Genomic DNA, 144,179 nt, shown 5'->3' with positions numbered 1-144,179 from the left:
GTCTTGCATTGCGACAACGCAACGCTGAGCGACTCGACAAAGCGATAGCCAACTTTATTTTTAATTAAATTGAAAAAGACTGGTTAGCGATGAACAATTTCTAGGTAAACGTTTTTGAGCACTTGTTTTTTGACGGTGGGTAGATTGGACCAGAAGATGGCAGCGGCGAGAGAAGCAGAGGTATGGGAGGCAAGGGCGTGGATGACATGGGTATGGGATGCATGGGTATGGGAAATCGCTATCTTTGCATTCGCGCTTGCTGATGTCTCGGTGATTAACGCCTCCTGTGTGCGTGCGCTGGTGCAGTTTTCACATTCGAAGTTGTCATGGAGTTTGCGCGCATATCAAAGTCCGCCACATTAGACATTCATATAGGTACCACATGAGCAACACTATATACCCTTCTTCTTGAGGGTTTTGAGACGCTTTGAGCAGTTTGTCTGCTTAGACATAGGGACGAGTTGTCGAAGAAGGGAGGATAGATGGGTGAATAAATTAAGGAAAACTTTTAAAGAATGACGTTTATATGAGAACACTCGATTACCAATATAAAAAAATGAGCACCAGCGCGACAAAACATGAAAGACGATAGATTAAAGGCGGGGGAAATAACATGAGGGAAACAAAAATACAACAATTTATAAGTCACGCATTTTTCAAATGAAGCCTATGATTTATCAAACGATTGTTTTGTTGATGGGATGATTTTAGGAGCTATGAGGACTGATGGGTTGAATTTGTATACAACAAGATCAATTAGGGGTCTTATAGAATCAATGATGTGGTAATTGTCTGTAGAATAGTCATTGAGCCAAAAAATAGAGTCACATAACGAATATATAGAGGGCAGTAATGCTGCACACCATCAATGAGGTCCCTTATAATTGCGCCTCGAAAAGAGAGTATTCTTGCGCCGATGTCACAGCCCTTAATGTATTTTGTCCTTGAGGTTCCAAGCACAAAGTTCTTGACGCCCCCAAGGGAGAAGGGGAGCTGTGGAGTGGGGTCGCATGTAGAGCTGAGTTTTTCTTGTGATGGGGACATACAATGCTTGTCCCTAAAATTCTCTCCATGTAGACACCACTCTTGCAAAACTTATCATGTCATACTATTTTAAAAAAATTATCACAACAATTAGGAAACAAACGTTCTGGTGAGCAAAAACGATACCAATATTCAATTGTTAAAACAGACATCAGTCTATTGCTTAAACGATCTTTAACGCAAAACTAACAGCTAAGTTATAAAAGAGGGATCTGTTCAAAACTATAATCTGTTAAGAAAATAGCAGCACCGCCATTAGTTTGAAATAAAAAATGAACTCAGAAATGCCCATCCTCAACACCGGGAGAATATTGGCTGCTCCGCCCCCCCAGTACTGCGTCTGCATAAAGCATTTGATATTATTCAAATCTATAAAAAGAATTACTATACACAAAAATCACCGGAAAAAATTGTAAAACAAAAGACAGACAGCACTAGAACACCAACCCTTAATGGCAAAAGTAGATGAGTCAAACGAAAAACCTATCAGAACCTATTACACTGTCAAGTGAACGAAAAGGCTAAATTAGGAATTGCTCCTCCCCGAAACTGGGTTGAAATTGGCTGATCCCGGTCCCTCCCAGCACTACGTCTTCATAGCGAAAGCATTAGAATAGAACAAAAACAACTAATGACAAAAAAAAATGGGTCAAACTAACAGCCTCCCTTCTTCAACCACAGCTCCGTTGAAGCATCAAAAATTTCTCACCGCCTAACTGTCCTAGAGATTTGAAAGCACAGGATGGAACTCCTTAGGAGAGCAAAGCTGACTTTTGTCCTCAGATATGATATGTTAGCATAGCAGTCCTGTTCTCGCACACTGCCAAGTACTCTACTACTGTCAACGCTATCCACTTCATCGTGAACAAAAATTTGCTTTGCTTTTTCAAAAACGAAACTTCTTCGGCAGTAACATGCCACTTGGTCAGATGATAGCCGAACGCATGACCAAGTTTTTTTAACGAATCAAAAGTTTTTAAGGTTATCAAGAGCGCTTTACCATTGTTCGCACACAAGTTTTGAACTGTGAAACAAACGTCAAGAATTTAAATCATGGGGATAGTTGCAATTCCATACATCGACATTCGAAGGACCTCACCTTCGGCTGTGCCTCCCTGAGCGATCTTTTTTTCGTAAATATACAAATTTGAGTGTTCAATAAATGAGTTACAGATGGAATGACAGAGAAAACGGCCTTATCTCTTGATACTTTTTATGGCAACGTCTCGGTTGACACTATAGAAAGCGTTTTTGCGCAATAAGCAAGATCATTTTTGTATTTATACTATTAGAAGCAGCTCTCAAAAAATAACAAATTTAAATGCTCCGACCTATACAGAGTTGTTGATCACCACGTGGGAATTTTAGAAGATCTGGTTTAACTATTGTTCTTTCATCAACTCTCCCTAGAACCTCCAAAATTTTTATCGATCGTACAAGGGAGCATTCATCGAGAACTATCAACCTTGAGTTATACAGAAAAAAAAACAAATGAGGGGTTGCTGTGAGTATTACAAGTTTAGCAATCTTTTTGTATAGATCAACTGAGAACGCCTTGAAGCATCTCAGGAGCCTTCCTCATTCGCTGGCATTCTGGCCACAATCACCATGGTTTCCGTGAACAGTCATTGCAGATTTTCTAACTATTGAGCCATTGAGCTTCTCTCAAATATAGACTGATGTTATCGCAAATGTTTGGCCGGCAAATGCCTACTAGATAACTCAAATTTGTTTTGCGCTTTTGTATGCTTCTAGCTTAAAGCATCAAGGTTTTCTCGTACTATTTGTCAGGTAAACTTAGAGGACTCAATTAATTAAAGAGGACTCCAATTTTTGCTTCGACCATAAGACTTCGAATGGTTTTGGAAAGGTTTCCTGTTCACATGTATTCACCATCTTTTCGTTTAATCTGATCGTCATCGGATCGTTTAAATTTAGTTCTGCTCATACGCTGTGGGATAGTTTTTGCTTCAAGAAATAGCGAATTTTTGCCCCCATTTTATCCATTGTTCTATCAGTCTTGTAAATGGTTTGGTAATTTGAGTCTCACAAGAACGGGATGAAGCACCGCCACTGCGCAGTACAATATCTTTTCCGGTCTAAAACCATTTATGTTGGCAGACAAGATTTCATTCAGGGTGTTGGTGAAATCAGAGCCTGTCCTATGTTTAGCAACCTAAAATTAATTTCTTTCAGTGAAGAGTTGAAGTACAGGTGCATTTCATGAGCTCTTTTTTACCTTCCTGGAAGTGAAGCCAGTAACTGTGAGTTCAGAACAAAACAAGCCTACTTAGAATGCTCGTGACGTCTGGCTCCCATATCAACTGCATGGAGTAGAGTTGTTGCCTCTTAGCTGTTTGCGCAGCAAAAGTTATCATGGTGTTCTCACATATTGTGGAATCTGAATAACATAACGTGCTTATAGGTGGAGCATGAGCAACACCAAACCCCTCCTCCTCTAGGATGCTTTTGAACATTTTGATCCGTGTGACAGCTCGGACTTTAGTGAGTGAGATAAAAAAAAAGGGAGGTTATTAGGGAGGTAAATATGGAAAGAGTATGAAATCTTGCGACTAATTAAAGAGCTAAGATTAAGAAGCGGGTTAAAAAAAGCAGGTCATGGTCAGCAAAAATTGGTTTACATAGCAAAAATTGTTTACCGTCTCAACAGAAGCGACCAAATGCCAGATTGGAGTATGAAGATGCAAATTAAATGGTTGGATGAATAACATTACTTATTAATTTATAAAGAGCAAAGTTTAAATTTCTCTTTGATTGATTATTTATAAAACAATTTTTTTTGGAGCTAATAATTTTTGCAGCGTAGTAGAAACGAGGATGAAATTGAGTTCATTGGGCTCCTTCAGTAAATTGAAATGTCATTTGCATTTGCATCATGATCATTAAAACCAACAATTACAGTTTCATTGGGCACTTTTTTCATCAACACTGTGGATCTGATGGAATGTTTTGGACAGGTCTTTAAGGGTTGTCTCTGGGGGAGTGTATTGTTCCCTTTGACTGCTTAGCTTCCAGGTACTTCGTCCGCCATGTTCCGATGATCAATCTTCTAGAGAAACTCGGAGTTCTATTGAGCCTGAAAAGTGGGGCGAACAATCATCTAAAAGATACTATTGCAGATACTATAACGGGAAATTGTATTTCAAATGGGGTATGTATTTATGTATAATGATAAAAACAATTGAGAAAACTGACATGAAAAAAAAACATTCTGGTGATGATGATCACTCTTAGCCGTTTCTGGATGCGTTTTGTCACTGATAACCTCACTTGTTGGTCTAAACAACACCCAAGAAACTAACCTATTAAAGAGAATTTCTATTTGATAGAAAATTTATCACAACAGTTAAGCTAAACCGTTCAACCGTTAATTCAAGGTCTATAGAAGAAAAAACTGATCAAAGAAACGGACCTCGTCAGTAATGGGCGCATATTGGCTGGTCGCATTTTGTCTTTCCTATTTTAATCAACAAGATGAAAATTATACACAAATAGCCGTTGAGAAAATTGTGAATTAAAAGATATGCATATATTGAAAACAACTAACTAATATTAGAGAATCAAACTAACATCCACCCTTCTGCAACAATCATTCCCATTGAAACATGAACAATTTCGTGTCTTCTTTACACAAAGAGCCTTGATGCCTGTTGTTTTAGCACTTTGGAAGCTGAAGAGCCAGCTCCACGAGTGCAAAAACGACAAGCGGTCAAAAAGTTGCTTTCTCAACATCAAATATTTTTTGTGCATATTTATTCTTTTGTTATAGATTCCTGATACTTGAGGGCTTTGCTATTACTGGATTATAGGGTTACATGAAATTCCAAAGTCCATTGGCCTTGGTAGCAAAGTTGACCTCATCATCATTTGATTTAAGTGCAATGGTTTCCCCTTTCAACGTCTAGAGATGAAGTTTGGTCTCAATATCAAGACATACATCATTTAGCGAAATCTTGAACTTCGTTTTACTTCATGTGGTTGTATCTTCCTTTAGCACAATGGACGGCAAGTGCCACAGTGAAATTTTCAGTAATTGCGCTTCATGAGGCGCTCCATAAGGCATTTTTACTGGGTCTCAAAAATAGCGAAGGGTAATGCCATCACGAAGCTGGGGTTTGGCTAGGTCTATATCATATCGTTTGAAAAACAAAGCCTTCAACCAGCTTTATGCCCCTTTTTGATTAGGTAAGTCAAGAGCGCAATTCATTTCACTTTTTTATTGTAATTTTTCCATTTGAAATCAAGTTTTCTTCTTTTCTATATCATTCACTAGCTGCTGACGCTTTAGTTCAACTTCTGGCAGCGATAAGGATAAGGACATAAAAAAGGAAGTTAGTCTTTGAATTGTTTTTCACTAGCTAAGTCAGGAGAGCAATTTATTTTACTTTTTTGTGGTCCTTTTCCACTTGAAATCAAGTTTTCTTCTTTTTTATGTCATTCAACAGTTGCTGTTGCTTTCGGTCAACTTCTGGCAGCGATAGGGATAAAAGACTTAAAAAAGGAAATTCATCTATGATTTCTTTAAACGGTCGTCAATTTCAATGATGTTTAGGCCACCCTCTTTTATTGGAAACAAAAATGTTTTAGTGTTTGTGATTGCATGCGCAACTTTTTAATAGATTCTGTAGTAGCTCATCTGTGACGGTTTTCTCATATTCTTTTAACAAGTTTCTTTATTTGCAGTCGTAGGACCTAAGAAAATTATTATATGCAACACCAAAAAAATGAACAATTTTTAAACATTTTCAGTTGAAACATTGTCATTAAAAGCCGGTTTTTGGTTTCAAAAATGACTACTGTTTTCTTTGTGATGTCTTTGGAGTTATTTTTTGCTTTAGCACAATTGATAACTCCACCTAATAATTTAGAGTCTTCATCTATTTACAATTTGTCATTAATGAGACTTTGCTGTGTTTTTGCAAAATGAATTTTTTTGGTAGAAACAGGAGTAATTTCGTACGATGGTTACCAAAATTACATTTTTTAATGAGCAAAAGCAAGTTTTTAGGTTATCAGGTTTATCATGAGAACCAACTGCATTATTATTGTCTGCAAACCAATTTTGAGCTGAGATACAGTCGTCAAGAAGATCAACTCTGCCAAAAATGGCAATCCCAAATATCGACATTGAATGGGGTCACTTTGGGTTTTACTTTCCCGAGAGTGTTGTTTGTTTGTTAGGAAAAAATAATAATGGTTCAGGATATGAATTACATGAGGAAAGATCAAAAGAAAAACATGTTTTTGATGCTTCCGGAAACAAGGGATCGGTAAAGCCAATGGAAAAACTGTAATCGGAAACTGTAATTTTAAACAAGCCCTCTAAGAATGAATGGCTAGTTCATTTCTTATTTTTTGTCTCATACATAGTTGTCGATTGAAACTTGATATCTCAATGTCTGGTTTAACACACACTAAAAAAACCTCTTTCAATAACCCCCTTAAGAAAACCCTTGTTCTTTTTGGTCATAAGCAGTGCGATTTATCAAAAACTATCAGCCGATATCAAATATTTGGAATGAGGAATGTCTTATGAGAACAAAAAATCGCTAATTAGGTTGCTAGTACAATTCTGGTTTTCCAAAACAAGTCAACAACGTCTCAAAAGATGGCAGAAGACTTCGCCATTACAAGCTATCGAAACCAAAGGAAAGTTGAAAATAATTGATCCATAAATTCTTTTATCGCAATAGTTCATCTTTACTTTACCATTTTTAAAAAGGTTTCGTCATTTTTTCATCGAGCTAATTAATCACAAATATTTTATCTAAAACTTCGGCGACTGAGACCAAAGCTAAAAGAACAACTTATTTTGCGTCACTGCAGAAATACTCAACATGGCCAAAAAAAATTGAAAGAAAAACAGGTTTTTAGTTTTCTTTTTTTAAGTTTTCCACAAACGATATGCCAGTTCTTCTAAATGTAGTTGGGACTTATTAAAGGTCAGATTTCTGTTTAAAAATTGACATCTGTTGTTTTACTGATGACAGTTTCTTGCGATATCAAACTTTATAACACCATCCAATACTCTAGAGCCTTCAACTATTTTGATATTGTCTTAATAAAAAGTTGCTGTGTTTTTGCAAAAAGGAAGTTCTTAGGTAAAAACAGGAACCGTGCACTTGTTACAATGGTAAACAGAGTTTGTTTTTTTTCATGGAGCCAAAACAACTTCTCATGTTATCAGGATTATCAGGAGAATCAACAGCAAAACCAACGCCCGCAAGACAGTTCTTAACTGAGAAGTAGTTGTCAAGAAGTTCAACTATGCTGACGATGGCAATTCCAATCATTGACATTGTAGGGAGGGTCATTTTGGGTTGTACCGTCCTGGGAGAGCGTCGTTTGTTTGTTACAAAACAACGTTTACCTTTCAGGATTTGAAATACATGTTGAATGATTAAGTGAACAAGCTGCTGTTTCGATGCTTCTGAAGGCAACGGAACGGTGCAGTATTCTTTGAAAAACTGCAACCAAAATCTTTTTTTAAACAAGCTCTCAACTCATGCATTGTTGTCAATCGCTAACTGATATCTCAAAATCTGATTTAACACACCTATCAAAATTTCTTCCAATAACTCGCCTTAGGATATCCCCTGTTCTTATCGGTGGTATACCGTGGCATTATCAAGAGCTATTAGCCGATATTTAGTTTTTGGAATCAGGAATGTCAAATGAGAAATTGCTATGCGAATTGGTAGTTCAGCAATGGCTTTGCGTAGACCAGTCAACCACGTATTGAAGGATGACAGAAGCCTTCGTCATTGCTTGGTTTCAAATTTAAAATAATTTCAAGTTTAACTGATCCATAATTGCATTTATCGCAGTAGTTGATCTTTGCTTTACCACTTTTTTGAATTGATTCTTCATCATTTTATCAAGCTAATTAATTGCAAATAGTTTTTCCAAATCTTTGCCTCAGGCCCAAGTTAAAAACAAAACTTATTCTGCGTTCCTACCAAAATACTCAAGATAAAGAAACCTCAAGTAGATCAACTTTAGTTTTCTTTTTGTTTAAGAAATTTCGCAAATGATATTCTTTTTGTGAAATTTTGTTTCACTGATAGTTTTGAAAAAACGCCAATCGTTTTCTGAAGTCGTAGAGCTGGGAGGACCCCAGAGCAGCCACAATTTACCAGTGTCGAGGAGGGGATTTCTTAATTTGTTTTCTTTTCAATACTTAATTACCCCAAGTTATTCATGTAAAGATGAGAACCCTTCTCTTATTCATCATTATTTTTTATATAAATAGTTCCATCTTATTGAAAGCTATGACAACAAGAAGTAACTGAATTGTCCCGCCTTCAAGAAACAAGTGAAAACATTTGGTTACATTCTAATTTGTTCCCGAAAACGTAGAATTTGTGACCACGGAGTTAGTTTCTCTGCAACTCAATGAAGTAAAATTGTGTTTGACTTTACAGTCTAAGAAACAATTTATTCAACTCTGAAGCTAAACTGATCTCTGTTCCAGAAAGGAGAAAACCCAAGGCCCTTGAAGAAGCTCACAGAACGCAGGCTGAATCTGTATTACTTCCCAGGTGTGCGCTATACCTCAATCAAATAAGTAAAATTTCCATGGAGTTAAAGACAAGAGTACGATTTGTATTTTTCATCTTTTTCCCGAATATTTTGATTGAATTTATGATCGGATTGGCATTTTCTACACAAAAACTGATGAAACTAAGAATTACATTTGCCGGTAATAATGTCCGATAGAGGGCTGAGCAAATTAATGTCACAGAGCAGTGGACGTTTTCAAAACCACTCCAAACTTATCTGCATGCAGATAACCTGAAGCTACTGTACTGTTCGAATACATCCCGCAGGAGTCGAGGTGTGGGTCATTGATAGCAAAACGAAATTGGAGACCGGGAACTGCTCCCAACTTGTCTTCAGGGGCGTCCTGCTCTCTAATCAGCTCCTTGGTAAAAGTATGTTGTCATCACAAGTAGTCAAAGACCTCAGAGCTTTGTTTCCAACGATCTTCATTCAACGAATATATTTTTCTTAGAGTGTCAGTTCAAAGTTCTATAACCTGCAAAAAGAAACGTCGCGTTCAAAGTACTTGGGGCCTTTTCCTGTGCCCACAAGTCAAGAGTCCGCCTGCATGATTTTAGAAGACGTTAATTAGTTCACACGGGATTTCAGAAGACAGTAATTTGGTGGATATGAAGAGCGAGTAGTGAAGACCTAAAATACTTGTAGGCTGCCAATTTTACCATTGAGCAACCAGTTGAACGTCCTGCCTCAGTATGATTTGGCGCGACAAAATAATGTGATTTCATCTTTCGAACTGTATCTGGACAAAACCAGAAGAAATGACCATTTCAGTTCCCGAGAGTCAGAACCGAAAAAACGAGAGGAGAAGTTAGCTTAAAAATGGACAGCACTGTAAACCGTTTTCATCCAATCGTGATCTTTGCAAACCAATGAGACTCAGCAAGCGCTTAATTACTCTAATTAAATTTTATGAAAAAATCTTGGAATTGTATACCTGCACTTCTCAGTTGCATGTGACTACAACAACAGCAGAAACAACTGGACGACCTTCTAATTGATTGAATGGGAGAAATCCCTTTCGGAATTATGCTCTGATTTCTCAGCAACAACAACATCAACAACAACAAAAACTTGTAATTACGTGTACGTGAGACAGTCTCCACTTCCAAAGGTCTTGAGGGTTGTTTAAAAACGCAGATCTAAAAGTATCCAGTTTATCGAAATAATTTTTTCTGCTAGTTTTACATAATTAAGAAAAGTAATTTTCTCAACACATTACGAGAAGATCAACAGAGAAATTAAGAGGGAAACATTTTCACAATCAAAGAGTTCAAATTGTAATATATAGACACCAATATTTTTGTAACAGAGGTAGCTTTTTGATAAATTCAAACTTCTTAATGTGGAATAACAAAAAACCTTGAGGTACGTCACCACAATGAACTTTGCCCTAACTTCAGATGCAATTAAATTGGATCTAAATTTGAGGAAAATTTCAATTATGTCATTTTTGATTAGTGTTTTAGTTGTCCTAATTTTACAGATTGAATCAATTTTGTTCGGCAGTTATTTTTAGTTAAGTGAACTAACCTATTTTGTAAAGCTCTGCATTCCTTCCACTTCTCCTCTGTGATAGATTTAAGTGTCAGACTTTGCAAAACTTTTGAACCAATACATGATTCCAGTTTCGTTTTTGGATACTATAGAGCTCTAACAAATTATTGGAGCTTTCCCATTACAGCTCTCCCCCAGGTTAGCGATCAGAAAACATATAGCAGCTACATACTGGGGACTGTGGCACCCCACAAACAGTAACGCCCAAAAATGGCCATAAAAATATTAAAACACCCCCAAAGGTACATAATTGTGGGCTTTAATTCCATAAGGGCTATAATTGGAAAGACAAAAAGTAAATTTTGCTTCATCGATGTCTTCAATTTTCCTGAAGTTGACATTGTTGTCTGCTTAAATCAGTTCATTCAACAGTCGTAACGAAAAATTGGTGACGTTTCATATCTTGTTTTGACTCCCGTTGATATTTTGTATGATTTTAAGAGGTTACGTTAACCGAACACAAAAATATTTTGCTTTCTAGTGGTGTTGAACAAATAGAGCGCCTAAACATCAGTTCAATCTAAATGATCTTGCAATGCTTTAACACTCAAAACATTGTTGGCCCAATTTTATTTGTTTTTGTCTAATGGTCCATGTTTTCACTATCCAAATTGGTATAACTAAATTTACTCGGCTCGGCCGAAGTTTTTTGAAAACTAAATTAAAAAGTTGCTTCAAAAAAACCATTTTTGATTTCTGCTTTAATTATCTATCCATTTAACAATTGGGTTAAACAGCAAACTCAAAAACATCTTCTTCAAATTTAGACATTCAGAGTTTAAACTGGAACAGAGACATTCATGCGTCAATTGAACTGTAGAAATTCTCATCACTGATTTTCCAGAAAATTTTCCATATGATGCAATGCTCTTAATTGTCGCAGTCACAAAAATATATATCAATTTTTCTTCCTCATAATCTTTCTGCCCAAATTAGCACGCTGGTAGCAGTATTTAGGAACCTCCGCATTGTATTCTGGTTTCAGATCGGTTTTCCCCAAACAGACCACAAAGGCCTCACAGCATTCACCGGTACAACCTCTGCTTCACAACTAAGCATGATTTTCTAAATTGCTCAGCAATATTCCTAAGGATTTTTTTTGTTGTTCATTATCATTCTAATTTTTTGTGCTCGAAGTCTGTGCTCATCAATTCCCAACATATTGATGTCTGCAGATTTGTTGTGAGTTATTAGATCTCTGCAATAGATTTACCAAAGCAAAACGTCAATTTTGTTCGGCTTACAAAACCGGCTCAAGCGTTGCTGTGGGCAACTACAAAAATCGCCAATTGTTTTTGAGTGTTCAGTGATTCATCTTACTCACTCCCAGGTTTTTTAAAAATTGAAAATGAACATTACAGCTAGTTTTCCTGATCACCGTTGGACAATTGCGTAACTCATATCGTACCTAGACACCGATTATTCAGCTAGACAAACATAACAAAAAAGCTAGCCTGTTTATTTAAATGTGAAAAAGAAAAGACCTTCAGGTCAGTTTCGCACAGAAAAAATAAGCAAAAATTATTATAAACAGGTTTGAAGTGGGGGCTGCTAATGCTGTTTCATTCGTTTAATATTGTATAAGGGAATCTTGTGAAAACTTTTAGAACATCATTAATAACAAAAACCTGCAATTACTTATACTTGTGACAGTCTCCACTTCTTTTCCACAAGTTAATTTACGCATATGCTAGTTTCACTTTCTGCTAGTTTCACATATTTAAAAAAAGAAATTCTCTAAACAGAGTACGATATGGCAAGCACAAATTGGGAAGGAAATGGTTTCAGAATCAAGGAGTTCAAATTGTTCTATATAGGCACCAATATGCTTGCTATAAAGGTAGCTTCTTGATGAATGCAGGCTTCCTAAAACAAAAAACAAGAATCATTGATAAATTTCACATTTAAATTTCCTCTGACCTCAGATGTAATGAAATTGGCTTTCAGTTTGTGGGAAATTTTCATAATGTCATTTTTTATTAGTAGTTTACTTGTCCTTATAATAACAATTGAATCAATTTTTTTCTGTTCGCATTTTGTTATTTGTTTTGTAAAGCTCTTTGTTCCTCCGACTTCTCCTCGATGATGACAAAATGTCAGATTCTGCAAAACATTTGATTCCTGTTTCCTTTTGGATACTCTGGAGCTCTAACAAATTATTGGATCTTTACCATTACAGCCCTCCCCCAGGTTAGCGGTCGGTGAACCTATAAAAGCCCCCATGCTGGGTGTTAAGGGACCTCACATACAGTAACGCCTAAAATCACTATAACACCACCAATGATGCTATAAATTCATGAAGGCTATAATGGAAAAGTTAAGATTGAAGAACAGTAGCACGCTCCCGTTAACAATAATAATAAAAATCAGTTCATTAAACAGTGGTAACGTGAAATTGGCGGCAATTCAGATCTTGTTTCGACTCCTGTTGACGTTTTGCTAATTATGGTTTTAAGAGATTGCGTTAACGCTACACAAAACTAATTCGTTTTCTAGTGGTGTTGAAGAAATCTAGCGCCTAAGCATCACTTCAGGCTAGATGGTCTTTCAATGATTTCACATTCAAAACAATGTTGATACAATGTTAATTGTTTTTGTATAATAGTCCATCTCTTCGCTATCCAACTGGGCATAAATAATTGTACTAGGCTCTGTCAAAACTGTTGAAAGTTAAATAAATTTTTATTGTGCTCTAATTATCTATCCATTGAATAAACGGGGTAAACTCAAAAACATTCAAAAACATCTTCAATTTTACACATTCAGAGCATAAACTGGAACAGAGACATTGATGCATCAATTGAACTGTATAAGTTTTTATCAGTTAATTTCCTGAAATTTTCACATATGTTGCAATGCTTTCAATTGCTGCAGTCATGAAAACATATATCAAATTTACCTTCCTCATAATCTCTCTGCCTATGTCAACGCTGCCTATGTCAACGCTGGTTTAAAAAACTTCACAATGTATTCTGGTTCCCGCTCGTTTTTCTCCCAATGGACAAATAGAGCTCTTGAGCATCAATTCAGTTTTTTGATTTTTTAATGCATTCACTTTCAAAACATTGTTGGCACAATTTTATTAGGTTATGTACAATGGTCCATGTCTGGACTTTCTAACTTGGTATAAATAATTTTACTCGGCTCTATCAAAATTTTTGAAAATTAAAACAAAATTGCTTTGAATTTTTTTTCTGCCCTATTTATCTATCCATGGAAGAAATGGGGTAAATAGCAAAATTAAAAACAAACAAACCATTTTACACAAATTTAGACATTTAAAATATAAACTAGAACAGACACATTGACGCATCAATGGAAATGTAGAAGTTCTCATCAGTGAACTTCCTGAACTTTTTCCACGTGATGCAATACATTCAATTGCTGCAGTCATGAAAACACGTATCAAGTTTTCCCTCCTCATGATTGCTCTGCCAATTCCAAAGAAAGTTGCAGAATTTTGGAGACTCCACATTGTATTTCGGTTTCAGCTCGGCTTCTTCCCAACGGAACTCAAGGGCCTGATAGCATTCACTGGGACAACTTCTTTTTCACAACTAATGGTCAATTTTAAATTGCTAAACAAATTTTCTAAGGATGTTTTTGGTTTTTATTAATTTTTTTGTACTCAAAGTCTGGGCTCTGCAATTATCAACTATATTGACGTCTGCAGTTCTCTGGTAAATTTTTAGAACTCTGCAATAGTTTTACCAAAGCAAAATGTGAATTGTTTCTCTGTTTACAAAACTGGCAAAAATGATGCTTTGACCAACTGCAGAGCAACTGCTTTGACCAATTGTTTTTCAGCGTTTAGTAATTGATTTCATTTACTCCCAAATCTTTTATAAAACGGATCGTGAACATTACCGCGAACTTTTTTGATCACCATTGGACAGTTGCGTAACTCATATCAAACCTAGACACAGATTATTCAGCCAGAGATACAAAAAACGAAAACTGAACTGTTTATTTAAATATTTAAAAAAGAAAAGGCTTTCAAACCAATTTCGCATGTATTAATAAAGCAAAAATTCGTAAATTCTGTTTCATTCGTTTAATAATGCTCAAAGACAACTTATGAAAGCTGACAGAACATCATCAACAACGAAAACTTGTAACTACGTACACACTTGACAGTCTTCGCTTCTTATCCACGTGCTTTGACTACAACTACAAGTATACAAATTAAGCAAATAAATTTTTCTGCTAGTTTCACATAATTAAAAAAAATTCTCCTAACACAGTACACAATGATGAACAGAGAATTTAGGAAGGAAATAACTGCACAATCAAAGAGTTCAAATTATACTGTATAGGCACCAATTCGCTTGTTTCGGAGTTAGCTTCTTGATAAATGCAAGCTTCTTAATGTAAAAAAACAAGAAGCCTTGACAAACGTTACAGCATCGAATTTTGCTCTGACCTCAGATACACTTAAAATGGCTCTCAGTTTGTGGGAAAATTCAATTGTGTAAATTTTTATTAGTGGTTTAAATGTCCTAATCTTAACTATTGAATCGATTTTTTTTATTGGTTTTGCTCGACTTTTTTTAAGTGAACCGTAACTTATTCTGCATATAGTTCTGCATTCCTCTGACTTCTCCTCAGTGATTGATCAATTGAAATGTCAGATTTTGCGAAACTCTTGAATCAATAAATGATTCCAGTTTCGTTTTTTGATACGCTACTGTTCTAACAAATTATTGGGTCATTTCAATTGCAGCCCCCCAAGTTAGCGTTCGGAGAACTTATAGCAGCCCCCATAATGGGGGCTATATCACCCTCACAGTATTTAATAGCGCCCAAAAAGAGCCATAAATCACTACAGCACCCACAAAGATATCACAGTTGGGCTATAAATTCATGAGGGCTCTAATGGAAAAGACTCAAACAACGTTATGTTTCCATGATGGTTTTAATTTTGCAGAAATTGATTGACATTGTTATCTGATAAAGTTACAATTAAAGAACAGCTTACTGCTCCAGTTAACGATATTGACCTAAACCAGTTCATTAAACATTGTCACATATAATTGGCGACGTTTCAGATGTGGTTTCGACTCCCCTAGACGTTTTATTTTTATGATTTTGGGAGGTTACGCTTTATGGTTTTCTGGTTTTATGGTTTTAAGAACATTTCGCATTTTTCTTTCTAGAGTTGTCGAATAAATGTTCCGCTTTAGCATCAATTTAGGCTGAATGGTCGTTCAATGCAATCACTTTCAAAACAATGTTGGCGCGTTTTTTTGGTTAATGTCTAATGATCCAGTTCTTCACTATCGAACTTGGTGCCCAACCACTTTTACTCGGCACTGTCGAAATTTTTGAAAAATAAATGAACAATTGCTTTAGAAGTGCATAAGTTTTTCTGCTCTAAGTATCTCTCCATATCACAATTGGGGTAAATAGCAAAAACAAAAACAAACAAAAATGTTTTTCGAAAACTTTGACCTGCAGAGTATAAAGTGGAAGGAGACATTGTGGAGTCAAATATGACTTCCAGAAAAGACTATTTGAAAGACTTTATTATTTAAATGAATGGAAACTGAAAATACTCTTCCCTGATTGGATAAAAAGGGAATAATATCTTTCCCTTTCTTTCCTTTAGATGTTTACCTGTTTTCCCTCTTCTCAGAAGAGAAGGCTATTTAGTCAGTACCAGTTACCAACCTGATATAATAATAAAGTATATTTCTCTCTTTCTACTCCGCTCCTGTTTTGTATTGAGATATATGTTAGACATTAGCATTGGGGCCCGTGCACTGTCTACTGAAGCTCAGATAGAAGAGTAACAGACCAGAGATATAGAACTTTAGTTAGTCAGGTAAGCCTTAAGAGTAGATCTTATTCTTGAGACAACCATAAGACAGTTCCTGAAGTACCCTAAAAAAGGTAAGCACAGAACACGTCTTATCTGGTGCGACCAGTGCTGAACTAAATTGGGAAAATAATTCTTAATAAACTAATAACAAAATTATTGTTGGTAAACATAACGCATATAAAGAAAAGAACATTAAGATGGCTTACAACTACGATGAACAAACAAGTACTAACAATTTCCTAATACCATTTACAATTGCTAGCGATTGCCCACAAGAAAACCGTGAAATTATATACAGAATAATAACAAACTTGAAGAATAACCTCTTCAAAGAAACAAAACATATACAACAGATTAATATACATAGAAACCATCTAGTACATTATCAACCAGTAATACTACTGGATAGAGATCAAGATAACAAACATTACACATTTACACTAACAGATGAAAAAAGAAATAAAAAGATATTTTTTTAATTTCCAAAATGAAACAACACTATCGGATATGCTTAGAATATTCTTAAAAAGACATGAGGAATTACAAGATAAAACAAAACTGACAACAATAACACCTACAACTTACGAAACACTAAAGAATACAGCCGGATACCTAAACGAACATCGTCAACAAATACAGTCAGTGAACGATAGATTACGACTAGACATGAAAAATTATAACAATTGGCTAACAAAAATAATTGAATTAAAACCAGATTTGAAAACAACAACATTAGATATAATAAAAATAGTATCTGAATTTACATTCCTATTTTGGTTAGACAACTTCGAACACATTAAAGAAAAACGAATTCAATTCGGAGAAACATTTCCCGAGGAAATCAGTCATTTATGTGACGAACTCCAAAATATTTGGAATAACGAACACTATTCAGCACATTTTGAAAGCACACTAAAAGTATGCTCAGATAGCATAAATTTCATTGAAGGATTAAGAAGTCATGTAAAAATCACGGATCAAGGACAGGCAGGATCTTCTTCATTTAACTTATCAAGAAGTCTAACATCGACATCGACACCGAAAGATATTCAAACAAATAATAGCTAACAAACAAAACAAAAATCAACAATAAAACCTGATAAACTATTAACATCGAATTTATTTGGAAATCAACAAAATATAGTAGATGACATAGATATCTCAGACTCAGAAGGAAGAGAGATAAGATTTGAAAACCAAATACGACCATCAGTGAACCAAAATGTTCGACGGAAATATCCAACGAGAGATAATCATAATAGAAACAATACATATATTAGTTCTCTAAATGATAACCAGGAACAACACGAACAATATTGGGGACAACAAGCAAATAATTACATGGAACTAAAAGATGAAATAACAGCTACAGTAACAAACCACACAAATAAACTAATAGATAATCTGGAAATGAAATATCAACAAATGAACAGAAATATGGAAAAACGACAAGACGAAGCCCTCGAAATGGTATTCAATAGACTAGACAACACTCTAGAAAACATTCGAAGACAAAATAATTTCAGAACAGAAACCGAAAATATACAGAACAATAGAAACATAGATAATAATAATATGCATCATAACAATAACCAAAATAACAGACAACAAGAAAATCGTACTAGAAGAACAAATTCTATTACAACAGAAGAAAGAGAAACAACTGTAACAGAACCTCCTTTACCATTCTATAAACAATTAACATCAATGAGTATTAATGAAGAACCACAAATAGAACAAAACATTAGTAGTGGTTCAGTACCTACAACAATAAGACCATTCGACGGTACAGACCCAGCATGCACTGTTGAAGAATAATTAAATAGTATAGTTGCAGCAATGATATTCAGCAGCGGCATAGAACCAGTAAACAAACCTGGACATCACCAATGGAAAGTTAAAAGAGCAGCTTTAATATTACATACATTACAAGGACCAGCACAAAAATGGTATTCAACACTCCCGAGTGAAACAAAACTCGATTGGGAAACATTTTGTAAATAATTCTCAGATATGTTCGACTCGGAAAAGTCAAAACAACAAGCGAAAATATTATTACAACAATTACAAAAACACACAAACGAATAATGAAGATCACTTGCATTAAGAATAGAAACACTAGTAAAAACAGCATATTCACTGTATACAGAAGACTATAGAAATAGTGTAATGAATCAAACATTCATTAGATGTTTAGACAACGAACTAAAAACAGCAGCGTTGAAAAAACATGCGAATCAAAAACAAACGCCAAGGGAACCAGAGATGCCATTCAAAACATTAGTAGACAAAATAGACCAAATGGATTTAACAAGAACAATAACTAATAATGACAAAAGATTGTACGAAGTCAATCAAAGTACAAGAATATCAATGAAGATATAAAACAAATGAGTATAGCTTGTAGCAATATAAACGAACTTAATCAAAATGACCTAGAACAATTTGAAGGAACAATATGTAACGTTCTTAACCGAATTAATAATACATATGACAAAAAGAATTTTAAAGGAAGACCGAAATTTGCATTGTTCTGTAGTTATTGCAGTTCACATGGACATACTAAAGGTAGATGCTTTAAAAGACCACGTCGAGAAAGCATAGCACGACCAAAAGAAAATTCATTCTATAGTCATATGAGAAATACCCAAAACTTACCAAACAGAAGAATTGATTCAAACAACATTAACGGAAGACAATTACCATCAACGTCACCAATATATAACAATTCACGAAGTAGAACACCATATAGATCACAATCAAGAAATAGCTATAATAATAATAATAACACAAATCCTAGAGATAATAGAAATTATCAAGGATATCGGAAATCAAACAACTACAATAACAGAAGTACCAGTTATAACAGAAACAATTACAGTAGAAACAGAAGTAACAGTTACAATAGAAATAATAACTATAACAGATACAACAATAGTAGATCAAGTTCAAGATATACAGACAGAAACAATTCAAGACAACAGTCACCATATAACAAAAATAATTGTTATAATAGCAATAATAGACAAAGATACAACAGCAGAGATTCTAGTAGAAACGACAAATATAGAAAACGTTCTAATAGTAACAACCGACATTACTCAAACAAAAATAACAAGGATGACAGCAGAAATCAATCACAAAAAGACAATTACAGACATTATAATAAAGAACGACGCAATGATGGAAACAGATATAACAATAACAATAATAATAATAGCAAAAACAGAACAAATAACGTAGAATCAGACAAACAAAAACGATGACCCACCTGGCATTGATGAATATGAATACACATCAGAATCATCAGATGAAGATCAAGAAATATTAGATAAATTTTACAACGCGAACGAAGACACATGCAATACAATAATAAACACACTGGAGAGTAACCCAACTTGGATACTACCAATGTATCAATGCAATAAATTTGAACAAGATTTTACAAAACAAAAACCAATACTAGAAATCGATTTCCTGTTAGATTCAGGAGCAACATTGAATTTTACTAAATGAAGATACTTGGAACGAAATTAAATGCAATAGCCCAGAAATACACTTAGAAAAAGCAAACAAAACATTAACAGCAGCGAATAACACAACCATAGAAACATTCGTAACAGAAACACTAACATTTACACCAGACAGAATCTCAAATAACAGAAATAAGCCTAAAAACAATTTTCACATCCACTTCTATATAACACAATGTAACCATAATATCCTAAGAACCCCATTCTTCAAAGAATATATAGAAACGATAAATGTAAACACTAATAGACTAACATTAAATACAAACACGATTTTAGATAACAATATCATATTCTATATGAACAGCACAAAAGGTTACCCGTACTACTCTCGATTATATCCGATATTTAACAGAGAAACAATTTATATCGAACAAAATCACAGTAAAAATTTAACATTTCCAATTCCGATATTCAAACAAATGAAAAAATCAAATGAAAAAACAATTCATAAATCACATTTCTACTTTGAACCGATAAACAAATATCAAAACATATCTCCTACAGATATAAAGGACTTCACAGCAGATGAAGAGTACTTCATAGACATTTTATTAATTAACAAAGATCGACACCGAATAACCTTAAATACAGGATTAATTGGTTTCATGAACACAAACATTACATTTAAACGGCAAAATGAAGAGTTATACCAGACAAATTCAATGGATTTATTCACAGCATTGTATCATCTAACATACGAAAATGAAAACGATATTAATGAAATACTTAACATACAAGAAAACGAAACAATTGAACAAGTAGCAACATTTGAAAGAAAACCAAACTTTAAATGCAAATTCAATATTAACAAATATCCAGAACAAGACAAAGAGTTTATACAAATGTTTGATTTTCAACATTCACACTTAACACAAGAAGAGTTTGAAAAGGTAGTAACAATCATACTACACTATAAACAAGTATATGCAACAACAAAATTTGACGTCGGAAAAACAAAAGTAAAATTGAACCTACCAATGAAAACAGATGCAATTTTCAAAAAACAAAGAATAAGCAAAGTGCCGATACACCTTCGAGAACGAATACAAAAACTATTAGATGTATTAAAAAAATATGACATAATTGCACCCGTTAACAAAGAACAACTATCAACAGGAAACACATTCACAAATCCAGTAATAATATTACGAAAAGGAGAATCCTTAAAAATTGTACTCGATGCAAGATACTTGAACAGCATGATAGACGAATCAAAATGCAATTGGCCTATAGAACCAGTTGACGTCGCACTCACAAGAATAATCGGAACAATATTTAGAACAGCTGATCTAAATAGTGCATACAACCAAATACCTTTAGACGAAGAATCAATGAGATGCACCCATTTTACAATCGGAAACGAACAATACTGTTTCAAACGATTTTTCTACGGAATATCAATTGGACCAGCAGCATTTGCATCAATATTAACACATTTCTTATATCCTCTAATAAGGAAAGGAACAGTCATAACATATGTTGATGATATCTTCATACAAACAAATAATTACGAACAAATGTTTGAAACATTAATAGAATATCACAAAATACTTCTCAAAGAAAATCTTAAAGCAGCACCTGATAAAACATTTTTCATGTTGAAAAAAGTCATATTCCTTGGACACATAATCGAGGATAAAAAAGTGAAACCACTTACATCAAGAATTGATGGATTCCAGAAACTGGAACCACCAACCAGTATGAAAGCATTACAGAGATACCTCGGAACAATAAATTTCCTTGCGAAATACGTCTAGGGTATGCAACCAATACTTCAACCATTGGACAATCTCCTACACGAGGAAAGTGATTTCAAATGGACAAAAGAACATCAAACTATTTTTGAACAAATGAAAAGAACTATAACACATAAACTCGAAATAACAATGCCAAACACCAAAAAAAACATTCTATATCATAACAGATGCCTCAAACACAGGCATTGGAGCAGCATTGTTACAACAGCATCCAACTGAAAAGAAAATGAGATTAATATCAGCAAACTCTAGACTCTTCACACCAATTGAGATGCAATTATCTACATTAATTAGAGAATGCTCAGCAATCACATTCGCCCTAACAGAATATGAGTTTCTACTAACAGGCTCAAATCACCCAATTATCTTATTTACAGATCACAAGCCAATAATTTATCTGTTCACACAAAATAACAAACCTAATCACAGAGTTTACAGATTTCAACTTATACTGATGAAATTTCCAAATTTACACATTATTTGGACGGAAGGGAAAAACCTAGCCCTACCAGACCTTCTCAGCAGAACAATAGATGAAGAACACTTTACTAAAACACGCGATATAACAGTAGAAATACCGGAAAACATAAAATTTTTCTTCGCAAAAACACCATTTGCAAACAACTTAGAATGCAAGTACAGCATATGTAACAACACAGATGAAGACAATAAAGAAAAAACACACTACCCAGTTTTAGCTAACATACATAACAATTATTTTGAAATAAACATTGATAAAACGAATATCATCCAATCTCGAGAAGTATAACAAAGAAACAAAAACAAATTTAATACCGAAATACAAACCAGAAACAAAAAAATGGCAGTCACCAATCGTAGAGAAAGACGACCTAATTATTGAAAGAAACCAAAAAGGACCGTACACAGTTCATCATGACGATGACAACCTTAGACTCATAAACAATATTAAACAAGAACATAATTACGATAACGCAAAAATAACAGACATTTTCTATGATGAAAAAACGAAAATAACAGAAGATCTGATCAGAGAAACACAAATAATAGATCCAGTACTTCACAAAGTTAAAATGTGGAAAAAACACAACAATAAACCACATTCAGTAACATTGGATATACGCGGAAACAAAGGACTATTCTTTTATTATGGAAAATTTAAATCAATAATAATTGATGAACAAACTGGAGTCATTAAAATTATAAATCGAATTCACAAAAATACAATACAACGAATATGTCTACCACTAACATTATTATTATGTGTTTTCTACGAAAACCATTGTACAGACACAGTAGGTCATAAAGGACTTGAAAAAACAAAAAGAAACATAATGGAGAAATATTATTTTCCAAACTTAACAACCTTGATAAAAATGTTAATAGCAGATTGCATCAAATGCCAAACGAACAAAGTCTTCGCGAACACTAAAACAAAAAGCAAACAAGAACAATTAGCACCGACAAAATCATATTTTAACGAAATGATTATGATAGATACAAAAGGACCAATCCACCCAACATCAGAAGGAAATAATTTTATCTTTGTTATAGTGGACGCATTTTCACACTATGTAACAATAATGTGTGCACCCAAAAATAATGCACATTATGCATTTACAGCATGATTTGAACATTGGTTTATGAAATTCGGATTACCAGAAGAAATTCGTTCCGATAACGGATCGGAATACATTAATACAGAATTAACACATTTATGTAACTATTTTGAAATCAAGTTTAAACCAAGTACAACAGATGCACCTTGGACAAACGGACTAGTAGAAGGAACAAACAGAATAATCGGACAAATTATCAGAACTTTATTAGATGAGAAATACCAAAATTGGTCAAGAAAAGCAGAGTTTTTTCCATATGCGTACAATACACAATATCAAACACGATTAGTTATGTCACCATATGAAGTTGTTTTCAATCAAAAGCCAAGAAAACCAACAAAAATTAAACATGGAACAACAACAGACGAAATAGGAAATTGCAACCAAACGGAAACAAGTGCATGCAACACAAAACCGGCACAAACCCATTTAGAAAAACAATTCAATCACCCAAAAATAGCAAAATTACAAAAAGGAACATTTGCAAAATGGTTCCTCGACAAAGAAAAACATAATAACGACACATATCGAACAATAACAAGAATTTTACAGAACAGGAAATAATTAACAGATGAAATGAACTTACGATTCAGAACAGCAAAACCTCTTGAGAAAAATACTTTTGTATAAATAACAAACCAACAACAGATTGACGGCGTATATAAAAAATTAATACCACTAAAGACAGGACCTTATCTTATTATCGGCAAACCTACAGAAATAACATACATAATAAAAGACAACAATAAAGAGTATATTACAATACACAGAAATCACATAGTACCGTATTATCCGAAAGAAAGACATATTAAACTAGAATTACAAAATTATTTATTAACAAATGAAATCCCAATATTGAAACAATCAAATATACAAACAACAACCAAAACAGCCAAAGAACATATAACACCGGAGGAGATTAAACAAAATCATAACTATAATCTTCGTAAGAAGAAAAAAACAATAACACAATAAAACAATAAAAATAATCACAAATAGTTCTAATAATAATAATAATAATAATAATAATAATAACAATAATAATAATAATAATAATAATAATAATAAAAATAATAAGAATACTAATACTAATAAATCGTATAAATACAACGATACTCATTGTATTTGCAACATTCGACATTGACAATTTACACATATAATTACAACAACAATCCACTATAGATTATGATTTAAACATTAACACTTGCGCTAACCTACGTATAGCAATCCGCACATACTCCAAACTTATAACTGTATAAAATATTCATTTCATTTGATCAAATATACCAAAAGACATTTAGTATTAATCTGTACATACAACTATCAGTAGTACAGTTACAAATCAGATTTTGTAAACACTTAATGTTTCGATATTACTTATCCTAACTATTTTTAACACCCAAATTCTTAACATCTCCGAAGTAATACATCTGACTAATTCTAAAATCTATCAGATTATATCTCTTACAATATTTCTATATACGTTCATATGTACGTTCCTATTATGTACAGTGTAATACTTGTAAAATATACGTTCAGCGTTTCTACGGGCACACATACCTAAACCGAACCATGTGTGCGAAACCAAATATAGCAAAAAGGTATGATAAATAACATCTAAATTAAAACAGGAAAATAATATAAACAACAAACATGATAAAAACATAAAAAGAACGAAAATACTACAAGGTGTTATCATTCACCTAACCTCTAACCTACTACACATATTTTATAACATTTAATCATACCCCCGAATTTGATCATAACATTTGATAATAACCCCGAATAAATAACAACCAAGCTTCCCGAAACCCAGAAACTTTAAAACGTATCAGAGAATTTCTCATCCTGATGTTAACATTTATAGTACTAACAAACCCTTAACACCTTCTAGTAGGAAATTTATAAAAACATCAAACACAAATAAAGGATTTAACTGTCTCAAACAGTGGACCAGTGACAACAATTCAACTCCGATGAATATCCGTAACAGTCCATCAATTGGCAAACGCCCATCTCCACCATCTGTAGTAATTGATAAAACAAATAACAAAAAACAAGGATTCAAATAATAAATAAAAACATCCATACAGGATATATTAACAAATATGGGTATTGATAGTAGCCCGCGAAACCTCCCACTATAGAATAACACACGGTACGTTCTCATGTAAACAAAAATCAAAACACAAAATCCAAAGAGACAAAAGTAAAATTTCTTCTGTTCCAAAGCTTGAAACTGGAATAGACGTTTAGCGAAAGTTGATATTGAAACAAAAACAATCAACAAACAACAAATATATAAATAACAAGTAATTAAGAGAACAAATAACTAAATCCTTTATAACAGGATTGAGGATCTATCCACCTCGCGGACTGGAACAGACATTTTGAAGATGCCGACATTCAAGAAGATTAATAAAAATTAACTATGATAACTAAATAACTAAACCACAACGATGACTCAGAAATAAGCGAAAAGGGTGAAAGTAACAAAACACTAATTAATAACAGAATGAGAATGGTAGTAACAGTAATAAAAAGGAAGCTAAAAATAATGAATATTTCACTAGTCATAAATAGACTAACGTATCGGTTGAACGAATATGTTCATCAGAATAAAAGAATAATATCGTCTGAGATAGCCTCCTGTAACGTGTAATAAATGGAATAACTCCCTATCCATACGTAACACGTAATAAAAAGAAGAACTTCTTTATGAACAATTCACGAGACATCGTGTCTCACACCACACTCCACAATGAAAACTAAAACACAGATAAACGTTTATTTTCATAAATATATAGTTAGATTACTGTATGAATATTATATCCTTTCACACTTCCTGATTCATTCAACATTCGATAACATCCGGACATTCGGCCAATAGACATTAAGATATACATATTCGACTAATAGAACCTTCGACACTATGAACAGTTAATGTATTGTGCACCTCTGTTGCACAAACCCAAATAACATACGTCATACTTTTACACGTCATTACCAAAAATGCGGACGTCATACATCTCATTAGTGAAAATACGGACATTAGTGAAGTTACGGACGCTATCTAACAAATGTCATAGACATAATTAGTAAAGAAACGGACGTTATACGACATTATTAGTACATCTCATTAGTAACACAAACAATAACTAAAAGCCAACAAGGACCCCATTAACGGGAAAAAACTAACAAATTGACAACATCCATAAGGGGATGACACGATGTTAAACAATTTACAGAAACACACTGTCTCTTTGCAGACACAATTAATAACAAAACGTAAATGTCAAGCCAATTAACATTTTCAGCACCATGGACAACATGGTGATTAACAAGACAAATCTTACCAAGATCATTAGTAGTTGAAATAAACATTTCAATTTCGTCAACGCTTTTCCAACAAAGCATTTTGTACCAAACTACCAATCAACATTTTAAAGTTGCAAAGTTGCAGGATTGCAACAACGTACCCAATTACCAGTAACACCATTTTAGTAATTAGACTTTTTGCACCAAATTACTTGGTATAAGTTGGCGTCACTAGCCATACCAATGATCAAGAAACCTACTCCAAAACAAAAGACAATAGCAAAATTGGCACCAACATCGGACTAATTAGCATAACATACCATGATGGAAGTACGTCAACTAACCATCAAATACACTAATTACATACTAAAACACAAATTACGAAGAAAAACAGAATCTTGGGAACAAAAGTTACGGAAAATATCAGAAGAAGCTTTAATTCAAGAACTAGGAACCTAACAATCTATTTAGACCTGGTAATTATTAAAATTGACAGCTGAAAAACCAAAAAATGAAAAACGGAAGATATGTAAATGTCAAAAACATTGTACAGAGCAACAAACAGGAAAGTAAAAATCACAACTCCGATTTTGTCTCGTACAAGTCACAACCACTGAATAACTCGAAAAATTTGAAAATTTCAGCTAAGTTAAAAATCAAAATAAAAGTTAGAAAATTCAGTCAACTTCATTCAGAGTTCTCATTTCAACACCATCAAAAACAAACTCTAAAACATATCTCAGATATAGTAAACCTATTTGAAAATTCGAAAAGCAAAATTGATGAAATATTGCATTGCCTCTTTCAAATGAACAATTTTACCAACATTCCATCAAAAAACAACCCAGCAGTACCGGGTAACGTGAATTACTTTAAATTCTTTTCTGAAAGGTTAGTTCATCACTATAGTCATCACGGTGATGAAAAACCACCAATGCTAACTATATCAGAATTTATGCAATCGTTAAACAGAAATCAACTTCTCATAAAAACACAAGTACAAAGAGATAATTTTGTTCAGCTCGATTTTCCTTTTGGTAATCATATACACTTCGATAACGATAGTATCAGAGTATCAGACTGCAAAATATCAAACAAAAATTGTTTAATTTTTATTGAAGGCAAAACTGAAACCGGACAAGAAGTAAAACTTTTTTGGGGAGAAAAACACTTTGAATTTTTAAAAGACATAATGCTCTGCAACGAAACCATTGCAGAATTCGAAACATTGAAAAACCAAATACACACAGATAGGTGTGTTGATATCAATAAACTAAACACAGTTTTCTTAGCAGTCTGCAAAAAAGAAGCTATCGAACTATTAGACGATAAACTAAAAGAATAACATGATACGAATTATTGTTATTGTAGTATATCAATAAATTGAAATAAAACATTAAACAGTGCGACACAGTTTAGTGTCAGTTACTCAAGCAAATAACTGTCACTTTTCAGTGAAGCATTAACAAATTCCAAATTAAAACAAACATCACACAACAACAACGTACAGACATTAACACGATAAATCAGCTCCAACAATTGATTTCCCAGACACATTTGTAGCAATCTATTTAATACTATCTAAAACAATATTCTTCCTCACTATCTTTTTGGTACCTTGCATAGTAGTTATATCTACATACTTAGCTATAGTAACAATAAACGAAGTAATTAGAAATCGCAGAGTCGTGTATGCAAGCCCAACAATACAATAGTTAAATGCAAGACGCTCATTCTGATATTTATCATATATGTAAAACGAATATCGATATAGTAGAACTGGAAATATTTAAATTCATTAAAATTGCAATAATTGTATATTTTTTCGTACGAATGTGTTTAGGACTAATAGATTACTTTGTAAACCAATAAAAATTGATCCAAACCCCGACATAGAAGAATCTATATATTACACACTATACTCGCAAAAATTCTATCTACAAATCAGATTCCCTGAAGAATCACCATTTTGCGGAAACGTTGTACTCTACCAGTTAAACTTAAGACCCCAAAATAATGAAATTTGGATATCAAACTTAGGAGCACAAACACATCAACCAGAACAAGAATTGACACCACTGATAATCATAGCACCCCCATATATTCAAATCCCACCACACGGACCAGGTTCCGGAGCGTAAAAAACAAAATCAGCAAAAATTGAGTCATCAAATAATAAAAGTAATAGTAACAATACTCAAGAACAACCACATCATAACGAGGTAACAGATCTAACAAATATACCAATATCACCAGAAACAGACGATACAAACCCTGGAAACAAAAACCCGTATACAGTACGGCGTGATAGAACAGAAACTAGACATCTACTACGCGGACGACGTAGAGCTTCACTATCATTTCCAACACAAAACTCAACACTAGTCTCGTACGGCTCCACTGACATAGAATCTAACATAATAAGACCTCTAGAAGCCGGACAGTCAGAACCACCTAGTCGAACCGGAACACCAACCGGGACACCAACACTCCATAATTTTAATATAGGTTCACCAAGCGATCACTCAAGTGTTAATACTATCCCAACACCTACATCATCTGAATTAAGAGCAAATCCTTTCTTACCGCCCACATTTCAACAAAGACAAGATTTCAATTTTGTGCAAGAACATTTTTGTGTACAACCAATACATTCACCACATAGCTCACTTTGGTCAGCAACTTCTCCAAAACAAACAGCAAGTACAAATACAACACCACAAAGATCACATCAATCGTCATCATCTAACACATCAATAAGTGTACCACGAATAGAACTAACAAATTCCTTACAACCACCACGAAATACAGCACTTTCACCAGCATCATTTATACCAGAATTAAGATTAGCATCGAGCCATCCAGATAGAACTCGAGCAACACCAGTACTAAATCCGAATCCACCTACTTTAAGTAGAACTAATGAACATACATATCTTTTTGCATTAGATCATAAAACCTGATATCCACCTCCACCATTGTACGGACCGACTAATCTTGGAGATACCCTTACCAATTGGTCACGGAACAGATTAACAAAAACATTAAATTTAACAACAAGACAACGAAACACAGCACTTAACGTTTTAGCAACACCATCTCTAGAGCTAAAGTTCAATACAACGATCAAATACGATACTATATTCAATCAACCATTTCATGCAACAACACCCTCTATAGTAACAACAACAACACCAGCACCGTTCATCTGCATTGACTTTATCTATAAATTCGATAGATATACTAAACAAACTTTAGGTTTTGCGACATTTTATAACCCTCACACAGGCTAATCATATACATGCCGTTTCAACTAAAATCCATAATAATAATATTATTATTAATAACAGTATTTATTTATATGAAGATAGAAACAAAAATACAATCACAACATAAACTACGAAACAGAATCAAAGAACAAATTAGGAACCGTATCAATGAACGAATGGAAAAACACATTCAGAATTTTCAAAACAAAAACAAAACAAAGACAAATATGTCACACACAACAGCACAAGAAGTTTTCAACAAATTTGGGGATCATATATCTAGTAACACAACCAAATTCAAAACAATCCCAAACCTATTCATATACAATGACAACAGTAAAGAACTAGAAGAATTTAGAAATAGTTCAGACTATGAACAAATGTGGGAAATAGCTATTGACAAATGGACACGAAACTGGAAATTCTATAGAGAAGGTCTAACAGATAGTATTCTGGAAAATCTCCAACTAAATAACAAAAGGCAAAAACGACAAACAAAGGAAGACTATGTAGAATTAACATGACAAAATATAAATGGTTCAACAATCGGACCTCAAGACATCTTTATCGAACCTTATGATTGTGATGCGGAAGAAATAACAAATGTAAAGTACTATGAATTAAACAAAATCAGTACATGTAAATTCAAACCACTAGATTTAAACATGACCAAAACAGAAGTCCAACTATTATCAAAAGCACAAGCAGTAGAAATCAAAGCATACGCAGTTGCAGGAACAGTTAAAGAACGAGTAGAATGGTGTTCACAACACACTCACTATATTAGAGCAAACAGACCTAGCTATTATGTATCAGACGCAAAAAGAACAAAAACATTAGACCCAGACGAAGTTCGTAACGAACTCGCCAGACTTGAACTACTAAAAAATATAAAATATGAACCAACACGATGCAACATATCATTCAATTACATAGCTAATCCACCATTACAAAAGAGAATTGAAGATCTACAAGGTAGAATACAATTTCACTTAGAAACTCCAATGGTACCACCATATGGAAGGATAGTATATGATTACACGAATCCAACGTGGATACCTTTTGAAATAAAAAACGCACAATCAAACTGTTTGACCGGAGTAAGAAAACAAAATAGAATAGACATACTAGGTTGGACATTAGAAATAAGAGAAGTATCACTAATACTAAATCTTGACACAGAAGAAATAGCATACATGGGAACGAAACTACCATGTGACCTCCACAAAGGAGAGTGTCTGCCGACACCTTTCACAAAAGCAACAATAGTTTGGGAACCACAAACACATTGTCAATTATTTGAACTAATTCGATTTGATGCATACATGGTAAAATACCAAGACAGATACTGGATAGAAACAAATGCAGAATGGACAATAGTACAGAAACCAGATATACGAGAAAAAATAAAATGAAATAAAACAGCCTCAATGGCAACACGATTTGAAGTATATCCAATAGTTGAACACGAATGCGGATCACCACAACCAATACATAAAACAGAATACGATGATATTTACATAATATATGAATTTGGCTTTGATATGCATACAGGACAAAAAGTAACCAGAAAGAAAGATAAATTCGACGATAAAAAATTCAAAAAAATAAAACCGAAACAAATCACGTCATCATACACACGCTACGAAGATGAAGATAATCAACAATTTTACTACGGCTTTGTAAATGATAACACACATCTACATATGAAAATGGACTTATATATGAGTAACATATATTCACGAATCAGTCTACAAGCAAGCGAATTTTATTCACAAATTTGTGAACAAACTCAGAATCTCCGACAATTAACATTAACACAAGTACAAAAGAACACAACACTTCTAGGATACATCCCTACAGGAGATAGATCGATATTTGTCAAACAAGAAGGAGTTAACGTCATGAAAATGTACAAATATGCAAAGAAATCATCACCATTTTATGTACCACAAACACGTGAATGTTACGATAAAACACCAATTCTCTACAAAAACAGAGTACAATATGTACATCAATTAACACGCCAAACATACCTTTGGGCAAAAAAGGTACCATGTTCACATAGTAATTTTGATCATCTCATATCTATAGATACTGAAGGAGCAGATAGATACAGATTAACACCGTATCCAGTTAAAGTCGAAACAATACTAAACACTATATCACCTGAGGAAATAGTATTAGACAACATGTTTAGTAAAGCAAGTTTAATAGAAAACGCAATCTATAGTAAGGAACAACTAGTACAAGAAAGAAAAAGAGATCTACTACATGAATACATGAGAGATCGTGAAAAACCATTACAGGAAGCACAATCAGCTAATGCACTAAAACTCTTAGAACTCGAACAATTAGGATTATTACAAACATACAAAAACTATGAACAATCACTAAGATGGCTACGAGATTTGAACATCAATGGATATAACTTCCAAATAGATCAACCAAGTGTTAACTGGAAAGAAATTTTTGACGGCGAATGGCTAAAAGAACAAATTTTATCAATCTTTGGTTGGCCATGGTATATCTTAGAGAAAATGGCTATCATTTATGCTATGATTAGCATGATACTATTCATAACAAATCTTGTTATCAAATTCTATAACGCTTTTGCTATTCATAAAGCAATTGGAAAACAAGCGAGCATAACAAAAATACTACTAACCGGAATCTTTGGAATATTCTCACAAACACTTACACAGTTAGTAGCTCAAATACAAGAAGAAAATATAGATAACGACAGTGATAATAACAATTCACATTATGGGAACTTAAATAACAGACCAAGAAAAAATAAACCTAACTTTCGTAGACATTCAACAGAAGTAACAACATCAACTCATAATAACAATGAAATACCAACAGAAATCTATGTTGATACAAATTATAAACATTATAACACTACAATTCGTAGAACGGAAAACGGATTACAATTACGAACTTTGGAATCATCGACAAAGAAACAGAAACCACCATTACCAGAAAGAAAATATAAACCAGAACCATTTAAAATAGAACCGTTAGAAACAATAAAAGAGAATAAACCACAAACAATGCCACCACAACTTATCACACCACCTCCGGCATACCAATGCCTCGAAAACAGTTTATCAGCACCTATCCCTAGTGCACCAAAGATCGAACAACACAATATTTTATTTAACAACCACCCATATGAAACACCAATACCAGTTAATAAACCAACACCGTTTGAAATCCCGAAACCTTCATCAACATCTAACGAACAACAACATTTAATACCTACATCAAAACTTCTCGATATACAAAACCCTCCACCAATTGATTTTGACCAACTAAAATTAACGGCTAACAAAATGCATAACGGCAGTCACAGCTTAGACATACTCAAAAATGATCAGCCACACACAAATGAAGTCACATACTTTGACACTCATTCGGCTGATACATACGAAATTTAAGATCAGATTTGAATTAGGGAACATCTAACAATAATACAGCCCCCCCACTACTATTAACTAATCGAACATTGTGTATTGATAACAAAACACAAGAGACCTACAGTCAAAATGACAAAACATTTTAACATATAACAACGTAACCACTAACGAGTGAGTGTACAACAAATAAAACTGCAAACAGTTTTTATAACAGTCTTTATAACAATCGTAACCATTATGTTATTCCAAGAGTAATCATCCATGAGTTTTAGCAAATCGCTACCAGTATGGATTACGATTCACCATACAAAGCAGATTCACCCTTCAACTATGACGTTGAAGAGGGGGAACTAAGCCCAGGATCCGGACGATCAAGTCCCGGTAAAATCAGAGACAACGCCTCAGACTGTGGAACTCAAACAGATGACCAAATGGGGAACACTGATGAAACAGTAACAACTATGCGAGTACAATTAAATAACACTCCAGAGAACCCCCAAACTCCACAGGAAATAGCGCGTAAAATTAGAAATAAATTTCAACAATCAAAACAAAATGAGGATAGACGGAATTTACAATCATTTAATAATAACAGAACTACTACTACTAGTGAACAAGGAACAAGCACAAATTTACATAGTTATGAACATAACAGACCGGTTAACAATCAAAACCGTTCAACTACGGAATCGTACATATCACCCCCACTTCCAAATTACCCACCACCAGTACGACCGCCACCACCATCTGATTATGTTATAGAAAACCCGAGAACACAAACTCATGTTCAACAACGATTATTTACGAAAACAGCCAATAACAGGCCGAACAATCTAAGATTCCCATATGCAGTAACACCGAGATCAAATAATAAAAAATCATATTTCCATCAATCAACAAATGAGCAAACACCAACGGCAACAGTTATGGAAACAATTTGGTTTCAGGACAAAGACCCTAGAACACTTAATAGCCCACACAGCAGCAATTACAATCCATTATTGTCGTATAGAAATTGGGCTAACATGCCATTTGATTCGCGAGAGTATAATTTCTTCATGTCACCTCTCCACAATCTTAAAGAAGACCGTGTGTCAGAGTACTTCCCGACTCTGCCACCAGAAAATACGAACACAGTTAAACGAAGTACAAAAAATATGGGGAGAGACAAGCTCCACCAGACACTGTATCCTAAACTCAAACAATTCTACAGCCTAACTGAAAAATTTTTGTACGACTATGATTACGAATTCCAGCGACCAGTAACATGTAATTATGATCTGCTAGTAGCAAAAGCCTCTCAAGATCTATCTGCATATAGTATATATGAACATCAAATATTTCAACTTAGTTTCAATTTTCTTCACCCAACACCAAAAGAGGTACAAAATAATAATTACAGAGTACACGAAACTAAACTTATCCATAATCTCATATACTACACATTTTTACGGGATAAAAACCACAATACTTCGAAAAGCTACATCCATATAAACGACCAGCTCACATCGCCCTATTTTTTAAACTACGGATACCGTCTGAAATGGGAATATACTTTGGGCACACTTAGAAACTTTGACCCAATAAAAAACTATTACATTTTTTCAACCGAAAGATGCACCTGAACGGCCTCTCATGGTACCTCTCGAAGCTTTACAACCTTGCGAGGAATACCATGTCTATCACCTCGAAGGCAGCGTAACAAACCGCGCTTTTACGAACAGAATTAATTTCAATAACGAACGGAAAATAACAGAACTAGAACAAGAGTTATGCAATACAGTCAAAGCATCCATTACGGACATCCCAATACATGATATTACGAACTTACTGGCATATTTTCTTTCGAAAGATGACAACTTTGTAAAAGAATACAACCACTATAAAGAACGGACAAACCATCCGAAACAGACGGAGAGATTGTAACAATTCCAATACAGTAACAAGTAACAGCTTCTGATATTTTCAATTTATTTCAACAGTAACAATAACAACTAACCATGAAATTGATCTCTGCATATATGGTTATCTATGTCCCTTTTAGATAATTAGTTATCTTTTCACAACTCAATAATCCACCCCTTCTTTCTAAATGTATTTGTATAGTCCCGTACTTTGTACTCAAATACTTTGTAAAACCATTTCATATCCTTATATTGATTACTCATACCTCAGATTAAAAATTTGTATCATTTACATTCATGTACCATTGTACTGATTCTTAGATATTTAATACTTAATAAAATCTAAAAAACAAAAACAATTTTTATTTTTTCCAAAATCCTAACCTCATTTCTAGATTGCACATATATATATGCAGAGAATTTTCCATAGTTAGTTTTATGCAATTTTGTAAATAAGTAAATTCCAAAAAATAACTAACAATTGTGATTCAACACAAAACTGACGGAAATTAGAACAAATAATAATACACACTATACAGTGTGAACAATATGTAATTGGACAAACAATGAGTAATGCAATAGACATACTAGCTTAAGTTTTAGTAACAACTAACAGGTTCACCTTTATCTAGTAACAACTAACATAGTAGAACTCCAAATACCGAAAGAGTCTTTGGATTATTTGGAATGTTGAATATAAGCGCGCAGACAGAGACTTTAACTTAATTTAAGAAGTTGAAGAAAAAGAAGTTGATTGGAATAAGGCAATTGGACATTTTTGAACAAACCCATTACAAACTCATAAGCGAGATCTGTACACCTTTTACAAAATACATAGCACAGAGACAAAATGTAGAAGTATGGCAATACAATTCGTAAGAATTGATTGCATCAGAATAACTTCTGATTTCGCGGAGGAATTGGATTACTAATACATGTTCATCTTCACTAATAAAATTTGTATTAATCCAACATGGCAAAAAAGTCACATGCCACTGAACACTTCTCGATCGTGTCAATAACTTGTGTTGACAACCTACCCAACCAACTACCCTCAATTGCTCCATCGATTTCCATAAAACATATAACATAATATACTTAACACTTAACATATAGATTTCAATGTTCTTTCCAACCGGAAGGGATACTAATATAACAGAACATTAAAACCTAACACAGGTTACAATAGAGAAAAACTTTTCTGAACATCTAACAGCTAACAACAACAAACTAAACCAGTTCAGGTAAGTCAGGTAAGTCACCGGACATCAGGATCGCCTCCAGACATCAACACTGGGCCTACCCAAAGGATCTTTACCCACTGGACGTGGTAATGGAACAGATACTTTTGTGGTTGTTGATGTTCACTCCTTCCTCTTTGGGCAACCTATGTCTAGGAATCGACTTGCTGACGAACCAATACAAAGCAACACATTCAAAAGAGAAAGAAAATCCTTCAGAGAGAATACAGACAAATTGACTTATTAGATTATACAAGAGACTTTCAAAAAACTCAAAACCCCGGAAAGATGGAGTCAAGTATGACTTCCAGAAAAGACTATTTGAAAGACTTTATTATTTAAATAAATGGAGACTGAAAATACTCTTCCCTGATTGGATAAAAAGGGAATAATATCTTTCCCTTTCTTTCCTTTAGATGTTTACCTGTTTTCCCTCTTCTCAGAAGAGAAGGCTATTTAGTCAGTACCAGTTACCAACCTGATATAATAATAAAGTATATTTCTCTCTCTCTACTCCGCTCTTGTTTTGTATTGAGATATATGTTAGACATTAGCATGTTAGACAGTGCACGGTCTACTGAAGCTCAGATAGAAGAGTAACAGACTAGAGATATAGAACTTTAGTTAGTCAGGTAAGCCTTAAGAGTACAATTTATTCTTGAGACAACCATAACACAGTTCCTGAAATACCCTAATAAAGGTAAGCACAGAACACGTCTTAATTGATGCATCAATGGAATTGTAGATGGAATTTCTGGAATCAATGGATTTTTTGAAATTTTTTCATTTGATGCAATGCATTGTACTGCTGCAGTCATCAAAATATATATCAAGTTTTCCCTCCTCAAAATTTTTCCGACCAAATCAACGCTGGTGGCAGTATTTAGAATACTCTACATTGTATTACGGTTTCAACTTGGTTTTCCCCAACGGAACGCTGAGGCCTGATAGTATTCTGCTTCACAACGGGACAGCAGCATCTTCACAACTATGATCATTTTCAAAATGCTAAGCAAGATTACTAAGATTTTTTGATTTTTTTATTAACTTCTTTCTTTTGTGCTCAAAGTCTTTGCTCAGCGATTCCCATCATATTTACGTCTGCAGTTTTGTTGTGAGTTACTAGAACTATGCAATTCTTCTACCAAAGCAAAACGTCAATTGTTTCTGCGTTTACAAAAACAGCTCAAGTGTTGCTGTGGCCAACTATAGAAATCGTCAATTGTTTTTGAGTGTTCAAAAATTGACTTCAATTACTCCCAAGTGTTTTATAAAATCGATCCTGAAGAACACAACTACTTTTATATCACCATAGGACAATTGCGTAACTCAAATCATACCTAGACATCGATTACTCAGCTAAAGACAAAATAAAGGAAAGTTAGACCGTTTATTTGAATGTGAAAAGAGAAAAACCTCTAATGTCAGTTTCGCATACATTAATAATGCAGTATTGTTGTAATTTGGTTTTGATTGCTTGCTCTTAATGCTGTTTCTTTCGCTTAGTAATCTTCAACGACAACTTGTGAAAGCTGATAGATGTTCTTCAGGTGAAGAAGCTGTGACATCAAGTTTTCCTCAAGGAAGCATGCATAGTCAATTGGTTTCTATGCCTTGTAACGAATAATCGGACAAAAGCGGTTATAATTTTTGCAATGAACCTATTTTTTTATAAATCTATAAAATTCAGATCATCATAGGAAGCTTAAAAAATATTCAATAGGCCGATTTGTAGATTCAATTGGCAATTTGAGCATTACTCTCAGCTTATCTCTATGTTAGTATAAAGATGTTGACATCTGCCTTGCAAAGGCTACAAATTGTATTAGTTTTTTGAAGTGGAAAGTTTCATTAGGAGTTGATTTTTCTAACAGAAAGCTTCAGATGAATTTTATGGTGTCATCAGTTTTGGAGTACAGCCAAAAATTGTGATATCCCGTAATTAGGGCATTTACAAAGTAGCAGTTCCACTGTGCCAAGTGAACTTCTTATTATAATCAAAAGAATAAAGTTGAGATTTAAAAAACTTTGAACATCTTGCTTGTTTCGTTTCGCCTAAGGAAAAAAAACAAATGCCCTTATATAAAAATTTGAAAAAGATTTTATTTTATTCTATTCCTATTGCAAAATTTATTCGCTCAAGATTATGAAGCTTAGAATTTTTGAAAACTTTGAAGACTGATGACTATTTTTTGAATTTTTGAATAGTTTCCAACAAGCCGCGAAACATTTGATGCGATCGAGAATTATCAAGTTTGGCATGTTAACTTTTTTAACGGCAAATTTTTGAGCGTTTCAATTAAACAGTTTTGCTGATCAAATCAAGTTCTTTCTATGTGAAAAGTTCTTCCTCTTCTTGCACGATTGATTTTATTTTAATATCTGCAAAAAATGCTCTAGCTTCCTACGTATGCTCAATAAAATCTTCCCAAAATGAATAGCGAATCTTTTACTTCTACTAATACTACCACTACCCTAATCTCGGTTAAGACAGTCCTCGTTTCAGAACCGATTAAAGGCATGGAAAAACTGTCCTCGAAGTTCGTTTTGTATGAAAAAAGTTAGTCTGAAATTCACATGATATTCTCAAATATGGCTTGAACTAAAACAATCGTTATCGGATTTGGCTAGACAATAAAACGTTTTCTGGAGTTTGGCTGTACAATAAATCGTGTCCTAGATTTTGGCTTGATGGGCTTCAGTTTATCTGTAAATTGACTGGACAATGAACCTTGTCCTTGACTGTGGATTCTGTCCGCGTCAAAATTACCCCCTAAATTCCCCTCAAATATGTGAATTAGGGGTAATGTGTCCAAGTAAAAAACGATGCTAGTGTATGGGTTGATGGTGGTAAAGAGGTGAATTCTGAGACTTTTTTGCCCAAATAGTCACCATATAGATATAAGGTTAGGGGGTAATGGTGTAGGGAAGGGGGTATGCAAGAGTAGGGGGTATTGGGGATATTGAGAGGGAATTCTTTGATATTGACCGATAAAATTGTCCCGCAACATGTAAGATAGGATTATGGGTGTCATATGAAAAGATTTTGGCTGGATGCATGAATAGACAGTGCTCGACCAAAAATGAATATGGAAAAAATGTAACCGGATTTTTGAAAAGAATTAGCCTCGACTTTAGCTAGGGTCCTTCGCGTGCAATTTACTTCAACATTTAACCCTCCCCCAATGTGTCATTACTAGGTTTTTCAAAATTTCGAGGTCTAGAGTACAAAAGCCGCGCGTTGATGCTAATCTGATGGATGGACCGGGTACAGGACAGATATACAAAGTTAGACACTGATGTTGGCAACGAAATCTGCTGATTACAAAGCAGTTTATTTATTTCTTTTAAAAAAATTTTACTTCTTACAATAAATCTACATATAAGTTTTTAAAGATCTTTAGAAACTTATATGTAGATTTGTTCTAAAAAATAAAAGTTTTTTAACAATGATAACAATAAAACAAAAAGAATTTTTGTTGAAAAAGTTATTAATTTTGAATTACATGTTAATAGTCAGGTCAAGTTTAAATTGAATTACAACGGTGCTTGAAACAACTCAAATTTTATTCAATTCGTCTTTGAGAAAGTGTTTCCATTTCTTTAAATTTCATTAAAACTGTATTTAACTTGTATAATTGTACCGTTTACGTGTCGTTTCAAACTTATTTATTTTCATATATCGAATATTCAAGTCCTGAAAGCGCCATTTGTTGAATTTATGGACATTGGTTTCTTATACCTTATCTGAAGCTTAATTTTGCCCTTCATAACTTTAGGGGCACACGGGACAACCGGTTCTTAGATACCATACTTAAGATCATTTATGATTCCATCGACGTTGGGCCAAATTTTCGTGTATGATCTTAACATGGTATCCTAGATACCATTAATGGTCGGGTGTATGCATCTAAGATAGCCATTAATGATAACTCTATGGTACCTAAGATTGCCATTAATGGTAACTCATTAATGGCATCTAAAAAACCATTGGTGGTAGGTTCATGGGATCCAAAAAAAAACAAATAATGGTCGGTTTATGGTTTATGAGAAAACCAATCATGGTAGGTATATGGTGAATAAGAAACAAATGCAGAAATAAGGTACAAAAAAACCTGAAATTTTCGAAAATTTTGTATCAGTACAGGATAATGTTAACGGTAAAAAAAGGAGCTACTTGAGAAACAGTAGGCCAAAAACAAGGAATTGAAACACATGGAAAAACCTTGAATCAGTTTATATCCTAATCAAGACCATTCATTCAAGACACGTCGCAAATTTTTGTAGAAAAGTCCTTCAGTCTGCCCTAATAAATTTATCATTCGTAGGATATGCGTAAATCTGCGTACACATGCATATGTTAGAAAAGGAAACAAAATCGCGTAATCATATTACAATATATTTTGGGTTTCTGAAGTTGCATAACAAAGTAATATGATCTTGTATGGGCCATAAAAGTCTATGGTCTTTGATATGATATCCAAGACATCATAAAACTTTTTTTCACGGGATTTATTATCTTGTATGGGCCATTCAACTGTTGTCTTGGATATGGTACAAAAGATTCCATAGACATTTTTTTCTTGTTGAAGGCCAACGGCAACCAAGATTTAAGCGTTGTACTGGATGAGCCAAAAGGCGTCATTTAATGTCACCTTTAAGTTTTTTATGATCTTGTATATAGTATCAAAAAAAACCAAACAATCAAACATTTCTTAGGTATGTTTTCCAAGAAACGCTTATGGTTGTCAACCCGGGAAAATTTCATTTCGCCATTTGCCACGATAGATTTCAAAAATGAACAATAGTCAAAACTGTCGACTGGATCTGAAACTTGTGTCTCAACTCCCTCTCACGAAAGTAATTCGTTATTTCTGTTTGTGCACAAAAATTTATCTCTTCTTTAAAATACAAAATTTAGAGCGTTTTCTTTTCAAATCTGGGGTTTTAAGAGTCACGTCATTTTTGTGCTTAAGCCCTCATTCATGCGACTTTTTTTTAAAAGAGACGTTGTACAAAATAAAATCATCATAAAAATGCTGCCTTCAAGCTACAGGGGTTAAGGCCAGTCCAATGAAAATTTGACTAATACTTACTGTCTCTCAAAGATTTTAACGGAATTGTCAAAAAAAAACTAAGTTTCAAATGTTACCGTTCAATGGTCAAAACCGTTGCATACTACTGATAATTTGAAGAGTGTAAGCAATGTATATCAGGCTCGGAGTAGAAAAAATCTCCAAAGGGTGGTACACATAATTCAAAAAGTTCAGATTGAGTTATGGCAGCCAAGAAAATGATCCATAACATTTGTAACTTCGAATTAATTTCACAAAATGTGAGATTTATTTTTACTTGAAACCCTTAAAATTATGTTGTCTTCAAGTGAATGTTCAAGTGAATGTTCAAGTGTGACCGAAGTAAAAATTAACTTCAATTAAGCTTTTCAATCTGAGCGGTCAAAGAAGCTACAATGTGTATCGCAGCGGCTCTCAAAGTCACAAAGTGTGTCTTTTACGAGGCCAAATATAACATTGCATGACTTTATGTTAAAATTTTATTCAACGAATAGTCAGTCTCAAACTTTTTTTATTGTGACTGTTCTGATAAATTGTCTTGCTTGGAGGACAACTAAAAAGAAGCATCATATTTACTTATTTTCTCATTTACTAATCGCAGCAGTAAAATACCTAGGGAGTAACTACTTAAATGAAAATCTTTTTAGGTACCTGACCATGATGATATTTCGATAGATTTAATTTTGCTTGAAAAATTTGGATTGTCGGAAATTTTTTTTACTGGCCATCTCGAAAAATATATATACAAAGGAAATATTTTTCTTAAATACAATTAAATCACACAAAGTGATTGTAGTAACTCGATGTTCAAAACTGTTACACTGCATTACACCAGTACTTAACAAAAAATGGCCTGGCACCCCATGTGCGTAAGCCAAAATGATCTGATCAAAGTCATTTTCAGAATGATGACAGTTTGGTGATAAACACAATGTTGTCAGTATACCAAACGAATATAAATTTATCGTAAGCTACAAAACTAGCAATAAAAAATTTTCAATGTGTGAATATCAAATTCTGCCGTAAATCAGTTGATCAGATAAAATTTTGCAATGATGCAATTTTTGCTCAGTAATCAAGATGAGTACACAAAGTACATTATTTGAATGTCCATTTAATTGCGTTCAAATGACTGACGAGCTGTTGGATTGGTCAGTGGCTGAAGTTTAGTAAGAATAGCCGCAGTTAAATTGAAAGGGGCGTTGGGTGAGCTCGCTTGGGAGGTGGGGGGGGGGGGGGGAGTGCCAAGCGTGCTGGGTAAAGGTAAGAATGAGTTGGAGAGGGATGGGGAGTGATGTTGGGGTGAAGTGATAGAGGAGTAAAGTGAGGCTTTCCAACTCTAATGACAGCCTGCCCTTCAAAATTGAATTTATGTCCCCTTAAAGGTTTCGTTGAATTGCATATTTACAGACTAGCAAGCCTTAAGGCTCTACAAAAGTTTAATGCCCTCCTCGGGCTACCTGTTTATCCTATTTTTGAGGACAAAATTCAAAGGCGTCAAAAATCGCTCCAGCATTTGTTAAGAATACCGCCGCAAAAATATAAATGCTTCAAACTTTGTTCAAAACAAATAATTAACATATACGTCAAAAACAGTGGTTTAATACACACTTATTGTGCTTTTGATTGCTTGACTTCCTGATCTTGGTAATGAATCATTAATAAATCTCTACTTATGAAAACTGTAGTATAATTAGTAGATCGAAAAAATATTTCTAGTTATTAAAATAGATTTGTGTTATTGCTTGTATAGGTGTCTAATTTGCAATGTGATCAATTAGTGGACAAAAATCTTTAACGTTTCGATACCAAATTTTGTGCACATTGAACATGGAGCGTAACTTAGCATCCATAGTATTGCAAAGTGATAACAAGTGTTTGAAAAAAACTTAATGCAATATTTTTCTACTCGCCGAAAGTTAGTACGTGGAAATTTTACATAAATTAGACGCCAACTTTTAATAATTTTATTTTCTAAAGGACGAAGTGCATCAAATTTAAAAAGTATTGAAGAAAATAGAATTCAATCAAAAGTTATTCACATTCACATTTCACATTGCGTTTCTATCTAATGATGCAAGCAAACACAAATTCTGCAAAACTGAAGAAACGTGAGAAAAAAAGCACAGTTAACAATAATTTAATTTTTAATGCAAAGATTTGATGGAGTTTGTCTTTTATTCATTTTAGTACCTGGTAAACTGGTGTTCCATTTTATGTCAATACCTCTTTCAGGCAAGATCACAAGCGCAAGATCAAAATTATGTTAAATTGCCGAACAGTTGCTAAAATTGGCAATAAATCATGCTGAAAATTGACTTTTTGGTTTTTGAAATTGTGGGCACCAACTTACTCTCTGTTTTCACTGCCTGTTCGTGATATCACGTTTACTCAATTTTTTCACCAAAAAACTCTTGGCGCCTTAAAAACAAAACAATCTAATCAAGTTCTTTTCTAGTTGATGTATTTGAATGAATTATTTGCCCGTGGTTTTCATTATCTTTTCGAAACAAAATCTATTCACTATTGAATTACATTTCACTACGTCAAAATTGTATGCGCATGTCTTTGGGTATGTGAATTGTTTTCTGATGGTCAATCTTGTGGGAGCAGTCTAGCGGATTTCATGTTTGTGTTTGAACTTCGAGTTTCCGGTATCTTAAAATGAACGTTAAAATTTATGTTTGCTTTGGAAATCGTAAGTCCTCAGTCAGTTATATTGCCCAACTGCACTGATGACAAAAATTCCGTAAGAAAAAAAATAATAGCAAATAATAATATAAAACAACGAATAGCAAATCTGTGCATTTCAAGCTGACACGTCAGTTCTGGAACTGTTATCCAGCCGATGGCGAAATTTATTTCAATTATTGTGACCATGATCCAGAACATAGCTGGCTTACTGCCCGAAATTAACACTGAAATGACTGTTCACAACTGTTTTATGAGCAAAAAACAGACCGAAGGAAAATAATCGAGTATGCGAGAGTATAAGTGTGACAATTTTTTATAATTCTTGCCAAAAGATACCAAAAAACCGTCATGTTCCATAAAATAATATCGACTTCTCAAGCGAAACAGATTTATATTATTTGCATTCTATTGACTTTCAATTACCTTAAGTTTGAACGTTTATAAAGTCATTTTTCAGTAAGGATGATTAGGAAAAATCACTCTATCGCCCAAAGATCTAACCAAAAAACCGATTGAGAATTGCTGTCAAGCATATAGATGTAGTTGAAAAGCAGTAGAGGGCTTTAAAAAAAGGGATAATAAATGGTCGCAAAAATTATTGAGTTGGACGACGTTTTTTAAAAAAACTACGATAAGATTATTATTGGCCTCGGTATCGCCTCGCGACTATTGATTAAACCATTCTAAAGTGTTTGGGCTCCTTAACAGTTGCAAATTTGTTCTGCTTCCTTAAATGAATAAAAAAAATTGTACGTAAGTCTACGAAGAAGACATCAACTGTTCACGACGAATTGTATGATCCCCGAATCTCCGTGTGTCTGAACAATTATTAGACCATCTATAAACCATGTTTATATGTTCACTGACAAAACAGTACATAACTGTACTAAAATTCTAATGACTTTGCTGCCGTTTACGAGGAGTACCCAAAAAGGAGTACCAAAGAACGTTTTGCACCGGTGTTTGGTAAAAATTAATAAGGAGGGAAATTCTTTTGATCATGTGAAATTTGACTTTTCGTGGAATTATATTGTTAACCTCCGTTGTTCGATTTGATTCTTGGTGGGGTTTGTGCTTCCAAATGCTTCTTCTTGCGGAAACCAACGGGGGTTTAGATCTGTGTGAATCAGTGGTGACTGAGCATTTCCATTAATTTTGTTAACATTTCAAAATTAATTAAAGTTGATTTGTTATTTTTTGCCCCAATTGATTTAACCATCAGGAAACTTTCTTTTTCAGGTCGTATATTGTGACGTAGTACACTGCTAAAAAACAAAGCCAACATACCAATAGCTTTCTACCCTAATAAGTAGCCTTTAGTTTCTTGTAGTCTAAATCTGATCGTTGTCAAATTAAGCATCCATATTCTGTTTGTCAAAACTGCAGTTATTCGGGAAGAAAATTAGATTCTTATGATATTCTAAAAAGGCAGAATCTGAACGATTTGGTACAAATTAAGTAAGTTATTATGTTGGTCACCTATTTAATTAATTGCGCGATTTTGAGAATAATTTCTCAGATTTTGAAAAAGATTTTGAAATTAATTTTTTGTTTGGAGTGCTGCGTTGGAATTTGAGTCCTGGGCTATTCTCAACTGATTTCCTCTGAGCTTCCGCAAAAAAATGGCTTTTTTACACGTCAGTCCGCATCGCCTATTTGGTTAAGTGGTTGTTAAATTATTAGAGAACTACTTTCGATGACTCCGTGATTAGTGCCGGGCTTCGTGTCAATTTCCCGAGCCTCGTCTCAACACTGTCCGGTACACTAATTAGCGTATAAGCAGGACCAGTTGTCTAACTAATGCAAAGACTCACCTGCGTCTATTTATGGCCCCGATTAATGAAATTGGAATAATAGTAAGCATTGTGCACTGTATTGTAATTTATGGGTGTGGCCTCTGTGATGACGTGAGAAGAAAGGCATCTTGAAGAATACACGTGAATACAGGTTTGTTTGGATCTGCCTCTCTTCCAACTGAGAAATTAAAATTTAACTTGGTACTTAAGGTAGCACTTTCTGGAGTAAAAATTTAATTTTGTCTTGATATTACAATTCGTTTCATTTAAATTTCGAACAGTTTTAACACAAACGATCGCTTGCGCAATCTTCTCTCTTATATTATGGTCTGCACAAAACTTTTTGGGTTTTTCCCATTTTATCCTCCCCCATCAAGGGGTAGAAATAAAATAATTGGGAATATAATGGGAACAACTAACTTTGGGTGAGCCATGGGTCTGTTTGAATTAAAAACAGCCGTTTGTTAGTTCTACTAAAAGCAGTGATGTTAAAGCAGTTATAATAAACTTTTATTGTTATAACAATTGTGAATATGATATAATATATATCTTTCAAACTATATCTCGTTATGTTATAACCCTAGTCAAAAACCCTAGCCTCAACTTATGACAAAACCGCCCTCAACTGTATCACTATTCAATATTCACAATGTAGTTAACGACCAAAATCTCACATATTTGGTAAGATTTTAAATATCTTTGCATCTGAGATTCAACTAAAAAAGAACTTTTAGGAGTTCATAGTAGTGGGGAGAAAGGTGCTATTCCGCCACTTCCTAATCGGAAGATGACTAAATACCACCTTTTTCCCACTACTCTATATATCTACTACTTGCTTATACCCCCAATTTATTCACTACTATATATTAGCTTGTTTTATCCACTACTACAAATTACCTTTATATTCACTCAAAATCTATCATTTCTTGAATCACTTAGTGCAAACCACTAGTGTCGAGTTAAGCTGGTAATTAACTGTTATCAGACGAATAGTTCGGGTCCTATCCCCCCGACTCCGGTGGACGTATCTCAGATACTAGTATAAAACTACTGAGACCGTGTAACAAGCACGTAAAACCAACTTGCGAAAAAACTTGAACAAAAAAGAAAACTTGAACAAAAATTGAAAGAAATATTAAAATAATAAAAATTTTCATATATCCCCTAATCAATATTTAATCAATCTAAAACTAAAACTTTCTGTCTCACTTGGCGTAGTGGTTAAATCATCGAGTCTAGTTAAGTTGCTTTAGCAACGGAAGGTTTGGGGTTCCTTCCTCACTATCTCCAGTGAACAGATATATCGCAGATATATCAATAAAACCCAAAAACTACAAGACAGATAAATTAAAAGAAGAAGATTTAGCTTCTTGAATATTATACTTATATACATGCTCTCTGAATTGATTTCTAGTATGACCATTTCTATATCTATGAAGATAAATACATAGTCTACATTTCCTATTTCTAAATCTATATAGTGATATATGTTTATAAACATTACACATACTACATACTAGATATTGATCAGGATCAGAATAATGATATCCAAAATGTTCTATATAATCTTTCACTTCAACCATATTTTTACATACATAACAAGAATATTCTATTTCTTAACAATTATTACAACATTTATTCCAAAACTTAATTTTATACTTATCACACTTCAATTTTCACTTTCGAAAAATTATTTTTTTTCCAAAATTTTCCCTAAATAAATACATCATGTCTCAATCAACTAATACTAGCTTCATAATTTTCTGCGATGTCTGTAATTTATCCTTTGAAACAAAGAAAGGTTTATACAGACATCAAGCCAGAGGCAATCTTTTTTAATTCTTTTTTGAATTTTTTCTGCTTTTCCTCACAAGCACAAGAATAGAATTCAAAACTCAAAAATGTTTGATGTGATTACAGTGATAAAAAACAATAACAGGCAAAAACTACCAAAAATGGTCACCAAGGCTGCGATATTAGACAAGACGCCCAATATGCAGCCATAGTTAAGAAATCATTACTTTTTCGTCAAAAGGGTGAACAGTAGTGGGAAAAAGGTGCTATTCCGCCACTTCCTAATCGGAAGATGACTAAATAACACCTTTTTCCCACTACTCTATATATCTACTACTTGCTTATACCCCCAATTTATTGACTACTATATATTAGCTTGTTTTATCCACTACTACAAATTACCTTTATATTCACTCAAAATCTATCATTTCTTGAATCACTTAGTGCAAACCACTAGTGTCGAGTTAAGCTGGTAATTAACTGTTATCAGACGAATAGTTCGGGTCATATCCCCACCGGCTCCAGTGGACGTATCCCAGATTCTAGTATAAAACTTGTGAGACCGTGTAACAAGCACGTAAAACCAACTTGCGAAAATTGATGTAACCACTTCGTGGATAACCTGAATACAAAAACCAGCTTAACTCTATAATTTTTAAATTTTTTCTAATATTTTGCAAATGACTCTTTAAGAGCGATTCACTCTTATTCGGGGTGATCCCCCAGTAGAAAGATCGCTCTTTTTCGCTCTTAAAAGAGTGATTCCCTCTTTTTTTGATATTTTTTAATTTTTTTATACTTTTATTTCAATTTATCTATACTCTTCAATAAATTTATATTTTCTTTTACTTTTTCTATATTTTTAATCAGAAATGATACAAATTTATAATATTTACACGAACAACTTTCCACAGTTTGGCTAATAACTAAAGGACTTACAGTCTTGCTTTGCCAACTAGGATTAATTGTTTTCTGACTCAAATCAGTGTAAGGACCTTCGGTCTTGGTTCCCCAACTGCTCGGTTTGCCACGGACTTCGTCCGTTCGCAGATTTCTACTAAATTCTCTAGTTAAATCTACATCTGGATGTTGTTTCTTTACCTGAGCCCGTATTCCATCATATCTCACAACAGAAGTGCAATATGGACAATTAACTTTAGCTGAAGTACAACTTCTACATGTATACTTACTCTCATTCAAAATCAGTTAGTGGATTTACATAATTACATTTATTACAACTTCTAATTAAGACTTCTGGGTTAAGGTTAGGGTTAGGGTTAGGGTTAAGGTTAGTGTTAGGGTCAGGGTTAGGGTCTGAGTTAGAGTTGGAGTCATAAATAGAACTAGAACCAGAACTAGAACTAGAGCTAGAACTAGTACTAGAACTGGAACTAGAACTGGAACTAGTTTCATTTTTTAAAGAACAACCACATGGAGAAAAGTTATTAGCACAATTACCACTTAGTATAATATTACCACACATACATTTATCAGTTTTATCTTTATGACATGATTCATAATGATATATTAAAACAGCAATGTTTCCATATTTATAGTTACACTCTAAATATTTTAAAAGCGTTTATAATAGGGTAAACTTTATTATTTACATAATCTTTTCGCAGATAGGACTTTGTCCATGTTTCACCGTCGGTGTAACCGCTTTGCGGATAATATTTAGCCAGGATTTCAATTAAATCTTTAGTATTATCTTTAGATGTCATACACTCTGCAAAATATTTATTTCCTAACGTATTGAGTGTATTAGTTTTACAGCTCTTATCTGAAATCAATTTAAGGTCTAAATCTTTTCTATCTCTAACAAAATTTATAATCTCTTCTCTAAATTCTTCATTATTTCCATATAGTCTGGTTAAAAACTTTCCTCCCTTTCTATTCAAAATTCCCATCTCTTCATTTATATATTCTTCTTGTAGTTTTTCTAAGTGTGTAACATGTTTACCTGCCCCATTAACTAAACTATTTTTAGATCTGTTTAATCATTTCCCAGATTTGTATAATCACTTTGTGTATTAGCAAAGCTACTTCGTAGATCAGTATAATCATTTCCCATAAAGGACTTTTTCCCCGTGTCACCATCAGGGAACCTGCTTGGCAGATCTTCTCCATATCCAACGTTAACCAAAGTGTTTGCTCTACTCAACATATTGCTTGCACTCATTGCCATGGCTCCAACAGTTTTTATTATTGAATCAGGATAAATATAACTAGTTATAACTAAACCCCAACCTATAATTCCAACAATATTTGATAATTGTTTTAAACCTTTTGCTTTAACCATCTCTTTTGTTAAAACATCATTCTGAATTTTAATATTATTTAAAGTAAGAAGTTTATTAAAATAAAACTGATAATTATCATGATTAATGGTATTTCTATCTGTTGCATTTATCATGAGTGGTTTCATATATGCTATAAGTTTCTTTATATCTTCTCTTTCTAATTCATCTTTTAAACTAAGAGCTTTTAAATCAAGGAAACCAATTCTTGAATCATATATTATTGTTCTATTACTATTAACAATAATAAAAGTATTTTCCTTCTTATTATATTTAATTATACCATAACGAAGTTCATCTGACATTCCATCTTTGCGATTATAATGGCTACTATTTAACTCACTAATTGTTTTACTATAGTCATGTTCACATTTATATATCTCATTAAAGTTTTTAAATAGATCAGGTCCATTATAAGTTGTAAAATAAATAGTATCACAACTCATTCTTGCTGTATTAATCATTTGAGCTGGTTTATGACACATTACAATCATTTGAATATTATAATGTCTACCTTCAGTAAAATAATAAGCTATATCTTTATTTAACCTATCACCCATATCATCAAGTACTATTACACAATTTTGAACTTTATGCATATTAGTTTGCGATCATATTTATAACACATTTATTAAACCCAGTATTAAACTTATTAGACTCAGGATCTATCCAGTCTCTGTCATCTTTACACACTATCACTATATTTTTAGCTTGGTCTTGGTTTTGGTCTTGGTTTTGGTTTTGGTCTTGTTTTTGGTTTTGATCAGTGAAACTGCTTCGCAGATCTTGGTTTTGGACTGAGTATAATTTTAAGCATTGTTTAATAAAATATGTTTTGCCCGTTTCAGTTCCACCAAAAACAATAGTATGTAATGGTGACTTTACATATTCAAATCTAACTAGACTCCTATTCATAAATCCACCAAAGCTTTCTTCTAGTTGTGTATATTTACTTGGTTTTGAATCATAAATTATATAACAAATTCCAATTATAATAATAAGAAAAAAAAGTATACCGCCTTTATCCCTTTTTAAATGTAAAATTTTTATATAAAATTGCTTATCCTAACTTTTGAGGAATTCAAAAAGAAATTTAATATTGATAATATTGCTATGAGCCATATCAGAATAAAAGATATAGGTAAAGATATAAGTCTAACACCAATTGAAATAGTAATGAGAGATGAGACTCCAGATAATTTATTGAACCTAACTTCAACATTATTGTCTATCTACACCCAACTGAAGGTACACATTGGGATATAGTTATAAGAAGAGAAGGTGGTCCAACATATTACTTTGATAGATTTGGTGTTGAGACCCCTCCATTATATTTAGAAGAATAAATTGATCTAAGCTCTAATAAAAAGAAGACAACAATATGATGAATCTTATTGCCGGGCTTATTGTTTATACATGATCTATCTTATTGATAGAGGATTTAGAATTAAAAGTACTTTGAATATTCTAGTTAATCAAGTTAAATGTCCTGAAATATATAATGAGTGTTCTTGTTTAGGTTGTAGTGTTAATCAGGGAACCTGCTTCGCAGATGATAATGATAATGTTAATGATCTACGTAGTAGCTTTGCTAATAATGTTAATGATAATGATAATGAATAAGATAATGATAATGATAATGATTAAGAATAATAATAATAATAATAATAATAATAATAATAATAATAATAATAATAATAATAATAATAATAATAATAATAATAATAATAATAATAATAATAATAATGATAATGATATTGATTTTAATAGTGATAAAGATAATTTTATATATCAGGGAACCTGTTTGGCAGATCTATTTGATGAAAAACTTGGTGAAACATGGCAAGCCAAGCCCCATCAAAAGGGTAAACCTAATAACAATAGTCCTACTGACAATATCTCTGTAATTATAAATGAAGGTCTACAATCATGGCTAAATGATGATGATATAATCACTGAAGCCACTTTCCCAGATAGCTTTAGATGTATAATATCTGGTCCTGGTGAAATTGGTAAGAAATTCTGATTAAAAAAACTAATTCTAGCTAGTATATATTTTGATAAGCTATAAATCATTGGTCCTACTGGTGATCAATACAAGGGATTAGAAAGAATAAACCCAAAAGCAATTATAGAATTTATTAAAGATATAAAAGATTTACCATCTCCTGATAAACTACCCAAAGACTTAAAGAAACTAATGATATTCGATGATGTTAGAGCCAAAGAACCAGTTATTAATGAAAACTTTTGTAGAGGTAGACATAATAATTGCAATATGATATATCTTAATCAAAACCTGCTCTCTCTGGATAGGCAGAGTGTTAGAGAGAACTGTAATGTATTTATTTTATTTTAACAGAGACGTAAAGTCCTAGCATCAGTATATCAAGATTTCTTTAATAAAATTGAACTTAGTTATAATCATTTTTCTAATATATGTAATAAGGTATGGAAAGAGCCTTATAATTGTATTGTCATTGATATAACTAAAAATAAAAATATTAATGGTAAACTAAGAATTAATTGGGATCGGAGAGTATTGTAGTTTAGTTTAAGTTTAAATCAATATCTAGAGTTAGATCAACGAATTTGCTGGTTACACCAGATGGGGCTTCACCCAGCTGACAACGTCAGATGTAAAGTAAAACTTAATACATCACCATTAAATTCTATAGGTCTTCCATGCTCATCTTTAATATGAAACTCTATATATTCTATTCTATCATTAGTTACATTTTGATATAAGGTATTAGTTGGTATAATATTTATCAAGTAACCTGGTGGTTCTGTTAGAGTAAAAGTATATAGTATGTCTGTGTTATTCCCATTATCTTTAACACCAGATATCACATTACAATGAATGTTAATAGTACTAAGACCCATAAAATCAACAATTTTCTGAGATGTAGATTTACCTTTTTTATAAACTATTTTTCTAAATCCTAGTAATGGGGCTAATGAATTTTCTATGTCAAAGTTAATTGCACCTTGTTTTATTTCCATTAAATTTTTCATTGTATTCTTATCAGGTTCTATTATAACATCACCATTAGTTTCTTCTTTTATTAATTCTGCTATTTCGATTAATTCATATGCACCTGGTATAACAGCTAAAATACGGGTATCTGTCCATGTTTCACCTCGGGTATCATATAAGAATTGATTGTTCTTTCTATTCACATTAAACACCGAATTGTAAACAGATAATCTAATTAAACCTAATTTTGACGAGTTTATTATAGGTTCACTAAAGTTAAACTTTTCTGTTGGCTTTATCATTCTAAAGTTAAGTGTATGCTCTTCTTTAGTTTTAGTTAGCGTTTCATGTATCTTTTGTAGTTCACATAGAATTAAGTTGTCAGTCATTTTTTATATTCAAATCTTAGATTATATTTAAGGTGAATGATGGGCGAAGCCCAATAGTTATAATTATAGCATTGGTTATAGTCATAGTTATAGTTATGATTATAGTTATAGTTACAGTTAAAGTTAAATTTTTGGATTATAAAAATGAAGTTTAATTGGGACACAACTTGTGGTTATAATAATGATAAAAACAAAAGTAAGATTACAAAATAAAAACCTAATAGTCTAGAAACAATGAATACAATCAATACTAACATTGATATCATACTCAATAGAGAAGAGAATCATTTAAATTTGCGTGATTCATATCTAGAGATAGAGTTTGTTGTATCAGATGATGCTGGTGGTGTATTTGCTAATAATGCTAATATCAGATTACTTAATTATGGTATTACTTATTTATGGTATGTCATTATTCAGTTAAGTTAAGCTGGAAACTAGTGAGGGTAGGACTATTGAATATATAGATCATTGCCATCCTAACAATTTGATATATAAGTTATTAACTAGTACTGATGATGAATATGAGAGTGGTTTTGTTAGAAATCAAGGTAATAGAGATAGTCAACTTAAAGGTGACCATTTTGCTGCAGAACAAGGTCATATGTATATGATGACTAAGATGAGTGATCTATTTGGTTTCGTAAATGAATTAGAAAAGATTATATATGGTTAAGGATTTAAACTGATATTAAAAAGAAATAATAATGGTAGAGCTTTATTTAGAGTTAATGCTGGTGCTGATGCAGTTGGTAATGATGGTAATATTGATATTAGAAATATATCATGGTGTGTACCGAGTATTGATCCTAGTAATGACAATAGAATTATTGTGCAAAAGGGTTTAGGTGAAAAGAATAATGTACACTTTTGCTATTATGAAAGAAAGACATTTTATAAGAATGTACCCAATGCTACTAACTTCTTGTTTGATCTTGGCATGGAAAGTGGTATGGAAAGACCACAATATATAATAGTTGATTTTGAAAATAATAATGTTAATGAACAAACTCAAGATGCAAGTACATTTCAAATAATGAATGTTACTGAAAGTTGTTGTAAGATTGGTAGTGAATTTTATCCCGAGGATAGAATGAATATTAATTATGGTACTAATAATTATAATGAGGCTTTTAAAGAGATTGTTAGCTTTAATAAGGATTATAGTGGGTTGCCACATAATATAAAACCGTATATAAATCATAGAACATTCAAAAGTAGTTATAGAATGTATGTATTCGATACTAGATATCAAAGTGATCATATAGGACCACAACCAATACAACTTAATTTTAAATTTAGTGCTGCAGTTGCAGATGTTATATGTCATGCCTTAGTATTAACTAGAAAAGTTATTAGTGTTAATAGTGATGGTAATAAATTGGTTGATATTGTATCATAATTAAAATTACAACTATAGCCCTAGTCGTTATAACTATTTCTTACTTGTCTTAACAAAACCTTTAGCATAAATAATATCTAGTTTCTTTTTAATCTCTAGAGCTAAGCCTCCAGCTTCAAGCTTAATCTTAGCCTTGGGCCTAACTTTAGGCTTAGGCTTAGGCTTAATGACAACAAAGGGATTATACTTTTTAACTTCCATTTTTTTTTATATATAGAAATGAGTCTTTTAAACAAGTTCAAAACTAGTTCTTATTGTGTTGGAGGTAGACATTATAGTGGTACTAATAATATAATTGGAGCTATTACTTCAAAAAGTACTAAAATGCTAAGAGGATCCTGCTCTAAATGTAGAAGGAATAAATCAATGACAGTATCTGATGCAACAATAGAAGCAGAGGGATTGAAAGATTTCTTTAAAAGTGTTGGCAGAGCTACAGTTATCTTTGGAAAGAAAGTTGCTAATAATCCATTAAGAGCATTAGAAATAGCAAGTAAAATGGGAAGTGCAGCTGCATCTAGAAACCCTAGAGCTGCTTTATCAGCCGCACCTGATTTAATTAAATTTGCAACTACTAGTGAAGGTATAAAGTTAGCACAAAAAGGAAGAGGGTTATACTTAGGTTCTAAGAAGAGATAATTATTTGATTATGATTATGATTATATTATGTTTATGATTATGATTATATTATATTTATAATTATGATTATGATTATATTTATATTATGTTTATGATTATCAATAAATATTAATATTAATATTATTATTACTAAAGATACTATTATTACTAAACACTATTAACTTTAGTTTAAAAAATACTCAGCTTGTTTTTCTTGTTCCTCTTATAATCCTCATATACTTTAACTTATTCATTATATTCATCATTATCTATTTTATTATATTTCATTGATTTATCATATAGTCTATTAAACTTGTCACTAAACTGTTTACTTAAAACATACATTAGTGAATAATTTATAATTTTATTTCTTATTTTAGTATTAACTGTTTTTGATAATGAATCACAAACAGTTGCCATAGTAAAAGCTGTTGGTATAGAATAAGGTAATCCTATACCTGTTAATGCAACTAATGTTGTTGTTGCCGTTGTTGCTTATGATGATAATAGTAATTCTGTTATCTCAGCTACGTTAATATAATTTTTATATCTACTTAACTTCTTATTATAGAAATGAGTCTTTTAAGTAAGTTCAAAACTAATTCATATTGTGTTGGTCGTAGACAATATAGTGGTACTATTAATATAAGTGGAGCAATTACTTCAAAAACTACTAAAATGTTAAACGGTAATTGTGTTAAATGTTGAAGGAATAAGTCAATGACAGTATCTGATGCAACAATAGAAGCTGGGGATTCAAAGATTTCTTTAAAAGTGTTGATAGAGCTACGGTTAACTTTGGAAAGAAGGTTGCTAATAATCCAGTAAGAGCAATAGAATTAGCAAGTAAAATAGGAAGTGCAGCTGCATCTAGAAACCCTAGAGCTGCTTTATCAGCCACACCTGATTTAATTAAATTTGCAACTATTTGTGAAGGTATAAAGGTAGTACATAAAGGAAGAGGGTTATACTTAGGTACAAAGAAAATGTAGTTTAAATCTACTCCTAATGGTGAATATTAATACTAAAATTATTATTACTGAAAACATTATTAAAACTAAACACCAATAACTTTAGTTTAAAAAAATACTCAGCTTGTTTTTCTTGTTCCTCTTATATTCTTCATATACCTTGACTAATTCATTTTATTCATCATTATCTATTTCATTATCATTCATTGATTTAGTATATAGTTTATTAAACTTGTTGCTAAACTGTTTACTTAAAAGCTACATTTGTGAATACTTTATAATTTGATTTCTTATGGCATTAATTGTTTTTGATAATGAACCACAAACAGTTGCTGTCGCAAAAGCTGTTGGTATAGAATAAGGTAATCCTATACCTGTTAATGCAACTGCTGTTGTTTTTGCCGTTGTTGCTATTGATGATAATAGTAATAATCTCAGCTACGTTAATATAATTTTTATATCTATTTAACTTTTTATCATAGTTATTAGTTTCAGTTTCATAATAATTTCTAATATCTTTTATAATGTTAATATTGTTGTTAAATTTTTTATTAGCTTGAATCTTTTCATTTATGTATTGTTCATTAACGGCTGACAGGTTGGGATATAGTAATTTCTCACTCGGTGCTGCTGGTTGACTCATGGACTCGGTCATAGCTTTAGTTATTTTCATTGGTAAAAAACTTTCTATATCTATCATTATATCTTCTTGTTTAAAACCATAATTTTCTCAAATCTTGCTTGCTCTTTATTATCAACTAACGTACTTCATAAAAGTATAGCAATTATATATTGTACTATTGTCCTTTTATTCTATATAAGTGCATCATCAACGGCAGAATTAGTCTTTTTATTAATTTCTTTAAATTCTTTTAGACCCGTAGTAATAATATCATCTAGTTGTATGTTAGTGATATTCTGATTCAACTTATTATTATCAAATTCTTCTTTTAAATGATTATATTTAGAGATAGTTTCAGCAGCAATTTTATTACAAAACTTAACAGTATTTGTGACTTCATTTGCTGATTTAATAAATTTTTAAATTAGTTCTCCATTAACTTGTGTTTCATTTAGTTGTAATGTTTTAGTTGTAACTTTATCAAAGTCACCCTTTCTTAGTTCAGTTATGTTTCTACTTAAAATGTCTATTTTATTAGAAGAGGAGAATAAGTTATTGTCACAATACTCTTTATTAACAACATCTTTTTTATATATCGGAGGATGTACATTCGTAATTTTATAGGTATCTTTCATATCAATATTATCATTATCTTCTAGGAATTACCCACGAGCCTTACTTAGTGTTAAGTTGTTTCCATTTCCCATATGATGTTTCGCTTGGTTAAATCTATTTCTTGTCATTATTTATATTAAGAAATATATTTAATGATTATAAAACTTTATTATTAGATTCAAAGTCAAACTCGGATTTTAATAGTTCTTGTCCATAGTATTTACCTTCTATTATCTCTCCATTAATATTTTTATATGATCCATATATTTTATATGTTGGTGGTTGTCTTTTTAGAACTTCATTAACTTTAAACAACTCTCTATTCCAATTAGAATTGTATCCCTTAGAGAAGATATTACGTTTAGGTTTAATATTCCTATAAATGAATGAGTATTTAACCTTATGGGGTTCATTAGAAGCATCAACAGGTGTCATATTAATTGTTGAATGAATGTTATTGTTATATGTTATGACTGCTTCATTTAATATATTTACCCAATTACCATCAACAATTGAAGAACATTGGTTTATTAATTATGTGTAATAATGTTCTATTAAATCTCTCTATAAACACAGCCTTTAAATCGCTTTAAGTAGTATCTAGTTTTGCTTAATATTTTTTAGGTAAAGATTTAAATGTTTTATTGTAAAACTCACCATCTCTATCTACCCATAACTTTCCTGGTTTTCTATTTTCACCTAATACTATTTGAAAATCATTAGTTATAGATAAACCAGATTTATTCTTTAATGGAAAAGCCCATGCATATTTTGTCAATATATCTATAACAGTTAATATAAACTTATAATTTTTATTGTATTTACTTAGAGATGACTAATCAATTAAATCAGCTGACCATGTTTCATCTTTATATAATGGTATTATTCTTTCTCTTCTAAACTTTGTTATTTTGAGGACTGAATACTTCTTTAGCTAATAGTTGTTGTTGTTGTTGTTGTTGTTTATCCATCATTATTTATTTACCATAGTTAAAAAAAATATCTAGTTCCTCTGGATTAATAACGTTCTTAGATAATATTTGCTTAGATATATCTAGCATTTCATCATATAATTCATCATGACCAGCTTTTGTTTCTAGTATTAATAATTTTAATCTTTCTATTAAACTATTTGGATCTGCGAACAGACTTGGTTTCTGATTATCCAACGAACTTTGTTCGTGGCAAGCCAAGCAATTTCCCTGATCGGGAGCGCTATTTAATCCCCTACCGTATACATCATCTTTTACCCCTATTATACGTTTAATTGCTCTATATCTAGCACTTTTCTTATCCCTTTTTCCTAAATCATATCCATTATCAAATAAAAACCTTTTAATTTTGTTTTCATCTTCCTTGATTTCACCATATTTTATATTTGGGTTAGTATGAAAGTTTATAAACACATCTGAAAATTCTTATATATTATCAATAACTATAAATGCATTTTCTTGATAAATTAGATTAACACCATTCATTTCAAATTCAGCGATATCTAAATCTCCGAACTTTAACTTTAATTGAGGGTTAGATTGAACTGACATTAAATTAATAATTTGAGCTGTGTCTTTATATACTAAAAGTCCTGGTTTATCTCCAGCTTCCTCTACAACTTTGCCATTGGACTTCATTAAAGTTTCATTAAACTGGGAGCCAGCTTGCTGGATCATCTTAGTTTGTTTATCTAACTCTTGATTTTGCCGATATATTGCCCTTAATGTTTGTTCACTTAATGCTAGATTGTGTTCAATGTTCGCATTTAAAGTTTTAGTTGAAGGATCAAATAACTCTTCTATTTCACCATAATATTCTTGTTGTTTTAATTTATCTTCTAATCTATATCTTCTGTTTTGTTTTTCTAGATTATTTAATTCTATAATTCTATAAGTGTTTCTAGTTTAGTCATTTTTTATATATATAAATATATTATTATATTAAGTAGGTAGGTTATTATATAAACTAATAGTGGTTTCAATAAACTTTCTATCTTCCTGAATTGTTAATTCTTTAATATTATTTATTAGTGCTTCTAATGATTCTTTACTTACATCTAACCCTAATTTTTTTAATAGCTCTAAAGTAGTATTATTAATCAGGGAAACTGCTTGGCTTGCCACAGATGAAGTCCGTTGGCAGATTTTATTTACTAGATCTCTTTTGAATAGATATATGTTCTCATCTAGGGGATAACTTTTTATATTATTTACATAAAATCTTTTATCATCAAAGTTACTTAAACTTCCTTTACTTATCTTAATTGTGACCATAAAACTTCCTACTTTCTGAATCCTGCTTTCCTCTACTATCCTTTCCTTATTATCTGTTAGAGCACTATAATATTCTTCGTGCTTTCCATTACTTTCTTTCTTTATTTCTTTCTCTTTTGCCCCACAGTTCTTTATACTATATGTTTTGGGTTTTAATACCACGAATTCTTCTATAACCTTACTACCTAATTCGTGTTTAAATTTTCCCGTATCTTATTAGTTTTCATTGGTTTATCTAGATTACTCAGATCCATGTGCTCATTGTCGACATTGCCCTCGCTAAAACTTAACACGAAGCTATCCGTGTCCATGTAGTGTAACATTAGATCTTTAAGCGAGGGATTTAATACATTATAAAAAATTTATACATATGAAGCTTACTGAGCTCTAGTACTATAGATCCTAAATAAATCGGCTTATCATATTGTATTTCCTTTTTATAGAATTCTATTAGAGTATAGTTTTCATATCTAATTACATCTTTACATGTTGGTTTACTAACAGATTTAAGTACTTCAAAACCATCGGTTAGAATCTTAGCTTTTAGATACCTTAATGGATTCTCACAACTTTTACCAAACAATGAGTTATTCATTAACTTAAATATATCTTTCTCAGGCTCAGTTTTAGCTTCTGCTCTCATTTTAGTACTAAGTTCAATGTAGTCTCTAATTATATAATCTTGTTTAAATTTAATTATTCTATTGTCTTTAGTAACCTTTATACCCATCTTAACAACAAACGTTAACATCCGATAGTGTATTGGGTATTCATATTTATTATTCTGATCTAATATTAGTTTCTTCCTTTTTGATGAAGTTGGGTGTCTTTGTTTGTATCCCAGTTCATTATTCTCTACTTCTCTTCCATGGGGTAGAAGTTGAAAGTTGCTAGTTCCCTCTTTGGATTCATTAGTATATTCTAAATCACAGATAAGCCAATAGCCATAATCACTATCATCTGAAGTATTTAAATACTTCATCTAGAGTTGTATTGGAGAACTCAAAATCTTTATATGGCAGCTTTTGCATTTGTGCATAACCCTATAAGTTATTGGCATCGATGTACCAGATAGACCTTCGGTCATGGGACATCGTCCATGCTTCGCCATGCTCTGCCATTGATCTTTGACCCTGACTCTGACTCTGACTTCTAATATAACTATCACCCATAACACCACATGTGCCACCTCTCAATGCACTAATGAAGTCTTTTAGTATTTGCTCAACTTGTTTTGTGTCTAATTCAACTTTGCATAGTTTTCGGAAACAATCGAAGCTGTAGCTTGGTAGGCTAATATAATCTAGAGGATTGTGTTTATATGTATTCATGTTTAACTTAACAAATAGATTGAAGCAATGTCCTAATGTGAATATAACATTTTCCATATATTCTAATGTTAATTCTTTACCTGTTTTATAACTATTAGAATTATTAAAATCATCTACTTCATCTTGAGTTGGTAACTTAGTTGTTAGTGATGATCTAAAGTCTTGAATTGATAGATTACCTAGTTTATTATTATAGCTATTCTCATCCTTAAAGTATTCATAAGGATATAATGTTTTATTTTTTATGTTGTAAACCTTTGCTATTTTATCAAGAGACATTGTCAAGAAACTGTAAATTTCTATAAACTTTAATATGCCTAATCTAAACATTCTAGTTTTGCCATTAGTACTAGGCAAGATATCAATTCTTCTCCTGCTATTATTCTGTTTAAATATCTCATTAAATAATAGATTGAAGTCATAGTTTTTTCCATTATGAAGTATTACTGGAATGAAGTTTTGATGTTTATAGTTTAAATTACAAATATTACATGCTGGGCCTCTATATCTACCTGTTTGGTGACAGTGATCTCTAACTTTATCAACACATTTTTTATTACAAATGTGACATATATCTTTAGCATCATGATACAATTTGTCTTCTTCTGTGAATAGCATTGCTTTGTTTATCTTAATACTGTGTTTTGTTTCTACTTCTAAAAAATCTCTAACATAATCATTGATGCAGTCTGGACCAAAGTATGATCTGTTATATACTTCATCTTTGCTAAGCACTTCATCTTTGCTATGCCAACTATAGCCACTAGCAATAGGTACATGTTCAGATATCTTATAAATATTGCTACCAATGTTTTGATTTGTTCCTTTCATGTAACATTCAATATCACAAAACATAACATTATTCACTTCTTGTTGTGTATGTTGATTCTTGAATTTAATTTGTTTTAACTTAGGACAAACAATCTTTGGTTTGATTTGGACACAGCATTCATGAGTTTCATAGTTATGTTGAGAACTAAACCAATAGGTACAATTATCACAAAACCAGAACTTGGCATGTTTGGTGTTAGGTCGTTCTAGTAATACTTCTACCTTTTTAATTAGGGCACAAAGTACTTCCCAGACTAGGATCCTAACATTTTGTCTATCTTTTACAGAGTTAGAACACTTCTCTAAGCGTTCTACTTTGGCTATGTTACTATCTTGAGCAGGCCTGTAAAACCAAATATTGATATTATATTAATTTTGGATTTTTGTTATATATTCATTATATTCCCAGTCATCGGCTAGATTATTAATATACTTATTTTCTCTATTTGCACGTTCAGTTACAGGATGCAATGCGGCTGTAATACATAATCGTAGACAGTTAAATTTATTACTTCTAATATTTAAAATCGCTTTTGTTTTATCTCTTAGACCTGGTGGCAGTTCAGTATAAGATCCTAATGATGGTTTAGTCTTTTCTATATTTATTTGCATGTCTGTTATTCCAATGAACTCATAATCGTAGCCGTAACCCTCATGCGTTTCTCTAACATGATCAAGCCATTGGTTTAGATTCAGTCAATGATCTTTATTCATATTTTTATCGGTTCTAAAGTTTATATTAGTAGTCTTTTCCTCTTCTGAGTTTCTCTTCCTATATAAGCAATTGGCATTAACTTTATATTTATATGATTTAAATGGTTTAAACTCGTCTAATATGTAATCTAGTGGTTCAATGATATCCTTGATAAAATTACCATTAGATTTAGTAATATATAACTGCCTTTGATTAAAGCTTGATTTAATTTTATATTTATCGTTTAAGACAACGTTTTCTCTCCAGTGTTTATTCATGTGAGTTTGTAGACCTATCTGATTTTTAAACTTATCGCCACAAACCCAGCATGGTTCAGTTTTAATTTCAATTTCAATTTATGTTTTAATAATATCCTTAGTTTTAATAATATCCTTAGTTTTGGTCTTATTTTTAATAATATAATCATCTTCATCTGAATTATACACCTTCTCCAAGATTTCTTCTCCTTCAGACTCAAACATTTTTCTCCAATAGTTCCTTATGTTTGAGATCGTGTGATTGATGTCTGTATAAACCCTTCTTTGTTTCAAAGGATAAATTACAGACATCGCAGAAAATTATGAAGCTAGTATTAGTTGATTGAGACATGATGTATTTATTTAGGGAAAATTTTGGAAAAAAATAATTTTTCGAAAGTGAAAATTGAAGTGTGATAAGTATAAAATTAAGTCTTGGAATAAATGTTGTAATAATTGTAAAGAATTAGAATATTCTTGTTATGTATGTAAAAATATGGTTGAAGTGAAAGATTATATAGAACATTTGGGATATCATTATTCTGATCCTGATCAATATCTAGTATGTAGTATGTTTAATGTTTATAAACATATATCACTATATAGATTTAGAAATAGGAAATGTAGACTATGTATTTATCTTCATAGATATAAAAATGGTCATACTAGAAATCAATTCAGAGAGCATGTATATAAGTATAATATTCAAGAAGCTAAATCTTCTTCTTTTAATTTATCTGTCATGTAGTTTTTGGGTTTTTTTGATATATCTGCGATATATCTGTTCACTGGAGATAGTGAGGAAGGAACCCCAAACCTTCCGTTGCTAAAACAACTTAACTAGACTCGATGATTTAACCACTACGCCAAGTGAGACAGAAAGTTTTAGTTTTAGATTGATTAAATATTGATTAGTGGATATATGAAAATTTTTATTATTTTACTATTTCTTTCAATTTTTGTTCAAGTTTTCTTTTTTGTTCAAGTTTTTTCGCAAGTTGGTTTTACGTGCTTGTTACACGGTCTCACAAGTTTTATACTAGAATCTGGGATACGTCCACCGGAGTCTGGGGGCTAGGACCCGAACTATTCGTCTGATAACAGTTAATTACCAGCTTAACTCGACACTAGTGGTTTGCACTAAGTGATTCAAGAAATGATAGATTTTGAGTGAATATAAAGCTAATATATAGTAGTGAATAAATTGGGGGTATAAGCAAGTAGTAGATATATAGAGTAGTGGGAAAAAGGTGTTATTTAGTCATCTTCCGATTAGGAAGTGGCGGAATAGCACCTTTTTCCCACTACTGTTCACCCTTTTGACGAAAAGGTAATGATTTCTTAACTATGGCTGCATATTGGGCGTCTTATCTAATATCGCAGCCTTGGTGACCATTTTTGGTAGTTTTTGCCTGTTATTGTTTCTTATCACTGTAATCACATCAAACATTTTTGAGTTTTGAATTCTATTCTTGTGCTTGTGAGGAAAAGCAGAAAAAATTCAAAAGAGAATTAAAAAAGATTGTTGCCTCTGGCTTAAATTTTCATAATTAGTTTTTATGAATTTTCTCGTCCACGGGAAAAATTGTTTGAGCACTCATACAAAATTAATTGATTGGAATCAAGACTCAATCCATAAAACTGCCTTAAAATTTTCTGAAACCTTCCCTGGAAAAAACACCGGACCCTAGATTCCAGAAATACAACAGAGAATGGAATCACTTAGAGGAATCCTTTCTTGCTATTACAATACTGCAAAAGAAGAACAATTCTTAAATAGAGACGAATACCATGCATTTGGTAGGTTTAAATGGATACATGTTTTTAATTCAATTTATTTTCATTGAATTTTAACAAGCCCTCAGAAGTATTTCAGCCTTCTGTCACTTTTACAGTTTTTTCCAGATGATGCAAAATTTTAGTTAGGATGCTTTTCACTCCAACTTTTCTATTATTTTTTGGTAGGATCTATGTTTTTGAGGTTTTTGTATCTCATTTTGTCTTGTTATAATATATCAGTTTCTTTCCGTCTTCCCTCTATTTAAGTTGTTTGAAGCAACAGCATCAGTCAAATTCTTTGTCGAGATTCTCTATTTCTTAAATTTTTGGAAGTGTTTGATTTAGACTGCGCGCAGATCACATAGATAAGATCAAGAGAAGTTAGATTTAGTGGTTATAAATTTAATGCTCTGATAAAAAACTGAGTTTTTTATTCTTTTCCTTTTTTTTGTAAAACTTATTGCTATAGTATTTTTATTGATAGACCAGAAGTTTTTTTGGGCATCCATTACAATCCTGATTATCTGTTGTAGTTTTGCTTATTGATGCTTATGTATCTCTTGTTTTGCGAATAACAAGTTGTTAATGTTTTCTGTTTATGTTTCTTGGTGACTGACACAGGTAACAAATAATGAAATTCTTTTTAAGTGACAAATGTTCTGCAAACAACGTCAAAATTCAAATACTAAACCAAGTTAGTCAATTATATAAGAAATTTCGGATCTTTTCCTTTTTTCACCCAGCTAGTGGGTATATATTATTTTCATCCATCAAAAACACGTGCACTATTTTGACAGAGTGATTTGTAGTGGCACGTGCTCTGTAGCTGGGGGGGGGGGGGGGGGGTATAACGATGGGGGGGAGGGAAGAGATCCGAAATTTCACGACTGTTAAAATCAATTAAAAATCAAGGATTTTTTCTGTTTGTGTCCCCCCAAGTACGTTATGCAACCCCCCCCCCCCCCCCAATTAGAGAGCACGTGACATTACATTGTAAATCATTATGTTAAAATATTGCACGAGCGTCTGGGCTTGCAAACAATATTTACCCACTAAGCTGAGGGGCACAAACAGAAAAGATCCAAAATCTATATTATTTAAATGTATACGAAATTTCACGACTGGTAAGTGCTCCTTAGTTATTTTTTACACACATTAGTTGAAGGCAGTCGAGCAAAAGGAAAGCGTGCAATTTTGGGCTCAACTGTAACTAAATATTGAAAATCATAATTAAACAAATGATTTTATGTAACACTGTGAATGGCACTTATTTTCAATGGATCACAGACTTTGACTGATCAACGAGCAGCAATCTGTCACAATAAACCATGCCTGTGCTTGCATGAAAATCTATTGCGAGAACAGTCTAGTGTGTGAATTATGTACGAATAATTGCATGTTCGCAATTTAGTAGGTGTTATTCTGAACCACCATGTACAACTTTGATCAAAAACATGCGAAACAAGACCATCAAAGAAATACTTTTTTGGAGCTCTTTTTGCTAAAATTTTAGTGGCTTGCCTCAATCATTACAATTGATGTCAAGTCCTACGTCATAATTTGATTTATTTAAATTAATATTCGGGAAGTATAGCGTTATGACAGTGACATAATCAGAGTTGATGAAAGTATTTTCATCAAAACGGCAACAGTGTCTTGGACTTCAGCAAACTGAGTAAAAAATTGAGTAAATTCATTATGATAATTTTTCAGGATTGCTTGTAGTCATTTTGAAGCCCAAATTTTTAAGTGCACTATGGCGATCGAGTATTAGTTGACTTGAATGACTTCAGGTAGATTTACCTGACTTTTTATAACAGCCTGTGTTAGTTAATTTTAGAAGTTGAAGAAAAAGTAACAAAACATGGAAGAAAGTCTTTTACGAACCTTGATTTGTCGCCAAATATACAACAGTTTAGAGAGATCAGATTAGAATCAAAATAATAGCACATTTTTATGCACTTTTTAAAATTTTACTAAAACTAAATGTCACATTTTACTTATTTGTCAATGTTCGGTTTTAAACCGCATTATCGGATGTAAAATTAACCTTATGCAAGCAGTTGACTAAAAGATAACGGAAGTGAAAATGAAACTTCAACTTTGAAAAAATGAAATCTTCAAGAACTACAAACACTTACTGAAGACTTACTTTGCCAAATAAGGGACAATTAAAGTGCATGTCTTCAGTGACATTCGAAAACGTATCGTAGAAAAGAAACATTTCCATATGACAGCGCTATTTGTGGTAAAATTTGGACTCTACTATTGAAATTAAATTAAAATTACAACGATTTAAATTATACCCGACTTTTTGCGGGTTTTTTTCTAAATCAGTGACGTTATTATAAGTTAACTTGCTTATCTGAACACTTCGCTATTCTGAGCGGTACTAGCTGTTCCTAAGTTTGAACTCTCTTTGAGTTCTTTGTGTTTTCTCATACAGTCGGTGTAGAATCAGACACCAAACACAGAATTAGAAAACAGGCAATTTTTCATTGGGATACTTAGATTGATTCTAGCTCTAAATTACTTGGGATATAGGTCTTTGGCAATTTCGCAACGATCAATATTTCACTCTAATAAATTGCAGAGAAGCATAAAACTTGGAACTACTGAAATATATATATATATATATATATATATATATATATATACATATATATATATATATATATATATATATATATATATATATAGTCGTCTTTATGGATTACAGGTTGTAACTGAAAAAGATAGAGCTTTAGGCTAGGTTAAGATCTTCTTTTAATCGTGACGGAATTAACTATTATTGTTGGGGGGGGGGGGGGGGTTGAAGTATCGTCTTCATAGTTTTGTTGAATTACATGAACAGAAAAATTAAAAACTACTTTGTTGGGATTTGAATAGGGAACACACCCCTCCTGGATTTCGAGTTCTACAGCCTGGAAAGTCTTCTTGTTACAATGTATGGATTAAAGCACATCAATTTTTGGACATTTCAGTGAGTACTTTTTTTTTCAGGAAGAACAATAATGCCAAAACAATTAAAAAGAAGCAAAAAGTCTCCAAAAAGACAACGACGACCAAGATTGACGAAAGAAGAGCAAGAAACAGCTGAGAAACTGGGATTTCTGAGTCCGAAGGACAGTCTTGATAATAATGCAGATGACAACCTGGGTTCTTTTCCTCTTTTCTATAGAAACGCAATAATACGATTTCGCCTCAGTAAAGTTTGTTTCCTTGCGCATTACTATTTACTATTTACACCATAATGGCATACTTTTCTATATTTTGCTCAAAATTGTGCAAGTATAGCCAAAGAGTTTAAAAAAAATATCTCATGCTAATTTACTTTATCAGCAAAATGGCATCACGGTTTTCCCAAGATGTTATAATTTATGGTCATCTATAATTCTTGACGTTTCTTTTGCGGCTGCTCACTGATTACTTGGAAACCTCCCTAGCCCTCCCTGTGTTGCGATATTCTCCAAAACCTACGGAAGGAATTCACCCATAGCGCTGAAAAAAAATTGCTCACTTTTTCTGATAAAGAGAAAAGCTGTTGTTATGCAATTAAGATATTGTGATTATTAAGATATTTTAGGACTTTATTACAGCTTAGACGACAAAGTATTTGTTACTGACATTGAGGGAAAACTTACATTCATTTGTAAATAATGATCACTGCTTTTAAGCATTCACATCCTCGTTAGTACCCCGCCTGAATCTGCGTTAGTAACCCTCCTAGGACAACCCTGAAATCTAGAGTCTGGCATTTTTAAATTTGCGTGTGCGTGTTTCAATAAAGATTAGCGTGACTCTTCTAAAATCACGTCCGTCCATATTTAAATTCTGGCCTTCTCGAACGCAGCTTTTCATTAAAGCAATAATATTTTCAGTGAAAAAAAAACATAGACCATCAGTCATGTCACTTATATATGAGTTCTGAGTGGCAATATAAAACTTGGCAGATCGGATAACCTTTTTAGTTGCTCTAAAACAAAGTTTGAACCAATTATTGTAAACGTGTTGTTGTATTTATGCAAATTTGCTGCTTGACAAATTTTTGCGGCTTATTCCAGAACACTGATGATGTGAGCTTTCAAGTGACTTTTTCAAACTTCACTTCTTAACTTTGAGTGATTTCAATTGCATTCATTCTGAAGTGAAGTTTGTTGAACCCTAGCAGTTTCAAGTTTTTTTCACCAAAGAAGTTCTAACCTATTCCCCTAAATTAAATCTCCCATAAAGTCGCTAGTCCAATAAATCAGTGTTCTCTGCGTTTGCGAACATGAACGACGACTTTTTGTCACCACTTCTAGTATTAAAAAATATGGTTAAATTGTAGACAACAGTGACAAAAAAGTGCGGAACATCCTTACAAAATTCCATCACTGATCTCAAAATTTCACGTTTTTATCTCATCAGTGTCCGCAATTTGTGAGCTGTGGTATCATCGTCAATGCACTTTAGCCTTTAATTATCCAAAACTTTGAAACTATAGTTACCCCTCACGTCATTTTGATAAGAACTACTAATTGTCTATCATCTTTTCTCCTTTAATCAGTTCCAGAAGCCTTGACAGATTAATCGACCAACTTTCAGTTAAAGTTCAACGCACTTTATTTTAAGTTTTGCACCCTTCAATTGTGTAAAATCTCTCACGGATTAAAATTATGATTACCCCTCACTCCATTTTAAAGAAGAACCAATTAAATCCCACTCTTTCTCCTTTAATTAGTTTTAGAAGCCTTGCGCGGAATATAGTTACCATAACGCAGATGTTAGTTACGTAAATTTGTGGATAATAATCGCTCTGAATCTTCAGCTTTTCTCGCTTGCAATCAATTTTTGCAATTGCGGTTATCAGTGACCAGAATTCCCATTTTTGAGCAAAATTGAATTAATTTCTATTACTGGCACTGATATCCGCGAAAACCTATAAAACCTAATCTTAATACATGGGCGAGCGGAGAATGCTGACCATTGCAAATAAATTTTCTGGCTAAAAAGGTAGGTTTGGCAAGGTAATGCCACGCCTGTCGTTTGAGAGCAATTCATCCGACTTTAGTCGGTTTTGTTTATAAAACCGCAGAAGGAAAAGAACTTTTATTCAAAAGTGAAACACATAAGTGACAACATAGACAATGCAGATACATCGAAGAATAAGAGTAGAGTGTCTCTCTACAACAACAACAGTGTCACATTCCTTATAAATGGAGAAGTGATGGAGTGTTGTGTCGAGACTATCCCAGAAAACACTAAACATGCATTCCACTCTAACACTTACCCTGTCCTCATTCTCATTGCACTATGCATACCCAGTGATACTACATTTATCAGTAGAAATATGTTTCCTTCACATGTTAAGTTAAAGTCTTGCTGACGGTTAGCTCATTCAATGTTTACTTTAGAAGTTACCCTTGAAAGCTTCTTTAAATTCAAATCTGAAGAATTAGAAGGTCTGTACAATTACCGAAAATGGAGAAAATTAAATTTTTCATCTTTCAGACAAATAATGTTTCAAGTAATTTTGTAGGTTTCATGACTAACATAATGTTAAAAAAGAATATGCAATTGTTCACACATCTTTGAAAATGAATTCAATAGAGGAGAAATTTTGGCGCAATCTATGTATTAATCCAGAGAGAATTTTGAGAAAAGTTTTTTGCAAGATACAATCTTCCACAGTTTCAGATAGATTGCCCATCATTCTAACAGGTTCTGCTAGAATATCATTATCGGGCAGAATCTCGCAAGATAACCAGTTTTCTGTGAGAATTTGGATAAAGACCATTTTTCTGCCAGAATCTGTCAGATTCCTACAAGATAATCATCCGGTATTGACCATAGAATTTATCAAATCAAATCACTTATATTTTTGATAAGCTATCAAGGTAGTTGCATTTTTTGAGATTTGACATTAGCAAAGACATTTTACTTTTAAGCAAAACATCAGCAACAACAAATTGAGGTGAATTTCTTGGGTGATCAATTTGTAACTAAGCTCTTGTTTGGTTAGCTTTTTAGTAATCGTTTCCTCTCAGGGTTTTCAAGTGGACCTGTTTCATCAAACTCCACTACTTTTATGGTTAGAGTATCAGTGTGGTTCGTTGGTCTTCATAAATACTTCTAACTTGATACAAAATTAATGGCAAGATTTTTTTGGGTTGATCAACTGTCTGATTGATTTTGTGTAGACGAAAAACGTTTTCCAACGTAAAATTGTCAGTTTTGTTTAATCATAGTTTTAAAGGTTGATAAGTCATCTTTATCATGCTTAAGAACTTTTTGAACTACATTTATGGCAAAAGTAAACCCAGAGACAACGTGATCTGCAAGGCTGCGATCAGATTTTCCGTAACTTTGCTCTCTGTTTTTGAGTGCGTTGCTGAGAGGCAATAGTAGCAGTCCTTTTATCGTTGATAACTGAAGTTTATTGAAAATCTTATTCTATATAGGTTGATAATCTTAAACTAAAAAAAGAGTTCAGATCCACTTTCATGTCTTTTCTCCACTCCCAACTGAGTTATGAATTTATCTTTGGCTATGGCTATTGAAACAATGCAAGCTGCCCAGGTTGAGGTCCAGACCCAAATTTTTGTCTGATCAGACTTTCCAGACCAAAATTATCTCTGATCAGACTTTACAGACGTAAATTAACCCTGATCAGACTTTCCACACCCAAGTTACCTCTGATTAGACTTTCAAGACACAAAGGGTCTCTGACCAGACTTTTCAGACCGGAGGTGTTCTGATCAGAGCATCTTCAGACCATTGCCCAGACCTTAATCAGACTCATGAATCAGACCTATGATCAGATTCAAGTGCGCTCGAAGAGGTTATGATCAGACCCAGTTGCGTTCGAAGCATTTATGGTCAGACCCAGCTGCGCTTGCAGCCGTTTATGATCAGACTGAAGCGCGCTCGAAATCGATTCTGATCAGACTCAAGTGCGCTCGAAATAGTCTGATCAGAGAAAAGTTTTACTCATCAAAAAATCGTAGTTTTTCTATAACATATTCATTTCATAAAAACCGTTGCTTGCAGTATTAAAATCATCTAAGGATAAATCAGTTACGAAAACATTGCAAAATAAAACGAAACCCAACTGTTGAGAACAAATTTTCTTTAGTGTACCTTTCAGTGTAGATTTCTGACTCAATGGATGAGTTTAGACAGCTTTCCATAAGAAACATCGGGGTCTCCAGTTGATCAAAATTTCTTCTGAAGGGGACCGGCATCTGCTATCAGCTGGACTCCTTTTTTCTGGTCAAAGCTATCAGACTTTAAATGAATCTCTGATCAGAATGCTAGCAGAGCCAACATCTCTCAGTAACAAAAAAAAACAAAAATAAAAAAAAATAACTCGTTCGAAATGGTCCCTGATCAGACCCAATTGCGTTTGAAAGCATTTATGATCAGACTCAAGTGCGCTCAAAGAGTTTATGATCAGACCCAATTGCACCCGATGGTGCCTCTGATCAGACCAAAGTGCGCTCGAAGAGGTTATGATCAGACCCAATTGCGCTCAAAGTCGCCTCTGATCAGACCCAAGTGCGCTCGAATCCGCCTATGATCAGACTTTTCAGACCAAATTGACCTCTGATCAGACCATCTCGAGACCATGGTCCAGACTTTTCAGACCAAAATAACCTCTGATCAGACCATCTCCAGATCATCGTCCAGACTGTAGTGCCTTCGAACTTCCATCCAGACCCGGTAATTTTGGTCTGGGAACACACGTGTGTGCGCTAGACTGGGTCTGAACCTCAACCTGGGTGCCCATGTTTTTTCAACCCGCAGTATTTTTTCTTATCTAAGCCATGGCTTGAATTGAAAATCTAACGATAGTGCTAAAAGCACTTTAAAATTTACCTAAAAAGCATCTATGGGATTGGCATGTTTTTTTTTGGGCTTAGACGTCTGATTTTGATTTTTTTCCATGAGCGTTGAAATTGTACTAATGCTCTTACGTATATGTCTTTTTTTCGGCTAGAGCTTTGAAAACGTGGGAATTGCGTATGAACAATGAGACATGAAATTTCTGTTGTTTTCACCGTTTTAACTTGAATGCGATTTGAGATTAAAACCAAAACAGATCTTGTAAGATACCTGCATAATTAATACGAAGTTCTTTGTAATCTCATCTGAATAATGCATAATCTTTTGCAAAAACTTCGCTTCATCTTGTGAATGAAGATACCAAATTATTAATAAGATCCGTTCTTAATTTGTTGACTATTACCCAGTGATAAATATCCACCTATTTTTTACACTGAAGGAATCATTTTGAGACTACGAAATGTACATGCTGTATGGCTCCTACTACGTCACTATGTTGTTACTATCATTGACATTCCTCGTGTTTCCCTGTGTCGTCACAGCTCTTTTCATTGGAGTCCGTTTTCAAGGTCATCTCAGTAAATTTTACATGGGCTTCATTGGTTTGACAATCCTGCACTACATTCAAGCTGCTTTAGCCTCTAATGACATGCTACATTTTGCTGATATGTATTTCAAAGAAGCTCTGGAGAGCTTGGTATTATATTATCCAGTTGACGAAAGATGTCTCAAATATTCAACGGAATATCTCAACTTCACTTTCACGATAGGTAAGCCAAAACAGACATAAGCTGCCTCATCAATTTTTCAACAGTTGCTAGTTGTCTGCAGCTCCCAGCCGCATGTTCAAAAAATTAAAATTAGTTGTGTATTTTCTGAAATTTTCTTTGCACATTATTGTTGTAAGATAAGTACGATTAGTTTCCTTCCGCCCACTAATTTGAGACAACTCCTATGGGCAAAGCGAGCTCAGTTCTGTTGGCCTGACCAGTCTGAGTATTCATTCAATTTTTAGTTTTCATACGAGGTTCATATATATAGATTATATGTTTAAATTATTACATGACTCGGTAAGATAATCTTCGTCAACTTTTTTTAACTCATTGACATGCCATTAGTTATCAGAATAAAGTCATAATCCAAGTTTGGAAACACAGCAACTCTCGAACTAATGGCCGATGGTCACTCTCATGATGATTTATTATGTGAATCAAAACCCACACAATCGGGTTTCAAAATAGATTATTCAAACCCACGCAATCGGTTTTTCAGTTGGAAAAATAAAACGAACACAGTCGATTTTTCAATTGGGATAGTGGAACTCACACAATCTGGTTTGCCATAGGGAAACTGAAACCCACACAATCAAAGGTCATGAAACATAAAGGAGGCTTCTTTGTCTTGCAACTGGCTCACAGTTCTGCTCTTCTTGCTATCAACATTATAGCGTTTTCACGCATTAGTGTGACTGAAACCGATTGACAAATTGGCTGAGAACAAATTTCTGTTGTCAGCGAGCAGAGCTATTTGCTTCAATGTCTTTCTGACCAACTGAGAGAGACCACCAAACGATTCAAAGGCCATGGGAATAAATTGAACACGTGTGTTGGCACGTTGTTGGAATACTGCTCGAATTTCCTGTCTTCTGCAGTTCACGGTGCAAAACCCGACTTCTTCGCTGCATTTGAAATAGTACTGAGTTGCATCTGGAAGGTAATGGTTACGTCCAGAGCTGCTGGTTATTCAGTATGCCTACATGGTAAATACACATTTCCCGGTCAAGATTCTGTCTGCTATCAAGTTTTTTTGCTGGTAAAACGATGACAGCGTGGCAACGCTGCAAGGGGGAAAAATTTTGTCCCTTAGCCAGTAGTGTCACAAAATCATATCGCCCCGCCCATGACATGTAACAGCATGGTCAACGAGTAAATCCAAAATCCTGTTTTACAATGGGAATACTTCCTTTCTTTTTCAAATATGGGAGCGCCCAGTCTGTACTTCACAGCTGCACGAAATTCGATTGACAAGAAAAGGAGGCCGAGAGCCGGTATGGGAGCTGCCAATGACCGTGCTCCTGATTGAGGCAGAGAAAATGACCATAAAAGAGTTTTTTCTTTCGGATGTTTGGTTTTCAATTAATTTATTGAGAGCAACCTCTGCGAGGACTTCCTTTACTTTGCTTTGAGCAAGCTGTGATATTGACAAACCACTTATTTCATCAATATTTTGGTAAAGGTGTGATCTGTTGTCATGCTTTGGCTAGTTGTAAGCTCTACTAATGTACCAGAGTGCGACATCGAACCAATATAGGCTGCTTTTATCTGGTATGCTGCTCGTCGGACTCTAATTCTAGTCTTATTGATAGGCAAACAAGATTGATGCCATGACTCATTGGACAAAATTGTACCCAGTAAATTCTCGAAATTTGTCCTTTGAAGCGAGTCATGTTCCTCAAAAAATTTTACGGCTTCCTCTGATGGTGTATTGCAGCGCTGTGAATACACCATTTTCGGTGCACCCAGGCAACTACTTAGAATGCCAAGAGCACACTGTGGGTTGTTTATGTACGCTAGATTCTCCAGTAGTTTTCCGATCTTTTGAACACGTTTCTGTATCAAATCTGGGGTTCCAACAGCAGCACCTAGTATAAATACGTGCATATGTAAGCAAAATTCATAAACAACCAATGGAAGACTACCAAGAATTTATATATTATCATATTATGGTTACCAAAAACTCTTTATTGGCCAATGTACGCTTAGCCGAAAATGATCAATGACGAATATATGTTCACCAAAAAATCATTATTGACCAATGTTTGATTATCAAAGAATAATATGTGACAAATGTATGATTACCATGAATACCTGAAATAACAATGTGTTATTACCACGAAATTGTCGATGAACAATGTATGATTATCAAGGAATCTTTAATGATCCGTGCATGTTGGCCTAGACATTAATTAAAACTAATGCATGATTTGAAATATATCATTAATGACCAATGTAAGATTACCATGAATACATGAATACTTTAAGGACAAATGTTTTACTTGCAAGAAATCATCAATGGCCAAGTTAAAAAGAACTGAATGACCATTGTATTATTACCAAGAAATCTTTAATTAAATTTGATTGATGAGAAACATAACATTAGTGACCATTGTGTGATCACCAAGAAGTTATCCTTCATCAATGCATGGTTATCTAGAAAACCTCAATGCCTAATGCATGCTTGAGGATGTATGATGGTTACCAATGTATGATATAATACTAATGGGTGGCTATCAACGATGCATTAGCGAAACGAAATTCATACTAGGTTAGGAGAAAAAATGTAAACTTAGTTTTGATCTAGGCGGACTTTGATGAGAGAAAAACTTGAATTTGAGCAAAACCGGAAATCACTTTTCTTTGAAATTCCATGTACACTAGTCTCAAGGCCTTTTGACATTTTTGCTTTTGCTGGAACAACCCTTTGCTCGCTTGAGATAGTTAGGGTAAATTTGGTTCGTCAGAAACGAGATAAAATGGTATTGTGCGAGAACAATAAGTGTCTTAGCGGCTCTAAGTGTACACCTCACCGAAACGGCAGAGAAAATAAAACTTCAGAGCGTCAAGGTGAATTCAAATTGAAATAAAACCGGCTCACTTTTTTTTGTTGCCTCTTCTACTCATTGCTTCTACTACAGATGCTATCAAAAGGTTGCAGATCAAACTTCATCAGTCGTTTTAGAGCAATTATTCTGAGAGCAGTCGGCTTCTATTTTTTTTTCTTTCTTGGTATTGCTTTCAGGCATGTTGGCATATAGGGAAGGAGTCAACATGGATAAAAGACAATTTCCACTGTATTTAGTATTGGGGTTTTCCTTTATTTCCCTAGGGGCCGAAAACTCAGATATCTTGCAATAAGATACATAGGCTTACAATTTGTTTTGCAAGATTTCTGCAAGAATTTAATCTTGCCTGCAAGATTCTTTCAAATTGCTACCTTCTTCTCCCTTAAATTTTTTGCAAGACTTTTAATTCTTGTTCTATCTGCTTTAATTGAGATTGCTGACAAGATAAATTGTCGTTCGTAAACGTGAAATAGCTATTATTCTGTCGGAAAACTGTCTCAAGACATGTTAAATAAACGATGAGCTTTTTCCAGTAGACTTTGGGTTCCTTATCCTCGTTTTATATATTTCCGGTCTCAACACCGTCAGTGGTGGAGTTACAAACAAAATTTAGAAATTTTGGGGTAGGGTAGGTATGTGTGTTTTTGATAGGCTATTAAAAACTTAAATCGCTTGAATATTGCAAAATGCTTGCAGGATTCAACTTCCAAAACAGTCGTTTTTCAAACGTCGTCCAGATTTTCTCTCACTTTGCGTCGATTTTTCTTTCAACTTTTATATCATTTTCAGTAACTTGCTTGCTCAAAAAACGCTTCCATTTTTTCGGAATACATAATCTTGCAACCTTTCTTCAAGATTGAGAAATCCTGTAGGAATGTTTTAAATTTTGAGAAATATCTTTAAGTCAATAATTCTATTGTAAAATAATTCCTAATGCTATATGGTACCTTTAATCTTGTAGGCGAGATGAAGTTCTTGTTAGCTTTTTTCAAGTGTATTGCAGGTTTTTAATCATCTTGTAAGAATCTTGCAAAATTTAGATCAGCTTAGCTCTCGGTTATCAACGCAAATTGTAATTGCACTCTAAATTACACCAATACAGTAATTTGATAGCTTTATCTAATTCAAACGGCTTTTAATACTAAAACTGCCTATAAATTTTACAGTGATTATGGTTTAAGACTTTTTCAAATAATTTTTACGAGCTCATGAAAGATGGGAATGAAAAAATCAACAAAAAGGCTCGGTAATGTGCATACGCACATAAAGTTCCGACCCCCGCTCTTCCACATTCTTGACTTAATTGGCTACCAAATGATGAGGAGATAGAAAACTTTCAAACACATACATATTGTTCAATTAACAACCGATGGAATACAATATTGCCTCGCTGGAGGACCGATGAAAGTTGTTGAATAGGACTACTAGATATAACAATAATAAAAGTGAAACAACAAACACTATTTACGACCAAAACAAGATGTCTATAATTAAAAAAAATCATAACAAAAAATCAAACTCGCATCACATAAAACCCAAGCAAAACAATTTAGCCTATACTTCATTAGAAACGATTTGGGACCTGTCCTCAATGCGACTGGTTAACAGGTTGAAAAAAGTGCGAAGAGGTGCGAAGTTCGAAAATGTGTTTCTTTTTTTAAAAAGAATTTCACAGTTGTTAATGTCATTAGATATCAACAGAAAACACTAAAATGTTTTTTTATATATTTTCATAGGAATTAATTGAGACATGTCGTTATCTAATTTTCAATTGAGCAAAATTTCAAAGCCAATGGGGTTTACGATTATTGTTATGAAATTAAAAGAAAACAAAATACCTTAAAAAATGTACAAATATATAATAATCTAAAATTTTATAAAGTCTCGTAGTAACAGTTAAAAATCAGCCGAGAAAAAAATGTATCAAACTAAAAACGTTGTAACAATTAAATTATTTTTCACTGAAAACGGTTTGTGACCTACGGAGACTGAGATGTAAATCGACGGAAAAACTAGTTCAAAAAGATGACGAAGCTCGAAAACCCAATTGTTTTTGAAAAAAAATGCATTCAAAAGTCGTAAAAAGACTTAAGATAAGCAACAAAAATCGATGAATTAAAGTGCAAAACTTCAGGAAGCTGATTGGGCCTGTTTATAATGAGACTATGTCACGAACCCACAAAAAATCAAGAAATACATAAAGAAGCCAAAACTTCAAACATTTATACGACATCACAATCTTCAAGGCACCATAATTAATTGATTTTCCCTGCAAGAACTGTACCTCAGCGCTTTCTCCTAATCTAAAGATCAACGAGTGTTCCTTGTGAAAGGACTACGTAGACATGACATCAAAAAGAAACCCAAAAAATGAGCAGTGCAGAAATCACGAAGGTTTATTATGAAACTAAATGGCCAAAGCAATCAGTATAACCAAGCGCAAAAAATGAATATCACATGATTTAATTGAGACGTCTAGTTAGTGAGATAGAGTTACATGAAGACCAAAATGAAAACAAAAAATTAAATTTCTCTTTTCCATTTTAATTTCAAATTCATTAAAACAAACAGCTATAAACTAAAAATTTTAACTAGGCTGATCTCTACAAACCGAAGAAGCAATTGAGACCTCTCGTTATTAGCTATATGGCGTAAAACAGCAAAAAGAAAGACAAACATAGGCAAAAACAAAAAATTTACCAAAACTTGAGAGCACCCTGTGTCTCAGGACCAAAAAGCACAAACTATTCAAAAAAAATTAACATATCACGATACGACTTCTTGCAACGCGGTACAATATCTTTTACTATTCTTACCTTCAATTGAACCTGTCTATAACGTGATAATTCGACAACAAAAAAAATTGAACTCATAAAACATGCAATTATGCTAAAAAATAAGAAAAAATTGAAAACGCTTAGTATCAAAACAAAGAAACCATTAGTTGAATATAAAAGCGTTGCCGACATCAATTCATAAATCACAAAAAATTGGTTTCCTCTTTTTTTTCCTGCGAGTGCACTCGAAATAAAAAATTGGGATAAAATAAATGCAAAGATCACAAATTCACCGATATTCTCTTGAAATAAAATTGTTAAAAATGATAGCAAGCATTAGATAGCAACTGAAAGAATTATCTAGGTTCATTACCAACTCCTCTGAAGCTAACTGGATCCTTGACTGGGGACGCTAAGTCATAGGGCTACAAAAAGTATAACAATTGAATGCAAAACTCTAGGAGTCCAAAAAAATTTTACAAAAACAATTGGTCAGAACCATAAAAACCATGAGCTTAACTCTGAATTCTTAACATAATCTCCTTGGACCTCGTTAATTGAAAAGAATATCTGTTTTTAATTGATCCTTGATTTGAAATTCTTGTCATTAAATTACATAAAAAAATTTACACAGAGGAAAATTTTATAAAATAAAGGTCGCCCCCCATTAAAATCTAAATGATTTAATATTTTAAGGATCCATGGTGGGATCAAGGTCAGCCCAGATATTGCTGCGCGTCTAACAAAACAATCAATTGCTCAAATGATTGCAATGAAGATCATTTTTGATCAAATTTTTTTGTTTTCTCAAAAATAATTAATGCATTTTGTTTAATTATTGTGTTTAAATTTGCTGAAAACTGGCAAAATTATAATCGCAGAAGACTCTTAAAGCCATCAGGAGTACAACTAGCTCTTGCTAAAGGTAAAGAAGAATACTTCCGCAATTTTAAGGTATCTATTAACATCAAATGTAAAAAAAAAGGCTAAAAGAAAGCAAAGCGAATTTAGTCCTTTTTTTGACGAAAAAAGTCTTGAATTTCGAAAAATTAAGCATAGATTTTGGCCAAAAACTCGGATCGAACAATTCAGCAACCCTTCTCTGTCTTTTGAGATCAAATGAATAACACTACAGCTAACAATTGTAACATATTTTAGCAAAATTGACGAAAATTTGGTCAAAAATACCGAAAATGTGAAAAAAAAAACAGTTGAATTACGTCTGATATTCACTAAACTTCAAACCTCGATAACCCCTAATAAAAAACGAAAACGGAAAAAAAGTATTTTTAATTCTATATTCTACGCTGGACGGGCTTTCTAATGATACCACTCATAACTCTTTTCAATAATTATATCGATCGGCCAAAATTGTCTGAACAAAAAAAACCACATAAAGTGGGTCGGAACAAAAAGTAACGATGGCATAGATCTGCCTTCTTTAATAAGTTTTTATGACTTGATCTGCTGTTTTTTGTTTCGCTGTCTTGTCAAACATTTTTCACGCTGCAAACCTCCAGACAGCTATTGTGCTCCTTTTCCATGGCTCTTTTTATCTGCTCTTATGAGCGCGCGACGTCATTGTCCTCTCATTAGCGGTCTCTTGTATTGTAACCGCGTTGCGTGGCTAGTTTTTTTTGTCATACATGACTTACCTATTAGAGCAATTCTTTGCTCGTTATGTTGATTCTATGTCAACACCATTATAGTGAGAGTAAAGTTTGGGACCTTTGTGGGTTGCGACCCCACAATCTCTTAATTGATTGCAATCCTGTGCTCTCCACTGAGCCAACTGGTCCACATTTTGAGAATCTTACTATGCTCTCTTATATTGAGCCATCATTTCAAGCTCCATCTTATGATCACAACTTACTTACTAGAGTGAATATTCTAACATTACTCTACTCTAAATAACTAAAAAAAACCCTAGAAATAGAAATAAAGTCGTTTAAACTTTCTCAGAACCCTATCAACCTTTCGAGGTAAACCTCTCTTCATTGAGTTTTACTGATATGTCTGTTTTATTGCAGCGTGCATGTACGATCAGGACCAGGGCGAAACTGACAAAACAGGACCTGGAATCATTTTTTCCACCGTTTTTCTTTCTTTCCTCGTCATCAACTGTCTCAGCGGTGGAATTTTCTCACAGTGGAAGAGTTCAGGTTAGAACTCAGCTTAGCTAATATTAGCACTTTATGCTACGGACTATAGCCCACTCGCCAGGCTAAGAATGAAATTTTACACTGGCCAGTAATTTTTTCAGCCAAGGAATGTTTATTATTGAATTGTTTTTTTCGACAGGGTAAAACGTGACATGATCAGAATAAATTTACAGTATTGAAATATCAAGGTTTACTATGGTACCCTACTCCGGGAACGGACGCTACAGAGGTCAACAGTTAATGCATTCAGATGTCTGCATATTTGTGTTGTTCATATGCATGCTTATAAATTTTTAATTGCTCTCAAACGAAGTTTGTAGGAATTATATTAGTCCTGTCGGTCTTTTATTATGCGATTTTTGTTGACCGATTTTTCGTCTGACGCTTTTGACTTTTCGTCCTCAAAAACGGGATAAACAGGTAGCGCCCAGCGGGCATTAAGTGCTCTTAGAGCCTTTCAGCTCTGTTTCAGCTCAAACTGTTTTGGAGAACTATACTTATGGTGTGAACGGCGGTTCTCAGAGGTTGTAGACACCCCCACTGTTGACTCCCCCCTCACTATTGCCCCCCCCCCCACCGCGCTGTTGCCCCCTCCCCCACCCCACTGTTAACCACCCCCTCCCCACCAGCCCCGCGGTGCATCTCCCCCTAGGTGTAAAAAACCTCCTCTAGGGTTTTATAATTAGCTACATCATACATAGTTTCTAGTGGTATTGAAATAGTTTCAACATTTTAACATCACGAATTTTAGCAATTTTTGACAAAACGTGCAATTTTTTTTAAATTTTTTTGATATTTATTTTCCATTATTCACTTATTTTCAGATGCATGGGCCAGAAAACGTCCTTAAGGGTTTGATAATAAGTTACTGATAAAAATTATTTGCTGTAGTTACTGTATAGTTTCTAATTGCAACGGAATGTTTTTCGAGGTTTCAACACCACAAATTTTAGCATTTTTTTCCGCAAAACCTGCAATTTTTCAATTTTTTTGACATTTATTGTCATTATTCAGGTTTTTCAGCAAAACAGAAAATATCAGTTAGGATTTGATAATAAGTTACTAGAAAATTTTTTTGGCCAAGGATTAGGTTTCAACTTTTACTATTACAAATTTTATCAGTTTTTTATGCAATTTGCAATTATTTTCAATCTTTTTTGAAATTTTTTGTCATATTTTAGGTTTCTCCAGCCTCATGAGCAACATAACATCCTCTAGGGTTTGATTATATGTTACTGCATAGCTTCTAGTTGTAATGCAATGTTTCTCAAGATTTTAATATAAGCAAGTTTTAAAAAAATCAGCAATTTTTTCAAGTTTTTTTTACTCTTTTTAAAATTTTTTCATTGTTTTTGGCACCAAGGTCTCCTCCAAGGTTTGATGATAAACTGTTGCATAGTTTCTAGAACTAATGGAATGCTTATCAATATTTTAAGGACTCCAGCTTTAGCAAATTTTTGATAAAATCTAGTTTTCAAATTTTTGGAAAATTATTATCATGTTTCATGGATCTTCATGAGCTTGATATAGGGATAATGGACGTTCTCTTAAGACAATAAAAAGGTTTTGAAGATTTTGATATCTTAAAATTTAGCAATATTTTTGTTAAAACTTGCGATTGTTTTCTAATTTTGTGAACATTTTTGTCCTTTTCTGAGTTTAACGATCATTTCTGGCCAACGAAGCTTTTCAAATCTTGCAGATGGGTTACTTGACATAACTCCAGAGACAAAAAATAGTTTTTAACATTTTCACTCCAAAATCTGGAAGCTTTTTAAAAAATTTTGCAATGTTTTGCAATTTTTTTAAGTACCAGTTTTTTATATGATTTATTTACTAACAAGGCTAGAAAACTAAAAGTTGAAGGTCGAATCAAGCTAAAGCTGGCCTCACTAAACCGTGGCTAGCTACTGACGAAGCCAACTGCTCGCCGGTTGTTTGAGAGCAATTCGCTCAACCTTAGTCGGTTATGTTTGAATGTTTTGAAAGTACTGAACTTCTTTCATGGCTGAAGGTTATAAAATAAATCTTTCATGGCTGAAGGTTGAAGTTGTGAAACGAGTTCAATCCGTGCTGATTGCGGAAATTAAAAGAAAGAGCAAACTTTTGGCTTTTTGACCTTTATCCCTGAAACGTCCTGAAATGATTTTAAGAGCACCGTTTCGTTGTATCAAAGTACGAGTGCTAAATGTCCGCTCATCCAATAATTGATTGAGATCAGATATAGCGTTTATTATAGCTATATTTAGAGTCTTAAAAGATAAATTAACTTCAAACGATTTTTGTAATCCTATTTAAATAATATTCAGTACGTTAACGCAGTTTTTAGATAGCCTGCTACAGCAACAATCACCCCTTGTAAGATGGTTGATTTATAAGAACTTGTAAAGTTTAGTTGGTAAAATTGTAAGAACTTATAAGCTCGTTGGTAAACTTATCAGAACTTGTAAGGAACTTGTAAGTTCTTATAAGTTAACCAACCTGTCTCGACCCGGACGTCCATCGACCCCACCCCTCATCTTTGACACAATTTTTTTTGTACAATAAGAGGACGCCATTTCTGAGTTTTCATGGAAAGACAAAAATTGTTAGATATCCGTGAAATATCACCGCTAAATTAAGTAAGATCACCAAAAACAAGCGTTGAATTTTTGTTTTCACTGCATTTGGTAGTCACTTTTCAGAGTATCTTTTCACACGATGAGTTTGAGTTTTCACGGCTAGTTTAAGCGTGAAGTATTATATGGTCACAGCTAACAAGCAGTGGATTCCTAATTATCATCGGATTCATCGCATTCGTCGGATTCATCGCATTCGCCACCTCACTGAACTGTAATTTCGAGAGCATATCTCCCTCTACTGTATTAGAATATATGGTCTTCTTATATTTCGCCATGTCTAAGAAAAAAATTCTTTTGTCATATAAGTCCATGAGATGAATTGTTATTGTAACTGAATTTGCTATTTTCAGCTATCATAGTTGGGTCAGCTGGTGTCATTTTGCTGTTTGAAACAATTTTCCTGGCTGCTCTTGATGGGAGTTGGGAGGGATTTTTGCAGTTTATCCAATGGAACCAAATTGACCATTTTTACGATGCCGATGAACAAGAGCAACTTTTTATTGCCTTTTCAACTAGAACACACGTCTTTGTTAAACAAAAAAAATAAAAACTGCTTTTGAATTTCATTTTGAACAGAGGCAATAAGTTTATAAAAACAAACAAAGACAAAAAATCTAGTCAGCAAACAAAAACAACTCTTCATTGTCTTGAAATAATTAAAAAAACATAACATGGCAAGTCCTGACATAATTCAAAGAATTTTCATTGACTAAATGAAAACCTAGAACTAGAACGGTTTATGAGTGAATTCAAAAAACCATTTCTAAAAAAAATTAGATACAAAAACAAGATAAAACAGAAAATCAATGTCAAAATGCCGCGAGGGAGAACAAAAAACCATTAGCGAGAAATGTAAATTTGATTCTAACAAACAACTAGGCCAAGAATGAACTATGAATGGATTGGGAAAACCATTTAGAAAAAAATCGATCGAAAAAATTGAAAAAAAACATTAAAAACCAAAGTGAAACTGCCGCTTGTGAAAAAAAACCCACTAGCGAGAGAGCGAATTTTGATTCAAAGACCGTTTTCTCACTCACTTTAAAATTAGAACAAAAAAAATTTTATGCCGCAAAACCACTCGCCTTTTTTGCTCCACTTCTTGTTTCGGCGTAACCAAAAACACTACTCCAATTTCACTTCAAAAATCATGAAAATGCGTGAACAGATCTTGAAAAAAACGTAGCCGGAAGAATTCCGGAAACGACTTGAAGTGGAAATCCACTTAAACGCCATCCAACTACTCATCAAAATAAACGTGATTACACTAATTTATGATTATAAAACAAGGTTATAGAAAAGCCATAGAACAAAAAGTAAAAAAAAAACAAGAAAATCAAATCTGTTAGAAAACGATAAAAAAAACCGACCGAATTTTTTTCAAAAATTGAGATAGCGAAACAACTTTTTCTGCCAAAAATAATTCATCAAACAATTAGTAACTATTACAACTACTTATGAGAATTTTTTTAAAAAAAAACTTGAGCCAAATTATGACAAAAAGATCTTATAAACAACTCGGACTAAAAAACTGAAAAAAGTTAATAAATTTTTAATATTACAAAAGCACATAAATACAAAGAAAAAATTTTTTTCAGCCAGTAGGGTATCCAGATATTCTATTCTCAAGACTAATAGCTTGTCTCAAAACAGGAAAAACACGAAAAACTGTAAAAAAAAAATTAAGAAAAAATTTCGATTGTCCCCATTTTTTGTCACATTTCTTAACAAAAAATGATTTATATGCACCAAACTGTCACCACCTGTTATCTAAAAATTTTTCTTTTAATACAGGTCTTTTTGATACCCATTTGATGCAGTAAAACAAGACTATCGTCAAAAAATTGCAAAAATTATGCCAAAAATCAGCAAATACATGAAAATCGAGAAAGGTTAAAACCACTACCAAAACCAGCCTAAAACTAAAGCAAATCACAACCGAACCTCTTAACCAAAAAATTGAAAAGAATACTTCCTTAAAATGCTACACGTGAACAAAAACTTTCGCTCGCTTACAGAATTTTTTTCACACCTCAATTTCTCGCTCTCTAGAAAACAGCGATATGAACAAAAAACCACTCTCTTTTCGCTTAAGAAACAAAATCACTCAACAATTTTTTACGTGTTTAATTTCCTGCATCAAAATTCACTCCCATAATTTTGATTTAAAAAAAGGGACTTCTCCGATACACCTCTTCGATTCGTAAAAAAGACAGCGCCCCAATATAATTCAAATTCTTTTGATTTGTAAAAAACGTAGTTTCAACTATTTTCTATCGTGTACTCTATTGATATTTACCATCATAAAAGTTAAGTTAAATAGCTATTATTGCTTTAAAAACATAGTGCTAACGTACTATCAAGTAATGCTTATGTTTCTATTGATCTATTGTTTCATTTTGTGCAGGCCGAAAACTTACAGGAAGATCTGTGAATCAGTTAGTGGTAGACTGCAGGGCAGAGTAATTTACAAATTTCAAGAAACTTGATGAATATGATTATTGGTTAACGTGAAAAAAAAATTATCATTTTCAAACGAGAGGATCGTTATGATTGTGAATAAATGGCATATTTTACCCAGCTTTTGCTACGCTAAATGAAACAAAACTGCTATTTTTAAACCAAAATTTGAAAATTGAACTGTCCAGGTTTAGACTTCGACTTATGAAAAGACTATAAAAAAGACTATAAATACGTGATCCCGCCCCTAGTTAAATTCGGTCGTAAGTACAGTCTTTTCATGGGTCCAGGTAAGGTCCTCTAATAACAAATTAAGGTCGATCAGGGTCTTTTCATGAGTCAAGGATTGCATTTTTGTGGGATTAATAATGGTGAAATTTTCTATACTGCTTTTTATAGATGTGTAACATCTACCAGAAACTCCAAAATAGTGTTGCAACAGGCAGTCCACTTTATAAAAAACAAGTGGAATTTTGCCGAAAAGTCTTAAGAAACATTGACATCTAAAGTTTTTTAAAAAATATATTAAAAGTAGCACAGTTCGTTTTTCGATAAAATATCAGAAACATTGAAAGATTTGAACGGTTAAACCCGTCAACTACGTTATAAGCACTAGCCAATTTTCAGCGCGAATGTAAATTTTTCGGATCCAGCGTGAACATTTTAGGTCAAGCTAATTTCCAGCATTAAAAATTTGGGTCGAGCCAAAGTCAACTAAACAATTAGGTGCAGCTAAAGTCTTTTCATTGGTTGTTTCAATCGAGCATGGTCTTATCATGCCACTTTTCGGTCGAGCATGGTCTTTGCATAAGTCGAATTCTAAACCTGGGAACTATATCTTCATAGCTTTCTGCAGGCTCGCTTGAAGAAATAGAAAACAATTTTGATGTTTATAGCAGGGTTCACTTGATTTTTTTTCTCACTCCAAGTCCCCAGTGCTCACAGGAAATTGAAATAGTAATAATCAAAAATGATTCTGAAGTGATGAAAAAAAATTCTGAAGTGTTCTCGTAGTGAATGGAAACTGCAAAGCATCAGAATTAAAATCAAAATCAGTGTCTTTGAGATATTCGAATACGGAGTTGCTCTCTGTGAAATGTTGACACCATCAGTTGGATATGGATGACAGTTGTCAGAGAAACATTCTTCTCATTCAGCTTCGGCCTGCCTTTTATTGAAATGATCGGTAAGCTGACTTTTGATTGCTGCTTGAATTTTTGCTGCAACTTTCAACTTTATCGACCGCATATTAATGCGTCTTCATTTATGACATTGATCTGTGCTGTTTCTTTTTAATCCCAAAAAAACGATGAGTGATCTCGTATCCCAATTTTAAAACCCATGTGAGGAATTAATGGTTTCCATAGCCTAAGAGTTGACACTATCAATTACCACACCCCCAATGCTTACCTAGCCCCCCTCTCCTATCTACTGCCCCACCTCCTACCCACTCCACCCCCCCCCCCAACCCCACCACCTACTTACGTCCCGTACCCGCACATAACAAAATTTATACCTAAAAATTGGTTGTTTCTAATTATATAATTCTCTGTTTTTACTTCTTTTTTCATATTTCTGAAAAAGCTAGGATTAGTCTTTCTACTGCACGACCTTTAGAATCATTTCTGGGATTCCACCGGTTGTTTTTTTTAGCTGAAGCAAGTTTGTTAATGACTTGAAGGGCGGACTTGAACCACCGTTCATGTTGTGAAGGGCTTAGACCCCACTCCCCCAGCACCCACTTAACCCTTCCCCCCAATAACCCCCCCAGCGTAGAAATGAGGCTGTTTCTTAGAAGACATTACTGTACAGAATTTAGTTTGAGAACGAGATTGTTGCCGATTTCTGGGTCTCACTTATTGTTTTTTGGCTGACATTTTTCTCTTCTTGATTGAAATTCGAATAGAGTTGATTTCATGCCTGTCGTTTTGTGTTCTCTATTCTCAAATTTAGTGTAATTTAGACGTTCAACCTTTTTTAATACACGTATCTCTTTTAATTTACTGTAAAAACTGTTCATGAAAAAACTTTATCTCCGCTTCAGTTGCTAGAGATTAAGCCAAAAATGAGTGTTGGGTTATGGGTTTTCGCAACCGGAATAAAAGGCGTTTTTAACTATGTAGAAAAATAAATTTCTCAAAATAAGAGAAAAACAAAAATGATATTTTGCAGTAGAAATTAGAGATTTACAGGAGAGATCTGATTATTAGATCAAGATGGTATTTTGATTTTTCGGATGAGAAAAGGCTAAAAAATCAGCTGTATATACCCATAATCAGTGCGAGAAAGTCTAAGATACAAAACAAATCATAGCACCATGATTTACAGTGGGGGTCACAAGGGTTACCCAATATGGTTTGCTCTGCAATTTTCCTAGAAATCAGTCGCAGGGGGTACCATAGATGGTATGCATTTACACTTTTCTAAGAATTCGTTCACATTTTTGGTAGTATCATAATCTTTCAATACATGCTGGGATGATTTTACATCCAATAACCTCACTTTAAGAATAGTTATCTAGATTCACCAATTTGAGCCGAATACTGATTCTAGGCACCATTAATTGACGATTCATTTATATAAACTTTGTCCCCAAAAACCAAATCACCTTTTTGATCTAATAATCAGATCTCTCCTGTAAATTTCTAAATTCTACTGTAAAATATCATTTTTGCTATTCTCTCATTTTGAGAAATTAATTTTTATACTTACTTAAAACCGCTTTTTATTCCGCATGCGAAAACCCATAACCCAACAATGAGGAAGAGCAGATTATGTGCCAACACACATCAGCGAACCTCCTTGTTTCAATTTTAAGGTTACCCTGTTTCAGAGCTTCAGGCAGATGAGTTCAATCCATGGCAACTTGCTTGTAGAAGATAATTAAACAATTTTGGAAATTAAACAGTTGGCTAATCAGATCATATGAATTTGTTGTAATTATGGGGTTCAAAATTGCCATATTCGCAAAGTTTTGAAAACATCCTTCTCAATAGTTTTGTAAAGCCTTTCAAAATAATTGATTTTAATTGCCCTTGAACAAATTTTGGAGCTATTTTCTAAAAAAAACGTTAATTCTTTTTGGAAGAGAAGTTTTTCTGAGAAAGTTGTTCAGCGATTCGAAGATGAGTTTTGGTATTACACAGGTTTTTTAGCAGACGCAAATTTTTTCATGATTAAAATTTTGACTTCTTTCTGTTCCAAAATTTACCTCTGTTTGTACATTGGTTTTTATTAGATAGTAATGGGTAATTATTAGAAACTTATGGAAATACTACCCCTGTGGAAGTTTTATCCAAAAAAACATCACAACTGATCGTTTTTGATCGGTATTTTTTAGGGAAAAACGGTCAAAGTCCTTATGTTTTTTGTTCGTCTTGAACGGTTTTGATCGATTTTTCGACTTGGTAAGTGATCGTTTTTAAGCGGTATATTAAGAAGAGGACCGTTTTTGATCGTTTTTAATTAGTAGGAGTCACCATTTCTAACAGTTATTTTTAGGACAGGACCGTTTTGGACCGTTGTTTATTAAAGTTTTTGGATCGTTTTTTAAACGTTTGAGTTTTTTTAGGAGAAACCCGTTTTTGACCGTTTTTTCATAAAGAGATGATTGTTTTTTGACCTTTATTTTTAAGGAGAAAATTTGAGCGCAATAGTTTTTTCTCATGCCAGCTATCCGAAGCTTGCTTATTTAGGAACTATGAAAAAGAATATTTGAGCACAAAATTGTAAAACTAAGAAAATCAATTAAAAAAGGGATAACCTTGATTGAACCACCTTAGCTAGGGTTACATAATCCTTTGTGGTGAATTTGTACGCGGACCTTTGAGTGCGTTGATAACAAACATAAAAACTTTCAAAAACGGTATTCTCCTAAACAGACTATCAGAAACGATAATCTCCTTAAAGCAATCATTTCCTAGATCAAAACCAATCAAAAACGATCGAAAACAATCAAAAACAATCATTTCATCATTTCCTAAAATTATCAATCAAAAACGTTCATTTCCCGCACTAATTTGAACGTCTTTGTTCGGTCTGGTCAACAGTGGTAGCGGTGAAAAAATCATTTTGAGAGTTTTTGATCTCAAAAAACCCTCATACTTATCCAAGCTACATACAAACTACATACCAACCCCAACATTTTACACCTACTTACCCCCCCCCCCACACACACACACAACCTAATTAGCCCCCCCCCTCCCTCCCACACACACACACACACACACACACACACACACACACACACACACACAACTATCACCCCTGGCCACCTATCTATCAACTGTCTGCACAACTTCCCACCGCCAAGAAAACTAACCCTTTCAACCCAACCAAACGCCCACGTTACCCCCTCACCTACTTAACTCGCCACACAAACACACACACAAACACAAATAATTATACACAACCACATAGGTTATAACTAATTGCTAAAACTTCGTTAAAAATTGTTCAAGCTTGAGTTTAAAATTAGTGAAATTTTAAAAATAAAACATCTTTCAGTAGAAGTTCATATTGCTAATTGCTAATTATTAAAGGACATTTTGATTAAAAAAACAGTTATCTCTTAAAAAAAGAAAAAAACAATAAATGCTCGTTTTTGCTCTGTCAATTTTTTTAGCCGTTCCCATTAAATCGGGAATAGTTTCTCTGATGCTCTTACACAATTGAGAATTAGCATTTAATACCAAAGAATTAGAGATTTACCATTGTTTTTTGACAGGATCCCGCGTGAGTGTGGATTTTCCTGTGATGAAAGGAGCAGCAATTGCCACTCTTCTAGCATCAATATACCACATTGTGTATCCTCTACTGTCCATATCTATGGGAGGAGCAGGGACTGAAAAAAAACCATATTAAATTTGTCCATTAGTTGCCTACCTAGAGTGAGGTCCCAGACCGAAATCAAGGATATCGAGACCGAAGATGAACTTAAGGGGGCATTCAAAATTACATGGTATAGAAACTTAGAAGAACAGAAGAGGAAAATTTGACTTGGATGCACTAAATTTTCATTAATGGCAAAAAGGTAAAACAGTTTTTGGACTAAATTGGTTTCACCCAGTAGAATTAATCGGGCATATATTTTTTAAATTGTTCTAAAACGCATTTTGTAGCAATTTTATTAGTTTGTTGGTCTTTTCTTGCTTAACAAATTTTTTGTACGCCATTTTCGATCTTTTGTCCTCAAATACAGGTAACTTTTCGGAGGGTTTCTAAGTATGCGATTCTGCGAAACTTCAGGGTACATAAATTCATGGTGTGAAGTGTGGTTCCTAAACTGATCCCCCCTCAATAGACCTTGATCCCCCCTCTTATCCCCCACCTAAGTACCCCCTCGTCTAGCCCACCCAAACACCCTCTCTTCTGCTTCTCCATCGTTTTATCCCCCACTGTTTAGCAGTCCCCCGACATAACCCCCGTTCTAAAACTAGCAGTTGAAAACAAGTCACCAGTTGGATCCAACTAAAGCCAACCGATCGCTGGTCGTTTGAGAGAAAATCTCCCAGCATTAGTTGGTTATGTTTCACGTTCCTCCATTTGACAAGATATCTCAATCATTCGTATTAGATACTAAAAGCATACCCACATACCCTACTAGAAAGTTAAAGTTTTGAATTTTTGAAAATGGAATTGGGAATTAACAATGAAATTACTTTTTTTTAAAAAAAATTCACTTTTGTTGCATAAGAAGGTGTACTGGTAAGCACACTTTTATCAAACCGTCGTGGACGAAAAACTTCTGATCGCTGATTCAAATCAGACCGTTGTCCAAACCGTTTCAAGACCAATATCCAGATGAGTTTGTGCTCAAAACGGCCTCTGATTAGAACATCCCAATAAGTTTCAAAGAATACCATGAAAGCTAAGTGGAAAAAACTGATTGACATGCGATTAGCCAAAATGAAGAAACTGCTGTTAGAATTACAAAAGCCCGAAAAACAAGTTAAATTAAATGCAAATATTATGTTTTGCAGAGTGGGATGGGAGCAAACGGCTCGCTAAACTAGTCAAAATCTGGACTAGTCAAAATCTGGGAAAATTCAAGAACAAATGATACCTTTTGGTCAAAGGGGCACCCTCATTTTCGGCTTTAGAGTCTTGTTCTGGTGAGGTTTTCCGTTATTTGTAAATGCTGAATTACCTGTTTGCGTTTCTCAATTATGGTATTGAATTCTCAATTTTTGAAGTTAGCAAAATTCATCAACTTCAGCTGAGTTTTCATTGGTTTTTTGATGAATGTTTTGATGTTTGTTTTTTTGCTTGTTGTTGTGGTCAGTTTTTCGGGGCAACACTAGATTAACCGCAGAATTACCTAAAACCGTTTCTGAAAATAGTTCCTCGAAACAGATCTTACACAATTTTTTAAAATTCGTTTTGTAAAAATGGAAATTTTCTGAAGATAGTATTGTCTTAGCGCTAATACATTTTGTTCAGCTTGCATTAATTTATTAATATTATTTTGGTCCGAATGATATCTATTGTTAAGAAAACTTGAAGCTTTTCGCTAGTTTGCTTCTTTAAATTTAGAAAATAGAGGTACATAAATTTTTTGGTACATAAGAACTATAAGCATATGCCGAACCACCACTAGCATATAGATTGTAAAATGAAAAGAACTTTGAGTGTATTTTCCTACAAAAAGCCAGTTTCATTTTCCAGTCGTAATTTGCTTATTATTTGTAACCCCTCTGTGTGAATGAACTTCGCTGTCCCCAACCTGAATGAAGAGAGAGGAGGGAAAATTCACCACTATATACTTGAAAAAATGAAAATTGATATTTTCAATAAATTTGAGATAATTTTCCTGTAGTTTTTGTTTAATAGCCGCAAAGCGATAGCTTTTCTTGGTTTTTTACGATTCAAAGAATTTGAATTGTATTGGGGCGCTGTCTTTTTTTAAGATCTGTTCACACATTTTCATGATTTCTGAAGTCAGATTGGAGTAGTGATTTTGGTCACGCCGAAACAGGAAGTGGAGCGAAAAAGCGAGTGGTTTTACGGCGTGAAATTTTTTCGCTCCAATTTTAAAGTAGAGTGAGAAAACGGTGTTTGAACAAAGATAAGCTTTCTCGCTAGTGGTTTTTTGTTCACATGCGGCAATTTCATCTTGATTTTTACTGTTTTTTCGATTTTTTGGATCGGTTTTTTTTCTAAATGATTTTTCCAATCCATTCATAGTCCGTTCTAGGTCTAGTTTTTTTGTTTAGTTAATGAAAATTCTTCGAATTGTACGTCAGGACCTGTCCTGCTATGTTTTTTTTTATTTCGTCGTCGCGATTCTTGCTACCACCATATGAAGTCACAACCACTTCAAATCTGCTTTTTGTTCATTCGTTCATGCAATTTCAACTAAATTGCGTGCGTGACATCATTTTTCGCTCTTAGTGGAGCGAGTTTTTTTGTTCATTCGCGTGATTAAATTTTTGGTCACATTTTCTCAAAAATGACTTCCTCACTTTGAAATTGACTTTTATTTACCTTAACTCAAAGAGATAAGGTCAAATGGATATGTGTTACTCTAAATGAAGGTTATTTGAGGTCAGCTAATAGAGGCAGCAAAAATTTGTACAGATTTTTAATCAAAATATATCATATCAGCCTTCAATGAAAAGACGAGTTTTTTTGGTTTGTCTTCTTTACTGTTTTTTTGAGACTGCAGGTCTACGAAGCTATTGCGGCTATTTTCTGGCAATCTGCCAGCTATGTTGTATTATATATGTTTTGTTGTTTTGTTTTGTTTTAGTTGGAGAGTTTTAGGGCGCGGTTTTTATCAGTCGTAGCCAGTTCCCACCCCTGATGAAAAAATGAAAAGAGGAGGGTAACATCACCAGAAGGTAGTGGAAATTATCAAAAGTTGGTTGGTTGAATCAATTTGATAATTTGCCGACAGTCTTTCAACTATATTATTAAACCGTCATCCTAAATCAGACTGTCTTGAATATGAAACACCTACTATCTTTATCGTACTTTTGTGGACTTGAAATACCATACGGAACAGACCTCTGATCATATTTTTATGCCCTCGATAGTGACCCTGGATCAGACCATCCCAGACGGAAATATACTCTGATCAGACCATCACATCCAAAAAATACCACTGATCAGACCAAATTCAGACCATTGTCCAGACTTTTGCGCGCTTGAACTCATTTCCAGACCTTGTATTTTTGGTCTGGAAACAAACAGTGTGCGCTTGACTTGGGTGATCAGCAGTCACGTCCGTATGACACCTCGACTTGGGTTTTTCAATGAAATACACTTCCATTGGCTTTGGTGCTAAATATCTGGTAGCAATGGAATTAAAATGATATTTTTTGAATGTCATTCAATCGGCCCCTGCTCAACAACAGTGATGTTCTACTACTGCCAACCAATGGATGAGAGAATGAACGATTGTAGTCTTGAAGAGAAGAAACAATTCACACAATTGATGTTCAGCAATATTCGAAACAGTTTGCGAGAACCGTATCCCAAAATTGCCCGCTTAGCACCCAATTACTTCACAGAAATTGGGTTTGCAATTTATCCCCAGATGGGTCGAACACTTTCGCTGCTGCATTTTGCTGCCACTCTTGGTTGCATAATGGCCAGAATTTTTGCCATATTGATAATCATACAGGTAACTTTTTGCACTTTGACTGTTGTTTTTTGTCAAATCGGAACAGCTTCTTTGCTCCCGTTTTCCCAGTAAACACAAATATGTTTTCATTAACATTGGTGGCCTAGTTCCCCTTTCAAAATGTCCCATAATTAGACAGTTTCAGATCAAAATGTCTACAATCAATTTAATCCAGAGCCCGCTAGAGATTTGTGATCAGACTTTGGCTCTTTCATTTGGAATTACGACCAGACTATATGCTTCATTCATTTTTAGCTATGAGAACACTTTGACTAGATTTTGTAGTTGGTATTTGTTGGTTGTTGTGTTATTGTAAACCACCATCACGCGTGATCAACATGTCTGATCATAATTCAGTCGTTTTTAACAAGCAACTCTGCCGGTTCCATGTATAAAGACTATTTATTTTCAACAAAGAAATTTATTTGTATCTTTTCTGATTGAGAAGAATTGATAGTTTTAATACCCTTATTAAGATGAAGAGGTCGAAAAACAAACAAACTTTTATTGAACCAGACGTGGTAAACCATAGACGTTTAGCTGTTTTTATAATTAAAACACAATTTCTTCTAAATCATTCTGCAATTCTTTGACAAGACGCACTGCTCTTTTGGACCATCTTGTCGACAGAAAACACAAACAAGCAAAATATCTAAAATAATAAATGCAGCGATTTTGGACAGTAGCTAAAGAAAAGTAACCTAAAAAACAAGAATGACATGCTAAATTGCAATGGTATACAAGAAAAATCGTTGTTAGTTTGTCATTTTTTTCTAAATATTTGACAATTTGAAGGCCTGGAGACCTTGCTACATTCATCTAACCATTAATAATCAGTTATTGCGAATAATTTTGTTCTTCAAATTAAAATCAACCACGTTTTCTATGAAATCCCTAAATCAGACAAGCGATGTAGTCAATTTATTCTATTAAATTGACTTTTTTCTTATAAAAATCTGTTTTGCACACCAAATTAATTCTTAAAATTTCTTTTGAAACGTTTTAGTCAGGTTAAAAATTCCCAAAAAAAAAATTCATTCAATTTGGTCTTCTGGGTTCTTCATTTCACCTTGACTTTTTTCCTATGGTTTTTGAATTTAATTTCTCAGATTTTTTAAATTTCATGATTCTTTTCAATAAGCGAAGTGTTTTGAAATCTGCAGTTTTGAGTTGAGTTAGTTGTTTGATATAGACTCAAACGATATCAACAGCGAATTAAAACATAAACAAAGCCTGAATTACATTCAGTCCACAAGAAATAGAATTTTTATCTCAATAATAGTTTACTAGTTTTACTAGATTCCCATTTAATATTCATTTATTTAGTGCTTCTTTGTGAAATCTAATATATTTTGAGCCAAATCAGTCAAAAGCAAATTCAGCTCCTTTTAAAAATGATTTTTGCTTCCATTTCTTGAAAAACAATATGCGCTTACAAGTTAACTGAAATCTATGTAAGGTAATTTTGAGGAATGAGCTTCCGCAAAACTATTTTGCGGCGAAAAGTGGATTCCAGTTTTCCACTTTGAGTTTAAAAGCGGAAAGAACTGAGTTGAATTTATAATAATTTAATAAATTGTTCTCAAGTATGTATAAACAAACAACATTGTTCAATGAGGTTTACATATGCATACTCAAAAGGTCATCAAAAGGCAAAAAAGCCTAGTCGCGTGATGCCTTTGGGAAGCAGTTTGTTAGCAAATAGGGGTGGGGGTAGGGTGTTGATATTGGTTTGTTTTCAATGTTTAAATAGATTGAGCGACAGCAAGTACACGTGAGGAAACAGTTGAGTTTTTGTAAAAGGATAAAAATAAAAAAAATAATGTTTTAGACAATTGCTCAAAAAAAACCAGTAAAATAGTTCTATGATATCATTTCCTTGTATAAAATTTTCAAGAAAAGTATGGTGGTGTGCATTAATTCCAGATTTGTAGCAACTCTTTTTAAAGTGAACATATTTTGAGTCGAAATTATGTATAAAATTTAGCAATTTCTTTATTCGTATTCCAATTCTCTTTGGGTTGATACCAGTAAATTGATTGCTAGGTTTTAGTTTCTTACTTGTTGTTCTTTTCTCATCTAGCCTCACAGCTCTGAATCCTCAATAAACCTGTTTAAAACTTCATTTTTATGTTCCCGCCTAACTGTTTTGGTTAAAAGTTTTAAAAGCTCATAAATATGTAGCTCTTTCACCAGGAAGATTCCATATTTTTCACGTTCGTTCGCTGTTGATTGATGACTTTGTTTCCTGAAAAGAATTTGCGAAATTTGTTTAATTTTCACTTCGATAAACTTCAGGCTTGTCTTGCTTGCAGTTCCGTAAATAAGCACTCCATATTATATAACCGGTTGAACAAAAGACTTACATACTAAAACTAATTGTTTAATGCTCAATATAAACCTCAGTTTGTAGAACAATCCCGTAAATTTGGTCAATTTTGCAGCGACGCTATTTATGTGTTTTTTGAAATCCAATTTGTTGTCCAGCAAAACGCCTAGATACTTTACTTCGTTGCTCTTTTCAAGGGTTGCATTGTTCAGTCTTAGAACATTCATCATAGTTTTAAAACATAAGTTTAGATTAATCGTTTTTTCAACATTGAGCGTCATTTTGTTATCGCATAAGTAGTGGCCGATGTTGTCAATATCACTTTGAAAAAGAACTTCATTTGCACTTTTTTTGGCTGCAGAGCAGAATCGTCGGCAAAGAGCGTTATTGTAGAGCAGCTGCACTGTTGTCTGATGTCATTGACGTATATGATGAAAAGTAATGGTCCTAAAACTGAACCTTGCGGCACGCCAAACGTAACAGTTCTTGGACTCGTTCTTGCAGCACCATATCTAAGAATTTGTTTTCTGTCAGATAAGTAAGATTTCATAATTTCAAGCATTGGGCCTCTCAAACCTATGTTAGCAATTTTTTAAGTAGTAAATTATAATCAACCTTGTCAAATGCCTTTTTCAAATCTAGAAACAAACCTATCGAGCACTTTGGCTGGTTTTCTAAAGTGTCCCTAGCGTTTTCAACAAAATGCGCTAATGCATCAATTGTTCCTCTTTGTCGTCGGAAACCATATTGATTTGCATCCAGGAGATCAAAAACTTCCAAAAAATTAGATATTTTGTTGTACAGAAATGCTTAAAAGACTTTAGCAACAGTTGGAATTAGAGAAATTGCTCTGAAGTTAGATGGTTCCTGGACACCACCACTTTTATGTACTGCTACTTTGATAGCTTTTTTCAGGCAAGGTGGAAAACTTCTTTCATCGATACATTTGTTGATTAATTTTGTTAGTATTGGCACAATTACCCATTCGAGTTTCTTCAAAAAAAAGTTGTTCAGTTCAAAGCAATCTGTGCTATATTTGGTTCGCATTTTATTTAATATTTCCCGTACTTCCAGCGAAGTGGCCCTGGTTAGTCGCATTGATTGTACACTAATACTACTGCTTTTAGAAATATCCTCACTTTAAGACTCAAAATTTGATCTAAGGTTTTACCAACTGTAGAGAAATAGTCTATGAATTTATCAGCTGTCTCATTATTGAGCCTATCTTGCGATGCAACTTTGCCTTTTAATCTGCTAATGCAGTCAAAAAAAGATTTAGAGTTTTTCTGACCATCTGTATTCATTAACCGCTGATAATACATTTCCTTTTTTCTTCTGATCAGTTTTTGCAGCTTGTTACGTAGTGCATTGAATTTGAGGTGATCGTTTTTGTCTTTCGTTCTCATAAAATTTTGGTATTTTTGTCGTTTCTTGGTAGCTAGATGTTTTATTTCATTAACAATCCACAATTTTTTATTTTTTGTACCTTTACAAATTTTTGTAGGAACAAATTTTTCAACACATTTATTCAAGAGAAACTGAAAATTTTTCATGGCTTCTTCAGAACTTAATTGATCAAGTGTTAGTTCAAATTTCTGTAATTCATGTTGCATATAAAACTGAAGATTAATAATTACGTTTGCATCATTAACTTTGTCCACAATTTAATCATACGATCATCATCATTTTCTTTTTCTGAATGATTCAATTTGTGTCCCGAGAATCCAAAAAAGAGCGTATAATGATCTGTTAGCGTAGTTTGTGACACTTTCAGATCAATTTTTACGATGGAATACACGGCATCAATACAAGAATTACTAGCCTTTGTTTCTCTAGTGCAGTTCGCATTTTCTGCATAATGCAGGTCAAAAGACAGCAAAGCTTCTTGCAATGTTTTCAACTTTGAAGAAACGGTGTGATGATTTATATTGAAATCACCACATATAACTGACATACACTCTTCCGGAATAACAGCTTTCTCAATATGGTTTCCTAAGCTTGTACTTAGTTTTTCGTTGGACGTGTTTGGTTTGACGTATATTGTAGTTAAAAAAACTTTTAAATTATTATAGCAAAATTTTAGTGTCAAAAGTTGGCACTCATTGCTGGTGTACTTGCTTACTGTTTCGAACTTTATTTTATTTTTCAGAAAAACACCAACTCCTTCACCTCGATTTCGCTCTACACCCCTACACACCCCTACTGACTGTGACGATTTTTTGATAACCATCTAGTTGCAAACAAGCAGTGTCATATTCTTCATTTATCAATGTTTCTGTTAAGCAGACGGCTAAGGTTGGACTATCTAAACTGTTTACTAGAATTTGAAGCTGATCTAATTTTTTGTATATAGATCTTATATTTTGAAGCATGAAGAGCTTTTGCATTTTGTTGTACTAAAATGATATGTACAAGTGGAAGAAAAGTGGGACGACCATTGTCTCCAATGGATTGTAGCAGCAAAGTTTAAAGTGTTAGCGGATATGACGTTAGAGTTAAAACAACTCTGGTTACCAGAGTAAAAAACTGTTTTTTCGAAAAAAAGCCATATCGTAGACATAATGTATTTTTTTTGTTAAAATATTTAAAAATATATAGCCTAAAAGGAGAGAAAAAAAACAAGAAAACGATGAGAAAAAAATAAAAATTTTACTGCTAAGATCATGTGTTTGGAGAAAGTTTACAAGTTGAACAACTTCAGGCGCGTAATCGCAGCAATCAGTTGATATACTTGATTTATCTTGGGTGATCCTGTTTTCACATTGAGAGAAATAAAAAGAAACGACATCTTCGAATTTAAATAGGCGCTTTATCGCAGCCATCAAATCCGATGTGCGAACAATTTCTTTTATCATTGATTTTTGGTCGTAGTGACGCGTAATCGCAGTCATTTACTATATTTCACATTTAAATATTTATACAATTATCTTTATATATTTATATGTGACGCGTAATCGCAGTCACATTTTTTGTTTTACAGTAAATCAGAATTAATCTAAATCAATAAAAAAAAGAAGAAAAATCTAGAAATTTTGACGTATCTAATTGAATACTTTTCTTTTACGGGGCCTCAAAATAGGAACTGCTTCCCAAAAATGCCAATAAGGTTAGAATAACATTAGCACAAAACAAAAATATTTTTTAAATTATTCACTAAACGTCTTTGTTTTTTTTGTTCAGTCAGCACGTAAAGATTTTTCTGAAGTCAGGTGACTTCTCTCTGTCATCATCAACTTTGTCGTCATCATCAAGGCAGTATTTCCTTTTTTGGTTTTCTCGTTCGATCGGGTTTTTGACATTTTCAAGATCGCTAATTTGATTGATGTTGTGATAGCCAGTATCATTGTTGTTTCGCTTCACCAATACAGAAACGGAACAATTTTTTGTCGAAGTAATGAAGCCCTGTCTATTTGCCTCGGCCCTAAGTTCGGCTTCAAACTTTGGTAGTCGTTCATTCAAGAAATTAGGTTTTTTATTCAGGCTGTTTTTTGCAGTTTTTAACTTTCGTCTTGCCCCAAACACTCTGTCTTTCTCGTCGAAATAGACAAACTTGCAAATTACCGAGTCATATTGATCTCCATTAGCAGCTCCCGGTAAAATATGACATGCTTTTATTCTGTTCTCAGTGAGATTTATTTTCAGAAAATCGCTAAAAAATCTCAAGGTAGTTTTCAGTACATTTTTGCTATCTCTTGGATCGAAAGGCGGATTGCAGATAATTAGGCAGTCTTTGCTCGTATACCTTTCTTGTGCTCTGAGGCGGTCATTCATATCAAATTGCATTTTTTCAAGATTTTTTATTTTACTTTCCTGTTCTTTGTTTTTTGCGATCAAACCTGTGACCGAATTCTGCAATTGATCCACCTGCTTCTTCAGTTGACTTGATTCACCCTCCATTTCCCTCCAGCTGTGAGTCGGGTCAAAAAATAATTGTAACAAGGATAAATACAAACTTGTAAAGAATACGAGTAAAAAAGAGAAAGAGAAACAAAAATCCTCAAATGAACTGTTAATTATTAGACAATGGCCGTTCCCAGTTCTTACACACGAGCTGGGTACATAGTAGAAAACTAGTGTTTTAATATAGAAATGATTATGCAAACACGTTATTAGATTTAGATATGCTAGTGTTGAGTTGGTTCTAAACGTTCAAGTTTTTGTCATAAAGATGCACGTTTAATGTGCTATTGAAGGCCAACTTGAAAGAAAGAAAGCGCAACTGTTCTTGAAAAGCGCAACTGTTGTTTTGATTTCTATTTGCAACTAAATTTCTATTTAGGGCGCAACTGAATTTCTATTTAGGGCACCGCCTTCTCATCCTCGAAGTTTGTAATTTCGTTTAGTACCCACAGTGTATTAAGATAGGAAAAATGATATTTGGTCGGAAAAGTGAGTAAATATACAGGCAAAATTTGGTATCGGTAGACGCTCGTAATTTCACCAATTAAACGCAACTCTGAATAAACGAAACGTTTTTCCTAAATAAAAGATCATCCATTTTCATGTTATTGATGTCATAACTTCTTTATGAAATACGTGGAGAACGAGCTGAGTTAACTTACAAAATAGGGAGCTAATAGAATTTTAGAAAGAGCACATAAAATGGCTAAAATTTTTGGAAACTGCTAAAGTGTGCTAAAATTGAGAAAGAAGAAAATTGAATAAAAATTTTGTTGATATTGACACATGAAAAGTGCTGAAAATTTGTTCATTTTTTGTAAAAAAAAAATAACTAAATAGGCGCAATTACCTAAATTTTGTAAATTCAGCTCATCGAGTGCATTTTTTCAGATAAAACACTGGGCTGAAAGGGCGCCGATACTCCTCCAAAATACTTGGCATTAAAATTATATTCTTTCTCTTAAACCAAAACTTCATCGATATCTTTCCATCAGACATTCAGCGAATATTTTTGAATTTCAAATTAAGATTAGTCGAGATTTTTGGACTCACCGTTCATGATCCAAGCCGCTGTTTTAAAAACGCTTTTGTTTTTCAGGAGCATGTGATGCGAATGAGTATAGTGAGTAAATATGTGAGTTGGCGTGCGGTTAGTTATATTTTGGGTGCAATTACAGCTGGGTTACTTGTGGGGGTGTACCTGTACTATGACTACTTCAATTTTTGGACCACAGTCATTACACCCTGTGAACTCAGCAACACCTCAGCTGTTGTGGCCATTATACAGATATTTAACATAGTGGCCGTGTTCTGGATATATGGCTCATATAACTTCCTAAATGATATTTATGTAACAGAGCACAAAGTTAAGGTATGCTGTTTCCCTTATTATATCATCTGTTAATATACTTGTCATAACTGCCATAAGCACAGTTAAAGGGTATCATATTTTTAATATTTATTGTTTTAAGATTAATTATTTTGAGTTGCTCTCAAATGAAGAATGAAATTTGGCGCAATAAAGTTAGTCCTGTTGGTCTTTCATTCTTATGTGATACTTCTTACCACCAATTTTTGGCCGTTTTTCGTTGACCACCGAATTTTTGCGACTTCTCGTCTTGCGAAACGAGATAAACCCAAGAGCAATAAGCCTCTTAGTATCTCTTGAGGAGACAAAAGTTAATGAATTGATGGACGCTTTTTAAAATTTGAATCCAAACACCACCCATCACTACCCATCTGAGAACAATTCATCCGACGTTAGTCGGCTTTGTTTATTTTTCCATTAGAAAACACATTCGCTTGAGACTAGCAACGAGTGAACAGACTATTAAACTTGGAAAAGATTAGTGGCGTCATAGCCGAGGGGTAAGGTGCGTGATTCATGCACCAATGATTGATAGTTCGATCCCCGGCCTCCGTGGAGCTGTCTTTGTGATGATGAGCTCTTTCTTAAACATAGCTTCATCTTGACCATAGCCTGACCAATGTTGGCTGCAATAATGGTACCACTTGAAAGTTGCAGACGCAAAAAAAGTGGCCTTGTTCACCAAAAAAGAACCTGCATGCTCCCAAAATGAACAGTCTGAGATGTGGGGAGTAATAGCAAAAGGACAGCTGAGAACAGGCTACTGTTAATGCACTGCAGACAAAAAGCCTAATGCTGCCCGCTCAACTACAATCACGAATTTAGCTGCAAGAAACAAAATTATTGGCAAACGGTGTCTCTAATTTCAATCAATATACAACCGTCCTTCATCTAGTAACCCACAAAAATTCCAAAGGATAGCTGTTAAAGAACGTGCCTGGACAAAAAGCTGCTGAATGCCAAGTTGTTCTGCTTTTTCACAGAAACACAACTAAGAAAATGATTTCTTAAAAATAAATAACTCATAATAATTTTTAAAAAAATTGAATTCTATTTCCTTTCATAGAATTAGAAAAAAATATGGATTATTTTATAGAAGGCAGAACAAAATTGTGGCTCAAAACCAAAAAAAAGTTTGAATGCCGTTGGCTCTGAAAATAAAATATTCTTTTTGACGTAATGATTTAGAGAAAGATGGGTCATTTTTAGAGCAAATGCTATTAGGCGTTCCATCCTTTCCCTGTTCGTGCTAGATCATTCTAATTAGTTACGTTTTTAATCTAAGTCTCAATTTTTTCGATGACAATCTTCTAGCGCAATAATGATTTTACGTCGAAGTGTGATGTAGAAAATGTTTCATGGGGGGTTCAAATGATAGGTTTCAATCGCAGTCTCAAGTTTTAAAATTTTATAAACAGTAAAATGGCAATCTAGTTTTAAAAGAGCTTTTATTGTTGAAGCGATAGTAAAACTTTTTTAACTTATAAGTGAGTTCGGTTTTCGTTTTTTGCATTCTTCACCAATTTTTTGGTCTTTAAAATCTTTAGTGTTCCTTTGAGTTACAATCAATTGAGGCGCTAGGAAGTAACATCTGCCGAATGTTGCATGCTTTTTTCCATTCTGAAGTGGAATTGTTTCAGTCCTTTGATTGTTCGATTTTGTTTCAATACCCAACGGCGCTTCTTGCAACCATACTTAGAAGTGCTTGTGTTTTTATGCAAATTTCCACACTATCGATTTTTGCGAGCAATTCGTCCGAAACTAGATCGATTAATTGAGGGATAAATGTGTGTATCGATTTGGCCATTAACGATAGGCCATTAAAAGTGATTGCAAAAGAGAGGAACAGCCGGAAAGCATTGTTGATTGAGTTAAAAAAGCACCAACAGTCCTGGAGCGGATTAAAGCAAAAGAGGCAGTCACTGAGGTTGGAAAAATACAAAAATAAAAATTTTATGATACTGTTATGCATTCAAGATATGCTTACAGTTGCCAGCCGATTCTAGGAATGAAAAACAAAATCAATAACACATAAAAATTATCATATAATGCGGTTGAAAGTTGTTATAAGTGTTTATGGATCACATCAGAATTCCAAGAAATGATAGTAATATAACAATATATTCCCATCATTTTTGATGTACTTTCATGTAATAATTAAAGATATACTGATAATTAATGGCAAAAAGTTTCGTTAACATCACATTGTACGGTCGCTGAGATCGTGAGTACACCTGTTGAGTGACCCAAGAGATCGTGAATACACCTGCTAGGTGACCCAGCAAATCGTGAATACACCCGGGAGGTCATGAGTACACCTGTTTTGTGACCTGAGAGATCGATAATACATCTCCCGGTCGATCGAGAGTACATCTCTTAAGTGATCTGGTAGAGCATGAATACACCTGCTAAATGACCTGGGAGATCGTGAACACACCTGCCAACTGACCTGGAAGGTCTAGAATATGCCTGTTCTCGTTATGCAAACGCACGCTCCAGGTTGCACCCGAAATGGAACTCAACCGCATACCGAACGCACCCCAAACGCATCTCCATTGCTCCGTGTCAGTGTCCAGGATCAGCATCAACAGCAGTAAGCTGTATGTATGTAGCTGTTTACTGGTAACGTGTCTTTGCAAAATGCATGCATTTTGCGTGCATTTTGGTTGTTTTTCTGACATGCTCAGGCAGTTTCATCATTATCGAAGATTTCACTGTTTTGTTCTTAACTATGAAATAACTCTGAGCAGTCTGATTAGTTGTTCTGATTTATTCCGGACATAATGACCTACTTTTTGATGTAAATGAATTGTTTCGGTGCTGGCCTTACAAAATAATATTGAAATACGCAGGTTCAGTAATGAAACACTCTGGATGGTCAGCTCGGATGCGCCACTAATGCTGTTTTTGTAAATCTAAATTTACTAGATAAAAAAGTTTGAAAAAAGTGTTCACCGAATGAAATTGTTTTTTTTTCTTATTATTATTTCAGTTCACTTTATGACCCCCGGATAAAACTATATAATGCCTGGGTGCAGCATGTTTTATTGCTTTAAAATAGCAATTGGAACTAATTTTGATGAACTTCAGGCCTCAAACTCTTAACACAATTTTCGGGAAAAACCCAAGACACTCTTTTGGTGCCAAAAACCACCTGCAACTGAAGAACTTAAAATTAACTACAATTGGTGGATGAAAAACGTCAAAAACAAGAAATTAAAAAATATTCGGAGTTCTAACAAGATCTTTATTAAAACTTTAGTTTACTTTTAGCTTTTTAACGTCTAACAGACGGTTTGTATACAAGTTTTTAACGAGGTTTGCATCAATCTCTTTTCAAATTTCATACAGTTTTTGTTTAAAAACTCTCCCGACAAATTCTCTGTTTTCGTAACCGCCCCTTCAACGTCACCAATAAATTTTCAACTGATCTTTGATCTTGACTACTTGAGGGCACTCTAGTATATCCCACTCCTTTAGTTGGAACAAATTGCCAACAATTTTTATTTTATACAATATATTGTTGAAAAATGAGGTATTGAAAAATTAATTTTTCCTCGTGGCTTTTCATTATTTCCAATCTGCCTGAAGAGGTCAGCTTGCTTGGAACCTAACAAGCAACTTTAGTCCATCTGATGGAATTGAAGTCCAAAATATTAGTAATTCACAGCCAAATCCAGCAGAATGGTGGCCAAATAAGAAAGAAAGAAGAAAGTATAAATTTCTCCTTTATCATAAAAATTATCAACAATTTATTAAATTACATGATACATTAAATAATTCATAATATATATCAATTAAAATTATTTACATATCAAAGGTATCTCGGAGCAGACAGATAAACGGGGCTATTGAGCCCACCTAGTATCTGCCCAGGCCTTCCCGGGTCGAGGAAAAATCGGAAAAATATGTAAGATAAGCGGTGAAAAGTTAGTTTTTTCACCGCAAATTTCGTACATAATTTTGCGGTGAAATGCGGTGAATGCGGTGAAATTATGTAATTTCACCGCTACAAGGCGATTAAGGTTTTTTTCACCGCATTCACCGCCTGATTTATGTAAGTTCACCGCATTCACCGCTTATCTTACCAAATTTTCCGCATTCACCGCTTATCTTACATAATTTTGCGTTGAATGGCGGTGACACCTCGACCCGGGTTCTCTAAATCAGAATAGAGTTAGATTTTTCCGTTTCAGTGCTTCGGTATTGTGTTTGCCTTTTGGTGCCAGTACATACTACCACTGGCTCTAATTACATCTGTGACTATTGCCATCTACGTCCAAGTAGGACCAGAATACTGGGAGGATATGGCTGCGGATTTGAAAATTAAAAATCCGCAACTCGTACTTTATCCCATGGCTTCAATTTATATTGCCCTGGTTGTGATTCCCTTATTCGCTTGTTGCAAGACTTTCAAGAAGGCATGCAATGAACCCAATTTGAAGACGAGATTTGGGTTCAGAGAGTTGAAGTTCCCAAAAGGAATGGCCCAAATGTTCATGTCGAAAAACAAATGAAATTGTGAGTGATAAAATTAGTCACATATTCATATTCATCAATGCATGAAAACATTTAGACATAAATTGAATTCAAAATTGTACCATTTGTCCATTTAATATAATATAGTTATACATTGTAAGCACACGGATCGAAGGCTGAGGGACGAAATTTTTGCACTTTAAATCTTGCTACTTACCTAAAGTAATATCTTTTGAAACAACTTAAAATTCCATCACGCTGCACCACCCCCTCCCCCTACAATAAATCCATGTGCGAACTAATTATAGTATGCCAGGCAGAGTAAGAAACAGGCAACGCCGAGTTGAAGCGAAGACTGACACGAATGAATGGCGCATTAAAACTAGTTCTCCGATTGTTTTGAGACCACCTATCTAATTAAGCTTCCAATCACTTTGTTGTTTTGGTAATTTCAGAGAAAAAACGATTGGAATAAAATTTACAGCTAAAACAAAGGACAACTCATTACTTAAATAAATCAACCAAACCGTTTCTATTATTATATGAGAGCAACCAAAAGGTAAGCCCTTTACAAACAATTATAGAGAGTGAAAAGACAAACATTTTAATAGGTGCAAGTTTTTTTTCTGCTTGTTAAAATTGTCTCAATGAAATCACGTAAAAATCATTCAATGCCCAATGAATAATGGCTGACGAACTGTTGAATTAATTAAAGATTACAAATGAATTGTTTAAATACCCTTACTTTCTTTTTACATGCCAATCTTGTTCTAAGAAGTGCAGTTTACATTTTTTCCGTTTACATGATCATTCTAGTTGGTTCCTGTGTTTACTTCATTTCAAAACCCGTGTCGAAATTACCGCCTGATTACCACCCAAACTGCTGTATCAGTAGGGGGTAGTTGTTTATGGGCGGGTAAAACCGCCTGTAAGATTAAGGGGGTATTGGGTGTAATGCGGAAAGCTTTCAGATTTTAACCCCCACAAAGTAAGCCCCACTAAAAAAATGTAAGATTAGGGGTAACAAGGGGAATAGGGGGAATTTTTGGATTTTATCACCCAAAAAGATTTTAAGATTTTTAGATTTTATACCACTCCTAAATGACGCGGAAAAGTTGATCTTGCGTTTTGCGTAGCCTGCAGAAATTGTCCCCCACAATGCCCAAATAGATCTTATGATAACGCTCGGCTTACGTTCTGTTCAGGGATATAAGTTTTGCTATCATTTTTTATCATTGGAGACATGGTGGCATTGATTTTAGACAAAAAATTCAGACTTTAGTTTTTCAAAATTAACATTGTAAATGGTCACTTTTGTTAGTTTTCTAATCCTTTAAAATATCCTTCTACAGCAGAACGGAAAAAAACAAGTAACAATTACTAAAAGTAACAAGTAGGTAATTTATTATTAATAATTTTGGTCAAACATTTTCTTGTCTTCCAACAATTTTTCTCGCGCCTAAGCAGAAAATTTCACATCAACTTTACCTTTGACAAGGTATTTGAAATACCCGTATCAAAAAAAAGTAAATAGTGATCGTTTTAATGGTTCATTCTGAACACAATTAATGTGCATAGGTCGGTAAGCACTACAAAAAGTCCAAAAAGCCACAATTGCTTTCCAGTTTTAGTTAAATAAGGTCTTATATGATTTTTCAGACCTGATTAAAGTCATTTCACTGACTCCAGGCACATTGAATAATAAAGAGTCAAAAAAGGTCATAAAAAACAAATGAAAGTAGTAAGCAAAGCAGGACCATATGCCTAAGAGACGCAGAAAAGTTGAACTATCTTATGGTTTGCGTACCGGTAGAATGACGTTTTTACACCCCCTCCTCCTAACCCAACTACTGTTCCATCGTTTTACCCCTCATTAACCCCTACTCTTGCGACGTTTTAACCCACCTTACCACCTACTCTTGCGACGTCTTAAACAATTACCCCTATTCTTGCGACGTTCCCCTCCCCCATTACCCTTACTCTAGCATCGTGTTACACCCCATTGAGCCATACTCTTGCATCCTTTTACCCCCATTACCCCCTACTCTTGCTTCATTTTAAAACCCCAAAATTATCACCTTACTCTTTCACTATGCGCTATTTGACTGTGGAGAAAAAGTAACCGTGGAGAACCGTGTTTTGCTTATCGTGGAGAATAAGTAAACTTTGAGCAGCTGTCAGAATTGATTCCAAGAAACAACCTGTCATCCTTGAGAGACCATATCATATGTTTAACGGCAATTTTTTTCAATTTTTTCAGTTCTGTTCCGGTCAGAACTTGTTTCATTATCGTACCCTAATTTTTGTCCCGATCACTGTACAATTAGGTGCTAATCATTTATCAGTAGCCTCCAGTCGATTAGATAATAATTTAGTTGTCATTTTTCCGAAATGTGCTGTTTCTTTACATATGATACACTATGTACGATGGATGTCCGAGTATCGTCCTAGCTTGCAACAAAGGAACAATTGGGCGAAGTAGCAACTAGAAGAGATCAAGAAAGGAGATCTTGTTGGGATAACCGACAAAAACACCCATCCCTTCAATTGTCCTTTGGGTAGAGTTGGGGAGGTCTGCAGAAGTGATGATCAGAGAGTAAGAGCAGTTTTGATAAAAACTTCAATGGGATCTTACAAACGACCATTAATAAAACTTATATCGGTCAATACTGACGGCAAATAATGTTGTTTTTGGAAGGCGACCAAAAACTGGGCAGGCTATGTTGCGGTCAGAACTTGTTTCATTATGTTATTCTAATGGTTGTCCCGACCAGTGTACAATTAGGTGTTTATCATTTATCAGTAGTCTCCAGCCGATTAGATATTATGTTAGTTGTCATTTTTAGGCTGTTTCTTTACATATGATGCACTAACCCTTTTTTCAAAGTGAAATCTGAACTTGAAGGTGAAGTTGGAGACAGCAACATAAGGGGTTTGACCTTTGTTTGCGATAAGCTGTACAACAGTACCATTGGATTGACCAAATTTCGACAGAAAAATTTTAGAAGAACGCGTATGCAAAAATCTCAAAATTAAGCAAAATTTTGAAGCGTTTAGCTTCGAAGCTAATTTTGTTTATTCTTTTTTTCATTCTATTGAGCTTCGTGAGTGCTAAAATGTCATGGTCAATTCTTCCAAGTTTTCAATGTCAGTTTCCGGCGTTTGACATTTACCATTTGCCTCCTTATCGTCTCAAACAACTTGACTTTTTAATTTTGTTCAACTTTATAAAGATTATTCAAATTTTTAGGTATGTTTAATCACCCTATTTGCCTTGAATGGTTATGCTAATGTTATTTGTGGTTTTTTTTCTATTCATATAACGTGTTTTTTTAGAATTTGATAATGTTTGATAATCCAAAAAGCAAATTGTAACCGATTAAGCTGATGTTTAATGATTCTGCTGATTTTATGCTGATTCTAAGCCAGCGGCCTAGAGTTATTATGGAAACGTATTCAGATAGCAGTTCTTACAAATTATAGGTCCTTATTCGACCCGGGCACCGAAAAGAAGTAAAGAAGATAGTTTACGGAGAAGATATTCAAGCAGACGAAAAAAGATGAGAACAAAGCCACCGATTTCCCGAGCTGTTCAACCACAGGTGCTTCATCAAACCCGCTGACGATAAAGGTTCCTAACAATTAGTACATCAAGAGAAGAAATGATCTTGTGGATTATTTCAATCACAAATTGAAACCCATTTATGATGCAATCCAAAAATCCAAAAAATAGTAACACAAGAAAATGTTCGGATTTTGAGATTGAACTATCAAATCCCCTCGTATTTTGCAGTAGAAATTCCTTTTTGTGAAAAAATGCGCATGTTCCACCAGCAATGGTGTACCTCAAGTAAACGAGAGAATGCTAAAAATATTGTTGATAACTCTTTGAACGTGCTGCAAGATATTCTGTCAGATATCTTCAAAATTTTGGATCAGCGAATGTCACAAGAGGCATCAATCAAGTCCAAAAAGAGAAGAGTTTCTTTTGAAGTTGTATCATTTTCAGCCTTCACCATAACAACTGAAGACACGCCAAAGAGCCCAACACTAACGAACACCCTTCTGCTAGATAGTGGTGTGCAAACTGTTCTAATTAAGGACAGTGGAAACAACGTTGAAAACAGTCGAGAGTCAGTTTCTTCGGTTTCAATGCCAATCAATCGATCTCTTGAAGAGGAGTTTCTTGACAAACGGAACGCAAACTGGGTAAACTGGCGTAAACAGCGAATGAAACAAAGGCCGGAAAGGGCAAAAAAGAAGGCCGAAATTGAGATAAAGAAGCTTGAATTGGAGTTTGAACGAAAGCGACAAGATCATGACGAGCAAAAGAGACAACTTGAATGGAAATTGCAGATCAAAATGCTAGAAGCTAATCTTGAGACTTCTCTCTTATCGAAACCCTCTTCAGAGTCGGAGTCCAAAGTTGAACAGCGCTCAAAAGCAGCAAGAAGCCTTAAATCGAACGAGTTGAAAGGAGTATGCACAGAACATGCGAGTTTCTTTGCCACGGGAAGACTTGTATTTGTCCGCAAAAACACATAAGAACTATGTCTAGCAGTTAGTGGAGTATGCAATGCAGTTCCGACGAAGATTACGGAAATCCGTTGCAGTACGATACCAAAGTTGAAAGCACGCCTATTCGAGGTCTTCGCGATTTTAACCGACACGATAAAAGTAGAAATGTTGATGGCGCACAGTTGTCCTCTTCATTCAAAATTCCTACATTTAATATCGCACCTAGAGCAAACAGTCAGAGAAGCTTGCCCAAGTTGAAGCTCAGAGAATTTGATGCAACCCTTTGGATTGGCCACAAGGGAGTGGATGTTTTTGGCTACAGTTGACAGTAGTAACATCAGCAAGGACGAAAAGATGAGTCACTTGAAAACTCTTTTAGTTGGAAAGGCTAAACGATCAGTCAATGAAATGGGCTACCTTTTGCTACGTATGATCATGCATGGAACACCATGCAAATGAAAAATTTGGTCAACCTCATCACATTGTCTTGTCTCAGTCGGCCAAAATACAGAAGTTCAGTCCAAACAGGTTCAATGATTTGGCTTTGCTCGTTGAATTTGCTGACACAGTTTCATCGATTGTAATTATTTTAAAGCTGTTTGGATATTCAAACAATTTGTTTTCACCCATCAACCTTGACATAGCTAACAGTAAGTTGCCTTTTAACACCAAACAAAAATGGTTTGCGTTTATTGAATTGCAGGCTCTGGTAATGAGCGCACCAAGTCCGATTCAATTCACTGAATGGCTACAGGAAGAATCTCAAATACATGAACGACTTATGAGCAGTGGTCTTCCACTTTACAAATTGGATGCTCCGTCCTCCAAATTTGGAAAAAGGTTTGATTTTAGGAAAAATCCGAACTCAGGGGAGTCAGCTTTGAGTTCATACACTGATAAAGATAGAATTGATTCAAAATTTAACCGCGATCATCGAATTTGGAATTGGGAGAAAATCAAGAATATGGAAAAGCAAGATCGATACAACGTTGCAAACGAAAAGAGATTGTGCTTTGCTTATTTGTCCGATAGTCACGCAGCAGAGGATTGTCCAAGAAAAAAAGAAATGTTGAATTGACAACTGTGGGAAGACTCACAACAGAATCTTGCATTGCAGAATGAAATCTGACGTTTCATCAGTCTATGTGAAGTCAGAAAACAAGAACCTGACCAGTAATTCAGAGTAAGTAAGAGGTCTCATGAATGTCGCACGCGTGAGAAATTTCGGTCAAGACGGACAGTTTGAAGACACTCTTGCCGCATGTGAAAGGAGTTCAACTCAGACGTGGGTTGACAAAGATCTTTTGGACAGACTCCAGTTAGACGGTGAAACAGTCTCTTTAAATGAGACCGGAACCCATGGTACTCAAAGCACTTCATGTCAGAAAGTGCAAGTTACGATTGGGCCGGCTAACAGCCTTAAAAGTAAAGGAAAGCAACTCACGGTTAACCGTCAGAAAAACCTAAAAGTTGACAGAAGCGTGTACAACGTCCAAGAAATGAAGCTGAAATACCCGTATCTGGAATGCGTGGGATTTTTTTAAAAAATTGATCTCAAGAAAGTGACAATCATTTTGGTTCAAAACGTCTACGAGATGATTCGACCACTGGAGTACAAGAATGGCAGAGAAAACAAAGCTTGGGCAGTCAACCATCTACTGGTTCGGACGATTAGTGGACCACTTTCAGTGAGTGAAATCCGTTTAAATGATGCAGCTTGAAGTGTTGCGAATGAAGATGACATCAAATTAGCAGAAGTTGTCAAAAAATGGTGCGATATGGAGTCATTCGGCACTTCGGTTGTTGCTGACAAAAGGAACAGAAAAGATAAGCTGGCGACTGAAATCCTGAACTCCACGGTAAATTTCAACGGAGATCGCTACGAATTCGGTTTGCTGTCGAACGAAAACAAATCAGCTTTTTTGAACAACTTTAGGTCAGCACTGGACAACTTTGAGGACTAAACGACGACTTGACAACGAACCACCATTCAAAACAAATTACAGTGAAACAATAGCGTTCCATTTGCGAAGAAGATATGTTTCTATCCTATCTTCTGACGAACTTGCTTCAACTCGCGACGATCTTTTGTGGTATCTTTCACACCGTCCAGTATTAAATCCTTTCAAACCAGATAAAGTCAGGAGGGTTTGCAATGTAGCAAGTAAGTTTCGTGGTTACGCGCTTAGAGAAATGCTCTTAGCAGTACTTGACATGTATGCGACTTTGATGTGCATTCTGTCAAGATTCCGAGAAAACAAGTTTGCGATGACAGCAGATATCGAAGAAATGTTTCTTCAAGTTGAGGTCAAGCCTGAAGACCAAAAATTTTTGCGATTTTTTTGGTTTTCAAAAACGACCAACTTGTTACCTATCAATTAAATCGGCACATTTTTGGAGCTAAGTCATCTGCAACGTGTGCAAATTTTGCCCATCAACGATGCGTTCTGGATAATTCATCTGTATTCGAGCGTTCGAGTCGAATCGCTTCACATTATTTTTATATGGATGACTTGCTAGATTCCCTGAAAAGTGAAAACAACAGCAGTAGTTATCAAATTGTAGTTAACAGAACTCTTGTCAAAAAGCTGTTTTAGGCTCACAAAATGGGCGACGAACTTCGAACGAAACGAAGTTCATGGTAAAATCTTGACAATACTTGGTCTCGAGTGGATTAATGTCTCCGACACACTGAAAGTTTGTTGAGGTATGGAGTTTGAGCCGGAAAGCAGATGGACACAGCGCAAGGTTCTATGAGTTGTTTCGAGTTTTTTTGACCCATTAAGATACCCAACCACGTTTGTCATCAGAGGAAGAATCATTTTGAAAGGATTATGGCAAACGAAAGGACAACAATGGGACTCTTTCACTGACGAAAATCTGAACATCCAATTTGCAGATTGAATTAATGATTTGAATGTTGGTGAAGCTTTTGAAGTGAGCAGATGGTATCAAACAAGCAATGAAAACGTCACAAATGAAGTGATTGTTTTTGGTGACGCCTCTGAAGATGCTTTCTGTGCTGTAGCTTACCTTGACAGAAACCAGAAAAGCAGAACAAAAAGTTTCGTTCACCATGGGCAAAGCACGAGTAGCTCCAGTGAAACATCACACAATTCCGAAACTTGAATTAATTGCAGCAGTCACTGGAAACAGACTGAAGGATGCTATCATCAAAGAGCACTCTCTTCATTTTCACAAAATGTAAATGTTTATGTGGTCAGATTCCAGAACAGTAATTCATTGGATAAGGTCAAGCAACGTCAAGTAACCCACTTTTGTAGCCAATCGTGTTGCAAAAATACTGGACACGTCAACAGTCGACGAATGGCATTGTATTGATGGTGTGAAGAATCCAGCCGATTTAGGTACAAGAGGAAATAGTTTTCACGATGTTGCGCGAAGTAACTGGATTCAAGCCCCGAGTGGCTCAAACAACCAATCGTTTTAGAAGAAGACAACCAGCACCCAGTTGAGCAACACATGGACGTTAATGTTTTCATCGCTAAGGTTGATAGTCAAAATATCTTGAATTGGGAAAACTTCAGCCAGTTCAACCAATTGCGCAGAACGGTTTGGTGGGTTTGGTCTTGAAAACATAAATCAAGACCATTTTACGAGTTGTTAAATGAGGCTGAAGATGTCATCTGGGAAATTGTCCAGATGGAAAGCTACGCATTAGAAAGAAAACTGCTTTTGTCTTGCAAAGCGATTTCGCCAAACAGTAAGATCGTCTCATTGATACCCTTCATCGACTCTAACGGGATGTTGAGAGCAAATGGGCAACTCCGTTAGGCAAATTTGCCATATAAAACAAAACATCATTTAATTTTACCCAGCAAGCACAGAGCAGTTCAGCTGTACTTGAATTATCAGCACAATGTCTTTCACAATGAGTGTGTCGAGTACATTAGAAACGCAGTCCAAAAGAAGTTTTGGATATTTGGGTAACAAAATGCCCTCCGATCAGTTAAACCCAATTGCGTGCAGTGTCAATTGTTTCCAAGCATCAAGCCAACACAAATGAGCGATCTTCCGATCGACAGAGATACGAACAATGTACGAACACGTTTACGAACACAGGTGTTGATTATTTAGGACCTTTCGAAGTAAGGATGGTTCGACGGAAAGCAAAGAAATGGATATGCCTGTTTACATGCCTAAGTGTACGAGCAGTCCATTTAGTGTTAGTTGGCAGTTTGGACACAGCTTCATGTATTGATGCGGTCCATCGATTCTTTGCAGGACGAGATCAGCCAAAGATAATTATATCGGATAACGATACGAATTTTGTTGAAGCAGCGCCAGCTTTCAAGGAGTGCTTTGCCGAGCTTCAAAGGGATAAAATCACAGTCAAGTTATCCGAGTCGGGCATCAAGTGGTCTTTCAATCCAAGAGCGGTGCCTCACTTTGGTGGAGTTTGGGAAAGATTGATACGATCCTGCAAAAAAGCGCTGTTTATTGTCTTGGAAAACCAAACTCCGAAAGGAGACAGGTTGGGAACGGTATTATGCATAGTGGAACAACTTCTAAACAACCGTCTACTTACTGACGTTAGCAGTGACGTTTCCGATATACCTTCCTAATTGGTGAAGTTAACATGAATTGGCCAAATGCATTGCTTTCTGGAACACGAGTCAGCTACAGGAAGCTTTTTCGTGACCAACATTGTATCCTAGTTGCAGTTTGGAATAGATGGATGTACGAGTATCGTCCTAGCTTGCCACAAAGGAACAAATGGGCGAAGGAGCAACAAGAAGAGATCAAGAAAGGAGATCTTGTTGGGATAACCGACGAAAACACCCATCCTTTCAATTGGCCTTTGGGTAGAGTTGAGGAAGTCTGCAGAAGTGATGATCAGAGAGTAAGAGCAGGTTTGATAAAAACTTCAATGGGATCTTACAAACGACCATGAATAAAACTTATATCGGTCAATACTGACGGCAAATAATGTTGTTTTTGGAAAATGACCAAAAACTGGGCAGGCTATGTTGCGGTCAGAACTTGTTTCATTATGTTATTCGAATGGTTGTCCCGACCAGTGTACAATTAGGTGTTTATCATTTATCAGTAGTCTCCAGCCGATTATATATTATGTTAGTTGTCATTTTTAGGCTGTTTCTTTACATATGATGCACTTACCCTTTTTTCAAAGTGAAATTTGATCTTGAAGGTGAGGTCGGAGATAGTAACATATGGGGGATTTGATCTTTTTTGCTACGAGCTGTACAACAGTACCATTGGATTGACCAAATTCCTACAAAAATTATTGAGAAAAACGCGTATGCGAAAATCTCAAAATTCAGCACAATTTTGAAGTATTTAGCAAAGAAGCTAATTTTGTTTATTCTTATTTCATTCTATTGAGCTTGAATGCTAACAATTCAAGGTCAATTGTTCCAAGTTTTATTATTTGCCTCTTTATTGTCTCAAACAAATTGACTTTAATAATTTTGTTCAACTTTATAAAGATTATTCAAATTTTTAGGTATGTTTAATCGCCCTTTATGACTTAATTGGTTATGCTATTGTTATTCTGGGTATTTTCCATTTAAATAACGTGATTTTCTGGAATTGAAAAATGTTTGATAATGCAAAAACCAAATTGTTAACATTTATGTTGTTCTTTACTTATAATAAAAACATTGTTCCGAGTTGTAAATTAATAAGTTGTTCAGATTGCCATAAGAATCAGTTTCATTGTTATCATCCAATTAGTGGATTACTTAGTTAAATCTGAATACGATTTCAATAAAAGTATTATTCAACGAGTTTCAAGTTGCAACCGAGACAAGAGTTTGAAATAATATTTTATTGATTTTTTGATCCGAAGGTTCGGGACCTAAAAGATTTACGAGCCCGCAAAGTTATTTTGGAAACGTAGTCAGTTAATAGCCGTAACAAGTTCTATTATTTCCTCTTCGATAACACATTTTTGAAATTAACAAAAGTAACTAAGCGTTAATGGAGCAAGTTCTATAACTTTATGTTAATGCATAAATTTTTAGCTGTACAAATCAATTTAGTGTGACTGGAAATTTGGATCTTTTCCTTTTGTGCCCCCCTCCACCGCTCCCCAGTTACAAAGCACGTGCCATTACATGGTAAAAACGTATGTAAAAATATGGCACATGCGTCTGGGGGCGCAAATAATATGCATCCCCTAAGCTGGGGGGGCACAAACGGAAAAGATCCGGAAATCTTTTATTGTAAAAATTTAGTCCGAAATATTGGCTGTGTTAGGTATCGATTCTCATCAATTCCCGTCTCACTAGTCATCAGTTTCAGCAGGTTGATTGACCAAATCATCCTTCTGGTCTTCTGGCACATTGTCCCCAAATGTGTAGTCTTCCTGCTCCCCATCCCATTCCTCCTGCCACCCTTGCTTCCCATACATGTCCTCTTCCTGGAATGCATCGACGAAGAAATTGCAACACGTGATTGCATCAAACACTGGAAGCCCAGACTCCTCACGGATCGCATTCGCATACGGTGGCAACTCCGTACATTCCAGAAGAATGGCCTTAGTATCTGGGAACTCTATCAACTTTTCCCGAACTAACTTGACGATGCCAGGCTGGACTTTCTCAACGTCCACTTTTTCCCCGAGAGCTACAGCTTCGAATCCATCAACTCCATCGCATCCTACAATGTGCAGTCGAGGTTCCAAGATATCGACTCCAAACTCCTCTTTAAAGGCATCTTGCATGCTGAGGAAGTTCTCCTCATTTGCGGTCATGATTATGATGCCCTCTTTTGAACTTAGTCCTGTTATAATGGCCGGTATCTGCATAAGTGCACTCATAGCAATCGGAACCGAGGACTTTTTATTCACCTCTTCAAGGGTTAGCTTTTGATAATACGCCATGAATCCGCAATCGCCAGTGATGCACTGTACTTTCTTTTCATTGATCAGCCAATCAATTGTTTCAAAGTAGCGGTCTTTGACCTCGCCCTCTAATTTGCCCTCTTGACACATCTCAAAAGTTAGCCCGGGCACAGCCCTGTAGTAGACGTCGTATCCAAAACTGTCCGGACTGTCGATGTCGCCCTTAGCTGGGGGGTAGTCATAGTCAAGCCGGACCACGCCAAGGCATGGTGCTGGCTTCATTGGATCCCTTGGTTTCTTTTGTCTTCTCGGCATCGCGTTCAAACTTTCAAGTTTTGTTCTGTTAAACTAGAGAGCGAAGAATATCTCTTTATTGGTTTGCCAGCAAAGCATCAAATTTTGTGGCAGAGCTCAGTTTTTGAATTCTTGTTTCTTGAGCTGAAAATTATTTATTACCAAATACGCCAGCTAAATCTAATTACTGTCATAAAACCAGCTTGTGCTGAAGAATCTTTGTCAAAGACAGCTTTGCATTTACATAGACAACTGTTACACACCTTTTTAACTATTCAACAACTTCGGCCGTTTAATTATTCAACTTTTCGTTGCTTTTATCTTACATTTCTTTGGTCTTTTGACCGTTGAATTGATCTTGTAGTTCATATTTTTGTGCCGACAAGTCTCATATCCTCATGCGTCTAAAACATTGTTCAGTTAATTTTAATTTTTTGGCTGTCTGATTCAAATTGGCTCAAGGGTATAAAGGCAAATGCGCCATTTCTCTTTGATGGCAGGTACCAACAAAAACGCTAAAGTAATAATAGGAATTTGCGAGCACTGCATGCTAGGCCCGTTCGGGTCGAGAAATCGAAGTGCCGGTCAAATCCTTCTCGCTTTGTTTCGCATGAAACCTATTACTCTTCACTTTTGTCAACACTTTAAGACCTAACGTCTCAATAGTGCTGTTTGTGTTATAATATATTCAGATTTTCTGTCGCGTGAAATTTTTTCCCTCTAATCTCCAGTCGCCAAAAGTGACATTTCAACTTTGTTTCAATCAACTGATCCGATATCATCAAAGTCATCATCTGATCTCATTTGTTTCCACTAAACGCTGTTAAAGTGCAAAAAATTTCACTTTCAGATGTTTATTTAATTAAACTAATTATTTTTCAACTTTTAAGAAATTAGTGAAATGAGCGATATGAAAAAGAAGTTTGTCATAAAATGCCATGATTTATTTATTTGTTAAGTCTGTAATTGATGTGGCTACTGAGGAGTAGGACATCCGACATGCTGTGGTTCTTCAAACTTGGAGATGTCTGATCCGAGATCTGCTATCTTTTGTTTCAGTTCTGTCACCAAGTCAGCAGGCAACGTCTCAGTTCGAGCTGAATTATGAAAAGCAACAGGATTTACTCAATTACCAACTAGAATTGAATAAGGAGATGATTGTATGTGAAAGAAAACATTTTTTTGGCAGATTTATGTGCTTAAGATATATAACTTGAAGTTTCAATTGCACGAAAAACGATGATATGCTCTCAAACGATATTTTTGGCAATTATATTACTCCTGTTTCTCGTTTATGCGACTTTTCGTGTGACCGAGTTTTTGTCTGATCCATTTTTCCTTTAGCAGAGGGCATTCAATTCTCTTAGAGCCTTTCGGCTTACTAGAGCCTAAGAATGCGATTCACCAAAACTGTGTTTTTAGGAGACAATTTAATAGTGAAAAGGACTGTTTTTAATCTTAAAACTTTTACAGCCCCAGTGAACTCCCTCCCCCACTCCGCTCAAGCCCACCCCCCCCCCCCCCCCCCCCCTAAATGCTAGCATCTCTAAACATCAGCTGGACATTACTGAAACCGACCACTCGCCGGCTGTTTGAGAGAAATCCGCCCGAGATTGCTGAAAAAAATAATAATTCTGATATGTACTCAATACTTTGCAAAAGGTACAGTTTCGGGCTTTCGTGGACAACACTGACCAACACATCAATAAACCTAAAATTCTATTATTGAATGTCTTTTTAAGGATCTATTCTGTTCCCCCAGTGTTTTTACGCCCCCCCCCCCGTCATATGTTGTTATATAGCACGTTACTGTGTAAGAAAATAGGACCTGCACCTGGTGGGCTTAAAAATAAGCTCACTAAGGTGGGTGGGAGGGGGGGGGGGGGGGGTTGGAGCTAAACCGAATAGATCTTCAGTTTTTGCTATCTAATATTCCCAAGATCCATCTTTTTGACAAAGCTAGTTGCAGATGCATTTTGTCCTCCTAATCCGCAATTATTAGTTCGAGGACCTTTTATGTAATTGTCAACAAATATGGATTTCCTTGATGACTTATCTATAATTGTCACGTGGTTAATTAAAAGCGTAATCAATGACAACGGTGACAAATATGAGTAAATTTTCCCGATCAAATCTATCATTTGTATTCTATTGTTTGCTAATGTTTTTGAGATGAGAAAATTTTCAATTGATTGTTTTTACACATCACTATTTTTTTGTAATTATTTCATGTTATGATTAAGTTGCTCTGCTTGAAGTCATTGAGAACTGCTAGCGTTTATCCAGAAAGCGGTTCGAGATATTAAGTCAAAATTTCGATGTGACTTCTGCAGAGTCACTTAACCATGCTTAAAACACGATACGCGAAGGTTTTTAAGTGACGAAATTCAACGGAAATCAACTTCTGCCTAAGTAGGAACTTCTAGCAATTTAACTTCTGGCACTGCAGATTTTCGCCATTGTAAAATGAGCTCATGAGTAATTCAACTAGAGTGATGGTTGAACACAAACGTCAGTTAAAACTATACTCACAAAGAATGAAAGCAGATTCGAGTAGACCATATGGGAATATTCTCTGACATCCATACTGCAGAGCGTAAGTCTCATAGTCCGTGTCCAGGAAAAACACATTCGCTTTTGTCGAGAAATGAGGCATGAACTAAAATTACATCAACTTTCATTGTTAAAGATTGTTTTTTAACTGGAAAAGTTGCAATTAGTTTAAATTTCACAAATATAATTAAATAAATTTCTGGATCAGATAAAAGCGCAAAAATTCACAATTTTGTTAAAGCTTTGGTAGTTTTTTTTATGATTTCACGTGCAAATTCGAACTCCCCAATCGACCCATGTATTTTATTACAGTTTTCATTAAAAGGTCGTCCGCCAAAAGTTTTTTAATTTTTAAAGTGACTTGAAAAAAATCTCAATTACCAATGGAAATTAAAGTTAAGCGACCTGTAAAATTCAATAGAACTTGATGTAGATTCATTGTTTAATTAAATTAATAATTCTTCGTACTTTTAAATCGTGGTCACATATGTCTGTTCACAGTTCATTTTGATTAGAAGGATCTTATTTTGGTAATTTGGGGATTCGAAACAAACTAACCAGGGATCCAACAATTGCAATAACCAAGTGTTTAAGTTGAAAAAATTATAAATCAAATAAAACATCATTTCTGCAAAGTATTAATGTTCTGTTTACTTCTTCGGCTTATTATCATATTAATTATTTAAAATCTCAATCTGTTAATAAACAATTGAAGATTAAAGGTGTAAAAGTTTACCTCGAATTCAGCCTTGTTGTCTCCATTGAGGTAGAGTCCATTTAGAGCACTGTTTTTGTCTTCTTCTGATTGTATATAAGTCATGTTAATCTTGATATAGCTTCCTAAATCACAATAAAGTACAGTTTCAACAGCTGTTTAGCTTTAGACTGATAGTTTATATGTTTGGTTTTTACAATATACATCTGTTAGTTCAATTATTAACTTCACTTTCCGTAGCAGTGAAAAATCTTTGCCCAATATTTGATTTAATAATGATAATTGATATGAGCCGGATAATATTGGCTATAACTACGATTAAATTTTTTCTCGTTTTCTTTCACTTGAGCATAATCTTGTAATAGTGATATGATCAGTAATTATTTTAACTTAAAACTTTTAAATAAAATACTATTTGAAACATTTAACACTTTTCTTTACCTTTCTGGTCCTGGCTAGTGACTTGATAGTCAGACACGACACATGAGCACCCGACTTCCATTGGGTTAGGGTATCTCTGTATCTCGTGCCATTTGCCCAGGAATCTGTCTAGGGAGAAGTTGCCCATGGCTGAGAAGGAGGGACAGGGTGAGTCAGAGTAGGACCACTTGGGCAAAAGACCAGGGACACTAAGGGCTACACTCAATACAGACACAAATGCTATAATGGTTGAAGTATTCATTTTGAAAGTTTCGTTTCTGCGACTGAAAGAAAATAGATTGAAATCAGTTGGCGTTGAATTCGGAAAAAGTACTGTTTTTATATTAACTGTTGTTCAGATTAAATCAGAAACAAGTAATTGTTGATTGTGTGTTGTTGTGATTTATAACTAATGTTGCATAGTTTGCATTTGTAGAATTTGAATTGAAAAGTTGTTTCAGAATAAAATGTTGATTTAACCCCATTTGATCTTTTGTCGTGCTTGAACTTGCTTGCCTCATATTTAAACTCGACATTCAGCTCACAAATTCTTTTACTAGGTCAATTTGTTTTTGATTATATGATTTATTTAATTTCTTACTTAGAGGTCAGCATATATAAAAGGTTATGAAAGTTCAATAATAACTTGTGAGTTATGACATAACTTAGTTTTAAAAACATATCCATCATTTTACAATATTAGGATGAAACTAATGTCTACTGGGAGTGTGAAAGCACGCAGACATTACGGGAGAAGACTACTGTACTTTCGTAAAGATTTTTTAATCAATTTTTGAATTAATTTTTATGTCAAATTAAAATCGAAACGGCGATTTAAAAGTGTGGAATAATTTAGGCATCAAAAATTTTGGCGAATAAGTAAAATCTTTCTCTGATCAGACTTTTAAGAGCGCCCTTGAGTCTGATCAGAACCGTTTTCGAGCGCCCTTGAGTCTGATCATAGTCTGATTAAGGTCTGGGCAATGGTCTGGACCATGGTCTGAAGATGGTCTGATCAGAAAACTTTCGGTCTGAAAAGTCTGATCAGAGACCTTTTGTGTCTGGAAAGTCTGATCAGGGTGAGTTTCCTACTGGAAAGTCTGATCAGAGATAATTTCAGTCCGAAAAGTCTGATCAGACGAAAATTTGGGTCTGGACCTCAACCTGGGAAGATATAGTTTGCAAACGCAAATTGGTTGAAAAATGTGACGAAAATGAAAAAAGAACAAACGTTTTAAGATCGCTCACTATTTGGACAGAAAAAAATGAAATTGGTGATAAAGTTCCATGAAATCCAGTTTAAGTTTGAATTTCTAATTTGAAAGTACATTCTAAATAAATTTCATGTAAATTTACCTGGAAAAAAACCTGAAATTACTTGAATTGTTCAGGCAAATTGATCCCACCTGAACAACACCTGAACTTACCTGAAATATACCTGAACTTTACCAGAAAAATTCAGGCATCACTGCCTGAAGTTTTACCTGAACTTGCATGAAAATCACAATAAAAATGAACCTGAAAAATTTAGGTAGTTTTTCTGGTTTAGGTATTTTAAAAAAAATTAGAATTTGTTAGTTTTGTGGTTTCTAGAATTTGTTTTTTGTTGTGTTTTAATTTATATTTATTTCCAGAAAATTTTATGTAGTTCCACTGCTAATGCCATAAAAACCTAAACTTGTTCAGGTGAAAATTATCCTGAAAAGCAGTTCAAGTGTTTTTCGGGTGCTTTTACACCTGAAATTCACCTGAACTACCGATTACCTGAACACGGTTGAGGTATAATAATCTTAACCTTTTTAGAGTTTAATGTCCCTGAGAAGAACAATCTCATAAAACCTTTCGTTGGCCATTGTCATCTTCTCCAGTTTTTTGTTAAACTGTTAGTCAAATTGTTACCACTACCCCCTATGACTAAATAGGGTTGATTCAGACGAGGCAAATTGTCAACAGTTATTTATAAATCCTTCGTTCAGATTATAGACCACATCAAAATATTGTTTGTGTCCGAGAGCACACTCTCCTTATGTACTCAACTGGAAGTTTTCTACTTGAAAAATTGACCCCGATCAGAGAACTACTTAAATATTCCGAAAAACAGTAGTTGGAAAAAGAACGGGAGAGGTTTATTATGGAAAATTGCCTTATGATTGGAGATAAAAGTGAGCGTCTCTGCATCATTTAAAATCAAAGTGCATGGGGACTTCCGATTCCAAATTAATTGGTTTTCAGACTGACTAGTTTTCAGCGAGAACGTTTTAGTCTATCGATTTTATAATTCACCTAGACAATACAAAACAAACCCACAAATCATTAGAGAAACAGCGGCTCGACATTACGTGCATTCAATGAAACCCTTCACATTTGAGTCTTTCGTTGCCGTAAAAAATGTTTCAGAAATAAAAAGCTGTGAACGAAAGATATTTTATTTTGTAGCTTACATTATCAACGGGACAAAATTGTCTGAGTTTTGCTTCAAGGTTTTTCCGGCAACATGCTCTGTACGGTGGTTTGGTAGAACAAATGAGTTGAATAGCCTTTAAAGATCAAAATAAAATCACACAGTTGTATAATCCACTGGCAAAACCATGTGAACCATTTGAGACATTAATAAACAGCAGGGAAAGTCCTGGAATAACTATCAACCAAATAAAAACAAAAAAATGCAATTTTGACTAAATCATTGATGTCATGATTGATCAAAATTACTATCTGAAGCCTGTGGTTTTAGAGTAATCAAAAATCATGTCAATATACAGATTGAGCCACGAAAACTAATGGCGCAACAATGACACATGATAAAATGGTTTCAACAAATTTACTACAGAGAATTGAAGAGCAGGCAAGATAGAGAAATATGAATTGGTTTTTCATAACTGATGGCGTATCATTTTTCCGAAACATTCAATGCGGTTCAAATTATAATAAGCTCAGCTTTTTTCTTCATATCTTGAAAAATTTTCTCTATGCAACCATTAAAAATTATCAAGAAAATTTTTGTGGCTTATCAAAATGTGATTTAGATAGGAACGATTCTTGAGGCGCTTAGAAGACAGTAAAAGCTGTAATTTTGTGTTTAACAATTCGAGAACAAATACAAGATAGATAAAGAGACAATATAGTTGACTAGAGAAGGTTTCAATCCTCTAATTCTCTTTGTTTCGGAAAAAAAGACAAAATCCTCAACGATAGTGATATTTAATCGATACCAGTAAATAGTTTTTAAAATCGATACCTGGAAAAAAATTATTAAAACATTAAAAATAGCCTCCAAAAAAGACATTGAACAGGAAAACGAGAACTAACTACTGTCAACAATTGTTTCAAAAGAAATGTTTTTCAAGTCAAAAAAATTATCAGAATCGTAAAAATTCATTACCACAGTTGAAACGAAGCCCAAATAGAATCATCCTGTTATTGTTAAACAACAGTCTTGAAAAAAAACAGTTATATAACAGTCCTGAAGCTTTTGTTACTTGCGCTGTCTCAGTGTGATTATTCGACAGCAGGCGTAAATTATTCCGGCGGCAGGCACATAAACTTTTTCGGAAAATGGAATTGGAGCAGAAAGAAAAGAATAATTCTGTTTGTAAAACATCATGCGATGTGTGCGCTTGCTTCATACATCAAAAATTTCGTATAACTGATTTCAGCGATAAAAAAAAAGAGGAGTGAGAGAAATTGCCGTTGTATAAACCTTTTTAGCAGCCTTTTAACGGATTTTTAACAGGATCCATGGTCCAGATGGTTCTGATCCCGTTGTTTTGGGTCTCTAGAATTATACAAATTGGTTGCAAACGTTTCATTTTTGTTTTTAGCATTAAAAAGTAATTTAAATATTCCATTCCTTACCAGCTTAAATTAAAAAAAATATTTTTAATCATTTATTCGGTACAGTGTGTTCCATCAAAATAAATGTTGCGTATTCGGCTTGGCACAAAGATAAATTTGCAAATGTTTTAAGACAATTTTATTCCATTTAAGAAAACTTTTTAACGTACGGAACCTTTGCTTACCTTTAAAATATTAGTTGTTTTTCTTTCTGCAAATTTTCACGACACGTTTAGTAAAATTGTTAGTGCAAAAAAGGTTTCTTGAAAAGATATCCTAACTTTACTTTTAAACAATCGTTAGGGTGGTAAACAATTTTGCTTATAAAACTTTGCAATGGATCTTTGCAGTTTTTCTAGAATAACTTTGACTCACCAATTTAATTCCTTAATTATCAGTTGTATTGTTCGCTCGTTAAATTTTCCTAAAACTAACGCGGTAAAATTGATAAGTGAAAGTACTGAAAATTAATAAATGAAACTATTTTTTTTCCGAGAGAACTCTGCTTCCGTGTATTCTATATAGATCTTATAAGAATAGCCGATTTTGAGAGAACTTGAATTTGAAAACTTCAATTTAGATCGACCTCAATGTCATGACCGAAACAGTTAAGATTAAGTTTTAATCACGAATATCAAGGAAACTATGGTTTGATAAATGATATGTTTGGAAACATGGTTTGATAGTTGAACCTGTTTGGATAAATTGATTTATTTGAAATAATACAAATTTGTAAATTTAATTATAGAGAATCTGCAAAACTGGGAAATTTGTCGTTGCAAAACTTGGGTCTTTTAATGAGACGATTGAACTGAAAGTAAGTAGGTTGAAAGCTGATTGATAGATGGAATAGAGTTGAAAAGAATTTGGACAAAAATTTGATTAACGGGTATGGTCACGTTGTTTGCATTCGAAGAGCAGAAACATTGATCTATCCGAAATTTGATGGATAATTACAACGAGAGCTTAAATTAAACACTACCGAAAACAATTCATAATTTCAGAAGTACAAACGTTGCAAACAAATTTGATTTACAAAATTGCACTCAATTTATGAATCCAATTTCAACGCACTTTAAAAAACATCCACAATTAATGGACTTAAATTTCATAGCTATTAACAAATTTTGTTCCAGCCTTATTGCCTAAGTTAACAGATTTAAGTTCGTATTCACTGAGTGATACTAACAACTCTTTTCCATTCAAAAACATCCGAAACTTGATTGCAACTCCCCAAAATTCGCAAACTGTTGATACCACCTCAATTTTAATTATAAAAGGCATTACATACCAAATTTTTCAGTGATTGGTTTGATATTGTTACCAAATAAATATTTGATTTTATAATTAAAATCCGGTCATAAAACAGCAGCAGTCACGGTTATTACCAATGCAAAAACAACACGCTTAGAAACAACTTAATCAGTCCAAACAGTTCATATTCATTCTCTTTGTCTCTGGGTGACCAGCAGAGGACTTTAAAGAGCTTAGAGATCAAATCCGGAGCTTAAAATTACTCGAACTGTTTCCAGACTATTAACTTGAAGACCGGTCGATTACTTAGCTAGCTAATTTTTTGAGAGACTATATTTCATTGCACATGAGCAAAACCAAATCCTTAAGTCACTGAGGCACAAAAAAATTGGCAGAGACACAGAAAAAACATCGGACAACAGATAATGCAAATTGACAAACTGTTTGAAAGCTAAGTCGTGGTGCCACAAATAAAGGAAGGAGAATCAGTAATAATTGCAGCATATTTGGTCAAAAATACAATCGTAGTTTCTCATCTCAAACATAGACAAACTACGGACGAGCGTTCTCGTGGCCGGATTAGAAACCAACTAAATGTCAAAAATCTCGAACTAGGCCCAGTCATGGCATTTAGCAAAAATTTGTATATACAAATTATGTTTCGAGATTGTCTCCTGAGAAAACCTACGCAAGGCGGATATATAGTTTTTTTTCACAGACGAATCACATACACTAGTAAAGCCAGAGCCACATTATGTTTCATCAATTATTCCTATTATCGTTTTCGATCTATTCATTTGCACGCACACAACGTTGCTAAATTCTGCTGAGCCTCCCCAAATCTTTACCAGGTACCAAAAAGTTTTATTTTCGTTAATTTCGAAGGCCGATGGATCACTCAGCTAGCTGGTTTTTTGACCTGCCAATGGCAGATAAAATAGATCTCACACAGTTTTTTACGATATGAAAAACTATATTTCATTGCAAATGAGATCGGGTTCTAGGAACTTATAAGAAAGACATCTGAAAAGAACAAATGAATGGTTAAATATATTTGGTAATATTGCTGGAGCAAGAGAAACATCAATCATGAGAAGAAACTACAAGAATTGGGGTACAATCCTTGCTGAAACGCCAACAGATCCAAAAAAATGGAAATTATGCGACCAGATACAGAAACAGTTGACTCTATTTGCACGCAATTTATAAGACACTATATCTGAAGAACATTTCACCTGGAGCAAATTCGGTTTCAACCGCATTTAAGACTAACTCAAGTAGTTAGGCAAGTGAATAATCAAACATTTAATACTGTGTTGGACAGCCTGACTTAATTTTTAAACTAAGTCACTAAATTGCTGAGGCAAAAAAAATTGACAAGGCACCGAAAGGATCAGAAAACAGATAATGCAATATTAAAAGCTGTTCGACAGGTGAGCCGTAGTTGTACAATTAAAGGAAATAGAATCAGTAATAATCGCAGAAATTTTGGGCAATGGTTCAATCATAGTTATTCACCTGAGACATTGAAAACTGCAGAAAAAGTTTCCGGTACTCGGAACACAAACCAACGAATTTTCAAAAATATCGAACTAATCATGGCATATGGCAATTTTTTATTTGTCATCCTGGCCATATGCAATGAGATTGTCTTCTAAGACAAACTTCGCAAGGCGGTGAAATACCCTATTTCTGTTATTGCAGAGGTATCACAAAAATGTGATGAAACCACAGTCGCATTTTTTGCTTTCATTTGTAATTACTCCTAATCAAACTTTTTCTATCAATATGCAAGTATACAAATTTCAATATATACAGCTGAAGATCACTATTTTTTATTTTGATGCTCTTGTTGATACCCGGATTTAAATTTAAATTCAACCTGGCTGTTACTTTTTTCATCCGACAATGTTTTTAAATGGAATTCACAATAACCGGATCTTTTCTAAAAAAAACGAATGATATAAAGACGTGACTGATTGTAGACCTGAAAGTTCGTACACATCACTACAAAATGTTATCGGAAGTATTGGAACCACATTATTTTTTGCGCAAGAATCTCAATGTTGTGTTTTAAATTCATTGGGAGAACTGTTTTTTACATTCCAAAAAACTGAATAAAATGGTCTTCAACCTCATCTAATTTTTCAAACTCATCTAATTGGTCAAAACACGCAACCAGTTTTTAACCGATAAAAACATCATCAGTAGAATGTCATCAACAGTAGACTTTAAAAACATCAATAGTAGAGATGAATCCAATAATCGAAATTAAAGATACCTCATAACAAAACAATTGCTAAAAGCAAAAACTTGGTTTGCAGATCAAGAAAACTTTCAATATCGCACAAAATTAAACGGCCTTCAAACGTCAATTATTACGCAATTAAACATTTTAGAAATCCTCAGTTTTTGTATCCTGCGATCAGTCAGCTAAACATTAAAAATTGTTTGGAGAAAAGCGAGTGGAAAATTTTTATCTGCACACAACTGGAAAAATGCTGGAACTTCTTTTTGTAGAACATCATTTAATGTTTTCGCGTAACTGACTGCATATTGGTATAAAGTACACAGTTTTAACACGGGCGCTTGAACATGAGAAACCAATATATACGTTTGATTCAACATAATCGGCATACCAAGGTGACAAAATTTTCATAGAACAGGCATGCATGACAAAATCTTTTTTCACTACAACACTGCCATTTCCTAAGTTTTCGTCGCTTGTATTTGTGCAGCCTAAAATGTCGGGAAAATTGAGAATAACCATAGTTTCAAGAGTCATGAATGATCACCTTCTTCAAAATTACTGTACTAATAATCATTTACATTTTCCTCAATTGTCAGACACATTGGCGCCTGTGGCAGAGAAGAAAATTTCCGTAAAATTGACAGCAGTCATGCTTAGATAACAATGCCCCTAACAGATAAAACGTGTGCATCTATCAGCTTCCAATGTTTGTGGAAAATTTCTAGCAATTTAGTGTGAGCGCAAGGACTGCACAGATGTCCTATGACTTTCCGCTTGTGCGTTAGTAAGCACTTGGAAATGTGTGTAGCTAATTATTTTTTTATTCATTTTGATTGTTTGGAAAGTGGTGCGCCGACACAAAAAAAAGCTTAGAGCGTTAAAACAAACCCTTTAAAAATGTAATTGAAGGTTTTAGGACCATAACACAACCTGGTTTTAAGCTGTCAATGGAAAAATATCTGTTAATATCATCAAAATGTTATCGGAAATTTTGAACCACCATTATTTTTTGCGCGATAAATTTGATTCTGTGTTATATCTTCATTAGGAAAACTGTCTCTTGCATCACAAAAAATGGGAATAATTGGTCTTCAACCTCATCCAGTTTTTCAAACTCATATCATTGGTCAAAACACGCTTCTAGTTTTATATCGATCAAATCATCTTCAGTACACTGTCATAAACAGTAGATTGTAAAATCATCAACAGTAGAGATAAATACAATAGCTGAAAGTAAAGATACGTCACAACAAAACAATTGCCAAAAGCAAAAAGTTGGTTTGCAGAACAAGAAAGCTTTCCTTATCTCAAAAACTTAAACGGCATTCAAACTTCATTGATAACGCAATAAAACATTTTAAACAAACTCAGTTTTGGATTCTACGATCAGTGAGCTAAACATAATTTTTTGTTGGAGAAATGCTAGGTGAAATGCTAGGTAAGGTTATCTGCAGACAACTGGAGCAACGAAAATGGTGGAAAATTTTGTAAAAAGTCATGCGATATTGCTATAAAACACAGTATTTTAACAATGGCGTTTGAACATGGAAAATCAATTTATACGTTTGATTCAACGCGATCGACACCCATACGTGACAAATGTTTCATAGATCAAGCATGCATGCTACAATCCTTCTTCACTACAACACTGCCATTTTCCAAGTATTCACCGCTGGTATTTGTGCAGCCTAAAATGTCGGGAAAGTTGAGAATAGACATAGTTTATTCAAAATGACGGTACTTGCCTTCTTCAAAATTTAGCTTCTTCAAAATGGCTTTACTAATAATCATTTTCATTTTCTTCAATTATCAGACACTTTGGCGCCTGTAGACAGGGAAAAAATTTTTTGTAAAATTGACTACAGTCATGCTTACATGACAATGCCGCTGGCGGATAAAACGTGTGCAGAAATCAGATTCCAATGTTGGTGAAAAATTTCTCGCAATTTAACGTGATGGCAAGGACTGTACAGATATACTATGATTTTCCGCTTGTGCTTTAGTAAACACATGGAAATGTGTGTAGCTAGTTGTCAATGTTTTATATATTTTGATTGTTTGAAAAGTTTTGCGCCGGCACAAAAACAAAAAACTGAAACGTTAAAACAAAACTATAAAATAGCTATAGAAAATTGTAGGACCTTACCACAACCTGGTTTTAATTTGTCCAGAGGAAACTTTCAGTTAAGTTTTGCAAATAATATAATTCTTGGACACCATATTGCAAAACATAGCCTAAGTTCTGAATAAAATAGTAAAGTAGAGGATTTGATTGTCAAAGTTATTAAACAAATGCTCAACCTCTTTGGATTTTTTAAAAATTCCAATTATTATATCACAAAACTGGCAAACTTAGCGCTTCCATGGCACGCATTTTTCAAGTCACTACGCGAAGAAAGGAATTTCAACTGAACGAACAGAACGCTGTGAAATTATGCAAGAATATCTAAATGAATCCTGTCAATTATCACTCAAGATAGCTAAAACAAATAGGCAGTTAATTCTCTGATGTAAAAGTGCGTTTTTTGCAGCAGGGAAAATCTTTTATGGTAACAAAATAAAAGTCTAGAAACCAATGGAAAGCGAGAATTCAATAGGCAGTTTCAGAGTACGTCTTGAAAAATTTCGTTTTTGGTCACATTCCCGAGAAACTAATGCAACTGTTGACTATCTGTCAACAGTTAATCTCAATACAGCTACAAACATGAAACGGTCTGAAAAAAATGAATTTTCTTTTTGGAAACCGCGCAAGGCTTAATGCAAGATAATTGCTTGTTTGAGGACAATCCCAAATTACTGACAGTTTTTATTGAATCCTAGGAACTTGAAATAGAAACTTTGCTTGCTGAATTGACATGAGGCGAGTAGATACACAATTCACGGTATGAAAACTATTCCGTTTGATCAAATGCATTCAGAATCAAAATTGATATGATTGAATATTTCAAAAGAGTATTCAAAAGGTGTTGATAAACCCGAAGCAAATAATTGATAGTTGAATCAAAATAAAACCAAAAGGGATACAACAATTTCATTTTATAATTGTCAAAATTATCTAAAAAATCTGCACACAACATTGGTCGAGGACGGAATTCCAGGCAGGCTATTACTTTGAGACCAACTACCAAAACAAATTGTTGAACCACAACTGTAGCAAGAGGAACTCATTTCAAGAAATCTGGACTAAATATCATAAGTATATGGGCATTAGAGAAACAATAACATTTTCAAACACGGCTCTGAATGGAAGGCTGCATTCCTGTTTTGATCGAGTTCTTGATCTTATATTATAGGAGTTTTTTCTTTATTTTCTGCAGAAGCCAACAAAAAAATGAAATATCGATACCACTGATTCCAGTAATGTCTCATGCAAGTTTAGCATTAGATTTTCTACAAGATATTATCGTTGGACTGCTTCCAAACGCAGGTCGTTGCTTCTATGCAAGAAATGCAAGAAATATCTTTTCTAAGCATGTCTGTGCTCAACCAATTACACCTCTCACCACTCAGACACTAGCTCAATTTTTGAAGCATCATTTCTCTGCAATGTTCCTAAATTATTTCAGGTAACAAAATTTCTGTGTTCACATCATAGTTAATTCAATATCTGAAAATTGTCAAATATGCGCAATTAATATGCCTTTTCAAAAGATCTCACGTACACCTCAAAGTATACCTTAATAAAAGTAAGTTAATATGACTGGAAAAAAAAGAGTTGATGTCGCACTTCTTAAACACAACCCAACTGCTTCAATGTCAACAATGACTGGCTTTCAAAATTTTCTAGTTGAGAAACTGTTTCGCTCAAACGAAGATCAATTTAGTAGCTTCTTTCAACAAATACCTTGATTATTGTGACAGAAAAGCAACGGTGACAGAATATTTGATTTTTTTGTTACTCCATCCGCTAAGAACAGCAGAACATGCGAATTTTGAAAAAGTACGTAACAATTGAACAAGCATCTATCGTTTTTAAAAACTTCAAATAGCACCAACTGTTCAATCACAAAAACGATGAAAAACGTGAATCACAAAGTTCAAAGAGTCAAACTAAAACTATTCTTACCACAGTTCAAAATGATGCATCTATCAGTTTAAATTTGATGAAAAGAAATTTCTCTAAGATCGAATATTTCAAGTAGCTGTTATTGAGCTGCAACTGATGCACGCACAGAAAATACAAATTATTATACTGCAGACAATGGATCTACAGCATACATAACTTCACAAACTTTGCCTTAGTGAATTTTTCCAGCAACAGACCTATTATGGAGGCCACCATCACCACTCAAAATGAAGGGAACTACAACTGGAGAAAAAAGTCTATATTCTATGATGAGTTCTCAAACATCTTTACAATTTCTGACGGGTGAGTACAAACAAACTGCAACTGCAGACTCTTCCTAAGCATCCCTTACATCACAAACGCAGTTGGAACAACATGGAACCACCACAGTCCAACATAGCAACTTATGCAGCAAAAAAACGTTGGCAACAAATGCTAAGCAAAGTAACAGAGCAACAGCACTCAAAACCACTGAGATTCTCTTGCCCTAAACAAACTTATACAAACTCATTCAGATGTAGAATATTTAAAAAAATGATCGTAAATTGGAATACACTTTCCAAACACAAGTCACGATTTGGTTGTTGAAGACAAGCAAACACAATTTCCTCATTTTGCTCATTTCTGCTTTATTTAGCTTAATTAGCAGTCATCTATTGAACACATTGTTGTGCTAACGGAATTCATCCATTGCATAACAGTTACACGTTTACAATTATGAATTTAATCTTAAGACTTTGTATTATAACTTCTCAGATAGCAAATTGCTGTGAGTTAGCTTTTTTCTATTTACTGTGTAGTAGATAGCAATACACGGAAGTTGTTCCAAATTAACTGCAGGCACATTGATATTGCTCTGGTAATGCAATTTTTCTTCAGTTTTAAACTTATTTTGCGGGATCTTCTCCTATACTTAAACAAATCAATTTGACTGAAAAAACTTTTTTTCAAATAGAAATAATATGAATTGTTTTAAAACAATGTTGTCCTCCTTAATTATTTGACTTGCTTGGTCATTAATATGTCTCTCAGCGTCATGAAAATAGAATTCGAGCGGTAAAAATTTGAACCTTATAGCTAAACCTTGTTGAATTTGGATCACGCCTTTTGCATGACAAAATGTATTCGGAAACAATTTTGAGGTTAACATATCCATACTAGTTGTTTCTGATAGGCACCGTTTATACTCCATGGCAATGAATGTTTCTCCAGAGGAATTATTTTTATAATTGGTCGCACTTTCATAAAAGGGGAACTTCCGTGTATAAACTTCAATATGTAATTTCAATATTAATACCTTACAAAAATTTTGTGTTAGCTTCTTTCTTAAGCTCTCTTTGCAATTTAGTAATAAATGTCTGCTGGAATTTGCGAACTCTTTCTGTTCTTCTGCAGGCAAATTTCTAATCCAGAATCGCTCAAATCCTAATTCAGAATTATTACAATTTGTTGTTTTAAACAGGCTGGATTTTGTAATTGCAAACAAAACCTGCTTCAGACCATCTGATAGAACTTTGTTCTTTTAATCACTTTTTTACTTTTTAAAGAGCGCCTTCTGTTCTAGAATATTATAGTAGTGACTTATATCTTTCGTGTCTAATACACGTTCCATAAATTATAAGCTTACGATCAGCCTTGTAAAAATCTTTTATTAGCATGCTTCCTGACTCCACACAAACGATATATCAATGCTCTATTTCAAATTCAAAATTTTATAAAAACTTGGCTGGCACAAAATATATTTAGGTTGTTTAATGAAATAGAATATAAATTTCGCAATAATTGAGCTTTCAAGATAGTCAGAAATGAACATTACGAAACTGTGAAATTCGAGATTTTAATTCTGAAGATAAAGAATGAGCATGAATAGTACTATGTAATTTTTAACTTTTCGCCAGTTGGTAGTACTGTAATTAAATTTTTGCCTCTTTTTTCAATATGAACTTCAATCAACCAACAATTTTTTCGAAAAACATAATCAAGTTTTTTTGTTTCAAAAACAAAGAGAAAAAGAAAACTTGACAAGATCCTGCTTAGATCCTGCAAGATTTCAAGTACACCTCAAATGATACCTTAATAAAAAAAAAGATATTATGACCGGCAAAATGGTTGGATGTGGCTCTTCTTCAACACGGCCCAACTGCTTCAATGTCAACAATGACTGGCTTTCAAAAATTTCTAATTGAAAAACTGTTTCGCTCCAACGGAGATCAATTTAGTTGCTTCCTTCAACCAGTACTTTGGTTATTATGACAGAAAACAACGGTGACAAAAATAATTAATTTTTGGTTACTTCATCCGCTAAGAACAGCAGAACATGCGAAATTTGAAAAGTACGTAATAAATGAACAAGCATCTATCGCTTCAAAAAACTTCAACTAGCACCAACGGTTCAATCACAAAAATGATGAAAAACTTGAATCACAAAGGTCAAAGAGTCAAGCTAAAACTATTCTTAGCACAATTTAAAATGATACATCTATGAGAATTATTTTGATGAAAAGAAATTTCTCGAAGATCGATTATTTCAACTATCTGTTATTGAGCCGAAACTGATGCACGCATAGAAAATACAAATTTTTATACTATAGACAATAGATCTACAGCATACATAACTTCACAAACTTGCCTTATATAATTTTTCCAGCAACCGACTTATTATGGAGGCCACCATCACCACCCATCACCAACCATCTCTAATGATTGGGCAAAAAAATGCAACTTCAGACTCTTCCTAAGCATCCCTTACATCACAAACGCAGTTGGAGTAACATGGAACCACCACAGTCCAACATAGCAACTTATGCAGCAAAAAACGTTGGCAACAAATGCTAAGAAAAGTAACAGAGCAACAGCACTCAAAACCACTGAGATTCTCTTGCCCTAAACAAACTTATACAAACTCATTCAGATGTAGAATATTTAAAAAAATGATCGTAAATTGGAATACACTTTCCAAACACAAGTCACGATTTGGTTGTTGAAGACAAGCAAACACAATTTCCTCATTTTGCTCATTTCTGCTTTATTTAGCTTAATTAGCAGTCATCTATTGAACCCATTGTTGTGCTTTCGGAAATCATCCATTGCATAACAGATACACTTTTAGAATAATGAGAAGAATCTTAAAACTTTATATCATATCTACTCTAATAGCAAATTGCTGTGAGTTAAATTTTTCTTTTTACTGTTTAGTAGATAGCAATACCTGGAAGTCACTCCAATTAAACTGCAGGCACATTGAGATTGCTCTGGTTATGCTTTTTTTACAATTTTAAACTTATTTTGCAGGATCTTTTCCCATACTTAAACATATCAAAATGACTGAAAAAAATCTTTTAAAATAGAAATAAAATGAATTATTTTAAAAAAACGTTGTCCCCCTCATTGTTTTATTTTGCTTGGTCCAAAAAAAGACTCTCAGCATGATTTACTTAGAACTCGAGCGGTAAAAAGTTTTACCTTATGGTTATACCTTGTTGATATTGAATCACGCCTTTTGCATGACAAAACGTATTCGAAAACTATTTTGAGATGAACATATCCATACTAGTTGTTTTTGCTAGGCTCTGTTTATACTCCATTGCAATGAATGGTTCTCCAGAGAACTTTTTTTACAATTGTTTGCACTTTCATAAAAGGGGAACTCCCGTGTATGTTTTGTTCCTTTTTCCTAAATTTTATATATATATATATATATATATTTATATAAATATATATATATATATATATATATATATATATATATATAAACTTCAATATTAATACCTTATCAAAATTTTGTGTTAGCTTCTTTCTTAAGCTCTTTTTGCAATACAGTTATAAATGTCTGCTTGGAACTTTTTTTGTTCTTCTGAAGGCACATTTCTAATCCAGAATCGCTCACATCCTAATCAAGAATTCTTAATTTTTGTTATGGTAAACGGGCTGGATTTTGTAAGTGCAAACAAAAGCTGCTTCAGACCATCTGATAGAACTTTTTTCTTTTTATCACTTTTTGACTTTTTAAAAAGCGCCTTCTGTTCTAGAATATTATAGTAGTGACTTATATCTTTCGTGTCTAATACACGTTCCATAAATTATAAGCTTACGATCAGCCTTTTAAAAAATCTTTTAATTTGCATGCTTCCTGACTCCACACAAAAGAAATATCAGTGCTCTAATTCAAAATCAAACGTTTATAAAAACTTGGCTGGCACAAGGTACATTCAGGTTGTTTAATGTAATGAAATATAAACGTCGGAATATTTGCGCTTTCAAGATAGTCACAAATGAACTTTACAAAACTGTGAAATTCGAGCTTTTTTTCTGAAAATAAAAAAATGAATATCAAGAGTTTATATAAATTTTAAATTTTTGCCTGTTGGTAGTACTTTTATTGAACTTTTGCCTCTTTTTTCAATATGAACATCAATCAACCAACAGTTGTTTTTTTAATTGCACGATCGCATTTATTCATTTCAAAAACAAAGAGAAAAAGACTACTTGACAAGAGTCTGCTTTAGTCATATACTGACAACACGAATTGTCAAGCAAAAGTTTCTATGGACTTTCGAGCTCCAAAACCAGTCAAAACTTTCTTCCATCGTTAGTTATCCTGTAGGGAAATTGAAAGCCCAATTAATTTTCGCGATAAAATCTGATATAATTTATATTATTCAACAGTGAACCGAATTCTGAACTCAATTTCAAAAAGTGATGATCTGAAATAGCAATGGGAAATTGAGCCTAATTGTTTTTCGCAGGCTTAAAAAGTCCCGCAGATTTTAATTCACTGGTATTTTCAATCCAATCGGTAGACTGGTTTACATTGATTTTTGGTTTTGGTTGCCAACCAGTTTATCTAGGGTGTTTCCAATTTTGTTTTAGAATTATTGAACTTCTTTTTGGGTTCAATTTTTTTTCCAAGACGACTTACAACGAATAATAGTCTTCCAATAATTATATATCAGTGCTATTAGTTTGCCATAAAGTATTTGCGCAAAATTCTTTAACAGACATTTCAATTTATCTGAACAAAATTTAGTAACAACAATTGATTATTAGAGCAATTGTCGGCAGAATTAAGTGAAGCCCAGCTACTTAGCTCGTTATGAGTCAAAACACCAGTCACGCACAGATAAATTGTCATCGACAACCGCAACAGACGTTTAACAAGGGGAATTAGTTTTTGGCACTCAAAAGTTTAAAACACCTTTTTTCAATTAATGCCTTGGCAGCACAAATTTACCATTTTTGTGTCATGATCGATTTTTGTACAGAAAAAATATGAACAGAAACATGAGGCAAACAGAAAGATAACAACATTATTGATCTTAAACTATTTTCAACTATTTAAATCGTACTGCTTTAAACAAATTTCTACGCTACAGTTGCTGAGATATAAGCAAGAACCTTGTTGACAATATTTGCCCACTGCGCTTGCAAATTTACTACATTTTTTATCCATGACTTTAAAAATTAATCAACATCTAGAAGGTAAAAAGTTGATATACAAATTAACAATACTTATTTCTAGTACGACTATGCTTAATAATATCGCACCGATGTCCTTCGTTCCAAAACAATTTTTTGACAAATTATTGGCTTTTTAGCCACTCAACAGATAATTGAATATAATCCACTCACGCATGCAATACCTGCGTCTCATTTTCTTACTTATTTTTGAGCAGAAGTGACGACAAACATTTTAGTTGAAGAATATGATGAGATTTGTAAGTATTGTATTGTATTGCAAGATAAGTTTTGCTCTATGATGTGGCAATGAAGTTGTCTAATTCATTGGATCAAAGAGCTTCGCAGTATACCCAAATACTCCCCTTAAAAGTTTCAGTGGCACGTTAAAAGTTGCACGTTAAAAGTGTAACATTAAAAGTGCAAAACTAGGTGTCGAAGAGAATGCTAAAAATTGGAAAAAAGTTATTTATCTCAGCTCTGGAATATTCCGACATGGATTTAAATAAAAGAAAAAGAAATGACCCCTTAAAACAAAAAAGTTGCCAAGACGTAAAACTTGTGTCATAGAGCTACAATTGTGAACAAAAATAGAGGCAATAATCATAGAGCTCAGAGCTGATGTGCTTTCTTGCATTAAAGGACATGAAAAGAAATTTTTCTTCAAGCCTGAGAATCGGCTACCAAAATTACATCTTGATTTGGCAAGTGAACTATTTTACAATCAAAAAATATTCATTGTCTTGATGAGTCTTTCTAAGCAGAGGTATGAAAACAGTCAGACCAATTTAGGAACCCTTTTCACAGATAACTAAAAATGGAAAACGACGATTGCCATTGGGTTTGATATATCCTATTTCTTGTACTACAAATAGTTTTCTATTAGTTGACACAGCAATATGGTTAACCACAAAACAGGCCAACAATTCTTGCTGGAGTAAATTTCATACAACAGAGACCAGTAGTGGTTATCTGTCTAGTGCAGTTTTTCCCTCTAAAACTGAAAGGAAGTTATTTTTTCGAGGAAAGTTACAAGCTAAACCAGAAAAGTCGAAAAGAGTCGACAGTAATAATAGTCAAGGCAACAGCAGGAGCACCCAAGCATAAGTTTCAGAAAATGATGCAAGCTTCATGTGGGCAGATTGCTCTCACTCAAAAATCGAACCTAAAATCAGCAAAATTTGATATTGATGTTGAGTCTCAGCTGTTTAAATAAGATTGGATAGAGTTCGTAAAATAGAAAAACGTCTCATCGAAAATTTTGATTTGACTTGATTGAAATAGAAAGAAGTTAGCGCATTGAGGTGGGAGTGGAATCAAAATTGGAAACATTATATAATAATGAGTAAAATCACATATGATTCAAGCGAGGAACTGGAACCTTGATTTATTAGCAACTTGATAGATTATAACAAACAAAACGCTTCAGCTGTCTGTTTTATGTTGGCCCACCGATTAATCAATTTTTTTGATGCTTCAAAATTTTCGTGGTCAATTGTCGACGATTTGCATTCACAACAACTGAGTTCTTAAATCACAAGAGATTATAATATGAAAACTACATTTCAGGGACAATGAGCATGTTTTTAGTTATCGCGTGGTGAAGACGATAGTGATTTAACAGCGTTTTGTTTTCCAATTTTTGCCTTTATTGCAAGCTAAAGTGACCTCGGAACTGCAAGAATAAACAACGTCTAACATCTTTCGTTGGTGGGTTTTGTTTTTTTTGTTATACTTGCTTGCCTTTACTCTTTAGTTGACGTTTACTGATAATTTTTGAAAAGACTCGTTGATTTTCCTAGAAGTCCACCTGTCAGGGTATTGGTTTTTTAAACAAATATTCTCAATTTACTTCAAAGTTTTGTTATATTTTTGTTATGTGCTTGTGCTTCTAAGAACGCAATGAAAAGTCTCTCTACATTATTTTTTATATGCTTGATAGAAACACAGCTACGGAAATTCAAGAAAACTCCCTGATCGGTTGGTTTCTGGAACCATTCACCATTAACTTATCTGCAGCTATTGACATTAAGGTTCACGTCTAAAAAGGCTAAATTGCAATTTTTGTCTTCCCTCTCTAATGTGAGTTACAATTTCCTATGAAAAGTGTTGACTTTTTTGAGCAAATTGTCCGGTTCGCCATTTACAGCACAAATAAAATCGTCTACTTATTTTTCGAATAATTGTCCCGCAGTTTCCTGCACACTGTTTTTTTTAGTTTTCTGGCAATTACAGCAAAAACCATTACCATATATTTCAATTTAGCGTAAAATTGATTGCTTAAAAATTTGGTATTCTTTCGGAATCAGTTCTCACATTTTTCAAGTTCGACACCTTTTCCTCTATAAGTGACTCTACGGTTGCATTCAGGGCTAAACTCAAGATCACTTTTCGGGAGCTTATTGACAATCTATTTCGTTGACTTGGTTTCATCCAATTGTTTTCCAAAGTTACTGCAAGTGATGCTCGCATTGCTAAGACATCCACCTGAGAAAACCATAGATGATTGCATTCATAAGATATATTTGTAACAGATAACTTCAAGAGTAATTTCAAAGTCAACCTTGACATCTCTGGGGCGTGTTCACTGGAGTACAGGCTCCTCAAGTCTATTTCAATTTCATTAACTGCGACGTTTGTATACAGGGTCTTTACGTCGAAAGAAACAATGCGCTCACCAGTACCCAATTTGATTCAAATTTTCTCCGTGCATTGAGCATTGAAGTCTGTTTGCATCGGGCAATTTTTCAAAGAGTGGCGTGAGGAATTGATTGAAACTGTGATAACTTTTGCCCGGTATAAGAAACACTGAGCTTAAAAGAATTCCATTCTTGAGCACTTTTGCACGATATAGTCTCGCGGATTTTGGGACGTAACGTTCTATAAATTTTTTGTCTCGTTTTAAACTTTTCTTCGTATCAAGCAACGCACTGTTGAATTCTTTTTTCATCTTCAGAGCAATTTTATCTCCAACATTTTATTCCAGTTTATTAAAACGGGGAGCAGTCAAGAATTTTTTTGTGATACAATGGCCTCTCTTTGTCAAAAATTATCTCGTGCCTTTATCAAAAAGTAGAGCTACAATTTCGTTACCATTCAAATGTTTTGCCACTTTCAAATGTTTTCTGTCAGTGGGTCTTTCTCTGATATTCTTAGAGTGTCATTTTTCAGATGGTTCAATTTCCAACAGTTTTTCACCATCAGTGCCTCTTTCCAGGAGCGTGCGGACTAATTTGTCTGTGCCTGCCACAAACTGCGCCACATGAACTTATCGGATGTTTTGGGCCATAAAATAGACGATCTTTACAAAAATTGGTAAGCTAATGCGATGAAGTTTTGATGGAAATAAAATTTTGTTCCTTTAAAGGCCTGCCTTGGCGTACCGACAGCTTCTTGAACTTGGCATCCAAACCTAGTTTAAGCTCTACTCTTATTTTTCAGTTAGATATTTGTGTTTTAATGGTACATAGCCGAGCAATTTTTTTAATTCAGTGCCCGACCTAGTTCACTCCTACTCATTTCGGCCCCTGCGTTAAGGTTCATTTTATTTTCTCTTGCTTTGTTGAGTTTTGTATTAAGTAGCCTGAATTGAAAACAAAGCACTGCTTGATCAGAGGAAACATCATTTTTGGGAACCCGATTCTTTAAAAAGTCTGTAGTATCATCATTTTCTACGCATTTCTATAGAAAAAAAAATCCACCATTTTCATTTTCCTGCTTCTCTAATTTTTTTTGTTTGTTCCAGAAATGTTTTCCATTTTTCAGTTTTTCTTATGACAAGTTTCAACCAACACAATGGCAAGAGTGGCATCTGAACTATGGACAAGCAATCCCGTAAATAAGAAACTGGCCTCCTCGGAATTTCGCGTTGATCTTGCCTGACGTTGACGTCCCGCCTGTGGTTTACCCTTTCCTTTCTTTAATAAACCGCCTAAGTTCCTTTGGTTTCCCCAAATGACATCCAACGTCTTCAATTCGAGTGCAGCTTCTTGATGTTGTTCACTGTACAGCTTCAAACAATAGTAATCACTCTCTTTTTGACTGAAAAAAGTGCGGTTGGTTCCCTGGATTACCAAATTACTTTTTTTTGCAAGCTTTCTACAATGTCCTGGGCTACCTCGGGTTTACAGTTCACAATAATTTTAAAACGGAACCAGTTTTGCAGCAGGTTCTCCATGAAACCACGGGTCACATCAATGAAGTCGTTGAATCTGTGTTTTCGCAGTCGAGTTGTTAATTTTATCGTGCCACAGTACAATACTTCTAATATTTTCCAACAAAAATCTGACATTTTTCAATGTTTCTTGAGTTCGGGCTCAGACTCAGGCGCAGCATTGATGTGATATGGTGCTACAGTCCTCTCCTGCCTTGCAATTTAATTTTTTCAATGCCTGAGAAAATGTTGACTCCACTAATTTGTGCAAGGTTCGTTAAAAAACCTGTTTTTTATAAATACCAACCTTAATATAACCCTGCTGATTGGTAACCGTTTGTATAGCAAACGAGTTAAAAGTTGAGATAAAATTCTTAATTACTAGAACTTTTACGCAATAACTTTCATCGAGTTAAAAACTTGTTCAGTTGAATGATTTCAAACAGGCATGCAAACAGTAACGTGTCTTGATTATCTGTTTACCTTTTCCATTTTTCCTTAATTTCCAATAATTTTTCACAAAAAAAGTTTGTTAAAATGTCAAAAGATCTTCTCTACTCGATTTCTAAATGTCTGCAGTCTCTCTCTTAATTGTTAACCGTTGAAATTTACCTTGAAGAAATCATAATTTTGTCAAATTGTTTGTTTCGGAAGTGCTTTTGGATTCCAGGAGTTGAAGATTTAAAAAAAAGATTAAAAATCTTCGAACACTGAATTCTTTGTCAGGTTATACAAAATACAAAATGCCTAAATGAGATGAAAGAAAATAAAATGCAAATAACTAAAATCTACACATCCAAGAAAATGAAAATCAATTTTTTAAATATCTACAGTCAAATCTGAAAATTTTTACAACTGATTAGATATATATATATATATATATATATATATATATATATATATATATATAGTTTTAATTTGATGTAGTAGATGCATATCGACTTGTTTTTATTAAAAAATTTTACAAAAATTACCTTAAACTTATTTACTTTTTAGCAATTTTAAAATTGAAATTTTCGTTTTGGATTGTATCTTTCTATCAAGTTTGAATTTCATCTCTAAAGTAAGGTTTTAGTGTCACTTCTCGTGATATGTATTTGTCGCGCATTTTTTGGCCGGTTTCAGTGTGCTAATGAATTTGTAGAGAAGCTGAACAAATTTCATCCTGTACATAAAATTTTCACCACACGGAAATCTAAGGGCTGTTTA

The 144,179-nt window shown here is 33.9% G+C and overlaps 3 protein-coding genes across 3 annotated transcripts; 1 reads left to right on the top strand and 2 right to left on the bottom strand.

Annotated features, from left to right (window-relative positions):
* Nucleotides 1-45,628: 45,628 nt before the first annotated feature.
* On the top strand, nt 45,629-106,670 carry LOC142346238 (uncharacterized). The gene is made up of 11 exons (XM_075398753.1): nt 45,629-45,761; nt 67,464-67,619; nt 69,563-69,784; nt 72,740-73,057; nt 80,717-80,848; nt 83,820-83,958; nt 87,042-87,115; nt 90,656-90,769; nt 94,287-94,555; nt 101,884-102,156; nt 106,350-106,670. The coding sequence occupies exons 2-11, from the start codon at nt 67,475-67,477 to the stop codon at nt 106,668-106,670; spliced, it is 2,007 nt and encodes a 668-aa protein (XP_075254868.1). The 5' UTR covers nt 45,629-45,761; nt 67,464-67,474.
* Nucleotides 106,671-117,421: 10,751 nt separating this feature from the next.
* Nucleotides 117,422-118,294, bottom strand: LOC142346237 (uncharacterized). Its single transcript, XM_075398751.1, has one exon. The coding sequence runs from the start codon at nt 118,292-118,294 to the stop codon at nt 117,422-117,424; it is 873 nt and encodes a 290-aa protein (XP_075254866.1).
* Nucleotides 118,295-119,111: 817 nt separating this feature from the next.
* On the bottom strand, nt 119,112-122,405 carry LOC142345408 (apolipoprotein D-like). The gene is made up of 4 exons (XM_075397458.1): nt 121,983-122,405; nt 121,563-121,666; nt 120,806-120,932; nt 119,112-119,370 (listed from the first exon to the last, which is right to left on the bottom strand). Exons 1-4 carry the CDS (start codon nt 122,221-122,223, stop codon nt 119,249-119,251), a joined length of 594 nt encoding a protein of 197 aa, XP_075253573.1. The 5' UTR covers nt 122,224-122,405; the 3' UTR covers nt 119,112-119,248.
* Between the last annotated feature and the right edge of the window lie 21,774 nt (nt 122,406-144,179).

The sequence above is a fragment of the Convolutriloba macropyga genome, chromosome 9 (assembly GCF_964194025.1).
Source record: "Convolutriloba macropyga chromosome 9, txConMacr16.3, whole genome shotgun sequence".
NCBI classification, from domain to species: Eukaryota; Metazoa; Xenacoelomorpha; order Acoela; family Convolutidae; genus Convolutriloba; species Convolutriloba macropyga.
This window is presented reverse-complemented; position numbering and strand designations above follow the sequence as displayed.

What these genes read in the sequence shown, in the direction of transcription:
- LOC142346238 (XM_075398753.1), top strand. Translation starts at nt 67,475, where the DNA reads ATGCCAAAACAATTAAAAAGAAGCAAAAAGTCTCCAAAAAGACAACGA. An exon ending in CAACTTCACTTTCACGATAG is followed by an intron (nt 73,058 to 80,716) that starts GTAAGCCAAAAC and finishes GTTTTATTGCAG; the next exon opens with CGTGCATGTACGATCAGGAC. An exon ending in TACGATGCCGATGAACAAGA is followed by an intron (nt 83,959 to 87,041) that starts GCAACTTTTTAT and finishes TGACACCATCAG; the next exon opens with TTGGATATGGATGACAGTTG.
- LOC142346237 (XM_075398751.1), bottom strand. Translation starts at nt 118,294, where the DNA reads ATGCCGAGAAGACAAAAGAAACCAAGGGATCCAATGAAGCCAGCACCA.
- LOC142345408 (XM_075397458.1), bottom strand. Translation starts at nt 122,223, where the DNA reads ATGAATACTTCAACCATTATAGCATTTGTGTCTGTATTGAGTGTAGCC. An exon ending in CACTAGCCAGGACCAGAAAG is followed by an intron (nt 121,667 to 121,982) that starts GTAAAGAAAAGT and finishes ATTGTGATTTAG; the next exon opens with GAAGCTATATCAAGATTAAC. An exon ending in CGAATCTGCTTTCATTCTTT is followed by an intron (nt 119,371 to 120,805) that starts GTGAGTATAGTT and finishes TTCATAATTCAG; the next exon opens with CTCGAACTGAGACGTTGCCT.